General features: G+C 37.2%; 1 long non-coding RNA gene across 1 annotated transcript, besides 1 other annotated feature; it reads left to right on the forward strand.

The window, feature by feature from the left end:
* The first annotated feature begins 8,517 nt into the window (after positions 1–8,517).
* CASC20 (cancer susceptibility 20) lies at positions 8,518–110,245 on the forward strand. The gene is made up of 4 exons (NR_109953.1): positions 8,518–8,596; positions 28,509–28,609; positions 55,325–55,441; positions 108,980–110,245. It is a non-coding gene; the product is annotated as a cancer susceptibility 20 (long non-coding RNA).
* Positions 101,368–101,662: a silencer, noted in NCBI's record as "tiled region #6239; K562 Repressive non-DNase unmatched - State 24:Quies". NCBI's record gives its function as "represses a minimal TATA promoter and a strong SV40 promoter by Sharpr-MPRA in K562 cells {active_cell/tissue: K562}" and the evidence as "EXISTENCE:reporter gene assay evidence [ECO:0000049][PMID:27701403]".
* Positions 110,246–144,179: the final 33,934 nt, after the last annotated feature.

Below are 144,179 nucleotides of genomic sequence, written 5' to 3' on the forward strand. Positions count from 1 at the left end.
ATGTACAGGTAGAAATTTGGAAGGATGGGGAACAGTGGGACTGTGTACTTCTTGTGTTTGGGAAGATATTTCTACGCTATAAGAATCGCTTAAAAGCACTAACTCAGATAGTTGAGATTTTGAAAGACTAAACCTCAGTTTAAAGATTTAACTTGCTTTCTTCTCTCCATTCTATTTTCTTTGAGCTTTCAGACCCTGATACAGCTGAATGCTTTTTAAGCATTATAGTGCAGAACTCTACATGGATGTTAGAAGTCTTCCCAGCAATTTGGTGGTTTATACAGGGCATCCCATGTGAAGGAGAATCACCTGGGATGTGGTGGCGCCTCTGTCCCTCGTAAACTGAATGACATTAACACTTAATCTCCTTGCATGTCGTTCTACTTTTGTAAGACTGTGGGGTTAAATGAGCTAGTTTCTATGTTCCCTCCTGGTTCTGACATTGTAAATATGTATCAGGGTACTTGTTAACCTTTAAAAAAGTAGAACCATTTAACTTTATTTATAAAATACATGTATTTAGCTGCCTACTCACCAGTATGGGGGATTTTCCATCACACTGATGCAGCTTTCAGTTGGATATTACTTACAGACAAACTGGGGACAATGCAATTACTTGAAAAGAGAATTTATGATGACCAAAACTTTGCAGTAGCATTTTTTTTTTTTAAACAGCAGCTAAAACTATTTTAGAAGCATTGGCTTGACTGTGTAAACAAACACTGACTCATTTAAGTAATTGTAACTACTGAATTCAATATTTACAATGCTAAATTTAAAGACATTCATTAGTAATGTGTAGCCTTAAAAGAAGTATGAGTCATTTACTTTATCTCTTAAAAGACAAAACTTCTCCTATTAAAAGATAAGAAAACATGCAAATCAAATTTTATAGTTAAACTCATACATTCTTAAAATGTAAAAGTAATATATGCACAGTAAACAATATTTGGACATGAAAGGAAATAGGAGAAAGATTCGCCAACAGCTTTGGTGCTTCACTGATATCACTACGTTTAATATTTTGGTTTTTTTTTTGTGCATGTTTCTTTTTATATATTATAATTTTAATTATACATATATGTAACATGTATATGTTGCTTAAATTATAAATTATGAAATGTTTCAGACCTCTAGAACAATATAGAAAATAATATAGGCCACATCATATGCTTATTACCTAGATTTCAGAGGTAAGTTTGGACATGTTCGTGTCAGATCTCTTTCTTGTTTCAGATCTTTTTATTTTTAAATAATAAAATACTGTGGATACTGCGCCACATTCATCCTATTCCTTTCTTCTCTTCCCTCCTGAAATTGGTCTCCATTCTCATTCATTCTTTTCTAGTTTTCTTACAAATATATGAATCCACAAATAATTTATAATATTATCTTACATGTTTCAAATGTGCATAGATGTTATTATATACAACACATGGTTTTCTTTCATTATAAAGTTTTTGATATTTATCTGTGTTGGTACATATACATCTAGTTCATCCATTTTAGCTGCTATATGACATTCCATTTATGAATAACCCACAATGACTTAACCTCTTTGTCTGTGATATGTAAGTTGTTTCCATAATTTTTACTATAGTGAAAATTTTGTAAGAAACATCCTTTACAAATTTCTTTGTGAATACATGTGAGGAATTTTTTTTTAGGGTATAAACCCAGATTGATAGATTGACTGGTAGAACATCTTCAAATGTGCTAGGTATTGTCAAATTGCTCTTTCAAGTAATTGAACTAATTTGCACCCCATGTCAGTTGTGTAAAAGTCTCATTTTACCTTATTTTTACCAACAATTGGTACTTTCAGACTTTTGGCTTTCAAAGTTGGTTACTTTGATGAGTATAAAGTCATATTTTACCATTGTTTTCATTTGTATTTTGTTATTTCACTGATTTCTGCTGAGGCTGAAAAATCTTCATATTTGTATTGGTCATTTGGATTTCTCCTTCTGTGAGCTTCCCTGGAATCCTTCACCTTTGGTTGTTTCTTTTCCTTACTGATTTGAAGAAGCAGTCTTTGGACCAATTTATTACAATTTTGTGAAATGAGTACTTAACAAAAAGTATATTTATTTACTCATGTGAGCTTCATTCGTGTTTAACAACCATTTATAAACAAATATGATAAAAATTTATCAAAAGTTTAAGATTTTAAGGTGACTCAAAGGTCATATTTCATGGGTATGAAATCTAAACTGTGAAAAGTAACTTTCAAAAAGCATTTTTTTTTGAAGAATGTAGAGAAGACTACACATAGCTGTTACAGTGTTGGAAACAATTCTATAGGAGATTGCAAAAGACCAGCTGATGTCATCATTTTACCCTCCTGGAACATCTATTTGTTACACCCTGAAACCGAACTGATCCTTCAGAAAACATTTTCCCTGTATTTTTTTTCTTCAGCTGAGGTCCTCTTTGGGCCCAAAGACTACAAAATCTAATTTCTAGAGAAGTATAGAGGGTGGTCTAGACTTCTTGCATAAAAAACTAAATCATCTTATGTATTAGACAGTTTACAAAGGCATAGATATTTGTGATTAAAGTCCTTTTTACTTGAAAATCATAGCTCATCTACCTGTGGTTGTTTGCCTGTCCTCTTTGCTGTCCCTCCTCCCATTTGGTTCATGCTTCCTTTTCCCCTTGGCAGCCCACAGTAAACACCCTCCTGGTTACTTCCAGGGAGGCAGAGTGAAGTGATGGAAGTAGTGTTAGGTTGAGGCAAAGACTCCTGGTGTTCTTGGAATCATTTAGGCTTGGAATAAATTCTCATGCGCTCTGTAACTTTCTATCTAGATGGGCTTGTAACTGACCTCCAAAGTTCTGTTTCTTCATCCATAAAATGAGAATTATCATAACTTGTTGTAAGCCTAGTGATGTCACAGAGGGTGCCTCATTAAATTAGGGTTCCTAGGGCAATCAGTAAGGAATAGGAAAAAGAGTGGGCGGGATTTAAGTGGTGGCAGACACAGAGGCAAGAGGCCAGTGGGAGACTTGGAAATTGAAAGGGATATGAAATAGGCAAGCAACCCAGAGGAAATCCATGGTGGAAAATGAGACCAATGACTTGCAGAGGCCAAAAGCCTCTTCTACCTGTGCAGTTCTTAAGGCAGACTTGTATTTCTGAGGGAGGTGTTGGTATTTTACAGCTCAAATACCACCAAGGGTAATATAGTGGTTTGCTTGAAGGAGTTAAAATCTTACTAACGGGGGAAAAAAAACGCTTTTCTGGAACTGGCCATTCCATCATAATGGTGGGTGACTGAGATCTTGTGATGCAGAAAGATTTCAACTGTTTCCACCACGTTCAAAGAGGGCATTGTTCATAGCATTTGAGTATTCCAAGCAGTTCAGGGTTTAATACCTTCAGGCATAAACACCTCTTTAAAAAATTTACCCATTATATATGGAAATCATTCTAAAATATATGTTTTATTACTTTGTCTTTTTAAGCAAAACCTACTTATGCTTATGTAATTTAATCTTTTCTTCCTGCATCAAGAGAATCATTATACCTTTTAGTTTTTATGTCGTGTCATAATAGTGATGCTCTCGGGATCTATTAACAAATAAACGTCTGTTTGAGCTAGTCTGTTTGAATCCCACGTATGCCTTTAAAGTTTTATTCTGTTTTCTCTCTTGCTTTTATTTGTCTTCTGATGTACTGTCAAACAAGTCACAAATATTTATAAAGTAAAAGTAACTAGCCTCTGAATAAAGGCCCATAGAGCTCTCCTTATAGTTCAAACAACTTCACTCCAAACGTGTTGAGTGCCTAATATGTGACAGGCACTATGCTAAGTGCTCAGGATATAAAGATGAATAAAACCTCCATCCCCAAGGGCTGCACATGCTGATGAATTATAAACTTCCCTGTGGATAATAGGCCTATAATTTCTTCTGTAAACTTTGAGACACCTGTTTTCATTTTTTGCCAAGTGCTCTTTCTCAATTCCTGATTCTCAGCTGTATTTGTGCTACTTGAAGTTGATGAATATTTAAACTTCCAAGAGTTGAGAAATTCCTTTTGCACGTTAAATGGTGTTGCATGATAAGAATGAGCAGAGATAATACTGAGAGGAATCAGTGGCCATATAGAGATTCGAAAGACTCTACAAGGCTTTCAACTGGCATGGTGTTTAAATGTCTGACTTTTGTGATAGAGGTTTTTGGAGAAAATGGTTTTGTGAAACTCAACTTTACCTTTAACTCTACCTTTTTTTTTTTCAAACAAAGATATAATAGACAATAATTTTTAACTATTTAAAAGATGTGGGTATACTGAGAGATAGAAAGAGAGCAGGGAATCAGTGGTAAGGTGGGCCTGACTGAAGCTATAGGCCCACTGTTCTCTCGATCTGGAAATAAGCATGGATAGTCAGGAGTCTGGTTCTGGAGGGTGAGTGGTTATAGCACCAACTTATGTTTGGGGACTGAGTTAGCCTCCTTACATAAAATTGCGGTGGCATTGGCATTCCTCTGTCATGAAAAAGGCTCAGAAGAGACAGGATCAATGCTTAAAGCTCAGGGTTGGAGAGAGAGCCTTGCAACCAGGGCTGGACTAAGCCTTTTGCTGGTTCAGAAAATGTATTGTTTTGTGGGATAAGAGCCTTCAGCTGCCAATAGAAGGCTTAGTTCTAGATGTACCAGTCCTTCTTACAGAAGACGGGAGGGAGGCAACTTAAAAACCATTAGCCAGAGAGAAGGAAGCAAGCATCCTCTAAGAACACCAAGTCTTGTTAGTTTGGCTGGGGCTTTTCCACTTTTACCATGGGGAGTTCTACGCTCCAGGAACACTGTTAGTCCTGAGCAAATCGGGATGACCGGTAATCCTAACCTCCCCCAACCTTCAAAATAAATCTGAAAACTAAAACGCTGAAGCACACAAGAGTAACCAGTGCCAAGACAGACACAGCCACAGCAATCATAACTCAGATTAACTCCTGATAAGATGAAAATTGACTTCATAATAAACAAGTTTAAGGAAAGTAACAAAAGTTATAAAACAAAGGCAGTCAGCTGTGTATTAAGGCGGATAAGTATAGAAAAATATTTTAGAAATCCTGGATATGAAATAAACACACAGTCATTGAAATTTAAAAATATTCTAGCTGGTTATTCACAGTAAAAGTAGGATTTGTGAATTGAATGATGTTACTGAGGAATTCACCCATAATGCTGCTTAGACTGGGTAAAGAGAATAAAATCTTGGAAGAGAAATTAGGGTAATGAACAATAAACTGAAAGACCCCTAAATATATATAATTTTTTGTAAGGAGAGAAAAGAGGAATGGTTAAAAAAAACATTAAAATGAATTATTACTGATGCTTTCAATAATGCCAGAAAGACATGAGTTTTCAGATTGAAAGTGCATACCAAGTATTGAGAAAATTACATCAAGTACATTCAGAAAGATTAATTGAAGTTGCTGAGCATCAAGGATATGTGGAACACTTGAAAAGTTGCCAAAGAGGAAAAAAAAAGACGGATTACCTACAATGGAATGACAATTAGGCTGATGGCTGACATCTCAGCTTCAAAACTAGATGCTTAACAACAAAGGAATAGTATTGTCAAAATGCAAAGAAAAAGAAACTAGAATTCCATATTGAGCTAAACTGTCATTTAAAAGTGAGTATGAAATGAGAACATTTTCAGATGTGCAAAAACCCAACAGAGTTTGCCAAGAACATTCCCTCATTAAAGTTACTCCCTAGGAATTCGGTACCAGCTAAACTACCATTTGAAAGTGAGCATCAAATGTGCAAAAACCAAGAAAGTGTACCAGTCACACCCTTCAATGAAGATACCATCTAAGAAGATGACCTTTTAAAGAAGCAACTGTGAATAAGCAAATTCATAAATTGTATTGGTAAATGTTATTTTTAGAAGTTTTTGTTTATGGCTTTTTTTTTTTTTTTTTTGAGATGGAGTCTTGCTCTTGTCGCTCAGGCTGGAGTACAGTGGCGCGATCTTGACTCACTGCAACCTCTGCCTCCTGGGTTCAAGCAATTCTCCTGCCTCAGCCTCCTGAGTAGCTGGGATCACAGGTGCCCACCAGCACGCCCAGCTAATTTTTGTATTTTTAGTAGAGATGGGGTTTTACCATGTTGAGCAGGCTGTTCTTGAACTCCTGACCTCAGATGATCCTCCTCCCTTGGCCTCCCAAAGTGCTGGGATTACAGGCTTGAGCCACCACGTCCAGCCGTATTGGTAAATATTATTAATATTTTTTAAAGGTGGAACTAAAATTCTGGATAAAAATGACAAGGAGAGGGCACGGAGGGTTACAGAGAAGGGCTCCACAGGTGATTGCACCTATGGATTCTACCTATTGCACAGGCTATTGCACCTATGTCAACAATTGTAATATTGTTGACATCTCAAATATTTACTTGTTTTGCATTCAGAAAAGACCTTTGAAAAATGCTTGACTGTCTTCACTTTCTTTTAAGCAAGGGAGATTTGAGAGAAGACAAATCTTTTATCAGATTATTTCCAGTCAGGCTGGGAGAGGAAAGTGGAAAAAGGGTAAGAAATGGCAAGTATGAAAGATTTTGGGCCAGGTGCAGTGGCTCACATCCATAATCCCAGCACTTGGAAGGTCAAGGCAGGTGGATCACCTGAGGTCAGGAGTTCGAGACCAGCCTGGCCAACAGGGCGAAACCCTCTCTCTAATAAAAATACAAAAATTAGCTGGGCGTGGTGGCACGTGCCTGTAGTCCCAGCTACATGGAAGGCTGAGGCAGGAGGATCACTTGAACCCAGGAGGCAGAGGTTGCAGTGAGATCACGCACCACTACACTCCAGCCTGGGTGACAGAGCAAGACTCTGTCTCAAAAAAAAAAAAAAAAAGAGAGAAAAGACAAGAAAGATTTTGGACAACCTCTAAACTTGTCTAGGTCTTCATGATCTGGTGTCAGGGTTCTATTTGACATAGAATTCCTGAAAAGCTTGGCACACACATATTAAAATGTTAGAACATATTTGAATATCAAATTTAAATAATTGTTGCTTATTTATTACTTGGGGTTATTCAAATTTTGTTTTTTTTTTAAATATAAATGCTTGAGAATTGACAGTAGTGTTTTTTCTCCAAAGGACTTAAGAATGAAAAGTTTAGAAGTATGTCAACATTGTGACAGAAGGCATTAATTGATGCCCAAGCATGACCCTAACATGATTTCATATGTTTTGATGTCATCTCTTTCTTTAAGCTGCACAGTATGTTAAAGTAAAAGCTTCTGTTTGAATTGAGTGAACACAGAGCTTCAGTTTTTCTTTTTTACCATATATGTATAGTTGAATACTGATATAGTCTCTCATTCATTTTTGTACTGTTTCTCAATATCTGATTGCCAAAAGAAAGAGATTTCTTATAAAATAGGCTTCAGACCACAGGGCTTGGATTTTAAGATTACATTTTTTTAAATGAGGAGAGAGTGGTAGTTCTGTGAATAAAGTAGCAAGAATAAAAAGGAAGAGACCAAAGATGACATTTTGAAGGAAGTAATTGCCTTGGCATGGCGGTTTTGAGCCCACATTGTTAAGTGGTTTCTGGCATGATATGTGATTTTCCTATGTGATATCCTGAATGTTTACCAGAAAAATTAAAGACACATGCTAAGAAGTCAAGGCAAACCTGTGAGAATGAAGCAGACTTTTTCATTTGCTCATTCATTAAATGTGGATTTATGTGCACACACAGGCACTCATATATGTATACATAATACGTACACTTATAATGTGTATATATACTCCTTAAATATATGTATGTACACATGTGTATATATCTATGTGTGTATATATATACACACACACACACCCCTCTTTCTCTCTCTCCTCTCTTTTCCTCTCCCCCCTCCCTTCCTCTCTCCCCTCTTTTTTCTCCACCGCCATCTCCAGTCTTTCCCCCTTCTCTCTCTCTCCTCTTTCCTCCCTTTCTCCCTCTCTCCCTGACTCGCTCCCTTCCTCCTCCTCTCCCACTCCCTTCTTTTTCTCTCTGCCTCTTCTTCCACTTTTCCTCTCCCCTTCTCTTTCTTCTTCTCTCTCTTGTCTCCCTTTCTCTTTCCCTCTGTCTCTCTCTCCCCATCCTCCCTCTCTCTCCCTCCCCTTCTCCCTCTCTCTCTTTCTCTCTGTCTCTGTAGTATTATGTTGTCCTAAATTCTGTGAGGTGCTAAAGGAAGTAATACAACATATCTACTCTTAAGAGCTTATTTTATGTCAGGAAAGAAAAGGGTATGTTAACATATTGCTATGTAAGCAAAAAAAACCCATTTATTATAATACTAATATTTATGATGATGATAATATAAGGGATGACAGGAAGAGTATATGATTCAGACCCAAAAGAACAATATAAATAAGCACATTTTCAAAAGTTATTAAAAAGAAGAGGCAATGAGAGTTAGAGACATTTGAGGAAGTTGTAGAGGAAGAAAAGGAACAATCAGTGGGGGAAGTGGTGAGACCAAATGTGCTGAGGCTGAAATGGCCTTGGTGTGCTTGGGAGACAGTGAGTACGTGAATCTGCCTGCAGAAGTTGGGAGTGGGGGGAATATTATTAGGATTATTAGGAAGGTAAGCTGAGAACATAATGTCAAGAGTCTTAAATGCTGGCTAATAAGTATCTTAGAAAGTTACTTGAGCAGGAAAGTGATGCAATAAGGTCCTATTTAATTGACAGCTGATTATAGAATGGACTGGCAGGGGAGTGTCTAGAAGTAATATCAATTGTAAATCATCCAAACAAGAGCTTAAAAGAGCCTGGCCTGTAGGTGTCATGGCATATATGAAAAAAAAGAGACACACAGAGAGAAGTAAGGAGACAATAGTTGACAGTTCTGAGTTAAGGCCAAGTTGGTGCAAAAGTAATCGTGGTTTTGGACTGTGAATTTTAAATCACTATAACCAGACTCAAACACATCTTTATTAATCAAAATAGGAACCATTACAATCAACATATTTTTGCCAATGATAAATACGTTTGTTTATTCCTATAGCATAAAAATCTGTGCTTTGGGATTTGATGAACACTTGGAAAGCATTTTCTGCATTTTGCTGGTTGTGGACGCGTTTTCCCTGCAAAAAGTTGCTGAGATGCTTGAAGAACTGGTAGTTGGTTGGCAAAAGGTCAGGTGAATATGGTGGATGAGGCAAAACTTTGTAGCCCAATTCGTTCAACTTTTGAAGCATTTGTTGTGCAATGTGCAGTCGGGCATTGTTGTGAAGAACTGAGCCCTTCCTGTTGATCAATGCCAGCTGCAGGCCTTGCAGTTTTCGTTGCATCTCATTAATTTGCTGAGCATAACTTCTCAGATGTAGTGGTTTCACCAGGATTCAGAAAGCTGTAGTGGGTCAGACTGGCAGCAGACCATCAAATAGTGGCCATGACCTTTTTTTAGTGTGAGTTTGGCTTTGGGAAGTGCTTTGGAGCTTCTTCTAGATCCAACCACTGAGCTGGTTGTTGCGGGTCGTCCTATAAAATCCACTTTTCATCACATGTTACAATTCCTACTAAGAAATGGCTAATGAGGCCAGGTGCGGTGGCTCACGCCTGTAATCCCAGCACTTTGGGAGGCCAAGGCGGGTGGATCACCTGAGGTCAGGAGTTCGAGACCAGCCTGGCCAACATGGTGAAACCCTGTCTCTACTAAAAATATGAAAATTAGCCGGGCGTGGTGGTGGGCACCTGTAATCCCAGCTAATCGGGAGGCTGAGGCAGGAGAATTTCTTGAACCAAAGAAGCAGAGTTTGCAGTGAGCCGAGAGCATGCCACTGCACTCCAGCCTGGGCAACAGAGCGAGACTCTCTCTCAAAAAAAAAAAAAAAAAAAAAGAAATGGTTCATTGTTGTTGCATAGAGTGAGAGAAGATGACACTTCAAAATGACTTTTTTTTATTTTTTATTTTCGCTTAGCTCATGAGGCACCCACTTATCAAGCTTTTTCACCTTTCCAATTTGCTTCAAATGCCGAATGACCACGGAATGGGTGATGTTGAGTTCTTCGGCAGCTTCTCATGTAGTTGTAAAAGGATCAGCTTTGATTGTTGCTCTCAATTGGTCCTTGTTAACTTCTGATGGCTGGCCACTATGCTCCTCATCCTCAAGGCTCTCTTCTTTGCAAAATTTTTTGAACCACCACTGCACTATACATTTGTTAGCAGTTCCTGGGCCAAATGTGTTGTTGGTGTTGTGAGTTGTCTCCTCTGCCTTACGACCCATTTTGAACTTGAATAAGAAAATCGCTCAAATTTGCTTTTTGTCTTAAACATAATTTCCATAGTCTAAAATAAACATAAAATAAAAAGCAAGTAATGTCATTATCAAAAAAAATGAAGTGAGAAATCCTCATTAAAATGATGTATAACATAACCACATTTTTTAAAGAATGTATTCCCATATCAAACAGCAAATTTCAACAACGCAAAAACTGTAATTACTTTTGTACCAACCTAATATAATGGGCAAAAAAGGAGAGAGAATCATAGATAACTCTGTGGAGTTTGCAAACCTGGCTGAGCTGATTTTAGTAATGGCAGATGATGAGTCAGACTTAGTAAACTAGAACATCCTTTTTGTCAACATTATTGGAAAATACATTTTTTTTAATACTTTAAGTTTTAGGGTACATGTGCACAACGTGCAGGTTTGTTACATATATATACCTGTGTCATGTTGGTGTGCTGCACCCATTAACTTGTCATTGAACATTAGGTATATCTCCTAATGCTATCTCTCCCCCCTCTCCCCACCCCACAACAGGCCCCAGTGTGTGATGTTCCCCTTCCTGTGTCCATGGAAATGTAAAATTATTTGGTTTAATTACAAATACTTCTTAAGGAGTTGTGTGCCAGGCAAGAGTGCTTCAAACATGATGAATCAGAGTCTCAAGGTTTATAAACAGATTTTTACAAATAAGATGTTTTGGGAAGCTTCACACTAGTTTAGAATACCTTAACAGAAGAGAATTTGATTATGTATTTGAATGATTCCTCCAAAGCATTCCAACAGAATGGGATAACTGTCCAAAAAAACTTTCTGCAATGATGGAAATGTTCTTTATCTATGCTGTCAAATATGATCTCCACTAGTCCCATGTGGCTTTTGAGCACTGCAAATGTGTCTAGTGCAACTGAGAAACTGGATTTTACATTTAACTTAAATGCAAATTTAAATATCCTCTCATGACCAGTGGCTACGATATTGGACAGTGCAATGCTAAAGGATCTCTAAGTCATCATGTTTGACAATATGTGGTTGCCCTTTTAGTTCAGGGAAGATGTTTGCTTTAGCATGTGTGATTGAAATTCAAATTTAACTTGGCAACAAAAATTGCCATTTGAAAATAAATTGTCCATTTACTGACTCAACAAATATTTATTTATTGTCTATCGGCTTCTAAGGTTAATGTTTGCTGCAGTGGTGGAAACATGGTTGTGGTCCAGCCCTCATGTGGCTCACAACGAGGGAAGGCATTAAAACAAAATCACACACTTGCAAATTGAGATGAGCACCATATAGCAGAATAAAACTCCAGTAAAAGACTATAATGGTGTTCTTAAGTTGGAGATGGTGGGAAAAGGCAGCATTTCAGCAGAAATAAGGAATTAGCTAGGAAAGAGTAAAGGTAGGAACATTTCTAGCAAAGGGCAGTCTTAACCTGTCCGAAAGCATGTTATGTCTAAGGAACTGGAAGAAGGGCTTTAGAGCATACATGACTTATATTTATCCTAGGGAAAGAAAGTAGAGTCTATCTTAGGTTAAAATGTGGTATCTGTGAACTATTTCTTCAAAATGTGCAGCTTTACACATTTCTAACTATCCTTAGATATACTACAGCATTTTATTCTCTCCTTTCTCTTGCAAAAACAGGAAAGTTCTGAGTAATGCACTGAGTATTGTTCTCAATCTTCACTACCTGTCTGTTATGGAATTACGTGCTCAGTCTCTATGCCATGGGACATCGTACTATTTCCCCCTAGAACATCTGGAGTGTATTTCTCCACTCCAGGGCTTGGCCCTGGAGTATTGTTACAGGGCTTGGCCACATGACTTGTTTTTACTAAAGGAGTGGGACTCAGCATGATGTAAGCCTAGGGTAAAAATGTGCTTACAATATTTGGCTTGACCTCTTCCACTTCTTTCATCCTCCATGAAGGGAACCTGTCCTGTTTATATGCTGGTTAACCATGAGGTAAAAACTTAAACTCAGCTGGCAGCCAAAGCTAAATACAGTGAATCTGAGATGAGATCAGATTAGCCCCTGCCATCCTACAGACATTAAAGTGAAACAAAAGAAAGGTTTGATATGAACCACTGAGTTCATTGGGTTATTTGTTATGCAGCATAATTACAACAGAAAGCTGACTAATACAGAGAGATGTTCTTTATCTTCACTGGTTCATTGGCTAATTATCTACCAAAATACAACAGTGCTTGAAGTTTTAGTTTTTCTTTCTCTTTGTTAAAAGAATTTTAGTCATAGAATGAAGAACTTGAGGCTGAGTGTTTTTTGAGGGTTATTTGAAGCAATGAGTGTCTCATACTAGTTTTACTTAGGTGGCCTTGGTGATTACTTTGATGTAATTATTTTAGAGTGACTTGTGGATAATGAGGGAGGCAGAATACATGTGACATGTCTTCCCCATCCTGCAAATGTTATTCATTTAACAAAGTCAGCGGATACACTGGGGAAATATGAATGATATAGCTCTCCTCAGATAATTCTCACAGCCTAGCAGAGGAAATGAACAATTAAGTAAATTATTAAGATAAAGCATGAGAAATATAAAGGTGTAAGGGTGCCCTGAGGATCACTCAAAAGTCATTCCTTCGAGACATTTTTGCTTTTCTTAAATAAGTCAATGTAACTGAATAGTATATCATAAGTGTTTGCAATTATTTTTTCTAATTATTTTCTTCCTGAACACAGTTTAGCCCCTTTCTTCAGCTCTCAGAAGCTTCAGTATCTTGGTCCTCACTTCCCCACCCTTGTACCCACACATGTATTTTCAAGTTGGCTGAAACATTTGATGCTACTTCAGTTTGTACCTAATAATTTTCATCCATAATTCCCCTTAACTCAAGTCTCATAATGGGATTTTAGGGTTTCTACCTCTAGTTATTATTTCTGACAAAGAAATGTGGAACCCATCTTCTTCATTTATAAAAACATCACTGTGATTATATTCCACGGAATGGATAATTCTTTAATTTGATATGACATAATTGATCAAGTGTGTCTGTGACTCTTTCACATGAGGTTTGTAAGTCTTTGCTAATTTACTTTTCTTGTGTCAGCTATTCATAGACTATTCCTTAAGGTTTAGGAGTTTGCACAAAATGTTTTTTTTAAAAGATCTTACATAAACCATTTATAAACTTTGACATAAATTCTGTTGAAATGAAATGAAATAAAAGCCTAGTAATATCCTACTGAATTGTAGGCTAATGATGGAAGAGGAAAAGTATGTGAGGCAAAGTAATTTCTTAACTATTTTTAGTTTTTGACAAGATCCCCTTAGGGGATCTCTTTTGTCTTGTTACCTACATAATTTGGGTGGAACACATAGATCTGGAGAAGCTAGGAAGAAATACCAAAGGCTTGGATCAGTGATCAGCTTCTTATATGACACCATCTGATTTCCCTGTCTTCTTTAATCATGATGGGCCCATTCTTTGTTGGAAGCAGCATAAAGTTGAATTTGGCTTTTATATTCAGTCTGCCAATGTCTCTCTTTTGACTGGGAGTTTAGATCATCCACACTCAAAGTGATTACCAGTATGATTGTATTAAAATCTACTATCTTCTTGTTTCTATTTTTCCATATGCTGTTTTTTAGTTTCCTTTTTTTCTTTCTCTTAAGTTAATTAAATCTTCTTATGATTTCATTTTATGTCCTCTATTGACTTGTTATTTATATCTCCTGTTACCTTTTTTTATTTTGTGATTGCCCTGGGGTTAACAACATACATTTTAATTAATCTGAGCCTGCCTTCAAGCAATATTATACCACTTCATATGCAGTATGAAGAACACTATATTCCCAATTCATCTTTCTCATGGAGAAATGAAGACATGCTAATACTGCCATATGTTTTACTTTTACATATGCTATAAATGTACATAAATTGTCACTATTTTTGCATTAGTTTTCTCATATAGCAATTACAAGTAAGAAAAAATTATTTTACCTTCATTTATTCCATTTCAAGTGCTTTTTCTTTCTTTGTTTAGAGCTGTTTTAACTGTTATTATATCACTTTCTGTAATATTTCTTGTAGAGTATTTCGATAACAATGAATTCTCTTAGTTTTTGTCTAAGAAAGTTTTTCTTCCTTCTTCACTTTTGAAAGGTATTTTTTCTGGGTTTGGAATTCTAATCAGACAGGATTTTTGTTTCAGCACTTTACAGATGCCACTCCTTTGTCTTCTTGCTTGCATGGTTTATGATGAGAAATCTTATCTTTATTCTACTGCAGACAATGTGTCTTTTTCCTCTGGCTGCCTTTAATATTTTCTCTTTATATGCGATTTTCAGCAGTTTGAATATGATTTCCCCAGCATTGTGTTTGTGTATAGGTGTGTGAGTGTATGTTGGTATTTATCTTGCTAGATGTTCTCTGAGCTTATTGAGTCTGTTTTTTGGTGTCTTATATCAGTTTTGGAAAATACTCAGGGAATAGTTACTCAAAAAATTTTAAAAAATCTAAAATTTATGGTGACCTCAGATTGGCATTCCTCCCAAGTATCTGGTGTTAGCAAACTCAAATATTATCTGGAAAAAGGACATTTTATCAGGCCCATCAGATAAATACTTCCCATTATGAAGTTCCTAGAAGCATGAATTTAACACCAAAAATCACCAAATGGATGAGAGAAAAAGCTACCATCAGGGAGGCCAGAGGATCATAAGGATAAGAATGAGAACAAGGGACTGTCAAAATGACCAGGCAAAATTTTTCAACTGAATTCAACTGAAATATATAATAATTGAACCTGTAAACTTAATGAAATGCTAAACAATATCATGTATTGTTGTAGAAAAAATAAACTAGAATGTAAAAATAAATAAGTGACACAGATAAAATGATAGAAAATATAAAAAAGATAGAAGAAAAGGATTAAAGAATGAAAATATCTAATATGCTTATAAATGGATTTCTAGAATAATAAAACAGGAATAATGGAACAAAGGCAATATTTGAAGAGATAATGACTATTTTCCACAATCGATGTAAGGCATGAATTATCAGTTTCACAAAGCCCAGTGAATCTCAAGTAGAATAAATAGAAGGCAACCTATAGTTAGACACATTATTATAAAACTGCAAGACCAAAGACAAGAAAATTATTTTAAAAGCAACCAAGGAAAAAGGGGAAACTACTTACAAATGCCAAAAATAAGGTTACAAACTGACTTTTGACAGCAACAATACGAAACAGAAAACCATAGAATGATATCTTCAACTTTCTGAGAGAAAATTACTGCCAATCTAAAACTGAATATCCTATAAACCCATCTGTGTAGGACAAAGAAAAAAAATCAACATAAAAATGTTACTTATAAATTTCAATTAAAATTTCTAAAATATGCCTTTCTGGAAAAGTAAAAATCTCAAGTAGAAGCTATTTTGATGCAAACAACTGCATGCCAAAAATATGGTACATGTTTATCTAAATAAACATTTACTACATAAATAAATATCTAATTTATAGGTTAGAAAAATAAGATAAAACTAAAGTGTTGAATAAGAAATGTGAAAAGAGAAATAAGTGGCAAATAATTTTAAGGCACTGTTTTGGTCTCATGGAAAAATATACTGATTTACTATATTATATTGAATTACATTTTCTTATTCAGTATTTTAGGGCAATCCCTAAAGAGAAAAAGTAATAGGGGAAAAAATCCAATGGTGAAAAATTAATAGTAAAGAAGGTAAGAAAAGAAAGGGGGAAATGAAAACATAAAAGCACAAAATAAGATAGTAGTAATAAATCCAAATACACCAACAATTAAATAAATGGTTTTAGCCAATTCAAAAATAATAGTCTGAACTGGGCATGTTGTCACATGTCTGTAGTCTCAGCTATTCAGAAGGCTGAGATGGGAGAATTGCTTGAGCCAAGGCATTCACCTGGGCAACATAGCAAGACCTAGTCTCTCTAAAAAAATATGTGTAGAAAACAGAAACCGGCAATATATTGCCTCCGTATGATGTAATTACAATTTAAGAGCATAGGAAGTTTAAAAAAGTGGATGGAAGATGTATTAGGCAAACACTAAGCAAAATCAACTATGAATATGGCAACAGAAGAAAAATAAATAAGTGTTGCAAAGATTGGAAAGGAAGAACCAAATATATCATTGTCCATAGATGCTATGATTGTCTACTGGAAAATCCAAAAGAAACAATAGAAAAATGATTAGAATTAATAAGAGCTTAACAAAGATGCTGGATGCCAAATTAATACATAAAGTAATTGACATTTCTATAGATTAACAGAAAATAAAAAATAAAATTCAAAAGGTGACTTTTAACATAGTAATTCTGTCTATGTATGTGAGTATATATCTCTTTATCCCTCAATCATTCTGTCTATCTCTACTATCTATTCTGGATGATAGATGATATCATATAGGATAGTTGGAATTAAATGTAAATTCAGTAAGGAACCTTTTGAAGAAAAGTATACAATTTTATTGAAAGACATTAAAGAAAAAACTATGTAGAGAATATACTATGTTTGTGGAAGGGAAGTTTTGATATTTTAAAGATATCAAGTCTCCACCAAATAATCTACAGATCCTGTACTGTTCTGATGAAAACACAGTAAGCTATTTTGCAGAACTTTACAAGCTGTTTCTAAACTTTGTATGGAAGAGCAAAGGGTTAAGAATAGCCAGGAGACTCCTAAAGAATATAAATAAGGTGTGCGTGGATGGGTGTGGTGGGGTGGAGTGAGGACTTACCCTTTAAAATATCAAGATTTATTGTAGAACTACTTAATTTATACACAGTGGTATGTTACAAGGATAAACAAGGAGAAAAACATGATGAGAATGTGGAAGAATTCATATAAAGTCCTATATATAAAACAGAGCTGTCAATGGATATCAGTGAGAATGGAATGAATTATTCACTGAGACAATCAGCTATCCATAAGGAAAAAGAAAAACAAGTTGTATCCTTAACTTCACACCATGAAAAATTGCTTATTTTGTAGCTTCTACTACTTCTGAGAGGCTTTTTCCTTCACAGTGACCAATGGGACAATGACAAATGTCTTTACTTTTATTCAAGATAAGAGGTTTTCCTAGAGAGTCATAGTGGAAGCACGCTAAATAAACTGAAGCTACTAAAGAGTAGTAAGCTTTTTAGTAGACAGCAGTTGGTTGTCACATAAAGGGCATTTACAAATACAGGATTCAATTCCCTGGTGATTGTAATATTTTGGAACGCTGGTCACTTCTAAGTACATGGCCTTTCCTTTAAGGAAAGCTTAAGTGGTAATGTTGCTGGTTTACCAAGTGAATTCTGGCAAGTCTTACAAGTATATTTGTAAACTGTAATTATATTATTAAATGTGAAGCTGTACAATTCGCTGCTTTGAAAATAATACTTAGGTAAAAAGCTATCCTCTCTTCTTCTACTAAGTATTGGCTGGAATTGGAGGAGTGATTTTTTTTCTTGCCTGGTTGGTGAATTCAAGTGCAAGTTTTGTTTTGTTGGAGGCTGACATTTTCTCAGAGGAGGTAAGAAATGTTTAATCTCTGTAAGGTACATATAAGACCTCAGAAGCTTCTCTTGACTATGTAACAAGCCATTTATGGTGTGGGAGAAGGAGACAATTTGTCAAAGATATTGGAAACACTCAAAGGAAGGAAGAACCAAAACCTGACCAAGATAAATGTTGGACAAACCCTGTTTTGAGTTCCACCTGGCTGAGGTAAGGAGATTTTTAATAAGTGGTCTAGTGAAGAGTGAAATAATGAATAGGAGATGTCTAGTCTTTTTAGGAATTAAAAAAAGTTCATTCAAATACAGTACACAACACAAATCATAAAAATTCAATTCAGTTTTTACCATAAGCCTAATAGACATGGTACGCACATATACTTCTCAGCTACATGTATTTATGATATCCTTATGCGTCACCTCTGGGGATAGCCTGCAACAGAACCATCTGGGGTGTTTTTTATTGCATCCATATTTTAGTCATAATTAGAAAAACTTTTGTTATCACCAAGTTATAAAAGAATTTACACATTAAAAAGATTTTTTAATAGTAGATCCCTGATTTAATAGTAGTCTATTCTTATGTATGGTGTGAGATAGGGATTTGGTCTTATCTATTTTCAATTAGTAAACCTGTTGGCCCAGCACCATTTATTAAAAGTTAATCTTTAACCTAATTATTTAAGATGTCATTGTCACCATGTACTAAAGTTCTGTGGTTAGTTTGTTCTATTTTTGGACTATTCTATTCCATTGTCCATGATATTGCTGTAAAAATGCACCAAAACTTTCCCATATAAGAAACTTTATAAGTAGGTATGAAAATTAGCATTTTAGATAAATTGCCCAGGTGATTTTCATGTCCACACAGTTGTTCCTTTCCATCTTCTTCAGAAATTTTAACAAATTTTCTTATTACCTTAAGAAAGTAGATTGTTAAAAGATAGCAAATTGTTCTACCAAAAGACATATGCATTTGCCTGTTCATTGCAGCACTATTCATAATAGCAAAGATGTGGAATCAATCTAGGTGCCTATCAACAGTGGATTGGATAAAGAAAATATGGTACATATACATTATGGAATACTATGCAGCCATAAAAAGAATGAAACCATGTCCTTTGTAGCAACATGGATGCAGCTGAAAGCCATTATCCTAAGTGAATTAATGCAGGAACAGAACACTGAGTACCACATGTTCTCACTTATAAGTAGGAGCTAAACATTGGGTATTCTCAGACATAAATACGGCAACAATAGACACTGGGGACTGCTAGAGAAGGGAGGGAGAAAGACAGGAAAGGGGGCACTGGTTGAAAAACTAACTGATGGCTACTATGCTCAGTACTTGGGTGATGTGATCCTTCATACCCCAAACTTACGCCTCATGCAATATATCTGGGTAAAAACAAACCCTAAATATGTATCCCCTAAATGTAAAATAAAGGGGAAAAAGAAAAAAAAAGAAAGTAGGTCATCAGTAGGTACAAAGGATAGATTGTGACCAACAACTTTGTGTAGATAAAGTGGTTCTCCCAGCAGTTGATGTTGAGATTTCATTAAGGAAAGTGCATCATTTAAACAAAAATAGTCTGAGGTCTGTCTGGTTCAAGATAATGGACAACGTGGAAATATTCTCATCTCCTTCTCTGAACCTATTAAAATGGCAGTGAAATATTAAACTAATAAATTTATAAAGCTGAAAGTGGATGGGGAGCGAGGTTGGAAGACACAAGCAAAACAAAGATTCCGTTAATTTCTGGAAGACAGAAGACTACCTAGTGTCTGTATTTATCTATTGCTGCATAAATAATTATCCAAACTTAAGTGACTAAAGAAACAAACACTTATTATCTCACCTGATTTCTGTGGGTCAGGAATTTGAGAGCTGCTTAGATGGGTGGCTCTACTCAGAGCATCTCATAAAGTTATTGTCAAGATGTTACCTGGAAATTAACCAGGGCTGGAAGATCTGTTTTCTAGAAGGCTCATTTACGTGGCTGGCAGATTAGTTCTACCTATTGGCAGGAAGCCTTAGTTCTCCAACAGCCTGGAAAAAAGAAACGTAGCTTGACATTGTACTCTAGAGTGACAAAGTTGATAAATAATGACAACTGAGAGAGGGAGAAGGAAAGCACTATAGTAGAAATAAAAATATTGTTAAAAATGAATATTAATAAAAATTATAATAACATCTGGAAGGTGAATGGATAGACAAAATGCCATAAATATACAATGGCATACTATTAAATGAAAAGGAATAAATTGTCATATATTACGTTAAGGATGAACCTCAAAAGCATTATATGAAATGAAAGCAACCAGACAACATCATGATATTGTATGATTTCATATTTATGAAATGTTCAGAAAAGGCAAACAGAATGGTGGCTGCTTGAGGCTGCATTGGGAGAAGGTATTAACTGTAAATGGTAATGAGGCATCCTGTTGGGGATATAAAATATTCTAAAACTGATTTCTGGTGATGGTTGCATCATTTGGTAAATTTAGTAAAAGTCATTGAATTGTGCATTTAAAATGGATGAATTATAAAAATATGTAAAATGTATCTCAACAGTTGTTTAAAAATAAATGAATGCAAAAAGTAACTGCAAATAATACCCTTATAGTACCATTAATCCTAATAGTGCAGATAAATATAAAATACCAAGTGCTCTGAAAAGAGAGAATTTGAGTGATAGTGTGATTTATGGCATTGTTTAAAACAGACCTTTAAAATGTACTATTTATTTTTCTTAGTTACACATAAAATACATGTTAATTATGAAAATTTTAGAAAGTTTAGATGTGTACAATGAAGAACATACAAATTACCAGTATTTGTCATGCCCAGGATAACCATCATTAATATTAATGTCTATATTTTCAGGTTTTCTTTTCCATTTGTAAAGCAAAATTTAAATGTGCAGAAACTCTTGTAATTTTGATAAAGCTAATTGGAAGCTTTTTTATGATGTCTTGAGAAAATCATTATGGTATGTGATTTTATGTATAAAAGTGTTAACTAACAATAAGGGTTGAACCTGAACTTTGAAAGAAGTATTGAATAAATATAAAAATGGCTGGTTTGACAATGTCAAAGCAAATTTAATTGGTAAATATTAGTTGGATAATTGAATTCTCCCCCACTGTGCCATTGAAATGAACCTTAGAGTCTCCAATCCAAGGCAATCATTTCACAGATGGGGAGAACGAGGCCCAGAAGGCTTGTGAGTTTTCAAAGCTCTCCCAACAATGGGATCAGAGTGAGAACACATACCTCCTCACTCTCTGCCTATGTTCATAACCTTGAACTTGTGGTAGGTCCGGAATTGTGGGAAAAATGTGAAGACCACTTGATGGAATTTCCTGCTGTTCTTGCACAGGGTGCCCCATTGTGAACTCCTCCAGCATTTACAGATGCTACTACTTGTGGAGAGTAAATTTAGACCTTCGCAGAGATGGGGTCACTTTAGCTTGTGGCTTATTTTTGTCTTACTGTAGGTTTTCTCTCTCAGTAGACCAGGCTGTCTTCTTTACCTTTCTTCATTGTCCTTGATTTAGAATCAATGGTCAGTAGGATCAGATGTGGGAGAGCTGTTTGTTAATAAAGCTTTAGAAGTCGTGCAAATGACATCATAACTTTTCTTCATGGGTGAGATATCCTGAGATTGCTATTAGAGAAAATAACGATACTTGTCATATATTTCCTCTAAATAAATCTGGCTTTAATAGCAAAAGTCCATGTTTTCTTCACTTCTGTTTATTTGCAGTCACTCAAACTGACACGTGCTGTCAATATCTCCTCACTGTAAGTGTAAGCAGAAGTATTTAAAGAAAGCGGTATTGTTTTATTTTGGGGTTAGCAATTTTCCAGGGCCCACTGGAAGAAGTGCTTAGTTCTAAAGAATCACATGTGTTTGCTTTGTTCTAAATATAGGCTAAACAGAATGCAGTAGAGCCTGAAGGCTTCAGACCAAACATTTGGAATATTAAAAAAAAAAATCAAGGGAAGCAATATCTCCTGCCCAGAGCTAAACAAATAAGCAGGTTTCTGCTAAATGCAGGAAACAAACTGATGGAGATCAGATTTTCTTCTCAAATCTTTTAGTGGCTTTTTGAAATGTTTCCTTTAAGACTGCAAATCCAGTGTCAGCCTCCAATGCTACAGTAACTCATTGCTATATTGGTAAATGGTAACCAGTGTGTGGTCTTGCTGGACCGTGGGGAAGGGCTGCAATGTAATGGATGTGACTGCTTTAAAAAAGCAGATTATTAGGATTTTTTCTTTGAACTCTGCCCTTTAGAATATTTGGTACATGAATCTGGCATAATGCCAAAGAGCTTCTAATATAAGTCTTTTTGCCTGTGGACTACATTTCCAGGAGAAGGGGAGGGACACATGTAACATGTGGTATTAATATTATTAAGTTCTGTTTTACAGTGTTTCTCAAACTGGAAGCTATAGATCCTTGTGGCCTATAGACATATTGTCATAGATATGCAAGTACTCTAATATATATCTCAAATTTTAAGAATGGTATAAGAAAAATTAGCATGAACATACTAAAAAACCTTATACAAAATCAACGTCTGTATTAGTTTGTTAGTGCTGCTGTAACAAAGTACCACGAATTGAGTGGATTGAGCAACTATTTATTGTCTCACAGTTGTGGAGGCTAGAAGTCCAAGATCAAGGTGCTGGCAAGGTCGGTGCCGTCCCAGCGCTGCAAAGGAGAGCTTATTCCATACCTCTTTCCTGGCTTCTGGTTGTTTGCTGGCAATCTTTGGCATTCCTTTGCTTGTGGATGCCAAGGGCCTCTGCCATCATCTTCATATGGCATTCTCTTTGGGTGCATGTCTTTCTTTGTGTCTAAATGTCCCCTTGTCATAGGGACATCAGTCATATTAGATTAGGGCCCACCCTAATGACCTCATCTTAACTTGATTATCTGCAAAAGTACCTTTCCAAATAAGGTCACATTCATAGTTACTGGCAGTTTGGATTTCAGTATCTTCTTGAGGGACGCAATTCAACCCAGAACATCTAGAAAGCACTGCCAGTCTGACTTCATAATTGGGATAAAGGAAAGTAGCACTATTTTAGTTGTCCTGTTCTCAAGAGAAAAAGAAGAGATGACTTACTATTCACATAATATATTGGTGCCAAGACAAGGCCAGACAGTGTCATGTCAAGATACCCCATAGGAAACTTATTTCATGGAGATGGCAATAAAAAACGGTGGTGGTGTGTGGTAGAACAGACATAATGAGTCCAAAGGAATCTACATCATAAAAGACATATTTATAAAATCTCTTAAAGTAGCAATTCGTATGTATTTCTACCTAGAATATGACTTATGACTGAGTTTTGAATCCAGATAACTGGCAGCTAATTTGGCATAATTATATAAGAGGGAGGAGCTTATGTTGTTCTTTTTCTTTTTCTTTTTTTTTTTTTGAGACAGAGTCTTGCTCTGTCACCCAGGCTGGAGTGCAGTGGCGCGATCTCGGCTCACTGCAACCTCCACCTCCCGGGTTCAAGCGATTCTCCTGCCTCAGTCTTCCGAGTAGCTGGGACTACAGGTGCCTGCCACCACTCCCGGCTAATTTTTTTTATGCTTTTTTTAGTAGAGACGGGGTTTCATTGTGTTAGCCAGGATGGTCTCGATCTCCTGACCTCGTGATCCGCCTGCCTCGGCCTCCCAAAGTGCTGGGATTACAGGCGTTAGCTACCGTGTCTGGCCTACGTTTTTCTTAAAGCAAAAGTTAGATGCAGAGAAAATAGTTGAATTTCACACTTTAATAATTGTAGTAACAATGATAGCTGTCATTCATTAAAGGCCTTCTTTATGTCAGGCATTATATAAACTGCTAACCCTCCTCAGCACCCATCCAAGTTATTATAATCCCTATTTGATGGAAAATTTGATAGGACTGGTATTTGAATGATTTCTATCTAAACTCAAGATTTGTATTCTTTCCATTACATTTTCACATTTTTCTGACTTTACCTAAAATTCATGCAAATAAGATGAACATCTCTCAGTGAGCATATCCTAGACCTTGGCTTTGAATATCCAGAGTTCTTTTTCTCTTTAAACTGTGTGTCATGTCTCCTAATCAGATGAAATCAAAGGACCGTGAAGTGTATAAGGTGATGCTTGGGCCCATGAATCTAGTTGGAAATGTAAACCAGCTAGGTTTACAAATGTCTGGCCAGCTAGGTCTGCAGGTCTTAATAGGCTCTGTTCCCTGAGGGGTAGCCTCATTGAGAAACTCAAGGGAGCAGTGGCTTACCCCAAGGAGATTAAGTCACATTATAATTAATAAATTTAACAAAACAACAGTATTAATATTGGCACCTCCCACCATAGGAGAGACATCAAGTGCAGTCTCTTGTTTCTGCCCCTGAAGTTAGTTATTGGGAAATTGTTTCTAGATCTTTAATGGAAAGTTGTGTTTTCTTTCAAAGTTCTCCATTGTGACACTATGGTTCCTTGGACACAGGGGTGAACTTATATAATTAGGGAGGGCCTTGAGATTTATTTAGCTAGAGTTGCCTCCAGGAATACTGAAGATGAGTCTAACAGAAAAGCCAGTCATTTTTAAAGAAGCTATTTTCTTTGAGGATTCGGCACTTACTATTTATTGAACTATCCAGCTCCCTCATACTTAATTCCAATCTTGTGCCATATAATATTCCAAACTTTCAGGCAGGCTAGATATAAATCAGAAGTGAAATTGTAGTTAAATGGTACAGCCAGCTTGTTTCCATTTGGAGATAGTCCCTGACTGAAAAATGGGCTTCACAGTGTCATTTCAAAGATTTTGTTTCATTTTTTGCTTTGACAAGTAAGTGCAGAGATCAGAAATTGCATATGCCATCCAGTATTTCAGCTGTACCACTCTCAACCTGGCGAGTACACCAAAGCTGTTTTATATTGCTGTTGGGGGTGTCTAGGAACAAGCATCTCAAAGGACATAATTTATTATAACTAAACAATTGTCTTTTCCTAGCAATGATTCCAGAATAGGAAATCTAAGAAGAAGTTTTGATCATGTCAAAAATTGGCTCAAATAAAAGTATCATACAGGATATCAATAAAATGGAATGTTGAGTTTGCTTTCCTTTCCTTTTTTTTCCTCTCTCTTCCTCCCTTCCTTCCTTCTGGTTTGCTTATTTATTTTAGAATTGAACACAAGTGCTTATTTTATAATAATTTGGTAGTATATTAACTATTTTTTGATGTAATATTTTGTTGATTTTGAACTTTCAAAGCCAGGAAAGCAAATATTTCTTGGTTTTGCCTTCTAAAAGTTCCTTCTGCTGGCAGGAGCGAGGTATTGTGTAGATGAGCTCAAACATACATTTGACATACATGGTGGGAAACACATTTCAACTGTTTATAACCTCATGATGTGAAACTTGACTACCTAAACAATGAAAGGAAATTTGACTGGAGTTCTAACATACTAGCATGGCTTGGTGATCCCTACATATTGAAGAGTTTAAGTCAAGACTATGCGAGTTTTCATTATGGGCATTATTCATCCTAGAGTCCAAGTATTTTCCTTCCAGTTTCATTGATATTTCTTTCTGCTATAATATGTTTCCCAAATTTTCATGTAAATAACTTTTTATGACCTCAATTGTGTTTTTTTCTAAATAGTCTGTATTATTGTTTTAAATATTGTACAATATATACCTGTTTTGGCAAATTCAAATGAGTCATAAGTACATACATTAAAAATACTATTTTTGGTCCCGTTCTATCATCACTCTTGCACAAACCCAGATAACCTGTTCTAATACTTCGGTTTATGCCCCTTGGAGTATTTTAAAAATGCTCCCCCCTTTTAAAATAAATACCTACACACAGTGTTTTTTTTTTTTTTAATGAAAACATCATATTTTCCTATTGTATTTTTCCATCAATTTGCCTTTTATACTTTCCATCTTTTGGATTTTATTCCAAATCAACATGTATAGATTTTTCTCTCTCTTAACCAATAGTTGAATTATCCAAATTAAAATATATATTTTTAATTTTTAATTTATTTTGTATATTTCTTGTTTTTAGCACAACGCTGTGTGTCTGTGTGTGTGTGTGTGTACCTGTGAGCATGCACTTCTATGTAGTTTATCCTGTCATCTCTTAAGATAAGGGGGGAGGTTGAAATGTATTTTTGGTCTTCTATACTGAAACCAAAAAATTGAATCTCTTTTTAAAAGACATTTCTAGATGCAGAGCCTATAGGAATGGTAACATGAATTACTCTGGCTTTGCGTAAGTATCTTAAAAAAATAAATATATACACTTTGATAGTAGGTTGACTGGACTATACAGTCCATGTTTACAAACTAACTTAAATCTTAATTCCAAGTGTTCTGGAATATAAGAACCATGGGAAGAGCATTGGTTTTAAGTTGTTTCAAGAGGCAATTTTTCTTTCAGTTTAAGGAAACTGATTTACTAATCTATGTCAAGAAATTATGAACTATTCAATAAGCCTTATTGCTGTAATTTTGCCTACGGTAATACAGTAGTAAATTAGACATTAATGGCAAAAGTAGACTAAATGCCCCACTAGAAGACACTGTTAGGAATATCAAAACTTTACAAATGTTGAAGGACATAAATCATGGTGAAAGTGTAACATAAACAGTTACACGGAGGTTTATAGTAATATCCTGGCACTAGAAACTTGGAATAATAATATTAGTACAAATATATACTAGGATGCCTTTGACAGTATAGAATAATTTTATTTTGCTGTATTCATGTGAATACAGTAAGTCTTCACTTAATATCATCAATAGATTCCTGAAACTGCAAATTTAAGCAAAATGCTCTATAATGAAACCAATTTTTTCCTCATCAATGTTATATGACAAAACAACATTGAATTAAACGATGTCATTTGAAGGCCTGCTGTACGTTGTTTTGCCTAATGTAACAGTTTTCAGGAACCTGTTGATGACATTAAGTGAGGATTTACTGCATATAGTTATAGGAACATTTCTCTCATTAAAATAATCCACAATTGAATTGATATTTACTAGTGCTTTAATATCAGATTGGAATAGCTTCAAGTCAGTGAATTCTATTTCCACCATTTGAAATCTTCTTTTGGGAAGTGAATAGCAAGTCTATGTCTCTAGAATAGGGGTTCCCAAGTCCCTGGGCTGTGGACTGGTACCAGTCCGTGGCCTGTTAAGAACTGGGCTGCACAGCAGGATGTGAGCTGCAGGCGAGCAAGCATTACTGCCTGAGCTCCACCTCCTTTCAGATCAGGGACATTAGATTCTTATAGGAGCCTGAACCCTATTGTGAAATGCACACGCGAGGGATCTAGGTTGCACACCCCATATGAGACTCTAACTAATGCCTGATGATCTGAGGTGGAAGAGTTTCATCCTGAAACCATCACCCTCCACCCCCATCTGTGAAAAAATTGTCTTCTACAAAACCAGTCCCTGGTGCCGAAAAGTTGGGGACTGCTGCTCTAGAATGTAACTGATGTACAACTTTGGTTGCATTAGAATCACCCAGGGAAGTTTAAGAACCCAGTACTCAGGTCACATTCCAGGTCAGCTATATCAGCGTCTCTGGGAATGAGACCCAGTCATCAGTAGTTTTAAAAATTATCTCATTTCCTTTAGCTATGGCTCACGTTGGAATCAATATCAATCACATTGATTCCAATGTGAACCAAAAGTAAAGAACCACTGCTTTCTAGTTTCTTGCTACTAGCATATCAGATATTTTTTCAAAATATTATTTGAGAGATAGTTTACTAGGGTAAAAAACATCTTGGAGAGAGGTTTAGGTGCAGGAGCAGACCCTACAGTTGCTACCTGTGAGATGGTTAACTTAATCTTTAGGTGCTTTAGTTTTTGTCATCTGTAAAATAATTTGGTAAACATTTTCTTAGTACCTGCTATAGGCCAAGAATTTCATGATCTAGGTCATAAGGGCATTCCCAACCCCCTACAAAATAGATGCTGTTATTATGCCTATAACATGCAGCTTCCGCATAGCCAGGATCTTTAAAATGCAAACCTGTAGGCTGCACACCAGACCTACTTCAGAAACTCTGGGAGTAGGGCCCAAAGATCCGTTTTTAAACGGTACTTTGGATGCTTCTGTTGTATGCTCGTGTTTAAAAACCCACTCCACTACACTGTACCATGATAGTCTCTGCCCTGTAGGGATGTTGTGAGGATTAAAAAGATAATCCATAGAAAGTATTTAGTGCTGTGTCTAACACACAATAAGTGATCAATAGCTGTTAGCTAATAATATATTATTTTAGGTTACCTGAATTAGAACTAAATCTCCTCTTGCAAAGACACAACCAAGTCATCTCTTCTTCAGCTTCACATGTTTTAAGAAATAATAATAATAATAATAAAAATATGAATGCCATAGACTTAGCTCACAATCTCCTTCTTTTCTTTTTCAAACATCAATCATAATTCACTGTGACTTGCTACCCTGGCTATATCTGCAGTGTTGGAATTAGAACCTTGAACTTTGGTGTTTTTTTATTATTTTGATGACAGTTTGGCAAAAATATTAACCATTTTATAATTCATGCCAGACTATATATTACTGTCTCCCTCTTCCTCCCCAAAAATCGCATGTCACACATTACCTTGTGTAAATAGGCATTTGAGATTCTTCACTTAACTTTGACAGTATGTTTGCAGTAACATTCTCTTCAATTGCCTCTGTACCTGTAGGGCAAAGTTCAGCATCATCCTCTCTGCTGAAATAACCAACATGGTGCTCATTAATTGGTCATGTGAGCACTAAGGATAACCACCCTCCCCTCCTCAATCAGGTAACCCTAATTATTTTCTCTTGGTAAAAGCACACTTTGCTATGTCACTTTCATTGCGACAAACACAGACTTGTGCTGAGGGAAATGCCTTTTATGTGGGAACCATTAAAACTGTTAGATGCAGAAATTCCAGCAATTTAGCTTTTAATAGTAAAGCTAGCCAAAATGTGTTTGCGTGGTTTTTGTTCATCAAGAAAAAGAGAAGTTACACAAAGTCAGTGACCACGGCTATAGGCTCACATTCTGAGCCATCATTTTCCTAATAAGCTGAGTTAAAAAAAAATCCCACAACAGATTTTGTTTTAGGTGTGTTCAGACTATTCTCAAAGAGCTACTAGAAATCTCAGGGATTAGAGAAGAAAGAGAAGTGGACCAAAAAGATCAAACCAGCTCCTGGGTGGTCACTGAATTATTGGGTTACTTTCTTCTGATAATAGATTTTCTACTGTCTTTATGATACATAGTTTCTCCATCTTTGAAGTTAAAGATTAATTTTAATTGGTATTGCACATATCTATGATAAACTAGTAAAGTATGTTCAAGAATGCTCAGTATTCTCCAGAGGGAGAGAAAATGTTTGTAGTTGTTTTCCATTGTTATTTGTCCAAGAGGCATGGGCTGTGATGTCTATGTGGATGATGTCTTTGCAATGTAATTAAATGTCATTGCAATGACTATAATGTCTACATGGCTGAGTTAGGCAGAGTGGATGAACATGGAGCATTTAGACCCCTCCACAGAGATGAGAAAGATGCAGAAAAGTGAGCTTGGCAGAAAAGAAGGTATCCAGACAGTCAAAGCATTGCATTCTGGCCAGGTTCTGCAGGACCTGAGATGGAGATTCTTATATAAGTGATTTAATGAGGAAAAAACTCTCAGGAGAAATCTGTAAAAAAGTAAAGAAAGCAGGACAGGTAGCCAAGCAAAGATGTGGGTTCAGCTAATGTCTAGTTTGAGCCAATGGAAAACTCTAGAACATAAATGGCATCTCACAGTTTTCCTGCTTTGGGGCAAAAGGGCTAAGCATTTGTTACCTTATATGAGTCAATTATTGGCTGCAGGATACCCCCAAGGGTGGGGATCATAGCCTCCCAGGCATCCTCTAGAGATTTTTCTCCTGGCCAAGGGCAATTCTCTAAAACGGGACCATCTGCTACTCATAGCATACACCACTCACAGAACTGGGATAAAGGGGATCTGGGTGGGCCACCAACAGTGTCTAGTACCCATGGTGTCTGGGGTATGCTGTTGGTACAGAGCATTGACTTCTAAAGGGAAAATGGAGTCCAACAGGTCTATAACATAGGAGGTATCCCTGAAGAAGGCAAGACCACAGAAGTAAAAATATCAACTTGGAGCAATGCTCAGGAGCCTTGGTAAGAGACCAGTGAGGTCAAATACAAAATGGCTGTGTGAGTTGTTGGAACAGGAGCTCAGAATAGGAGATAAATCTTTTTCAGTAGACTGTGGAAAGCAAGACATGACAACTTATTATCAGAATATTGCTCTGGATGTCCAGCTATGGGGAGAGAATTAAAGGATATATCACGAGGATAATTCCGAATTATCCTGCAGGGTGGATGACCTGATTCTGAGCTCCACTGAGTGGAGATACTGAATTTACTTGCTACCTCCTATCTTTAATGTCATCTGAGAACTGATGCTTGTTGAGTGGATGTCAGTGGTCCAACTAGTGATGAATAGAGTAGAACATGAGAATAAGGGAATTAAGCAGGAGTCCATGGGTTATATGTACAATAAAAAGGCAACATATTCTAATTCATTATGTATATATTAGATAAATGTTTTCTTTGGTTTATTTTCTAGGATCACTTTCTATTTTTATTGATGCCCAGAAAGGCTTTCTTTTGTGCCTAGCCCAAGATCTGTAAGTTTGCCAATTCATTGGTATGATTCCAAGCATAAGAATGTTTAGTAATGTTACTGGTGACCCAACCAATGGTCTTTACTTTTCTTTCTTCCTAGTATGTTTGTTATTGTAAAATCTTATAGTCTTTATAACCCCTTATTCTCCCTAGGGATTTTTAAAAATTCAGGGTATCACTAATATTACAACCGTTATATCTCGATAAAATTTCCTCTAACTTCAGGTATTTGTGGAAAATGTCACACACACAAGAGATTAAGAACATCTTTAACAACAAAGGGAAAATAATAGTCAACTGTATATATAAGCATTTAGATTATACTCTTTTGTAATAAATTATCTTAGTCTGTTTTCTGCTGCTATAACAGAATACCACATGCTGGGTAATTTATACAGAAAAGAAGTTTATTTGACTCATGGTTCTGGAGGCTGGGAATTCTAAGATTGAGGGGTGCCATTGGGTGAGGGCCTTCTTGCAATGTCGTAACATGGCATAGGCCATGACGGGTTGAGAGATGGTGAGAGAGATGACAAGGGAAAGAGGTAAAGGGGGCAAACTCCTGTGATAATTAACTGACTCCTCTGATCATGGCATTAATTAACTCGTGAGGGCAGAGCCTTCATAACCTGATCACCTCTTAAAGGTCTCACCTCTCAATACTGTTACGTGGTAATTAAGTTTCAGTGTGAATTTTGGAGAGGACATTCAAACCATAGCAGGACTCTCTTACATTAATATTCAGTCTTACTCTGGAATTGTCATCCAGGAAAGATTTGACAATGTCAAATGCTAGTGGTCAGTTGCACCAGTCTCTCAGCCGATGTGTAGGTTCAGATCCCAACTCCACCATTTATTAGTTGTACGACCGCTGTGTTTCAGCTTCTCTCCTGTGTAAAGTGGTAACGATAGTACTTTCCTTGTAGTGTTAACATGTAGCTTATAGGGACTCAAAACCTTAATAAAGATGGACTACCTCAAGTCGTAAGTTTGGTAATAATGTTCCTTTACTACAAATATTAGGCAGAATTTGAGTCACTGGTTAGTTCTGAGTGGGGGATTAGGTATAATTTTCTTTTTTTTTTCAGGTAATATTTAAATTTTTTTTTTAAGTTCTGGGATACATGTGCAGAATGTGCAGGTTTGTTACATAGGTATACGTGTGCCATGGTGGTTTGCTGCATCTATCAACCCATCATCTAGGTTTTAAGCCCCACATGCATTAGGCATTTGTCCTAATGCTCTCCCTCCCCTTGCCCCACACCCTCCAACAGGATCCAGCGTGTGATGTTCCCCTCCCTGTGTCCACATGTTCTCATTGTTCAACTCCCACTTATGAGTGAGAACATGTGGTGTTTGGTTTCTCTTCCTATGTTAGTTTGCTGAGAATGATGACTTCCAGCTTCATCCATATCCCTGCAAACGACATGAACTCATTCTTTTTTTATGGCTACATAGTATTCCATGGTGTATATGTGCCATATTTTTCTTTATCCAGTCTATCATTGATAGGCATTTGAGTTCCAAGTCTTGGCTATTGTGAATAGTGCTGCAATAAACATATGTGTGCATGTGTCTTTATAGTAGAATGATTTATAATCCTTTGGGTATATCCCCCAGTAATGGGATGGCTGGGTCAAATGGTGTTTCTGGTTCTAGATCCTTGAGTAATTGCCACACTGTCTTCCACAATGGTTGAACTAATTTACACTCCCACCAAGAGTGTAAAAGTGTTCTTATTTCTCCATATCCTCACCAGCATCTGTTGTTTCCTGGGACTAGGTATAATTTTCTTATCAGCAATTGTGAAGAAACTTCTGAAAGACGTGAGCCTGTCATGTTAAGACACACAGACTATGCCATGTTGTTTGGGAGAAAATTGTTGAAAGTTAGTGGTAACAATGTTTCCATGCTCATCATTCTCAGGGTTAAGGGAGGAGTTATTAAAAATCTACTCAATTCTGAAATAAGGCTCATTCTAGGTGTAATGCATACGATTTGATGAATGTGGAAGCCCAAAAACTTGGCTTCCGTGACAACTTAAATCAGAAGAAATGAACTTCATTTCGTACACGGTTTTCTTCCATCATTACTCATAAAAAAGAATTTCAAGGTTGGATGATTTCTTCTATCTGTTCACCTTCTATCCATAATATTCCCGTCAGGTGGTTAGATGCCTGTATCTTGACTACCTGCAGCAATGAAGAACTTCAGATACTTTAGACAGTCTGGGGATGATTTAATAGCTAAAGAAGTTTTTATTTTGAACCTAGATCTGTCTTATCATGTCTTCCATAATTATTATAGTTATTTCCTTTGTAGCCAGTTGAAACAAGTCTAATCTCTCTGACTCCTATGACAACCCTGTAAGTATTTGAAGATAGCTTTGTTCCAAGACCTCTCTGCATTTGACTGAAATCACTAGGTTCCTCATGTTCTTCATTACTCTTACGGTGACTGTACGACGGATATGCTTCTGTTTCTTTACATCTTGAGACAGGGTCTTACTCTGTTGCCCAGGCTGGAGTGCAGGGGTGCAGTCATGGCTCACTGCAACATGTGTCTTCCAGGCTCAAGTGATCCTTTCACCTCAGCCTCCTGAATAGCTGGGACTACAGGCACATACCACCATGCCTAGCTAATTGTTTTATTTTTTACAGAGGTCGGGTAATCCCTATTTTGACCAGGCTGATCTTGAACTCCTGAGCTCAAGTGATCCTCCTGCTTTGGCCTCCTAAAGTGCTTGGATTACAGGAATGAGCCACTGTGCCTGGCATGTTTGTTTTAAAAGAACTAAACTTCATACTCAATGTATGAGCAACACGGAATGGGACAGGGCTCAAGCGGATGTGACAACCATCTCTGTTTTGGACATATTACTTTCAGTACAGTCCAAGATTCAAAGACTTTGGCAACCACAGAATTGACTGACTCTTTATGAGTTTACAGAAGTCTATGATCTTTCAGTCTTTGTCACCTATGCTACTGTTAACATGTGTGTCTTAAACTTGTTTTTTGGGACCAGTTTCAGGACTAACATTGTTAATATGAAATTTTATCTTCTTAGATTTGACCAAATATTCTACCTTACTGATGACTTTTTTTCCTTCTAACCAATCTATTTTTCTACTAATATTAGTTGGACAGTAATAATTGTGTCATGGATCAGTATGAGTTATCAGTATTAGTTATCATAAGCTAGTACATGGATCAGACTAGTTATCACTAGTCTTGGCTACAGAAGAGCCAAGACTAACATTATGTTGCCCATCACTTGGTAAGTCATCTACTAATTTGGAAACCATGCTGCTTTATAGGCATTATACATAGTGTCTTTGTGATATATTTCACTTCAGTGTTTCCATTTGAAACCAATATAAAAGTCACACTTTTTCAAAATAAGTATAAGAAAAAAATTAGACAATATTCCAAGGATATGCTTGATATGTTGTGTGGAGAGTTCAGACAACATGTGACCTGTGAGCCTAGAAGTGGGTGGTCTTTTAACTCATCACAGAAGTGGTGGAATGTGAGCCAGATAGGTATCGAAGGTTAACTAGAGTTGGGTTAGAGGGAAGAGGTGCATGCGTTTGGGAGTTAAAACATTCAGGTTGATGAGGCAGAAATAGCAGAGTAACATCAGATGATGGTATGCAGATGACTTTCCAGGGACAAAGGTTGTGTAGAGAACTGTGTGGATGGTGAGTTCAGAAAGGTGGATCAGTGTGCTTGTAGGATGCTAATATTAGAGTCAGAGTTCTTAAAAGGAGCAGCTCTTCTCTGGTCAAGCCGTTCTCTAGTGCTTATAAGTGAAGAAGCTGAAGTCTCCCGACTACTAGCTGTTTCCAGACTTACTTTCATTGGTTTCAATTACGCTAAGTATCCATCACAAAGATGAATTTTGTAAGCAGTCATGACTGCTAGGGTACTGAAAGGAAAATATCTGATTTTCTTTTATATTAAGATGCTCTTAGGATTTCTTTAGGGAGGCATGCTCATCTCATTGAATATGGTTTATTCTAGGTTCATTCTAACAGGGCCCACCTAGTTATTGGCCATTCTCGGGGAATACTTCTTTGAAGTTCATGTGCTTTAATACGCTTTAAACCTACATTCAAGCATATGGTTTATTTTGAGACATGAACTTGACATTCACTTTCTTGTCCTGCCTTTTGTGGCCTGTGTAGCAAAAACATCTGCTCTGACAATGGAAGAAATCATAAAGTAGTAACTCCTCATTAAAGTACCAGGGCAACAATGTAATCCTTTTGGGAGTATGGCTGACTTGCCATGATCTGTGAGTTTCTCTGGCTATTGTTTCCTCACTCCTTCATAGTAGATTCTCAGCCAAAAGCAATTTCTTTTGGACTTGTATTTTACTAATGATATATTTAATAAGGGAAAGGGAGAAAAACATAGGGCATCAATAATCACAAATATATACATCTGGTAGAGGACTGAAAGGAAAACAGATCACAGCTGGCTTTGACAGTTAATATTATGAAAATGTTCAGGGTGGAATGTCTATTTTAAATAAGAAACACTTGAAAGAAATGGTCAAGATTAACAGGAGCTTAAATTGAAACCACGTTGGTTTGTAGGTAATAGAATGCTAGAGACAAACACTGCCTTTAATATAAAAGCATTCCTCCCCCAGCCCCACAGCTCCCCAGACTATCCATGTGGCCCTGTTTGTGCCACTGGAATTTGATTGGGTTTGGCTTTTCCAGGAAACCAGGAGGTAAGAAGAACCTATTTAAACTCCTGTTAAATGGCTTATTCCCCCTGCCCAAGCCTTTGGGTAACTCAGTTTATTAAAATGTTCTGGAGTTCATGTCTGTTAACTCAGTGCTATGCCACCCATATGCCTGCCTTTTGGTCTGTGCTGCAGTCTAACATCTGATTTGCTCGAGTCCAGGAGTAAGAGTCAGTATGCAATGGGAGACCTTGTTAAGAACCCAGAATGGTGGGTATCAGTTCATTGTTTGGCCCACAGATTGTTAGCTGAAGCTCAGATGCTTGCTCCCATCTGGCAGTTGGTATTTGTTGTATCAACACAGCTATAACTTACCCACTGAAACAAAGTTGCTGGATCTAATTCTCCTAAGGTACCCAAGAACCTCAAGGCCACTTACAAATAGACATCCTGTGCATCATTTTAAGGGAGCTTTGACTTACAGCTCTTCTATTCATTGACTTACAGCTCTTCTATTCTCTGTTTCACATGTGTTTTTGTTAGTCAACTCAGCAAAAAAGAAAAAAAAATCCTAGGAAACTTCCAGCAAGTAAGACTTGAGTATTTATAGGAAGAATCCATTCGGCATTACCACCATCAAAAATTCCAGGGAGCTGTTAGGGGAAGACAGATGAGCAAGAAGCAAAAGTCTGCTAAAGGGCTCTTAAGAGGAGAACAATGAAAACGCCTTGGTCAATGTTAATCCTGCCAGAAAAAGATGTAGTCTCCACAAAGCTGTTACTCTTGAGAACAGAAATTCTTATTTGCTTTTCTTTTGCATATTGCCCAGTGTCCAGGACATAGCGTCTTATTTTCCTTCCTACGGTTCTATCCACTTGTAATACTTCCCAGCAAGTACCTAGTCTATTGTCAATATCTGTTTCATCAGTGAAGTAAATGAAATTGAGTTCAGGTCTTTATTATCTGTCATCCTCAGTCTATTTCAATAGCCTCCTGACAGGATTTTCCTTTCAGTAGCATACACGAGTCTGTCAGAATAGTCTTCAAATGTTTCCCTTTTGTTTCACTCATTCTCAAACTGTTGGCATTGCCAAATTGCCCACAGGATAATTTCAAAACTCCGTAGTCTTACAGCATTTAAGACCATCCAAATACCAGTCCAGGCAATCCTCTCACCTTATCTCCTACGAAGTTCCCCAATCAAATAGTCGTTTCTGGCCGAAGTGACTCTTGGTCTTTCTGAATGTGAATTAGCCAGCAGCAGTATATTGACCAATGTCATTCCACTGCCTGTTTGTTCTGTCCTACTTCTGCCAGCACTCTCTGCCCAAGGATCTCCTCCTAGTTTGTTGTTTTTTTTGTTGTTGTTTGGTTTTTTGATACAGGTCCTCACTCTGTCACCCAGGCTGGAGTGCAGTGGTGCAATCTTGGCTCACTGCAACCTCCATCTCCTGAGCTCAAGTGGTCCTCCTGCCTCAGCCTCCCAAGTATCTGGGACAACAGGTGTGTGCCACAACGCCTGGCCTCCTCCTGACCCTTTAGAACCTATCTGGAGCTTGACGTTCTTCATGAGGCCTTTTCTGGAATGTCCAGTTAGAACCAATGTAGAAATAAGTATAAGAAGAAAATTTTGTTTTTTTGGCAGCGGGGCAAGCGTGGGGACAGCCTGCTAGCAGTAGCCCCAGGCGAGAAAACTCCAGTGTCAAGCCAATCCTATTTTCTTACCTTTTAGTACCTTGCTGGACTCAAGTTATTGGGTTGGAGAGTCACCATTTGTCACCTCTGATGTTTCTCTGGATCCACTTGAATGCCCTAAGATTATTAGCTGAGCCTGCTCTGTGTTTGTTTTCCTGCTCGTCTGTGTGCCCTGGATGTTTTCCTCTTTGCACATCCTTTGGTCAAGCCAATCATGACGTGATTCTGCCAAACCTTCCCCACTTTCAGGAAACACAGTAGAAGAGTGTAAAGTATTTTCCTTCCCTGCTTACTGAACATTCATACCTGTGGCAGGAACTAGCTCTAAGATGCCAGGATGAAAACCAAGCCCTGAGTAGTAGGTAATACACACCACTCTTACCGACTCTAGCTGTGAATGCTCCCATTGATTAAACTTTACTGGGGATCCTTGTTCAGTTGACTGTTTACACCAGTGCTTCTCAAAGAGTGGTCCCCAGAAGAGGAGCATTGGATTCACCTGGAACTTGTTACTAATGCAAATTCCCACTGCAGATTTACAGAATCAGAAATTCTGAAGGGGGGGCTCAGCAATCATCCTTTAATAAGCCCCATAGGTGATTCTGATGTCAATTAAATTTGGAAAATAATGGGTTACATGAAGGCCAGCAGTCTCCATATTAATTCCTAATTAACTTCTTGTTAAGTAGAGTAGGCAGCACTTTATATACATGAACACAGCTTCCTACCTGAGCAGTGGGAGAACATTTGGTGTAACATTCCATGGACATTTGGCAACCTCACAATGAAGGTAACAGACAACCTAAATGTTTAAAATCAGCAATGAGAAAGAGCCTTGTTTCAAATATACCACCATATTCTAGTAAGAGTGTAGCAAGATTGCTAGATATAAAAGAAAAATCAATTAAAAAAGAAATTAGACAATACATTTAAAACATGAAGTAACTAGGACCAGATCTAGCAAAAGATGTGAAAGATCTGGGTGGATAAAGTTACAAAAATTAATTCAGAGACATTAAACACTAAATAAAGGGATATACTACATTCACAAATTGGATGACAGAATAGGTAAATGCATAAATTCTTCCGAGTTAAAAATTAATTGCAGTTCAATATAGAAAACCCTAAAGATCCCACCAAAAGAACTGTCAGGACTAATAAACAAATTCAGTAGAGTGCACACTGCAAAATCAATATAGAAAAATCAGTATCATTTCTATATGCTAATAGTGAGCTATCTGAAAGATAAATCAAGAAAATAATTCCACTTACAATAGCTACAAAAATTAAGATACCTAGGAATAAATTGAACTAAGGAGGTGAAAGATCTCTGTACTGAGAACTATAAAATATTGATGAAAGAAACTGAAGAGAATAAAAATAAATGGAAAGACATCCAATTTTCATGGATTGGAAGAATTAGTATTGCTAAATTCCCACACTACCCAAAGTGATCTACAGATTTAATGTAATCCCTATCAAAATAAGAATGACATTCTTCACAGAAATAGAGTACACAATCCTAAAATTCATATGGAACCACAAAAGACCCCCAATAGCTAAAGAAATCCCAAACAGAAAGAATAAAGCTGGAGGCATCTCACTACCTGACTTCAAAATCTACTATAAAGTGATAATAAGCTGAGCAGCCTGGTATTGGTATAATAGCAGAAACATATTCCAATGGAACAGAATAGAAAGACCAGAAATAAATTCATGCATCTACAATCAATTGACTTATGACAAAGGCACCAAGAATGCACATTGGAGAAAAGATGATCTCTTCAATCAATGGCGCTGGGATAATTGGATATCCATACAGGAAGAATGAGACTAAATCATTACCTCTCACCATATTAAAAAATTAATTCAAAATGGATTAAAGACTTAAATGTAAAACTAAAAACTAGAATACTACTAGAAGAAATCAGGAAAACACTTTATGACATTTAACTGGGCAATGATTTTTAAAACAAGACTTTAAAAGTACAGTCAACAAGGCAAAAATAGACAAATGAGACTACATTAAACTAAAACGTTTTTGCACAGCAAAGAAAACTATTAACAGAATGAAAAGACAATCTATGGAATGGGAGAAAAATTTGCAAATTATAAATTATGCATCTGAAAAGTGGTTAATATCAAGGATATATAAGGAACTTAAGTCAAAAGCAAAACAACAACAACAACAACATAAGCCCCACAAGAAAACGCAGAAACACAAATAAAAACAAAAAACACAAGCAAAAAAAACCCCAAATAACCAGATTAAAAATGACAAAAAACTTTAATAGACATTTTTCAAAAGAAGACATATAAATGGCCAACAGATATATAAAAAATGCTCAAAATTATTTATCAGAGAAGTGCAAATCAAAACCACAGTGAGTTAGAATGGATAAGCCTCACTCCAGCTAGAATGGATATTATCAACAAGACAAAAACAAACAAACAAACAAAAATCCCCAAGTGTTGTCAAGGATGTGAAGAAAAGAAAACACACACTGTTGGTGGGATTGTAAACTAATACAGCCGCTGTGGAAAACAGTGTAGAGGTTCCTCAAAAAATTAAAAATAGATCCATAAACTTTAATGCTCCACTGACAGCACTAGACAGCTCATCTAGACAGAAAGTTAACAAAGAAACAATGGACTTGAACTATACCCCAGAACAAATGGATTTAACAGACATTTACAGAACATTCTACTCAACAACTGCAGAGTATACATTCTATTCATCAGCACATAGAACGTTTTTCAAGATAGTGCATATGATAAGCCACAAAACAGGCCTCAATAAATTTAAGAAAATTGAAATTATATACAGTACTTTCTCAGACCACAGTGGAAGAAAACTAGAAATCAACTCCAAAAGGAACCCTCAAAACCATGCAAATATGTGGAAGTTAAGTAACCTGTTCCTGAATGATTGTGGGGTCAGCAATGAAATCAAGTAGGAAATTAAAAATTTCTTTGAACTGAACTATAATATTGACACAACCTATCAAAACCTCTGGGATCCAGCAAAGGCAGTGCTAAGAGGAAAGTTCGTAGATTAAACGCCTACATCAAAAAGTCTGAAAGAGCACAAATAGACAATGTAAGGTCACACCTCAAGGAACTAGAGAAACAAGAACAATTGAAACCCAAACCCAGCAGAAGAAAAGAAATAGAGATCAGAGCAGAACTAAATGAAATTGGAACAAAATATACAAAAGATAAATGAAACAAAAAGTTGGTTCTTTGAAACGATAAATAAAATTGATAGGCCATTAGTGAGATTAACCAAGAAAAGAACCAAATAAGCTAAACTAGAAACGAAACAGGAAGTATTACAACAGATAACACAGAAATACAGAAGATCATTCAAGGCTACTATTAACACTTTTATGCACATAAACTAGATAACTTAGAGGAGATGGACAAAATCCTAGAAATATACAACCCTCCTAGATTAAACCAGGGAGAAATAGAAACTCTGAACCAACCAATAACAAGCAGAGAGATTGAAATTGTAATAAAAAATATTGCCAACAAAGAAAAGTCCAGGGCCAGATGGATTCACAGCTGAATTTCACAAAACGTTGAAAGAAGGGTTGGTACCAATCCTGTTGACACTATTCCACAAGAGAGAGAAAGAGAGAATCTTCCCCAATCATTCTCTGAAGCCAGTATCACCCTTATACTAAAATCAGGAAAGGACATAACCCAAGAAGAAAACTACAGACCAATATCCCTGATGAACACAGATGCAAAAATCCTCAACAAAATTCATATGGAACCAAAAAGAGCCGGCATAGCCAAAGCAAGACTAAGCAAAAAGAACAAATCTGGAGGTATCACATTACCTGACTTCAAACTGTACTATAAGGCTATAGTCACCAAAACAACATGGTACTGGTATAAAAATGTCACATAGACCAATGGAACAGAATAGATAACCTATAAATAAAGCCAAATACTTAACAGCCAATTGATCTTCGACAAAGCAAACTAAAACATAAAATGGGGAAAGGACACTCTATTCAACAAATGGGATAACTGGCAAGCCACATGTAGAAGAATGAAACTGGATCCTCCTCTCTCACCTTATAGAAAAATCAACTCAGGATGGATCAAAGACTTAAATCTGATACCTGAAACCATAAAATTTCTAGAAGATAACATCAGAAAAACCCTTTTAGACACTAGCTTAGGCAAAGACTTCATGACCAAGAACCCAAAAGCAAACGCAGCAAAAACAAAGATAAACAGATGGGACTTAATTAAACTAAAAAGCTTCTGCACAGCAAAAGAAACTATCAGCAGAGTTAACAGACAAATCACAGAGTGGGAGAAAATCTTTGCAGTCTATACATCTGACAAAGCACTAATATCCAGAATCTACAATGAACTCAAATCAGCAAGAAAAAAAAAACCAAACAATCCCATCAAAAAGTGGGCTAAGGACATGAATAGGAAATTATCAAAAGAAGATATACAAATGGCCAACAAACATGAAAAAAATGCTCAAATCACTAATGATTAGGGAAATGCAAATCAAAACCACCATGTGATACCACCTCACTCCTGCAAGAATGACCATAATCAAAAATTCAAAAAAATAATAGATATTGGTGTGGATTTGGTGAAAATGAAACACTTTTACACTGCAGGTGGGAAGGTAACTAGTACAGCTGCTATGGAAAACAGTGCAGAAATTCCTTAAGGAACTAAAAGTAGATCTACCGTTTGATCCAGCAATCCCACTACTGGGTATCTACCCAGAGTAAAAGAAGTCATTATACAAAAATGATACTTGCACACACGTTTATAGTGGCAGAATTTGCAATTGCAAAAATATGGAGCCAGCCAAAATGCCCATCAATCAATGAGTGGATAAAGAAACTGTGGTATATATACACCATGGAATACTACTCAGCCATAAAAAGGAATGAAATAAAGTCATTTGCAATAACCTGGATGGAATTGGAAACCACTATTCTAAGTGAAGTACCTCAGGAATGGAAAACCAAACATCATATGTTCTCGCTTATAAGTGGGAGCTAACCTATAAGGATGCAAAGGCACGAGAATGATACAATAGTCTTTGGGGACTCGGAGGAAAGCGTGAGAGGAGGGTGGGGCACACAAGACTACACATTGTGCACTGCTCAGGTGATGGGTGCACCAAAATCTCAGAAATTACCACTAAAGAACTTATTCATGTAACCAAACACCACCTGTTCCCCCAACAATTATTGAAATAAAACAAAATAGAACTACCATATAAACCAGCAACCCCATGACTGGGTATATATATGAAAAGGAAATAAAATCTGTATGTCAAAGAGATACCTGCATTCCCATGTTTATCGTAGTACTATTTACCATAGCCAAGATAAAGAATAAGCCTAAGTATCCAACAACAGATGAATGGTTAAAGAAAATGTGGTATATATACAATAGAATACTATTCAGCCTTATAAAAAGAAGAAAATCTTGTCATTTGCAAAAATGTGGATGAACCTGGAAGACATTATGCTAAGTAAAATAAGCCAGACACAAAAAGACAAATGCTGCATAATCTCACTCGTGTGGAATCTAAAAAAATAACGATATCACAGAAGCAGAAAGTAGAACAGTGGTTACCAGAGACTGGGAGAGGGGGAGAATAGGAAAAAGTTGGTTAATAATTCTGCTGTGCAATATAGAACACCAGAATTGATTCCTCCTACTTTAGGTTCTATATTGCACAGCAGAGTGTCTATGGTTAACAGTAAAATGTTGTATATTACAAAATGGCTAGGAGAGAGACTTTTGTATATTCTTGCCACAAAGAAATGATAAATGGATGAGGTGATGGATATACTAACTACTCTGATTGGGACATTAAACAACATAGATGTGTATCAAAACATCAAATCATAACCCATAAATATGTATAGTGAGTCCTCATTTAACATTGTTGGTAAGTTTTTGAATATTGAGACTTTCAGCAAAACAAAGCACAGGAAAACAAAACTCATTTTACCATAGACTGATATAAACAAGAATTAAGTCCCCACAGCATATAGTAAGTTGTTTCATTTAAAGTCACATTTTCCAAGAACCTATCGATGATGTTAAATGAAGACTTACTGTGCAATTAAAATGTATTGATTAAAAATTAAATACTTTTTTTTTAAAAAGGTAAAAATATCTGATGTACTCTTCAGGAAAACAGCAAAGGATAAAGGCTCATAAAGCTATAGAAATTCAGGAAGCGTGGTTTGGTTTGGAGATAAACAAATACATCTGATACAGCAAATATATCATGGATAGAAAACACTCCAACAGACCCATACTTGCATGGATATTTAAAATGTGGCAGAGGTGGATTATGGATTAGTGGTGAATCCACAAACTTTTCAATAAATTGTGCTAGGGAAACTGGATATTCATATGGAGAAAAAGAAATAAAATTTTTCCAATTATTGGAAATATTTACTTCCAATTTGCACCATCCACAAAAAATAAACTCCAGGTGGGTAGATTAAATATGCAATGTGAAAGACACACAGTAATGTTTTCAGATGATAACATGGAAAATATCTTTATTGCTAGTGGCTAAGGAAGAGTTTTTGAAACAAGATAAAATGACACTAATTATATTAATTAGGGTAAGATTGTATAGTAACAAATAGCCAAATTTTGGTGGCTTACAGATAAAAAAGTTTCTTTCTTTCTTTGTAACAATGAGGGAATGGTGTTTGGGTCAATTGTTAATGGGTATAAGCTGAAGACGATGCTTCTTTCTTCATCAGGTAGCTTTCCAAGGATAACCTGGGTGTGGCTGTTTCAGGCCACTAGACAAATAAAAAAGAGCATCGCAGAGCCCAAATATAATAGAAATTTTCTAAGGGCCAGACTTGAGAAAGGCTCATATTACTTCTGTTCACATCCCACTGGAGAGAACTTAGGCACATGGTCTTGCCTAACGGCAAGGTGGTCTGGGAAACTGTAGTGTAGCTCTGCTTCCATGAATAACAGAGAGATTTTGGTGGTCAGTGAACTACTCCACATTAATCATAAAATGAATACATATGCCTATATTAAAGTAACCAGAAAATAAAGAGAGCAAAAGACTAGCCAGCATGTGAGAGAAGTTAAATAAATAATATAAAGAACATATCTGGAATATATGAAAAACTGAGAAATCAATTGAAAAACCAGAAAAACTAATGGAAAAGTGGGCATAAGACTTGAACAAGCACTTCAGAAAAGAAAAAAATCCACCTCATTAGTATTCAGGAAGATACTATTGAATATCACAATGGGTTACCTATTTTTTCTTTCTCTCCCTCTTTCTATTGCTCTATCAATTAGAATAAGAGTATATATACTCAAGCTGATATATATATATATACATATATATAAAACAGTTTTTTATATATATATACATATATATAAAACAGTTTTTTATATATATATACATATATATAAAACAGTTTTTTATATATATACATATATATAAAACAGTTTTTTATATATATACATATATATAAAACAGTTTTTTATATATATATACATATATAAAACAGTTTTTTATATATATATACATATATAAAACAGTTTTTTATATATATACATATATAAAACAGTTTTTTATATATATACATATATAAAACAGTTTTTTATATATATACATATATAAAACAGTTTTTTATATATATACATATATATAAAACAGTTTTTTATATATATACATATATAAAAGTTTTTTATATATATGTATATATACATATATATGTATATATACATATACATATATATATGTGTATATATATATATATATATATATATACTCTCAGATAATATGAAGGGCTGTGAAGAGTGGGGCAATGATAACTCTTACACTGCTAGTGGGAGTGGGAGTTTTTTATACCCACATTGGAAAACAGTTTGACATCATGTAATGTAGTCCAAAATGGGCACACATTATGATCTAGCCATTCTCTTGCTAGGTCTAGATGCTAGGGGAGCTTTTGCACATTTACTGCAAGAGATAATATGAATGTTCACGGTAACATTGTTTGTATTGTTTTGGCTACCAAAGAAAAACATCCCACTTGTCTATTAATAGTAGAATGGATAAATCAATATTGGAATACTATAGAACATAAAAATGAATAAATTCTAGCTACTTAGAGCAATATAAATAAACCTTTCAAACTAATGAATAAGATAGGTAAATCACAAGAAATACAACATAATTCAGGAGAATAAAGCCTACAAAGTTTTCAAAGAAAATAAGTTTAATTCAGGAATTTTATACTTATTTATATCCATTTTGAGTATAAAAAATTGGAAACATAACTTTGAACATGGAAAGACTTATAATTTCCTTTATTATTATAAGGAACCCTGGCCATCAAAGAATTTGGAATACAACTCTCCATGATGTACTGGACTAGGGGTACTCTTAGTTATGCAAGCAAAACACCTAGTTCTCTTTTTCTTAATTTCGGGTTACATGTATGCAAAAATTAAAAAGTAGAAATGCGTAGCATATTGCTAGTTTTTAGAGTACCACATCTCATCTCAGGATAAATTACCTAAATTGGTGCTTCCAACTGAGAATGATGCAATGTTATAATGGTAGGTTCCTTAGAATATGAATGATACATATTTAACAGATTAAAGATTGTCTGATTGCTAATGTTTAATTTCCCAGTTTTGGTGGTGGCAGTCTTTTTTACAGACCTCCTTCAAAAAGACTGGTAATTCTAGTAATTTCTGACAGCTAGAAAATCTTCTAGGGAATTAAATGCCCAAACATTCAGGAGCTGACATACAAGGATGCCTATCTAAAGTGAAGAAGGGTACAGCCACCAAGTCCTTTAGTCCTTGTTTGTCTCAAGAAAACCCTTAACTTGATCCTTACTCCTGAGCATGTGGTTTTTCCCTTGGAAATTATACTGTGCTTGGATGTTTGTTATTTGGGGTGGTATCTGATTTGTATGCAGGGAACAGGAGCAAAGATGCTAGCCTAACTTAGGGGACTTAAGGAATAATGGCCCAGGAAGATCAGTGTGGAATAAATTTTGTACTCCAAAATAGCAAAGATCTATTTAGGGAAACCGGGCTTACTCAACATATCCAGGGGGCATGAGCAAATCTAGAAATAGGAGGTGAAATTCAGAGCTGAGTGGAAGCCAAGAGACCGGGAACAAAGTTGAGAATAAATTGAAGAAGGCCCCGAGTGATGCTGCAAACACAGTTTGTGCCTCTATTGAAGAACAGCTATGCAGAATCATGACCTTTCAGCCTGTCATAAAGTTAAAGGCCAGAGAAGACTTCCAGGAAATTGATATTGGTGGGATATAATTATCCTGATGGGAATAGGAGAAAGCTGTTGCAAAAATTGAGACTCGCAATGATGGTGTCTTGGAATGGAGAGCTGAGATCCTCGATGGGGAGAAGTGGTTTGACTTCAGCTATAGTTTGAAGCAGGCGATGACAGGATTTACTGATGGGTATGAGAAAGGAGAGTCCAGGAGAATTCCATTAGCTGAGACAGGAAAGATTGAGGGAAGAATATTTGAAGTGTCTGGTGGAAATTAGGGGTTTGGTTTTGAATACGTTAAGTTTAGCATGTCTGAAAAACATCTATGTGGAGATGTTTCTTTCAGCAGGAGGCTTAACAAACAACAGCTGTGGTAGCTGTTACTTTTCATCACCTTGACATTCAGTGACATAAATCCCTGAAAGTTGGAACCTGCTAACATGTCTCAGAAGACAGAATCCTTACCCACCAAAAGCTGCTCACATTCAGGTTTCCCTTTCCAAATAAACTCTAATATTCATTCTATTTGGTTCCTTTTTTTGGCTTTGCTTCTCATCCTGAATTCAAACAAGTGACTAATCAGGAAGCTCAAAGACCCTCTATCTCCATTGCTAATTCTATTGGCTCATTCAGTCATTAAACATGTTTACTACGCACTGATTATAAGTGTAAAAAACAGGTCTCAATTGCCCATATAGGTGACCTCAATAATACCCCTTATATTGGCATGTCCTCCTTCTCTTTCTCGGTCTCCCAAACTCCTCACTCCCCTTTGGGGATGTAGGTCTCAGGCTCTACTTTTGTAAGCAGATAATCTGTGCCATTCAAGCAACGGTCAACAATGAACTATAATGAACTATCAAAGCCATAATGGACAGTCCGCTTCACCTGGACATGTGGGGATGGCATTAATGGCAGCCACATAGTGTGTGTCCTTGTCAATCAGATTATTGCTCGCTTTGCGTAGAGCCTCCACTGGCTTCACGTTGTACCCAGGGTTAGATCCATGACCTCCCTCCCAACAATTGCCACTCTCCCATCCACTACAATCTAGCAACACGGACCTGCCTTTGCTTTCTGCTCCTTTAATATGCCCCTTGCTCCCATGTCAGGGCCTCTAGACTTGCTGTTCCCTCTGCCTGGAATGCTTTCCCCTACATCTTTGCATAGCTGATTCATGCTTATCAAAGTCAGCTAAAATGTCAGCATTTTAGAGAAATCTTCTCTGATGTCCTTTACTGAAGGCAGTGGCCTTGTTTTTCTTGTCTGTTGCTGTGTGTTCATTGCTCATCCCAATGCCTAGGTAAGTGTATGTCACCAGATGGCCCTTGTAGCAGGTGCATTTAGAGCTCTGCTCACATCCTCTCAGCACTCACCTCTACATGCTGGAGGTGACTTTGCTGACACCTGCCACTCTCCTTGGGGCTTTTTTGACTGAAGGTACCCACTAGACTCAGGAACAGGGCAAGTCAGAAATGCCAAAGAGTTAATGCTGGAGAAGCAACTCTCAAGCATGGGGGGTTGTGTATAAATACCCTGGCTTCCTTGCCCCTTGGGTAGAGTAACTCTGAGGAATGTATTACGCACTGTCTCCAGGAGTTTTCCAGTTAGATTAAGCTCCAGGTGCCCACAGAGGTAACTTGCCTAAGAACATAATATTTATTCACTTCCTTTTTTTTTTTGCTACCTCATTTTCCCATTCTGCCCAGTGCTTCTTGGGATTGCCTCCCAGTGAATCAACGTGCACTTGGACGCTTTCTCACATCCCTTTGCTTCTGGGAAATCTAGCCTCAGACAACCCTCAATAAATGAAAAAATGTCCAAGTATTTATATTCAAATAGTACTTACTGCCTGGAAGTCACCAGGAGTTTGATTCATAGTGTCATAGTTTTTTCCCCCACATTACACATTCAGTCAGTATGCTTTTTAATTCTGGCTCTCACAGGGAAAGCATACAATAACATATGTTGGGTATGTTGTTTAACGTTCACAGCAAAGACTTACTATGTGCTTTTTGGTTTGAGGATTTTTGAGTAAGTGGTGGAGACATTTTTGATGTCACCCCAAGTTCTGCTGAGCAGAAGTGATAAGAATGTCTCTCTATGAAGCTCCACCAATAGAATGCATTGAGTCAGAAAATTTCATAACCTTCCATAAACAAAGAACAAGGTCCTAAGTGAAGGGAAAACAGGAAGCGATATGAGGAGGAATTTGTTTACCATGATTTCAACAACACTGGAATTTATTTTTATCAAAATGAAACCATGGGTAAGTCAACAAGGCTGGGCAAAGCCCAGAGACTGTGAGGTCCTAGATTCCCAACCGGGACACTATGAACTCAAGGAATTCAAATACATTTTGATTTTTCTAGAAATTGCTCAATGTTTCTCACATGAGTCTCGGTTTCTTTTACTTTTCTTTTTGAATTTCAAATATTTTCTTTTTGAAAACATAACATATCAAAGAGAGTTTTCAAGAACCCAGATTTAAACTTTAAAGCCAAATTTCTGTAAGGTCACCCAACATTTTATCTTACAATGACCAACACCTGGAGTATAAATGATCCCCATCATTGTGCCTCCTTTTGTTAGCCTTGTTAGAGAAGGCAGCAGAGTTCTGAACTAGTTTCTTGTTTCCTTAATGTTTAGACAGGGGACAAAGCCCTCTGTATCTATAGAGGCCAGTGGTCTGGAGACCATGGACAACAAGACATTGTATCTTTGTGTCTTGTGGGAAGCAGGGAGGGTGGAGCAGTGTTGCTGACTTTTTAAGACAAGCTAAAAACCTGGATTTTCCTATAAAATTTCCCCAATTTGAATGTTTTAAAATCATCGTGTAGGCTGGGCATGGTGGTTCACACCTGTAGTCCCAGTACTTTGAGAGGCCGAGGCAGAAGGGTGCCTTGAGCCCAAGAGTTCAAAACCAGCCTGGGCAACATAGTGAGACCTCATCTCTACAAAAAATGAACAATTTAGCTGGGTGTGGTGGCATGCACCTGTAGTCCTAGCTACTCAGGAAGCTGGGGGGAGGATCGCCTTAAGCACAGGAGGTTGAGGCTGCAGAAAGCCAATATCATGCCACTGTATTCCAGCCTGTGCAACAGAGTAAGACTCTATCTCGAAATAATAAAATAAAATAAAATAAAATCACTGTGTAAAAAAAAAGTCTCCATTTTAAAGCTTGATTTTACACTTCTATTTGAAGAACTTGAGGCTACTTTGGCACTATAATAAATGAAAGGGTTCCCCTGTAATGGAAGCACCACCAGAGATCCTGTGCTGAGATTTATTGCCTTGCTATTTAAAGAGTGGTCTCTGGCCAGCTGTATCAGTATCAGCTGGGAACTCATTAGTGACACAGACTCTCAGGCCTATGCAGATCCACTGAATCGGACCCTGCTGTCTAACAAGCTCCCCAGAGGATTCATGTGCACGTTAAAATTTGAGAAACATTGATTGAGTTTGCCTCTTCAGGAAAAAAGAAAAAAATCAGACTCTAAATGCAGAAGCTACAATTTATGTCTCACATGGAGAGAGAGGAAAAAGAATACTATGGAAGTCATAGACACTTATAATTAGTAATAGCTAGCTAAATATTTAAAAAGTGGCTTATTAATAAGGAGTTGCATATTCTCTGTTTGGATATCCAGTTGGTTGTCTATATTCATGGCTTCTGGCATCCATGGATTCAAGGAACCACTGACTGAAAATATTTGGAAAATAAAAAGTATTTGTGCTGAACATGTACAGACTTTTTTTGGTTATTATTCCCTAAACAATATAGTATGACAATTATTTATATAGGATTTGCATTGTATTATGTATTGTAAGTATCTAGAAATTATTTAAAGTAGGGAGGATGTGTGTAGGTTATATGCAAATAATGTTGCATTTTATATAAGGGATTTGAGCATATGCAGGTTTTGTTATCTGCAGTGGGTCTAGAGTCAATGCCCCTACAGGTAGTGAGGAATGACTATATTTAGTCAATTTGTTGAGGCATGCAATTGATTAGGGCAGCCTCTCTCAATATTTTCAGCCAAAGTCTGTATTTCCAGTAATAACAGGATTTTTATATTTGGGTTATGCTGTCAATTACATGTATTAAGAATCTATTTTGTGCATGCTACTGTTCTGAGCACTGGGCCCAGGGATGAATAAGGCACAGCTTCTATCTCAAAGCACTTAGTATCTTGATGACAAGACATGCCCAGAGCAGCCACAGAAGCATAAATAGCATGGGGAATGCAGTACTAGGAGGCTGAGTTGGCCAAGTGCCCAATAATTGATCTTTGTCATGATCATTCAACACAATATTGTACTTACTTTTTTTGATTTGAATATTTATTTGCTTAATATCTGTCTACAATTCCACACTGAAAGCATTATGCCTGCAAGGACCAATATTAATTGAATGATTTGCCCATTGCTTACTTCCATATTTACATATAGCTCTCTACACAGGGAAGGGGAATGTAAAAGAAAAATTATAGGCAACTTTGCATGACATGCTTGAGTCATTTCCTGTTAATGTTTTCTTTCTCTATAAATAATATATGCAAATAAAACTAACTGAATTATTTTACAGAACCCCTGCACTTCTGAGGTTTTACACACTACTCCTCACTTCCTCCAATTCCTCTGTCCCTTAACCCCAGCCCTAGGCAACTTCGAATCTATTTCCTGACCCTAGGGATGTGCCGATTCTAAACATTTAAAATAAATGGAATGATAAAATATGTGGTTCCTTGCGACTGGCTCTTTTCACTTAGCACAATGTTTTGGAAGCTCACTAAATTTTGTTTTCATTCTGCATTTCTTTGAAATAGAAAAAAAGAAACTTAGGCTAAGGAAGATATTAAAATATTACAGAAGTACAAGTGACTCCCAAAGCTTGAGCTACATCATGCTTTTGTTTATAAATGTAGAAACACATGTGTTCCTTCTGTTTCTCTTTCAGCTGTCTTGAACCAAGTTTTTATTGGGTGTTTGGTGGGGCTTATGTGAGAACTGGATGGCCCTAGGAAAAACTGAGAAATGTATGTTTATTTTCCATGCCTCTTCTTTCCAATTTTTATATCCTCCTCTTCTCCTTAGATATCCAATATTCTAATGGTACATCTTTACCCTACAGTATTACATTCTGAAAATGAATGGCAAAGTTAGTTAAACCTGTTAAATAACATTTTAATTCCCATAGCGGGCTTCTATTTTCCCACCTAAAGGAGAGACTAATGGTAAACATTTCAGGAAGACGGGGAAATGGGCAACTATTTTTGGTTAAGAACAATTTTCTAGACATTTGTTGAGAGCTTGTCAGGTGTTAGGCAAGTGCCGTATCAAAGAGGTAAAGTAATGCCCAAGACACACAGCTATTAAGTGGTGAAAGCAGAATTTGAACGGTTCTTCCTGATTACAGAACCTCAGTGCTTAATTATTGTGGTATACAGCCTCCTCGATGCTTGTTAGTCACCCTATAAATTCCTCAGCCAACGACCATTCCATCTTGCCCTTCCTAAAGCAAACACAGTATGTATCATTTGATATTTATTCTGTCTTTTGGCATTCTTTCTAGAGAGGATGTTATCAATTCTGTAAGTTGTAGTTTCTGTTGGTCATTTAAAAATATGAAAGTCAACATTTTGTTTGTAAATTCCCTTTTCTACTTACTAGAAAACTCTAGATCTGAGTTTTCAAGATGTAGTAACCTGTATCTGTATTATATTGCATGGAGAACATAACTACTATCACTAGAGAGGGTTCAGTTCTTTAATTTGATGAAAATGTCAGGCTAAAGTGGAATGAGAACTTATTCAACTTAACAAGCATCCATTGACTTTCTAATCAAGAAATGCTAAAGGGAGTTCTTCAACTTGAAATGTAAACAGGAACATGAAGCATGAGAAAGTATAAAACTCATTGCTAATGGTAAATATATAGACAAATGTAGAATATTCTATTAGTGTAACAGTGGTGGGCAAATCACTTTTAATTCTAGTATACTAATTAAAAGATAAAAGTATTAAATATAGTAATGTTAAGAGATACACAATACAAGTAGATGTAAATTGTGCCATCAATAACGAAGTGTAAAGAGGGCATAATAAGAAGTGTAGAGTTGGATGTGATTGAACTTAAGTTGTTATCAGCTTAAAATAAACTCAACAGGGAAGACAACGGCATGGGAAACCTTTCAGTGTCTCGCTAAGTGGGTGCTAGAAAGGACTTATGGGATTTTAGCTTGTGCTGGGTGATCTTAGGAAGGGTTTAAGGAAGGAGAGCTTTGCTTTTAAGTAGAGGCTGTTGGGAAGCAATTTTATGATTTGGTACAGAGATAGTTCTATGATTGGGTATCTTCATGATCCTATTTAGAAGGCAAAAGAAATGATATGAGGCTAACACTGTTAACTGGTGAAGAATCAGCAGACATTCGTATTAGCCAGGATATAGGAGTATTTAGTCATTATGCTGGCTTGGACAGTATTTATGCTTTTATCTGTGCTTACATGTGTTTATGGAGTGGTCTTGTTTTTTTCTTGATCCATCATGGTCACAGAGTGGATTTATCTGATCTTGGTGTTCTGGGAAATTTTGTATGTGTGACAGGACAGAATAATGACATAGCTGGGGACACAAGGCCAGTTCCTCAACACCAAGGCTGGCTGGCAGGGGCTTTTTCTCTTTCTCACCATGCACTTAGTTTTGCAATGTCAAGAGTTGAGGAGAACTGAGTTTTATTTTAGTCCTTCAATTTATTTGCTACTAGCTGTTTAACTTGAGAAAACTCACACAGTATCAGAGCTTTAGTTTCCTTATACCCATAAGCTTTAGCTTCCTGATAATATGTTTCCTTAAATGGGAATAATAAAAACCACCTTGATGGTTTATTGAAAGGATAAAAGAAAATGTAGGAAAATCTCCCAGCTCTTCACCTTTCAGAAAATATTCCAATTTGATAAATGATTGAGGGAAGATTGTCTCCATTTTTGTACTATTAAGATGTCATTCAATGAAATTGCGTATTTATTGAGGACTTCTGACATAGCAATCTGGGTGTCACGTGGCCGTGCGATAGTTACAGTCCCCAAGGTGGCCTTAGCCATGAGAGTGTATCATGGGTTCATACTGTGCGTTCTTCTCATATGGGAGTCTGGGGCCTACCTACTTCATAGGAAGTGTGCCTCAAAAGTCTCATTTCTCAGATTTCTCCCTTCAGTTCTGTACTGCCCATCTCCACCACCTAAAGGTATAAATCTATGGGTTGTCGTCTTTGTACCTTACATGTCGGTTCTGACATTTGGATGCATATTAGAATCAACTGGAGGGTTTTAAGAAACACTGATGTCTAGATTCCACCCCCAGGGACTCTAACTCACTGATTTTGGCTGAGGGTAGTTAGTCATTGAGATTTTAAAGAGTTTTTCAGATAATTCTAACAGGCAGCAGAGTTTGACAGCCATTGCTATAAACAGTGTTTCTCAAACTTTAATGTACTTATGAGTCATTTAGGGAATCTTGTTAAAATGCAGATTTTTTATTAAATTTAAAATGCAAAATAAAAATTCAGATTCGTAATACATTTAAAAGTTAAAATGCAGGCCTAGGAGTCTGCATTTCTGGCCAACTCCCAGATGATGTCAGTGCTGCTGGTCCAAGGACCACACTTTGAGTAATAAGGCTAGATACATCTGTTCTCACTTAGCCTTGTAGAACAGTCTATAAAATTTGTAATGGTGTGTCAGGTGGGATCTTTTAATGGAATAAGCTAGAGGGAAGGAGGGAGGAATATAGTCATATGGACTTGCACTTCCACTGTCAAAAGAACACATTCAACAGTTGGAATTTGCTATATGTATGTTGAGGATTTGTTACTATAGGTGACAAGACTGTGTGTCTGTACCTATGAAGATCAAATTCTTATATTCCTCGTTGTAATAAGCCTCCTAAAACAACTTCAGTTTCAAAAACAGAAAATATAGTGGGGAGGGAGATGGACAAGATAAGTTTTTATATTACGTCCTATGTTTCACATTTCTACACTTCAACCTAACTATGCTGTAAAAATCCAGAGCTTGACATCCTATTCCCTGCTAAGCTCACCTAACGGGGTTTTAACCAGCAAAAGGATGCCCTCACTACCTGGATAGACATGCAAAGGAAGCACTAGTGCTGTGTGGTGTCTCCTGCTCCCTTTGTAGAGTCTTTGTGAAAGAAGTGTGGGGTAAGAGCTTTGTAATATTTAGGTGCTGTCTGTAAGAAAGGACTTGTTTTACTTTTTAATGGAACTTGGAAGGAAATATAGAGTTGTAGGTGGCTGGATCCATTTCTAGGCTTTGCCAGTCCCCATTCTTACAAAAAAGCATTGACCCATGATGAAGAGCCTTAAGGCACTTACTTGGAGATGCACATGATGATACTAGCTGTGCCTGGGTCATCTTAAGGCCGACTGCACCTTCCTCCAGCTTAAAGAATTTATAAGATGCTTCTTTGGGCATGCCTAGGAAAAGCACAGGCCTTGATTGACCAGGTTAAATGGAGGGGCCTAAGCATTACAGATAATTATGGAAGGAGCTTTAAGGAAAATAAGCTTAGTTGGTGATAAAACAATGATAAATAGAGACTACTAGCTATAAGACGATCTGTCTCTTATGACTGAGAGTTCTAGGAGGACCAGGTAAATTCAGACTTGATACGGTGAAAGGGATTGGATTTGGTTTTCCTAATAGATTCTGGAAATAAAATTAGTGACTTGGTCTTTTTTACTATCTCCTCATCTTAGTTCCTCTCCAGAAAGAAATAGGTGGGACAGAGATGTTAAAGAAGAAGAAACTGTGCTACAGAGAAGGTGGAAACTAAGACATAAGTGGAGATTAGAACTTGGCTGTTTGGCCCCAGGGCTTTTCTCACTAGACTATGATGTAGTATTTCAAGACAGCATGAGTAATGGGCAATGAACATGACAAACTTATGTTGTGCAAGGAGTAACATTTGAGAAGCTTAGGTTCCAGCTGGGCATGGCTTTACTGCCTGCTAATTTTCCCTAGCTAAAAGCACAGCAATTTGTAATAGTTGAATCAGCCCTCTAATCTGAGTCAAACATCAGTTGCTTTCTTTGTATATCTGCTCCCTAGGATCACAAATGCTAGCTTTCATATGGATTTCAAGCTGGGTGAAATGACTTTTTTTGCTTGTAAAGAAGAAATGATGATGGAGGTCTCATCAGGAAGTGATGCAGAAGACTGGGACAGGTGAGTAAGCACCACTGGCAGAGTTAATTCTGGCTGCCATGCAACTCCGTAGTAAGTGTCAGTAGCAAAGCTGAAGTCAAACATTGTTTACTCCTCTGCTAAGGCTCTGCAAATCGGTAAAGATACCCAAATGCACATTCCCTGCATGGTCATCAGAAACATATATTTTTTATTGACAAGGCTTAGCAGATCTTAGCCATTGACTGAAGTGTAATTTAGATGGATGAGCTATTCTGCTGAAGAGTGCTACTAGTCTTCTCTAAGCAGTAGTGCAAAACTGCAGGGACTAGGAAAGGGCTAGATCCGTGCAAAGAAGGAAGGAAACACCTGAAGGCTCGTGATGCAAAAAGTAATTACTATGCTTAACAGGGAGTATCACCCCGCTTATTTACAGTCAGGGTAATTGAAATTTCATGTTTGGCATTTCCCAAGATTTCACAGTGCAGAATCAATCTACCAAAAGCTTTCATGTATACCATATCAATTAATCAGTCGGTATCAGCTTGGTACCTAATATACACTCAATGGTTCAGTCAGACGGACTATATGGACACATACTGAAATCGCTATGAAAATGAAAATTAAAACTTTGGTCCTTTAAAAATAATACAAAATGCTTTTTTCAGGACCCAAAATAAAATAAGTAAAAACCAAAGAAAATGTTCTAAGGAGTTAAAATGGAATGGCAAGGCCTAATTCAATAATCATTAATCCCAGTGAGTTTTAGGCATCTTTAGAATCAGAATATGGTTTTCAAGAGAAATATTAGAAGGAAGGCTAATATTTGAAAAGTGAGATGATTGAAGTAGCCCTGGCAGAGGCAGGGATGGGACTATATCCTAGCATCTTCTCCCCTTCATCTTCACCTTCTTCTCCTATGTACTCTGTTTCCTTTCGTGCATATAGTTCAGCACCATAAGGACCTCTTGATTCTGTGTATGACTTGCAAAGCAGTTTGGGAATGTCTATTTTGGCTTGATTCTTCCATTTAACAAATTGGTAAACTGAGACACAGACTTTGTTTAAAATGACAGGACAAGTTAACAATAGAACCAAGAACAGAGCTCAGGTCTCTAACGCCCAGCCCTGAGAGTCCACGCCCCACGCCAGGTGACTTCCCCTGAAAAAATAGACCAAGGAATAAGAAGCTATATTCCTGGCTGGGCGCAGTGGCTCACGCCTGTATTCCCAGCACTTTGGGAGGCCAAGGTGGGTGGATCACCTGAGGTCAGGAGTTCAAGACTGGCCTGGCCAATGTGGTGAAATCTCGTCTCTACTAAAAATATAAAAATTAGCCAGGCTTAGTGCTGAGTGCCTGTAATCCCAGTTACTTGGGAAGCTGAGGCAGGAGAATCACTTGAACCCAGGAGGCGGAGGTTGCAGTGAGCCGAGATTGCACCATTGCACTCCAGCCTGGGCAACAAGAGTAAAACTCTGTCTCAAAAAAAAAAAAAAAAAAAGGGAATAACTCTTAAGGACTAACCAAATCCTTAAGTTCACTTTGTGTATGGCTCTACATTGATTTCGCCTTGTTAGATGTCTATCTGATTCAAGGACTGCGCTTGATCATGTACCTAATACTTCTCCTCACTCGGAAGTTGATAGAGTACATGATTGTTCTTTGATGTTGTGATTTAACATTTTCTTCCTCTGTCATCTGACTGTCCAAAGTCTCCATTTTAGATTGTAACTCTTGGATGGCTGGCAGAGTGTCTAGCCGTCTAGCAGTTTCTCTTTGTCTCATATACATTTTGGAGTCAGGGTGCTTTTTGAGCATGATGGTAATGATTCTAACCTGACATGCCATGCACTGGGTCTGACTCATGAAGACACAGGAGCTGGGCTGTAACATTTCACCAGGTTTTGTGATGTGGGGTAAAGGAAAGAAGGGATGGGAGGATGACTACTGGAATGCAACTTTTACTCCTCTCCTACCTCATCTTGTTGATGTCACAGCCTGGAAAATGCTGTGCCTTGCATTATTTTTGAACATATAATTTGTATGCCTTTCATGTGTATATTGATGAAAAAAAGTTTGCGCTCCATCCTTGCACTGGAGGTTTTTTGCTATGGCCCACTGGTGTTTAGCTGGGAAATGAAGTATACAAAGAACCTAATGGATTTGGGCAATTCCTTTTATAGGAGACATAAAAACAAGGTGAGTATATCTGGGCAGTAAATCCTAAAGTTTCATTTAGCCCCCTGCCACCCACTTAAATCAATTCCTCTATCCAAACAGGCATAATTTCCTATTATTTTAGCCTTTATCTTCTCATAGTCTTTTTCATACCCATTGCCAATATCCTGATTCTTACTCAACGCAGTAAGTCTCATAACTGGTTTCCCCATGTTTAATATTTTGAATCTAATCTATTTTTCAATTTGTTATTTGAATATTGTTATAAATACAAATTGAATTCCAAGTATGAATAAACAGAGAATATAATAAAGAATGATCTCTAATTAGAGATTCTGAATTATTATAATCTAAGCCCCTAAAGTAAACCATAGATTTAAAATGATTTTTATAGTACTGATATTTTCTCTATTTTGTTATGTGTAAATGTAATAAAAATTTGTATTGAAAATAATAACCCAGGTTCTTATGAAGAACACATGATGGTGAAGAAAGGACCCAACAATGATGTCATTTTTTTTTTAACATTATCAACACTTTGTGGCCGTTTTAAAGCCATGTTTGCAAGTAAGTAAGTGTATGCCCCATGGACTCCATTCTTTTCCCTAAAGAGCCTGTGGACTGGGTGAGAACCTCTCATGCCATGGGGAAGAAGCCTTCTTTCATTTCTCTGTCATGCAGGAATGAAAGATGTGAGCCTTGGACTTACAAATGAGGCTGCTCTGTGTGTGGTGGGGGGATGGGTGGTTCTCAGTGATTCTTTCATTTTTCATCAGGTCCTAGACCTCAGTCTTCACCTCCGGCCCCAGGCCCTTTGTTCCCCTCACCTCAGTCTCAGAAATGGTCACATTCTACAGTTCTTGATGATGAGCTTTCTCTGGAGCAATGGGGGTACCCGCCAAACCCTTTCTTCTCCAATGAAACCTGTGTGTCCAAGACAAGGAAACCTCACACACTGCTTTGTGAACTAGACAAGAAGGGAATAGGTGAGCAGACGCTGTAGCAAAGTGACTCTGCCCTGGTGTGAGATGGTGGGAAAGGGGGTAGTCTGAGCCTGGGCTTAGCTTTAACTCTGAGGGTAAGGGCCTGCACCCCAGGCATACACAGCAGTCATCTGTTCTCTCTTCTGTGTATTTACTTCTTGGAGTATGGTTGGATTTTAATGAATGTGAAAATCTGGTGATTATTAATTTGAAGAAATCTTCGGCTTAGACCAGCAAAAGAGATGTGAGATATGAGTATTACAAATCAAAGGTTTAATGCTTAGCCTGAAGTTTTCTGTGAGAACTATGAGAACTTTGACATGTACAAAGTATCCACAGACAAAGAGGGGAAGAAGCTAAGTCCAAGTGGAGCTCTGGAAGTTTCTGTTTCTAGCCTCTGGCTGGCTTCTGTAGACGATAAGATGTGAGACATCATTTCTTTCTCCCAATGTAGGCCTTAGCTATAGAGTTCATTTACCTTATATTTATTTTTAATTTCCCACTCCATGTAGCATGCAGTGTATACATATTCTCCTCAACTTAAGATGGGGTTGCATCCTGATAAACTCATCATAAATTGAAAATGTGGTAAGTAAAAAATGCATGCTGGGTTCAGTGGCTCACACCTGTAATCTGACTTTTGGAGGCTGAGGCTGGAGGATTTCTTGAGCCCAGGAATTTGAGACTGCAATGAGCTAACTTTGTGCCACTGCACTCCAGCCTGGGCACCAGAGAAAGGCTGTCTCTTAAAAAAATAAAAATGAAAAAAAAAATTAAAAAGAATGCATTTGATGTATCATAGTCTAACCTACCTTAAACATGCTCAGAACACTTACATTAGCCTATAGCTGGGCAAAATAATCTAGCACACAGCCTATTGTATAATAAAGTGTTGGACATGTTATGTCAGGGGTCCCCAAGTCCTCAGGCCATGGAGGTACTGGTCCATGGCCTTTTAGGAATGGGCCACAAAACAGGAGGTGAGTGGCAGGCGAGAGAGTGAAGTTTCATCTGTATTTACAGAGGCTTCCCATAGCTCACATTACTGCCTGAGTCAGCCTTCTGTCAGATCAGCGGCTGGCAGGACTGATTTTCATCGTGGCGCAAACCGTATTGTGAACTGCACATGCCAGGGAACTCTATTAGATTCTCATAGAAGCACAAACCTTATTGTGAACTGCTCATGTGAGGAATCCAGGTTGTGCAGTCCTTATGAGAATCTAATGCCTGATGATCTGTGACTGTCTCCCCTAAAATAAATCATAGATTTAAAATGGTGGAACCATCTGGTTGCAGGAAAACAAGACCAGGGCTCCCACTGATTCTACATTATGATGAATTATATAATTATATCATTACATATTATTTTACAATGTAACAATAATAGAAATAAAGTGCACAATAAATGTAATGTGCTTGGATCATACCCCAAACTACCCCCCGCCCCCCCCATCACGCCCCCTGGTTCATGGAAAAGTTGTCTTCTACAAAACCTGTCCCTGGTGTCAGAAAGGTTGGGGCCTGCTGTCTTATGTAATTTATTGAGTACTCTGCTGAAAATGAAAGACAGATTGGTTGTATGGGCATAATTGTGAAGTTGAAAAATCATAAGTCAAATCATCGTAAGGTGGGGGCCGTCTGCATTCTGGTAGAAATAAGTAAATGCTAATTATACTTGACTTTTCAGAGGGGGCTGGCATGAGAGAAAAAGCAAAAGAGAAAGAGAGACAGGAGTTAATATAATACCTGTTATTTGAACAAACTAATTTATCATAAGAAATAGTAATTAAGGTAAAATGGAACAAAGTTACTCAACTTCAAAAAAAACAGTTTTAATTACAGGTATTAGTTCCTAAAATTATCCTATCAGAAAAAAAAACAGATATGAAAAATGTGAAGTGTTTGGAGTTTTAGAGTTTTCATTAATTTTAAGCTAATATTTTAATTTGAGAATCCATTGACTACCTACCACAAAATATTAAAAGAATATCCTACTGATACTTCCTCTGATTCCATTTCCCTTCATCATCTAAATTCTTGTGAATTATATTTTAGAGTCAAGGTTTTGAACACTAATATTCTCCTCTTTATAAATTCTCATTCTACTTTTTTTTGTTTGTTTGGTTTTTGTTCCTATGCGTTAACTTCCTAGGCTGTAAATTTGGTTTGGAATGGTACAAATCTCATATGGAAGTTTGTAAGGGTAAAATCAATTATTCTCTATAAATCACTCACAACAGTACCTGGCACTGTTAGCCATTTTTACTTTTTTGAATTATATTTTAGAGTCAAGGTTTTGAACACTAATATTCTCCTCTTTATAAATTCTCATTCTACTTTTTTTTGTTTGTTTGGTTTTTGTTCCTATGTGCTAACTTCCTAGGCTGTAAATTTGGTTTGGAATGGTACAAATCTCATATGGAAGTTTGTAAGGGTAAAATCAATTATTCTCTATAAATCACTCACAACAGTAGCTGGCACTGTTAGCCATTTTTACTTTTTCTGGTATAAATTACCAAACTCATATGTAAGGCGTGGCCAAGTGCTACGGTGAAATCATCATCAGAGCCACTTCACTCTCAAATTTTATATTTTTGAACTTAAATGTCTCTCTTTCCAAGTTAGCACTCATCTTTCTCTTTCTTAATAAAGTCTGTTTGAACTCACTATGATCCTTTAGAAAACCAGCTATGGTTCCAGGCCATTGTGGGTGACCTACATTCCTTTGTTTAATTGAGCAGATATTGATGGACTCATACTCTGTTGAACATATATGCTATCTGCCCCATATTTTGTAATTTTCTTTATTATATCAAAAGCCACAGCCACCTCTTTTTGATTGAGATGAGTGTTTCTGATTTACATTTCCATTCATTTATTTATTCAACAATCTCTTATTAGGCATCTACTATGTACAAAAAATCACTTTTAAAACACTGTAGGAACTGTAATGAAGAATAAAATTTTGTCTTGTTCTTCGAGGATCTTATGAAAAGAGTGGACAAGGTAGTTTTGTAAACAACCCACTGGAATGCAAGGCAGAATGAAATATTGTAGCTTTCTCAGGAAGATAGAAACTCTAAGTGTTGTTGAAACTAAAAGGAGCAATCTGGGAGAAGATAGAACCAGGAATTAGAGAGACATTTGGGAACAGACCCAGATCCAGTAACGGGGATCATCAGCCAGGCATATTGTAACACATTCTATGGCTATACTCAGTGAAGACTCAAAATACACATGGAATGAGCTGAACACAAAAGGAAGGTCATTATATGGCACTTCATGCATGCAAAGTATCTTCTCACATCAATGAATGCAGCAATTACTTCTTTAAGAGAGTTCTCCACAGAACTGAGGTTGGCTTCAGATCTCCATGTACTGGAAATTCAGTATGGGCCTCAACAGGGAGCCAAGATGATGTCTTGATTGTAGGGTCCAAGTGGAAGATCAACCGTTAAACCTGAAACAGCAAATTCTACCTAAAATTTAATTCCAAGAGTTTTATAGAGTACTTTATATTCCCATGAAGCCTCCAGAATCTGGAGCAAGACTAGCTGGCAGCTCAGGAGGAGGCAGCCTCAGCTAGCAAAAGAAAGCGTGTTGGAGGGTTGGGGCCCAGGAGAGTCAATATAATGAATCTCTTTGCTTGTTTCCAGTTCCCTGTCTATTAGCTCCTATATTCACTGTCTGGCAGGTAGGTTGTACTTTTGGATTAAGTTCTTCTTTTGAACCTTATCTGAATTCTGTTTGCTCAGGTTTCCAAATTGCTCTGGGTGACATCTGCTTGTCACCAGTAAAACCAAAAGGACAGCAGGGTGGATTGCCTTGCACAGGGCAGGCAGGTAATTGCAGCTTTAATTTTGTTTCGTTTTTGGAAGGATCCAGGTGTCCAACCTCTTTATCGCACAAAAGAACCTTAATAAATGTGGGAGTGTTGGCAGACAAGATGGCCCAGTGGGCAGTCTGCCCATCAGATGTGTTGGCCTTCTGCTATTGAAATAGTACTTCCCATGGAAGCATCACACATTAGGAATTCTCTGCGGGTCCAAGCACCCCAACAGCTTCCAAGCTAGGAGCACAATTAGAGACATGGAGACTTCTAAGCAGCCAAGAGATACATTTCACCCTGGAAATTCAGACCTCAGCAGAGAATACTCAGGCCGTGTGAACATAAATCATTCCCCTGAAAAGTCTTTCTTCTTGGGAAACAAAATTCCCCAGAGTTGGAATCTGTTGGATCGTTGGTAGGTGTGTCTCTGACTTTGAAGAACTGACCACTTTAGAAATCATGCAAATGTCGAATAAAAGCTGGGTTATCTAGAATCTGGCCTTAACTGTCTTCCCTTTCAAAACTGAGCTGCTTTGCTGCACACATGCACAAATTGGAGTCAGATGTGGGAAAAGCAGGGCTCAATCAAAAGTGGAATAGGCCAAGGCTTGGATTTAGCCTGAGCAGCCATCATGGGAGGCTGTCTGGGGAGGTTCCACAAGATGAGGAAGGAAGTCAGTGAGAATCAGGGGCAACTGGCAGTAGGCAAAGGCTGAGGCCTCAGAAGGTGGGCAGAGACCAGAAAACGGAAAGGTGATAGGTCTACTGTCCACAAGGGCTGGAGTCTGTTGTAGAACTATAATTCCTAGAAACACTAGGGGATGGTGTTGGAGGCACCAACCAACCCTAGGGCTCAGAGATGGGGGCTAGAGAAAGTTCCATTTACTAAAATTGTGGAATAAGGGTAACCAGGTGTATGTCAGGTAGTGTTTTTTTTTTTTAACAAGAAAGAACTGCTAAAAAAAAAAAGACATCTTAAACTTAGAGTATGCAGCTAGCTAGATCCAACCATGAACTCTTACAGAACAGCCTTGATTATTGGATTCTGGCAAGTGGGTCTATTTCCAGGGCACTGGAAATAGATTGGCTCAGACCTACTGTCCTGAGATGTGGCAGGGTCATGGGTAAAAGCTTAGGGAGACTTCACTTTAGTGAAGAGCTTTATTCGATGAAGAATATTTGCCTCTTTTCCTCCCTTTCTGCCTTCTAAAATAAGCAGGCACAAGCTCCTTTGATAAGGTAGAAATGGTTTGGAAGGAACAGGTGGACTTAGCTCTGGATAAGTCAGGGGACTAGCTGAAACTAGATACGGGTGTCAAATAAAAGATTTCTGGAACTTGGGCTTAATCAGGGCCTGCCTGTGCAGCCTCAGTGAAAACAAAATAGTAGGAATCCAAAGATGAAGTAGACTAGAGGATCAGCAAGGGCTCCAAAGAAAGAGTATTTGGTGAATCTATGGTCAGGCTTTAGTGGTTCAGAGAAGAATGGCACAGTATTTCAATACTCAGAGGAGACAGACAAATCTGGAGAGATGGGGACAAAGCAAATCTAGATGTCTATGTTTCTATGGAAGCAGGTCTCTGAAGGCTTCCCTGATTCTAGCAATATCCACCTATTGAGTATCTAGCACACATGAGTGCAGATGTTGGGTATCTTGTCACATTAGTGCATCAGTTTACCAGACATGGATCCACTCAGTCAGCGAGGCTATGGTCTAAGCTTTTACCCATGACCCTGCCACATCTCAGGACAGTAGGTCTGAGCCGATCTATTTCTAGTGCCCTGGAAATAGACCCACTTGCCAGAATCCAAGAATCAAGGCTGTTTAGTAAGAGTCCATGGTTGGATAGTGAGGATGGGGGACAGATATAATTATGTGTACAATTCAGTTTGGAAGTTAAAACTAGAGTACAACTGGGGTTTTATTGTATTCTTCTGGCAAGCTACCAGTATTCTCAGGCATTCCACTCCATTTCCTTCAATTTGATTTGATTCCATACCATTCCACTCCCCTCCACCCCACTTCACTCCATCCCATTCCATGTGATTCCATTCCAATGTAGTTTTTATTCATGGCTAGAACTGTGCAAATGGAATAGTTCAATGACAAATAGACATGCTATTGGCTCACAAGGAGTTCCATAAAGTATGTTTCATGAGGGAATAATCTTGTGAAATGCTCTTCAAGGAAGAGAGCTCCATCTTATTCTCTTATGGAGAATCACATCATTATTTAAAAAATGTATCCAAACTTTGTCATAAATACATTAGTTTACTTTTTAACTTGAATTACCCTAAGATATTTGGCTGAAGTCAAGTTTTTGTTTTGTTTTGTTGTTTTTTTTTTTATATACCTATTGATAGCCTGTCAAATTATTTTAGGGGATCCAGTCAGATTGGCACATGTGGTGGCTGGTTGTGTATTTGAAGGCTGGCCCTCAAATTTAAATGTCCAGACAGACTGAAAAGAGGAAATGCTTTTGGTACAAGCTGGATGCCACTGGAGTTTTACGGATATTGAAGTGCTGGGGTGGGGCTTGATCATGGAAACAGGCTTTGGTTCCAGGACTAGCTCAAGAAATGTCATTAATGTCTGGGTGGGAAAGCACAGGAGGGAGCAGATGCTTTTTTTCCCTGTTGCTTGGCTTTAAATTTTAAGGTTTACCAACTGGATAGTGTAATTGTTCTCAGGGTTTTTTTTTTTTTTTTTTAATCACAGAACATATGTTAAAAGACATTCACATGAGAACTCATGTCTATGGCTGTACCCAAAGGCTTATGCTAATCCCACTCAGGATGCTGGCTCCTATACTCTGGGCAGAATCTTTAGTCACTGAATGTTTGAAGACACTGGAGCACAGATCTGGCCTTAATCTTGCTGTGTCTAGATTGCGAACATGAAGTCCAGTAGCTCTACAAAGCATTGCTGAAGTTCCTCGTAGGAATTTGGTTATTTTGATGCCTAGTATATTGTCAAATTCAGCACTGAGAGGCCTTTTCTGCATCACAGGCTCCTTGCACCCCAAACAGTGATTTCTTTCTTTTTCATTTTTTTTCCTATTTGTCAAAACAATATGACTGGGTCTAATATTCCAGATAAATGTGCAGCAGTGAGGTGACAGGGAAATTGAGGCAGGTATGGACATACAATTGTCTTGATAAAAGGGCAGCAGTTGGAGCTAATGGTAGAGGGAGGCATGAAACAGAAATGAGAACAGAGCATGAAGCCTGTTTTTTCAGCCAGAAGCAGGGTCTAGAAGAAATCCTGTTCTCAGCCAAAAGACCTGGTGTCAGGTCATGAAGAACCAGCTGTGAGGACTGAGTTTTAAATTGGTTTCAAGTTTTCTGAAAGAGAGCTGAAGCTGAGATCCTGACCACAGCACCACTGAAATTAAAACAGTGGCCGGTACTTGGAGAAAAGTAACAGATAAGCAGTAAGACTGGTGATACTTACCGCAGAACTAGAGCCTTTTTTTTTTTTTTTTTTTTTTTTTTGAGATGAAATCTTGCTCTTTTCCCCCAGGCTGGAGTGCAATGGTGTTATCTTGGCTCACTGCAACCTTCACCTCCTGGGTTCAAGCGATTCTCCTGCCTCAGCCTCCTCAGTAGCTGGAATTACAGGTACCTGCCACCAAACCTAGCTAATTTTTGTATTTTTAGTAGAGATGGGGTTTCACCATGTTGGCCAGGCTGGTCTCAAACTCCTGACCTCAGGTGATCCACCCACCTCGGCCTCCCAAAGTGCTGGGATTACAGGCATGAGCCACCACGCCTGGCCAGAACTAGAGCCTCTTGTATGCAAAAAGCCAATGGCCAGAATTGGGACTGGGCAATCCTGGTTGAAAGCTCAACTTTGAGATAGATTCTATGGCTACAGCTGAGAAACTTGCAGTAGAAGGAGGATGATGTCATCAGTTTATACTAAGCTAAGTGCTCAGTGGTTACCTTTGCAGTTGTTTAGCGTTAGTAATCAATATAATGACACAATTAGAATTACATGAGTGTGTTTGAAGACGTCATCTATGAATATTCTTGATTCTATTGATAACATAATTTAAAAAATATTCCAGGACTCCCAAGGAAAATTTAAAAAGCATGAGCAAATATCAAACAGTATCGGTTTCACAGTGTGATGTGATACTGTTCACGATATTTGTCATGTTGCTAGATATACTACAGCATTATGTCCATTATCCCATTTCTATTTCATTGAGTTTTTCAAAATTTCAATTATTTTCTAATTCCAAAAAAAATTAAAAAAGTTTTTCCTCCATCTTTTTTTCTCTTTCTCATAAACAAAATGCACTCACATTTTCATTCTTATTCTACTTTGCATTTTTCCCTCCCTCCCTCCCTTTATTCCTTTCTTATCTTTTTGTCCCCCTTAAATATTGATTCTTCTGGAAAGGGCCTCTAACAATGTTTTATTTAAGCCATTTGGCATTTCTGCATCACAGGATTCTTGTATCCAAAGCAGTGATGTCTTTCTTTTTCTTTTTATTTTTCTGTTTTCTTTTTTTAAATAAAATTGTGTACAATTTTTTTCCCTTTTCTATGAGGTAGGTAGCATGGGTGGTGTTTCCCTACAGATAAAGAAACGGAGGAGTAGAGGCAAGCAAAGATGTATCTAAAGCCATAGGAGTGGTTTCTGTAAGATTCAAGATTGCAATGCAGTTGAAAGGTTCTCTTCTCATAGTTCTCTGCAGTACTTGGAAGTCAGGATGTGTGAAAGATTTCCTATGGAGCATTTTCAAAGTATCAAAAACCACAGAGATTCTCTGATGTCCGGTAAAATTTGGGTAACTGGGACTTTTTCTTGCACACTCAACGTCGAGAACCTCCTCCCCAAAGCATATCTTATTGTCCTCATTTATTGCAGTCGGGTAACACATTGTCAAATTCACCTTCTTAAGCACACAGCACCAGCTTTGCCACACAGATAAGAATGATCCTGGGAGATAGAGTTTCAAATCAGACTTGTGGGAAGCAGATGTTAACTGTCACCTGCCAAGGGAACGGGAGGACCCTGACACTCTTTGATATATTTGGAGGTGACAAAAAATGACACTTTAAGTCTGTAGCTCTTCTAGGAAATATATCTGAATACTAACGCGAGATAGAGGCCATCAGATTGAGATTATGAGTGCCCACTGTCACTCCTTATAAAGTAGTTTAATGAGCCTTGTTACATAGTATAGTAAACATATTGAAACTACCTGAACTCTAACTGTATTATTTTATTTCACAATTTGGAGATAAAGAAGGTATGTTAGAGCCTGGTTAATGCCTGCAGTAACTTGAGTAGTTTGTGCACATCACATATAATTTTTTGTTGAGTACTTTGTTCATTTTGTGAGAGAGATGGTATCGAGTTTCTATCCATCACACATAGGCATTTACCTTGGGCTAGAGCTACAGTTCTTATATTTGATTCTCAGTACAGCAGGAAAGCAAACATTCTTGCATAGATTACCATCCCCTATTTTTTAAGGCAAAGAGCAAACTAGAAAATGAATCTCCCACCAAAAGTGAGGTGACGATGAGGGATTCTAGAAACCATCTTCTCAGGAAAGAGGAAGGGGTCTTCAGGATTTGGCTGTGTACCAGCCTCAAGAGAAACGGTTAACATGAGACATACAGTGCTTGGGTCAGGGATGATCCTCAGAAGTTAAGTGGCTATCTCGGTTTGGGTTTCTTAAAAGTAGCCCTTGAGACAAGAATTTGAGTTCAAATATTTATTTGGGAGGTGATGCCAGGAAGGATGAGAGTAGGGAAGTAAGACCGGAAAGCCAATAAAGCGAGCGTTTATCAGTGAGTTACAATGCTGGGCAATGGGGTTCACTCCTGCTAGGGACCTCTGAATTGTTCAACCCAGGGACAAAGAAGCTGGAATATTTGACTCCCACTTACCCCTTATTGCACCCTCAGGCAGAAAGGTGCACATGTTGTTGCATGTTTGAGAACTGAGGAAGCTCCAGGTGCCCTCTGGGGTGGGCTAAAGATATCTATTATGACCGAGATGTCCTCAGGGCTTAGACTCTAATCTTGGATCTGCCTTTATATGCTGGGCAGACTGTTTAGCTCAGTGCAGAGTTGAGGGAGGTGAGAAACCCAATTTGTTCAGTTATTTGTGTACTGTGGATGATACCCATTATTAATAAATGATTTTGGTGTTGGATGGTTTTGTATATATTAGTTTGTTTTTTTAAAGAAAACCCTTGAGCTTATTCAATACTTTAAAATTGGTTTGTACGTTTGGAAGAGTATAGTGTGTGTTGTGTGTGTGTCTATTTGTGTACTTGACAGTATGCACAAACCTTAGTTACTGCAGGAGAATCAGTTGGACATTCAGTGCATATATGATATGAAACATCATGCTTATGGTGCATGTGTGAATGTCCTTAAGAGGAAATGGCAAATGTCTTGATTAGAAAATGGCCTTTCTTCTCAATGTGATATGTGTAGTATGAAATATTTTCTTGAAATAGATCTGAGGTCAGGATAGCTGCTGAGTGGAAACCATGTGCTTATCTTGGACCCTTTAAAAAAACCCTCTTTCCTATTGAGTGCTCTGTGTGTTAAAATTAGGAATAGGAAAGTTGACCACACGAAAGGCCTCCCTGTGTTGTGGAAATCTGAGGCCTTTGGTAAGAGTCACAAAGAGTGAGAGCCAGTGTGGACAACTGTGTTAGAGTCAACCTCTATATTCATATGACCTGAGGTACGGCAGATTCCCAGCAGAGCCTAAGCTTGTGAAGGGCAAGTGAGCATAATGCTGAAAGTAACAGCCCTATTATTTAGGGTGAGTAACTTAAAAAGCCTGTGTGTCAAAACTGGGCAGAGTTTTTAAAAAAATCGTTGAAATATCTGAATAAATCAGCTATCTAATCCACTTTTTCAAATGACCCGTAGGAAAAAAAATGAACTGATTATGTTTCACTATTTATCATCATCTTTCTAGTTTGGCTGGGTGGCAGCCTGATGATATTTAAACTGTGTTGGCATAAAGGCAACTCATAGTTTTCTTGCCACTTGGGTACATTTTCAGTGGGCTTGGGGGAGGTTGAACTTTAGTAAATACACAGTTTCAACAGCTGTATTGTCTGAGGGTATTAAAATATGTAGGCCAGGTGTGGCGGCTCATGCCTGTAATCCCAGCAATCTGGGAGGCTGAGGCAGGTGGATCACTTGAGATCAGGAGTTCCAGCAGCCTGGCCAACATGGTGAAACCTCATCTCTACTAAAAAACAATACAAAAATTAGCCAGGCATGGCAGTGCACACCTGTAATCCCAGCTACTTGGGAGGCTGAGGCAGAAGAATCACTTGAACCCAGGAGGTGGAGGGTGCAGTGAGCATAGATGGTGCCACTGCACTCCAGCCTGGGTGACAGAGGGAGACTCCATCTCAAAAAAAAAAAAAAAAAGTGTAGAGTATCATTGTCATTTTAAGCTTTTCTGTTTCTCTATGTCTCTACATTTTTCTCCATATGTATAATGTAACCATGTGTACATAAAATGGACATTTTAAATATGTATACATACTATATCAGTCATAATCTAGTCATGAAAGCAGATACTATGCCAGTTATTTTAGCAAAGAAAATTTAATATATGAAATTTGTTAAGCAGATATTGGAGGATTAAAATTTGTTACAGAAAAAAATAGGTATTGTAAGCAGCTACTACTTCTTAGACTATGGGAACCAAGAGAAGGACCTGACTTTATGAGAACCTTAGAGGAGTGACCCTGCAGGGCTGGATCTGAGGAGGTGCAATGGGATTCATTCTTGGAGCATGGGCTAAAAATAAATACATAAAACCACACTTTTGGAGTTCGGGATCAAAAGCCATTGCCAGGTAAAGTAGCAAGCCTAGTGGGATGCTTACAGGAATAGCAAGCCAACAGAAAGAGGCAAGATTTTCTTCCTCTTCTCATCTTGCAGGTTCCCTCTGGCACCCCTTACTGGCCCAGCCCAACAGAGAGCTGGCTGCAACACAGAAATATGGTCTGCAGGGTCCCAGCCTCAGCATCCAAATCAGAGTTTAGAAGCTGGGCTTGCAGAGGAAACACAGTGGCTTAATGACCACTGTGCATACAAAATTGGATTGAGCTGTATGAAATTGCTGATGCCCAACTTAAGTATTTTTGTTAATCTACCAAAAATACCTCATACGGTTTAAACAAATATAGACAAATACGTATTAGATTGTATGTAATCAAAATATATTTTATATGTTCACAAACTTTCACACCTCATAAACGTGTATATACATACACATATAATCAAGCATATTTAAGGTGGAGGGAGCCCATTCCACACCTAATTATGTCAAAGGAAGCTGGTGTCATTCCCTGAAGGAGATGGAACATATTTTTGTATCTAATTCAACCTATCAATAAAGTGCATTCATCTTGAGACCCTATGATAATCACACTGATATGTTTTTGTACGGTTCCTTTTACATCTGCTGAATGTTTTTCCATAATGGATAAATCATTGATTCGTCATCCTATTGCCTTGACCATGCATGATCTGTTGAGTCTTCAAGGAGTCACAGTGCGCAGGTCCCAGAAGCCAGAACTTGACTTATACTGTCCTTCAATAGATCTAGATTAGAAGAGGAAACACAGACCATCCATGAAGTTCTTTAAAGATTTGAAGCCCCTTGAAATTGCTGCTGCTACGGGGCTGCCATGATGCTTCAATACAAAGTCCCTATCTCTTAGAAAGCCAGCTGTCTGTGTTTGGTTACCTGTGTGCATTTTCGGGGTGGGCACTCTTAGTCTAAAAGAAAAATATGTTTGCACTTTCTTTATGGGAGTGATTCAGAGACCATTGCGTAAGTCATCGTTGAAGGCACATGGTGTGTTCATTGCGAGCCATGGGAAGACTCCTTGGGTACTTGTCAATGACTATTGTGCTCCTCCCTAGGGCCAAGGTGCAAATTCCTATTTTGTTTACTCTTTAAATAGAGTACAAGAGAAGGGAGAGTGAGGCCCCGCAAAACAGGACAAAGAGCGGGGCCGTGACTCTAAAAGATCTCAGAAGTATTTGCGTAGCTGCAACATGCATCTCATTTCAGGGAATCCCACAGACAGCTTTCCCAAAGTGGGCATTTCCTCTTGAGCAACCCACAAGCCTTTCCTGGCCCCTGGGGCCTGCAGTCCCCTCTCTCCCTGAAAAACCAATGCCACAATTTCAAAGTGATTCAACTGGCGTCCCCACAATGCCTTCTAATTCTGACTCTTTCACAATAGCAGGGAGTAGAAGAAACTGACAAATGAGCTATTTTTGAACCAGAAGTTGGCCCAACTGTCAGGCGTAATAGCAGTCGGGTAGCATTTGTGGGATAGCCCGCTCATGAAAGATGACTTTATAATTGCCTTCCAGATCCCAGGGATAAGAGCGTATGTTGAAATCAGCATAACCCTCTTAGGCTTTCAAAACGCAACCTCAAGAGGCCAAGAGATGTGTTGGCAGCACGAGCACTTGGCTGTTTGTATGGCGATCATCTCCCCCATTTACCCAAATATGTTCTGGGCATTTTGTTTACCCCTCACATTGTCTGTCTGTGCGCTTTAACAGATCAAATGGCACCTATTAGTATGTTGTGGCCTCTTTCCAGAGGGACTCATTACCGCCTTTACTGCTCATAAAATCCTTTTGTGTTTAATCCTCTCAGCACTTTCCTTCTTTTCGTGCCATCTGTCAGTGGGCTTTTGTGCCCTGTGGGTCAGTATATCAACACTTCACTTTTCCTTTCCTGAAGACAGGTCCTGTTTCTGAAGTCTTTTCACTGGGGAAGGCTGTTGGAACAACTTTCACAGGACAAGTAGGCAAACTGAAGGAAAAAATAATAAATAAATCCACTGCATTAGGGTTAGTACAGTTGAATTTATAGCCTGATGCAGGGTTCTTCCCTGGACCAGAGTTTCACATTTTTATCTTGGAAACATCTGCTTTCTGTGCTTTGCAGTACAAAGCAAAGGTAAATTGTGGAAACCCATTCTCTGCTGGGAAGATGGAATACTCTAAGTGAGATGACGGTGGCTTCTTACATTTGCTTCTTCTATTAAATATGTAGGTATTTGTAGGATGTTTTTAACTTTGGGGCAAGGGCCACTGCCCCTGCCCCAAAATAGGGGCAAAATAGGTTTGCAGATTTTCTTGATAATTCTCAAACCCTTTCATTCTCCCAGTGCAATTAAGTTACTCGTGTGTTTTCAATCGGAGAGTTTCTATAGGGAAGTCTGGGGTAAAGTTGGCATTGAATCCAGTCAGCAGGCAGGATGCGGGGGATTTCTGTGACCTTGATCTGATGACCAGGTGAGCATGTTTCTATTTGTGCACTGCAGCATTGCTTAGTTTAGTGTTAGAAAGAATGGGGCAGGGTTTATATGTCTTGCATTTTTCAAACTTCTGTCTGAATGTTTGAACTGTCAACGACATTAGGACCAACACATATTAGTAGTTCAGCACTGTTGGAATGTGGTCAGCAGTTATGGAGTCTCAAAGTCCAATCTGTGGGCCTACTGCATCACAAGTACCTGGAACGTTTCACAGAAGTGCAATTTGCAAGACTCACTTCAGAGCTGCTGATTCAAAATATTGGGTCTATGTGTTTAATAAGCACTTCTGGTTATTCTAACTCACATCAAAGTTTGAAAATTACTTTTATAGAGAGCGAAACAGTAACTCTAAATGGGATCAGCAAAGATAAAATATTTCCCCCTTCCTTGGTTAGAAAAATGTACTGTGTATTGTTTAACTATGCCAGGAAAGACATTCTTGCTTATCTATGAAAAGAGTTCATGTGGAAGAATATAATGAAAAGAGTTAGGCTAGGCATGGTGGCTCATGCTTGTAATCCCAGTGCTTTGGGAGGCTGAGGCTGGAGGATCGCTTGAGACCAGAAATTTGAGACCAGCATGGGCAACCTAATGAGACCCCATCACTACAAACAAATGAAAAAATATATATTAGCAAGCACTGTGGCACATGCCTGTGATCCTAGCTACTTGGGAAGATGAGGTGGGAGGATGACTTGAGCTCAGGAGTTTGGGACTGCAGTGAGGTCTGATAGCACCACTACACTCCAGCCTGGGTTAAAAGAGTAAGACACTGTCTTAAGAAAAAAAAAGAAAGAAAAGAAAAGAGAGGGGAGGGGAGGGACCTATGGAGGCTTTTCTCCCTAAATCTCATTAGTCTGAATAAAAAAGTTGGCCATATTCTCATTTCATGTGTTGTTTACTTTTATCTCCATGCAGTTTGGCTCATTTGGTATTTTAAACACAATAACAACTCTTAAAAGTAACAATAACCATCTCCTCTATATTGTCTAGAGGGCTGGATCAATGGGAGTATCAAAATAAACTGAACATTAACCAGCAAACCCTTTTTGTTTTAACCCTAGCTGTTAAGCATTTCTCCAAAGCATTAATCTAGAGAGTTTCATTGAGGATTTTGTGATGTCTCAAGGTCACCTTTTGAAGACAATAAAAATCCTCATGTAACTCTAGGACTCAAGTTGTAGCTGAAGAAAATGTCTGTGTAACTTCTGGAGAAGACTATGTTCTCCCAATTTAGATGAAAGTACAGCATGAAATACAATTTGATAAAGACTTAATGATTAAAGAGTCCAATAAATTGAGGTTTCACTGTCTATGGTTCTAAACCGAAAGCTAAACATTCAGTGTCTGGACAAAGGAGACAGTGGCTTTTATCACAGGCATATTATTCTGCCACCGAGGCTGTCCTTGCATCTGTTGGCACAACACCACAGAAAGTAAAACAGGCTCCCGGAATGGAGTTATTTCCATCCCCTCCCACATAGTATTCCCTCTGGAGCAAGCAATTTGTCTATACTCAACTTTTCCCTGTTGATTCTCTGAATCAGACAGACTTTCCCCAAACCCCTAGAGCTATTAGCCTTGTTAATCTTTGCCCTTCACAAATGAATCTTTTGTGCTGCCTGTGACTGGACTTGGATTGCTGTCTTTCCTTTCCTTTCATTCTTTTTAATTTTTTTTTCTCAAATGAACAATAAGAGCAAACAGCTCAGGATGAAGGAGGGTGGTGAGGAACGATGAACTCTGGTTGGTCAATCTTGATGACACAGTTTATGGGTTTGGAGGATTCCGTTGTCAAGGGACACAGGGCAGGGTTACCTCGTAAGGAAATAATGTGGTCATGTGATGAAGAGCTAAGGCTGAGAGAAACTGCAAGGTTTCTGCTGCTGAACAATGACAAAGTTCACTGGTGTTCTCAGGTGCAAGGGAGAGAATAGGCCCTCATTGTAAGGCAGCATCAGCCCTGCCTTTGTTTCTGTTTCCCTTACTGCGGCATTAACGCTATCTTGTCAGTTTGTAGGCAAGTTGACATGGTATATAACACTGATGGATATTGAGACAGTGCATCAGAATGGCTTGTCTTTGTTGATATGTGTCTTTGTACACTCCTAGACTAGGTCTATAAGTAACTGAAAGCTTTACCATACACAAAGTCTCATGAGGAAGCTTAACCCTTCGTCAACTAGTTCTATCTATTTGTCTTAATATCATGGTATGGTGAAACCTAATAAGGCTTGACAAATTAAACTTGGCAAGCTATGAACACTGGCCTTTTAAATATTTGTTTTTTTCCCTAATTCTAGGTGAAATTTTCTTTTCTGTTTTTTTAAAGGTGTTATTAATATACCTAGTGCACCTATTTATAGTCTATAGCTTGATGAATTTTTATAATACATGCACCCATGTAACCATCATCCAGATTAAGATATGGACCATTTCTAGCAGCTGAAAGACTCCCTGCTGCCCCTTCTCTGTCAATACCTACCCCCAAGAAACACTATTTTAATTTCTATTCCCACTGATAAATTTTGCCTGTTCTTGAAATTCACATAAATGGAATAATACAGAATTTATTCCTTTGGGTCTGGCTTCTTTCACTCAAAGTTATGTCTATGAGATCCATCCATGTTGTTCCATTCTTTTTCATGGTTGTGTAATATTTTGTCGTGTGACTATACTACAGTTTATCCATTCTACTGTTGACGAGCATCAGATTGTTTCCAGTTTGCATCCCCAGTGAAAATTTTTATACAAGTCTTTTGTGTATATATACTATCATTTCTGGTGAATATGCCCAAGACTTTCAGAAGCATATATGCTGTATGGTGGGCAGATATGTTTAGCTTTAGTAGATACTGCTTAACAGTTTGATAGTATTTTTAAAAAGTTGTTAATGTAAATTTAATCCAGATATAAGAAGTAATAGATTTAAAACGTTTAGATTACATACATTATTTGACTAGAAGTAAACACCTCATTGGGTTATTTATTTTCCAGCAATCTCAGAAATAATGGTTAGCAAAATTAGATGATGATTGAATGCCCTTCTTCATAAATAGTTGTCCACTTGATTGAAAGAATGATAACCAGAAAGGAGATAAAAGTTGTTTATGAATCAAAATCAGCAGCACATTTTTCAGCTTAGCTATCTTAATGAATTTTAAGCTGTGGGTAAAGTTATGAGATATTACTACTTCCTGAAACTGCAAGTGGAAACCCTTCTAAGGTTCAAACAACTCTACATCTTTCAAGGTAAATAAAATGAAAGCAGGGCAGATTTATTTGGGGTGAGTGAGACTTTGGAAACATAAACTTTTTTTTTTCCAGCTTGGAAACAATTATGTTTCTGCGAAACTCACAGACCCTGCTTCCAAATAGGAACACAAAACTTGATACTGGATTACCAATATCAAAGAAAGGGGAAAGGTGCTGCTTTTCCATTTTGGGATACAATTTCATGTTCATTGTCCTATGGAATAAATCTTAACTTCTCTTATAAATGAAACATTCAGTTTCACCAGGGTGAGCTTCTACAAATCCATGAAGTCAATACAATATTGACTATCGGCTCAATGTGAAAGCCTCGACTGTTTATCTCTTTTTATGTTAGAGACTATGGGAAATACAGAAGGAGTAAGGATGGATTCTGCCTTGAGGAGTTCTAAGTTTAGCCTGGAGGAAGAAAGAAACTCATGAAATTGTTATGGAGTTGGGCTCAACTGTTCCGTGCTGATGACAGGGAAAGGGGAGATCAACATGGGCTGGAGGAGTCAAGTAGGCTTGTGGAAGAGGTCAGGGTTAAGGTTAAATTAAGTTTAGCCTAAAGTTACCTCCTTACATATTTTAAGTTTGGGTTAAAGTTTCCTGTGTATATAGTGAATGGTAACCTAAGCGGATGTGTTACCTACTCTTGTACCTATTGTAACCTACTCTTGTACCAATCACTAAGTGTCAGCAAATCACATGCAGCCAACTGCTCAAACTGTATCCAAATAAGGCAAACACAGAGCTGTAACCAATTCAGCCATTTCTGTACCTTCTATTTTCTGTACATCACTTTCCTTTTTCTGTCCACAAATCCTCTCCGACCGTGCAACAGCATCAGAGCAAATCTGAGCCTATTCTGATTAGGGGGTGTCTAATTCGTAAATTGTTCTTTGCTTAATCAAACTCTGTTAAATTTAATTATGCATTTAACTTAAAACTTCTGAAGTTTTTCTTTTAACGAAATATTTGGGGTAATCTACATGAAGAGAGAGAATAAGAAATCTATTTGGAAGAGGCTTGTGGAGAAAGAGAGGGTAGAATAATCTTTGAAAAAAGTGTAGGAGAGGACATTTGGGAACATTTCAAAGAAAGGATAATTTTCCCACAAATCAACCAGCTGTGAATGTGTCTTTTTCACAGGCAAGTTTCAGGTGGTTTGTTTTAAAGTGGGGCTGCTTTAGAACAGTAAGAATAGTGCAGTGTTTCACAAGTTCTATTATTGTACACAGGCTTGGAAACACAGACTCCCAGGCCACACCCCAAGATGATGTAGTATCAGTCAACTGTTGCTGCATAAGAAGCCAGCCCAAAACTCGATGACATACACCAAACCTTTATTCACACATTCAAGGTTATGAAGGTTTGGCTCAGATGTGTTTCATGAGTGTTCATTCTGGACCCCAGAACAAAGAGGCAGCAGCTACCAGGGTCATAGTCTACTCATGAAAGAAGTTGGAAGCTTCCACAGGGTATTCCTCTGAAGGTATATACTATAAGCTCTACTTACATTCCATTGGTAAAACAAATTGTATGGCCAACCTTGACACCCATGGCACAGGGAAATAAACGCTGCCTTTAGTAAGAAGAATGGCTAAGTCACATGGGAAAAGGTATGGATACAGAGAAGGGTGAAAAACTGGAAACAATAATTCAAAGGACCACATTTGTTAAACCTTTAACACATTATCACACAAGCTGAGAAAACCCCTAAGGAGTTGGCCCTATTATTACTTTAATTTACAGATAATGAAATCATGGCTTAGAAAGGCCAGGAAAGTTATCCAAGGTAATTCTGTTAATAAGTGACCATGATAAAGCTCTAAATGTATTTAAACCTTAATATAACCCCAGAAGCACAAAATATTTACTCAAGTCTCTGTAAGAGGCTTTGAATAGTATTACAAGGCATGTTACCTGAGCCACACCCTTAGGATCCCCTTGTCCACCTGCACCTGAAATCTTCATTCCTCCGGGTGGCTGTTCCCAACCTCTCTTGTCTGTGTTTCCAGATATACACACAAAACAAATTCCATCAGCACTTCCTTTTCTATCTCAGAAAGAATCTTGGCCAAACCTGGCCTCCTACCCATTTCCTTCTCCATTAGGGACATCAATTAATATCATAAATTCATTGGCATTTCTTAAAATAATTGAAAATAGCAAAAGTGTAACTAGCATTGCCTCATTACAAATTGCTTGGTCAGTCATTAAGAAGGTGCATGTTTTGTGACTCCTACAACCTTTTGCTTCTTACCAAAAATACCTGCTTTTCATTTTCCAACTTTTACAGGATTCTGAAAGCAAGTTGGACTCACTGAAGTGCTGATAGGTTGACCTTCACTCCCCTCACTTCTGACCTTCACTTCGTGCTGTTTCTTCCCCTCTGCCTTTTTCTCCTATCTCACCCCCAACTTCTACTTCTAGTGTGAATCAAGTCTGCAACGTGACTACCTGTATTCTAAATTTTCTTGAATATTTAAACATCCTTTGTGCAGCCATCAGGGCCCAAACCAAGAGATTTCATCACCACTCCTCACCTACATATTCTCAATCCCCAGATCACTAACTCACTGAACCAAGATGAGTTGGGATATCTCCAAAGGCATTGTTATGTTTGTTTGTTTGGTATCTTATGGAGATGCTTAACATTGTACATTGATGTAGATTGGATGGGCCTCAGAGTTCAAGAGAATAGTGATGATTGTGGACTAGTTTAGAAACTGCCTGATGATATTTCCTGACACAGGGCTCATTGAGGAGGGCATCTCAGCAGATAATGCTCAGCAGTGCCTTGGCCTGTGGATTAATGGGTCAACCTAGAAAGTAGCACTTCAGAGTGTTTGAAGGACCACTTGGCCTTTCTTTGCCCTCTGTGAGGTGCTCCTGGATGTGGGCAGAGGCACCTGATTTTTCTCAAGGGCCTGTTCTCTTCCACCCTCTGACTTCCACTCCCATCAATATTACCCATTTCAGTTTTGGTTAACTTTAATATTTTTCTATTTGTGGATCATGAAATAATAGAACATTTGATTCACCAACCATTATTAGTATAGTAACAATGGAAAGTGTAAAACTAATGAAATGTTTTAGAACTTAATCAGAGGCAAGAATGAATGGGGGACATGACATGTAGAGTTCACCTAGATTCTAGTTTTTGTTTACAAATAACCTTTCTGTAACATTCAAAAACTTATTTATTAATTTTAATTTAAAAAGCCTTTTAATTAAAATAAAGTCTCATTTAGTAAAAGTTCACTTACATTATATGTATAGTAATTAGACACTTCTCTAACTTCATAAATGTAATGGACCTTTGTCTAACACATAGTTTCTCAGTTGATATTTCCTTCTTTTTATATTCTAATAAAGCAGCAAAGTATCTGTAGCCACAGCTGCAGTTATGTCTGTGTCTTTATTTTAAAATGGATATACTTCCCCATATATTCCTGTAATAGAAACTCTTCTTCCTTAAACAGTTAATTTTTATAGATGAATTGATTAGCTTATCTTGGGGGAATTCTTTAGCCGTCAGTTGGAAGATGAGCTAGGCTTGGCTTTTGGAATACTTAAATGTTGTTCCAACTTATTTCAGACAGCGAGAAGACCTAAACAATTTTCCCAAAGCCTAAATTCACAGGAATCACAACTTTGCATTTGTTTCAAAAGAAGACATGTAACTTTTCCCTACACTAAGCTTAGAGAAATGTGGCTTCTTCCTTATGTTTACTTTGTCACTCAAAATAACAACAACAAAAAGAGAACTTTGGAGATCTTTGAAATTTGTGTAACATGGAAATCTTCAAGTTGCTCAAGTTCTACAAATTTTGAGAGTCATTCGCAGTGGAAGTAAGTAGGCAATCGTTAGCACATCTGTAAAATGGTATCCACAGTTTTCTTTGAATCATTGTTGATTTGCTGTGCCCCAGATCTGCATGGTAATAAGATATTCACATACTTTTAAGTAGTTTAAAATGTTATACCTATTATTCATTGAAAAATCGAGTATCAATCTAAGTGAACTTTCCCCAGCTCTGTCATTTCCAGGAATAGTTACTACTCTGAGAACAGAAGATTCTCTGCCATTGTTTTATGAAAATTCCTTTCACCTAAAAATTCGTGGTCTTCTCATAGTCTAGGCTTCTTCAATCAGTTCTGGTCTCCTGCCTCAGCAGTGACCAGGTAGAGAAGCCGGCCAAGGGTGGGAAAGGGCAAAAAGGAAGATGCTGGAGCCAATCAGCTCCTGTTTCAGTGGCTGGCATTGCCTGTAAATTTTTTTTTTTAATCAAGCTTTCTATGTTTTCATGACGATGGCAGGAATCAGGCCATTAGAGTTGATGGAGGGGACTTGGGACAATCACACACTCTGCACTTCTCTCCACTTCTTTCTGGATTAGGAAAAGTTTCAGCTCCATTTTAAGAAGAAGTGTGTCTGTTCTGTAGTGAGATCCAAAGGCAGCTCTGAAAATCCCAGATTCAAAATATCATCCCCTTCCCCATCTTTCAGAAGACTTTACTGGCTCTTTAATCCTTCAGGAATTTTATGCTCTTCTTTAATCAATTCAAGGAAAGATTTCTGAACTTTTTTAGTTGCCAATGAGATGCAAGTAAAAGCCAGAATGGACAAAATGTAAAAAAGAGTGACAACATCAAGTGCTGCCAATGCTGTGAAGCAACTGGAACGTTTATATGTTGCTAGTACCAATGCCTTGTTTTCCTAGTTACTTTTTCATTTACATGTGTGTATGTACCTACTTTTTAATTTGATGATTCGGAATAAAATAACTCCATTTTTTTGTCTTATTCCTTTGCTACATCTCTTCCCACCCAATTATATTTTTGACTCAGTAAGTAAAAAACAAAATATACACACTGCAAAATGATGAAAGTAGATTCAGTTTGTGTTTGGCATAAGAGAGGGAAAAATGACTTCCCTCAAACCTCCTAGGTTCTTTGGCTGAGCTATGAATTACATTGACATGAAACAGCTTAAAATGAGAAAAACCATTTTAATTACATATGTACCCACATATGCGTGCAAGTTCCACAAAAATACGATATTCACAAAAGGATATAATTGTGATCTGAGAAACCAAAATAGATGCTCCTTTATCAATTAAGACGAGCCCTAAGATTAAGAAAACAAAAGTTACCTACAGGTGGAGGGTTCCAGGCTCAGCTAGCAAGGCAGGTTTCTAAGTTCCTACAACATATAAGAAAAACCACACCCTTGCTAAACTCCCTAACCATAGAAGCTATCAGGCTGATTTACAACCCAGACCACTACAACTCTGTTTGGGTACAGGACCATCCTTACAAACATTCTTTTATAATGGGCTGTTTCAGACCTCAAGCCAGTTTTATCTACTTATAGAGGGTGTGCACAGACTGTCTTTCTATCCTGTAATTCACCTTTTGACATAAAACCAAATTCTACCTTATTTTAATGCTAAAACCCTGCCCTAAAGTGAACATGGACTGTATGGTTATGTATATGTTTACCCATTGCACTTGTACTCAGCAACCCTCATAAATATGTATAGCTTTTCCCCCAAACATGCTGAATATGCATGATACTAGCCCTCTGAGGCATAAAATCCAACCTGTTTTTCCCCTCTTCAAAGAGAGACAGAGTACCTTCTATCCATGCTGGAAACTTTCTCTTTCCACTTGCAAATTGATATAATCAATAAAGCTCTCCTTTCTATTACTCCATCCTGGTGGTCTTTTGGATGACAGATTGAAGCTCAGAGAGCAGCATCTTTAGCTACAGAAAGCAACAAGGGCCTGGAGCTTCTGAGGAGTGGTGGAGACAAATTATGGAAGGGGAGGAGGAGGAGGAGGAAATGTATGGTAAATGAAGATTGTCTTGTTATGTAGACAAAAGCGTCTCAGATGGTAAAAGTCATCTCAGAGCAGCTGTCTTCCTGATACAGATACTCTTACTAATAAAAGTTTCCTTACAGATGTAAATTTCCTTTACAAAGGAACAGCTTTTCAGTGCTACTTCTGTGTCTGCAGTTTCTTAAAGTAACCAGCTTGAAATAATCAATATACTAAACAGCTATATTATATGGTGGCACATTCTAGTCTCCTGCAGTCATGTTTTGGGGTGGCATGTCCTGAACCCCAACACTAATATATTTGGGATTGGTGAGGACTCTACCTTTGAGCAAAAGCAACAGAAAGTTTTGTTCAAGATTTTTTATTGTTCCTCTTTGTCAGAGCAACTTTGCCAGCTCTATTTTCTGCAAGGTGTTTCTAAGTGCACGTTTTTAGGAACTCAGGAGTGATACCTTAGCTTTTTCTTCTCATTGGTCTGGAGATATGGTCTTCAAGTCTACTGAGGGGTATAAAGGGTTATGCAAGGATATGGAAGATTTCTGGGGTCTTTACAGCTGGGTAATATGGCCATATGTGGGCATTGTCTACATAGGTTTGTCATCACACGAACAGGCTGCCTGAGTATGCTGAAACAGAGAAAAATCTCTGTGTTCATCACCAGTGTTATTAAAAAATGTTTCCTCTTTTCCTTCTGGATCTGGATGTTGGGTATAGTCATATATTATCTGCTTTAGCCAAGGACATGAGAAGTTATTCCAAGTTACCTATAGGAGAAAGCTTTCAGAGTCGGTGTGAGATTCACCATTCTCTGTCTTTCCATTTGCCACAGTGGCCAGCAATATTCCAAATAGAGGCTCTTTTGTCAGCCTGGTTCCCAGCATGAAGACAGTGCTGAACTCAGCCCCCAGCTGACCCATGATGGACATGTAGCATGAGCAATAAATTAAACCTTTGATGTTTTAGCCCACTGAGTTTTCTTTGTTTTTGTTACTGCAGCATAACTTAGCTCATCCTGAACTTTACAGATGGGTCCAATAATTGGTGTCTGAAAGACCAATTTTATTAACATGCCTCAAACAATAGAGCTTCATACACCAGAGAGCACAATCATTCCCAGGAGACAAATGGGGCTGGAAAGACACCTGATGATTCAGAATCCTGGGGCACAGAGGAACAACATCCTTCCTCGTCCTGCCATTCTTTGCCAAACTCCCAAGCACAAGTGAATCATGGTTCAGTGACTCATTGTGTGAATAGGGTCACAGAGAATCCCTAAACCATTGCTTTTCATATCAGGAGTCCAACAGTCTTTCAGGTTGCCCCTGGCTGAGGGCTTTGAGGATTTAGTGGAGTTTTCTGGTAAATCATAGCTATTCTAATTTAGGTTTCAGCCCAACTAGATGCTTCCTACTGTCCCTGGTAAGGAATGGAACTGGCTCACAGTAAATGTAGCTGTTTAGTAATAGATGTAGATATTCTTATTATCCTCTCTAGGTCTTCTATTCTGATTTCTTATTTTTAAGATTAAGAATTTAATGTCTAGAAAAGTTAAGTGACCATGTCATAGCTATACAGAAAATAAGTGGCAGAGTCTGGCTTGGAAGCCAAGCCCCAAGTCCCTGTTAAAAGCCTTTTGAGGCCGGGTGCGGTGGCTCACGCCTGTAATCCCAGCACTTTGGGAGGCTGAGGGGGCAGATCACAAGGTCAGGAGATCAAGACCATCCTGGCTAACGCAGTGAAACCCCGTCTCTACTAAAAATACAAAAAAATTAGCTGGGCGTGGTGGCAGGCGCCTGTAGTCCCAGCTACTCGGGAGGCGAGGCAGGAGAATGGCATGAACCCGGGAGGCGGAGCTTGCAGTGAGTGAGATCGCGCCACTGCACTCCAGCCTGGGTGACACAGTGAGACTCCTTCTCAAAGAAAAAAAGAAAAAAAAAAAGACTTTTGACACACACACACATAACTGTGTGTTTGTCAGGAACCAGAACAGAAACAGAAGGTGGGTTATCCCTACTTGTGGTTCTCACAACACCTTTTGCAAGTGATCCCTAATCAAGCCATGAGGGCTATTTGCACCAGTGTATGGTTGGGATACCTACCTAAGAAATAAGTTAGAAAGTTTGAGAACTGGGGTAAGAAGATAGAGGAGAGAAGGAACGTCATTCACCCACAAGTGATTTTACAATTCAGACTTCACTAGCTACAGCAGAAAAGAATTGGCTTTAGTTTCTAGTGCAGATCCACATTCATAGTGAAATCTAAGGTCTGTGGACCTTATCTCAGCCACTGCTAGTTGTCACTGGAGAAACCATGCCAGAATGAAGGACAAGATGAGGTCAGGAACCTCCCAAATGATTAGAAGCATAAGGTCAGCTCTCAGGTCTCAAGAGAACTGCTGTAAATGATGAGTGACTTATAGCCACTGACTTGGATAAAAAGAAAATTGGCTGGCTTCCCCCTCTGCTAATCAGTGAGCCTATGTGTCAGGAGCTGCCTGGAAAAAGGGTGGTGAATGGGGAAGAGAGTTGCAGAGACCGTCTCTAAGGAGAGGGGCAACAGATAATCCACGCTTCTGAGGGTCTCTTACTTTACACATCTCCCAAAGTCTTTGCCTCTCACCAGAAATCTAGCTTTTGTTCTTCCCTATATTTGCCCAGAGGATGAAATGACAAAGGTTAGAAGTCACCAAAAGTAGAACGGATGAAAGCGAATGGTGCACACGAACATTTATCACATCTAAGCAGTTCTTACCTGAAAAGTTGTTAAGATTTCATGATTCAGGAAGATTTTGTTTGTGTAGGTGGCTACTTTTTAATTCACCTTCATTCAAAATGAAATAATCCCAATGATGGTTTTGTCTTATTTATGTTATCTACTTCCAATTATTTGTATGGTTTAGTAACTAAAAAACAAAATGTACACTCTCTGCTAAATGATGAAAGTGGGCCCAGTCAGTGTTTGGCGTATACCCTGTATATCTTTATTACTGGATTACCTTTACTCCCTGAACTTGAATCCCTCCCACAGGAATTTCTATTCCTGGGAGATGCTTTACAACATTTGAACACTGAGGAAGTGCTGAAAACATGAGATGAAAACAGGAAACTTCCCCAGCAGTGAAAGGCTGTCTGGATTCCTGCTTAGCTCTTCTGTCACTCTTATCTCTGGAGGCTTTGTAATAACATCTGTCACTCCAACCACAAACCTCCTTGAAGCCCAACTTTTCCCAAGGAAGGTGATTCTCTGGGGTGTGCCAACCTGGCCTAGTGACTGATTTCACCACCTTGAGCCTTCCAGACAAAGTTCACAATCTCAGGCTTGCTCGAGATGGGCTCAACTGAGACCAAAAGAACAAAGTTGCACTGTATAATAAAATTTTAAAAAATATAGTTTCTTTCTACACACAGCCCAAGAGGGAGAAGGCAGGATTCATGAAATGAGAAGAAGATAAGATAATTAGAGGAGACTAGGGACCCAAATCACAGATGATGGCCAATTCCAGGATGTGAGAGTGGCTTGCATATTTTTGACAACACTGCTGGCTAATGCAATATTAAAATGTTTTCTGTTCTATGTTCTGTGTTTTCTCCTGTCCCACCATTATCCTTACTCTTTGACACAGTTCTATTGCCTTAGACGAGTGGCACTTTGAGGAAACTGATTAAATTGATTGACATATGGGTTAGCACAGAATGGAGAAGCATGAACATCAGCCAAGGGCTGTGAGATAAGAGAGTTCAAGAATTAATCAGAAGCAGAACACTGCAACAGAAGGTGACTTGGAGAAGGGAAACTTGGACCACCTCCTCCTCCTCCCCACTCCATGGGGAGAATGGAGTGAATCCCCAAATATACGGAGGGTAGGGGCAAAGGAATTTGAGTTTAGGACATCCTTTTAAATGTTGTGAGTTTGGACATCCTTTTTAAACGCTGTGGAGCAGGGTAAAACCTGCTGTCTCCGCGACGTTGGGGGTTATCCGAAGGAGACCTTTGCTGTGTATTTGTACTGAACCATCATTTTCTTTATTTTTAAAGAAAAGTAGAATGCACACATGTAATACAATAGAAAGTAAACCTTATTGGCCATGCCTGTAAACAGAGACCATCTGAAAGAAACTATGTTTTTGATTACCCTGTATATTTCCAGCTCACCTTGATATTCTACAGACCTTTGATTTCAGTTTGGATCCCTTGGGCTTCTGGCTTCTAAATTTTTATTTGCATTTTCTTTGTTAGATAAGTGAGAACCAAACCCAGTGAGGTATATGAACAAGCCATTTCACCTTTAGGGTTTTGGGATGAGGAGTAAAAATGCTGAGTGGGTTAATCTTGCCTGAAGGACCCAAGCTTATGCTTCAAATTTATTGAGATTCCACAAATCACTCACAGAAACTTAAACAACTGGGAACGGATCCCAGAGATGCAGAGTTGGAGGAGTGGCAGGGAGCAGAGCACGGTCATTTAAGGATGTTGGGTATGTGGCCAGGTAGACCTTTATTAAAATCCTTGTTCTTATTTATCATGCTATCATATTGATAACAACTCTGAGTCCCAGTTTCCTCCTCTGTAAAGGATGTAATAATGCTACCTGCGTATGTAATAAAATGCATTTGGCACAGTTCCTGGCATATGGAAAGTACTCAACAATAGTAGCTGCTATTTTATGATTGATAATGTAATAATAATTATTATTATTTAATTCATGCCCCTCCTTTCATGGTGAGAAAATTTAGGCCCATGGAAGCTTGATGGGGCCACATAACTCATAGTTAGAGCTGGAATTAGATATCCCAACTCCGCATCCTGCTTTCATTCAATGAGTTTGTAAAATTTCTCACAGCTCTTGCCAAGCTGTGGTTCAGTTTTGTCTTGCACGATGTCTGTATGACTTACCAGGGAGAAAAGATGATGCAGAGATATGACCAAATGGGTCTGTGGAGCAGTGGATGACTGGGGACACGCCATGTTGGTGAGCTCACTGTGCAGGCTTCCTGCCTTTCCTAGTCTGCCCTTCCCTTCGAAACCAGATACTCTCACCTGGAAACTATGCATCCTTTTTGACCGTGATGCCCCACCAGTGTTCCAACCCGATCTATGGCTCGAGCAGCTGTTTACCTTCCTCAGACCTTGACCTCACATTTTCTAATGAAGGAGAACAGTATGATGTAGTGGAAAGAACAGTGAGGTGAGAGTTGAGAAATACCAGTTTCTAGTTCTGGTATACTCTTCAACCAGTGGGCACTAGAGATAACTTAACCTCTCTGAACGGCAGTTTATTTCTCTAAAAAATGAGGGGATTCAATTAAGAAATCTCTCTTGAGCATGAATTTCTGTATCTATTAAAAAAGGAGCAATGAATACTTGCTAAGTATACATGGATCTAACTACACTGTTGTTTCATGTTTCATTGTTTTGTGAAAATGGAGAAAAGAAGCAGTGTAGTGGATTTTTTTTACACAAATAGAAATTTGTTATAAATTTAAAAATTCTTTTAAATAGGTGGTCGTTGGCAAACCTTTACAAAATAAAAGGCATCAGTGTGTCTTTCTTTGGTGGATTTTTGTGAAGCAAGTAGGTAATTTCCCGCATAAAATTAAGATGCTAGCTCTTTTATTTAGACCCGGGTTTCTCAACCTCAGCACTACTGACATTTTGGGCCAAATCATTCTTTTGATGTGGACGCTGTCCTATGCATTGTAGGCTATTTAGCAGCATTCCTGGGCCTGCTACAAGCACATCCCCTTCCTGCTATGACAACCAGACTACTGTGACAACCAAATACATCTCCAGACATTGCCAAATTCCCAGGGAGTAGGGTGAAATAAATACACCCCCTGGTTGAGAACCTGCTTTAGGCACATGTATGTGTTAATTTTAATGGAATGCTTCTGTGCTCCTAATCAATGTATTTTTATTGTATTAGTCAGGATACAATAAGCAGGCAGTAACAAACAAATTCCACGTGGCAATGCCTTAATGGAACAAGTTTATTTCTTGTTCCAAGGCAACTGCCCTCCATGTGGTGATTGAACAGCCTAGGCTGCTTCCATTTGGATTCCATCATAAGGCCTCCAGGGCTGTGGAGACCTTTTAAGAAAGCACACAGAGGCTGGATGTGGTGGCGGGTGCCTGTAGTCCCAGCTACTAGGGAGGCTGAGGCGGGAGAATCACTTTAACCTGGGGGGTGGAGGTTGCAGTGAGCCAAGATTGCATCACTGCACTCCAGCCTGGTGACCGAGTGAGACTCCATCTCACAAAAAGAAAAAAAAAAAAAGCACACAGAGAACTCAATCTACTCTTGCATGATTTAGCCCAGAAGTGACACACTGCCCTTATATCCACAGAGCATGATGAGATTTGGTCTTATGGCTCTTTTAAACTACAAGGGGATGGAGGGAACACAGCCCATAGGCACAAGACAATTTGGAGAGCAGTACTATATCTACCACACCATTTACAACTTGAAGAGTTGGATGCATATGGTGGAGGCCCAGAGGGAAGTTTCCATTTCTCTGTCATCTTTTATCTTGAGAGAGGCTACTAATCACTAGAACAGTGAATATACACAAATTCTTCCTTGTGCTTTGTGTTTTACTCTTTATTGAATAGATGCTAATTCAAATCATCATGATGATATTTTAGTTGCTCAACAGTTATTTTGTAAAGTCTTACTCCACTCTTATTTCAACAAATTAAAGTCTCCAGGAAAGCCTAGAATATAAGCAATTAAAAATTAACCTGGAGTAGTTATAGTGGGATGAGTACTTTATTTTCTTAAGCTTTCAAACACACAGTGCCTAGTGGGACTATGGAGAAGTTTGCAGACCTGTGATCTACTTTCTAAAGAACTTTCTCTGAGCAAATATAACCCAACTGATCTGGTTGTAACAACTGTTACATTGCTTGGAGAAAAGCAATGGGGAGGATGTACAGGAGCATCCATCTCCACAGGCTAGGAGAAGTCTAATTTCTCCCTGAGCCCCATTAGTAAAGTTGTTGGAATCCCAACTGCTCCGGAAAGTCCCTTGTGGCTGATGAGACTGAGGAGCACGGGACCCTGGTGCTTTTGTTAACATTCTTGCCTCATGTCCCAAACCTCACATCATCCATTGCCACTTGAATTATAGTTCCTACTCCTCAGTACATCTCTATCAGCATGAGCTGCCCAAATTCGCATTGTCTCCTTCCCAGGCCTTGGAACACCAATGGACTCCCTCAGAAACTCAGATTCTCCTTCCATACCTGGAGGGATTAAGGCAGGTGTCCTGAGGCCATATGGAAGCAATTCTTCCCTGAATCTCCAGCACAGATTTGCTTTCCCTTTCCTCACTTGGCTGCATTAATCCTCAACTCTTCCTGTAAATGAGTTTTCTGGGTTGGTTCTGTCTTTATGATCCTTCTCTTTGGGGGAAGCACTAGTAACAGTATCATTTGATATCATTAATTAAAAAGTGCCAAGCTACTTGCTTGTTGTTGAAAGTAGGTAATTTCTTTTCACCGATATAAAGTTAAAGCATCTTAGAATTTGGGGAAGAAAGAAATGAGCACCTGTGCTAAGGCAGCATGTAGAATGGTTTAAGAGGACAAATTTGGGTGCCAGATTGCTTTGGTTCATGACATCAATCTTATAAGCTGCTTGAACTTGAACACATTATTCAAGTTGACGGCCTCCATTTCCTCATCTGTAAAATGGGAATAATAATAGTACCTACTTCACCTCATTGGGCCATGATAATAAGTCTTAAAAGACTTAAATTTGTAAACCATTTAAAAGAGTGCCTGGCATGTAGTATATGCTGCATACATGTTGTTAAATTAAAATAGGTAGATAGATACGTTGATATTCCCCATTATAGTACAACTCTGCTATACAAAAAGAATTTGCTATATCCTGGAGAATCCTCAAGAGAAGGCCCAATTATGATTCTAGAAAGATAATAGAGGCCAACCAGAAAACCCTAGTTAGCTGGTAAAGCAGATGTCAGGTTGTTTGCCAACTTTAACATTGAAAAGTGAATTTTCTATTTGGCATTCTATTGTAAGGAAGAACTTTCCCTTCTCCAGAATGAAGAATTTTGACAATCGCAATATTGTAAAAATTATCATTGAATACCAAAAATTAGGTGAAAGTCTGATGAGAAAGAGGACATTTACCTTGTCTTAAATTATCTTCCTAGATTTTATATATTGATTACAAAATGAAGCATAGTAACTTATCAGTGGAAAAACTTGGTAGACACTGCAGTAACTAAGTAATCAAAGCTGACATCACTAACAATGGAACAAACTGACCTTTATCTTTTGATGGGATGTAATGAGAACATTACAAATGTAATGATCGCTTGTGTAATATTCCTGCCAAACTTTCATAAACTGACCTAATCCTAGGAAACATCAGATCAACCCAAACTCAGAGACAAGTTATAAAGTAACAGTCCTCTATTCATCCAAGATGTCAATATCATGTAGACAAGAAACTATTGAGGGACTCTTTCCATTTAGTCTCTTAAAGGAGACTAAAATAATATGATAACTATATGCCATAGGTAATCCTGGACTTGGGGGGAGGGTTAGCTATAAAGGACAGTATTGGATCAGTTCATAAAATTGAATATGGATTCTAGATTAGATAATATGAATTATATTAATCATAAATGTACTAATTTTGATAATTACACTTTAGTTATATAAGACTATGTCCCTGTTCTTAGGAAATACACAATGAAGTACTTACTGTCAAATGATTCAGAAAATAATTTACGATATATGGATGTTTATTTCTTGTTCCAAGGCAATTGCCCTTCATGTGGTGATTGAACAGCCTAAGCTGTGTGTGTGTGTTGAAATAATTATAAAGTGAATGCATGAAAATATTGCAAATGGGGTATCTGGATGAAGAGTATTTAGAATTTCTTGGTACTGTTCTTGGCATTTTTTTGGTGAATTTTAAATTGTTTGATATAAAAAATTAAAAATTTACAGAAGGATATATTGTCCCTCTTGCTTCCAGGAAAAAGCACATTTGTTACTCAGCTCTTAAGGTCAGCACGAACCTAGATAATTAATATGGAAATTCAGTAGGTGCCTCAGAGCTTAGGTCCTGTGAGGAATTAGTAAAGAACAACAATGGTGCCCTGCTTTGGGTTTAGAATCTATAAAGAAAAGCCTTTTAAATAACCTCCTGGAGGCCTGAGGTATTTGCTGAAAATTTTCCAGATGCAGTTTTGTCTTGTTGAATTAAAAGATCTTGAGGCAGGCATGGGGCTTCTCTGGTGGTAGCTATTGGATATATGTCACACCAGAGAAAATCATCCCAGATGATGGGATTGCTGGTTTTAATTATAGATATAGTATACATAAGAATTTGTACTAAGTGCCTTCATTCAAAGGTATGCCAAATGTGGGCTATTTGTATGCCTAGCACATTCACCTTCTTCGCAGCTATGCATGAAAAATTCAGTCTCTTATGAGGGCACCAGGGCATCCTCAGTTACCATGTGCTGACTCAGCAAATGTCCTTAGCAGGTACTCTGGTAAAAGCCCTGAGAAAAGAGGAGACAACAAATATTGGTTTTTAATCATTTCTTCTGGGACATGGAAGAGGAAGGAGGGGCTCTATAGCTGAAAAGGCATTTGTTTCCTGAGCCAAGGGTTGGTGAGTGTATCTAATTTTGAAAATATAAGCAATTTCTGTGCATAACAGAGGAGAAACCAGTTTTGGGGGTGATGGGAAGAGGGATTTCCTGGGCAAAGAATTGCCAGCAAATAAGACTGTGGAAAACTGTGCGCACCCGGGTTGCATGTTGCAACCTGGTTGCAAGTAAGGACATAATTATTTTCTTTTCATATAGCACTGGCTGGTTCAGAGATCTCAAGTGGCTGCCCAATATTTCTCTAGGTAAACTCTATCCATGTAATACAAATTTCTGGCCAGTATCGGAAAAACAAACAAAAATGTTTTTCTTTTGTTAAATATGTGAGTGAAGAACACCATACTAAAATTAATTACCTCCATACCTTTTGTAAAAATTCACTGAGAAAGTGATTTCATTGAAAAGTTTCTAGCAAGTGTGATGCCTCCGACATTGTTTTTCTTTCTCGAGATCTCAGAATTGTTTCAGCTATTTAGTTTTTTGTGTGTGGTTTGGGTTTTAGAATTTTTATAGCTTTTTTAATTAAAATTTTTTTCTATTGTTGTGAAAAATGCCGTTGAAATTTGATAGGGATTATAAATCTATGTATCACTTTGGGTAATATGAACACTTCAACAATAGCAATTCTTTCAGTCTATGAACATGGGATATCTTTCCATTTATTTGTGTCTTCTTCAATTTCTTTCATCAATGTTTTATAGTTTTCAGTATAAAGATTCCTTCACTTGCTTGGTTACATTTTTTTTTGTAAATATTTTATCCTTTTTGATGCTATCATATATGGGATTGGTTTCTTGATTTCTTTTTCAGAAAGATCATTCATTGATGTGAAGAAATGTGAATGATTTTTGTATTTGTTTTTGTATCCTGCTAATTTACTGAATTCATTATTCGTTCAAACAGGTGTGTGTGTGTGTAGTATTTAGGGTTTTCTACATACAGGATCATGTCATCTAAAAACAGGAATAATTTTACTTCATTTTTTAAAAATTCAGATGCTATTTGTCTCCTTTCCTTGTCTATTTGCTCTTGCTAGTACCTCCGGTGCTTTGTTGAATAGAAGTGACCAGAGTGGACATCCTTGCCTTTTATTAGATCTTAGAGGAAAAGCCTTCACTTTGCCCAACTTATTACAAGGTTAGCTGTGGGATTTTAATAAATGGCCTTTACTATGTTGAGAAAATTTTCTTCTATGCCTATTTTGTTGAGAATTTTTTATCATGAAATAATAAACTTCGTCAAATGCTTTTTCTGTATCCATTGAAATGATCATGTAGTTCTTAATCTTTCATTCTGTTAATGTGGTATATAGCATTGATTGGTATATGTTAACCCAACCTTGCATCTTAGGGATGGATAAATGCCACTTGATCATTGGTGTACTCTTTTTGATGTATTGTTGAATTCAATTTGCTACTATTTTATTGAGGATTTTTGCATCAATGTTCATCAGAGACATTGGCCTATGATTTTCTTTTCCTGTGATATCTGTGGCTTTGGTATCAGAATGAGGTTGGCCTCAGAAAATGAGTTTGGAAGTATTACCTCTACTTCTGTTTTTTGGAATTGTTTAGGAGTATTGATGTTAATTATCTGAATTTCGTAAATTCAGCCATGAAACAATCTAGTCCTAGGTTTTTCTTTGTTGGGTGATAGTTGATTATTACTTCAGTCTCTTTATTTTTTATTGATTTGTCAGTCTTTCTATTTCATCTGGATTCAGTCTTGGTTGATTGTTTTTTGGAATTTATTCATTTTCTCTTGTTTATCCAATTTGTTGGTGTATAATTGTTCATTATAATCCCTTATAATCTTTTTTATTTCTGAGGCATTCATTGTAATAGTTTTTCTGTTTGTATTTGATTTATTTCTGCTCTAATCTGTATAATTATTTCCTTCCTTCTGTTAACAGTGAGCTTAGTTTGTTCTTCATTTTCTAGTTCCTTGATGTGTAAAGTTATGTCGTCTATTTGAAATCTTTCTTCTTTTTAAATGTGTTTATCTCTAGAAAATTCCTTGTTATGACTGCTTTTGTGGCATCCTGTAGGTTTTGATGAGTTGTGTTTTCATTTGCATTGTCTAAAAATATTTTAAAATTCATTCCTTTTTTTTTTTTTGAGACGGAGTCTCGCTCTGTCGCCCAAGCTGAAGTGCAGTAGTGCAATCTTGGCTCACTGCAACCTCTGCCTGCTGAGTTCAAGCAGTTCTCCTGCCTTAGCCTCCTGAGTAGCTGGGACTACAGGTGCGTGACACCATGCCTGGCTAATTTTTTGTATTTTTAGTAGAGACTGAGGTTTCAGCATGTTGGCCAGGTTGGTCTCGAACTCCTGACCTCGTGATCCACCAGCCTCGACCTCCCAAAGTGCTGGGATTATAGGCATTAGCCACCGTGCCTGGCCTTTTTTTTTTTTTAGACAGTCTCATGCTGTTGCCCAGGCTGGAGTGCAGTGGCGTGATCTCAGCTCACTGCAACCTCCCCCTCCCAGGCTCAAGCAATTCTCCACCTCACCCTCCCTAGTACCTGAGATTACAGGCATTCACCACCATGCCTGGCTAATTTTTTTTTTTTTTTTTTTTTTTTTTTTGTATTTTTGGTAGAGATGGGCCAGGCTAGTCTCAAACTCCTGACCTCAAGTGATCTGCCTGCTTCAGCCTCCCAAAGTGCTGGGATTACATGCATGAGCCACTGCACTCAGCCTAAAATTTCTTTTGACTCAGTGGTTGTTCAAGCTTGTGTTTGTATAGACATATTTGTAAACTTTTCCATTTTTATGCTGGTATTGATTTCTAGTTTCATTCCACTGTGGTCAGAAAAGATATTTCGTATTATTTCAAACTTTTTCATTTCTTTTTTTAATTTTTATTTTATGTAGAAATGGGGTCTCACCATGTTGCCCAGCCTGGTCTTGAACTCCTAGCCTCAAGAGATTCTCCCACCTCAGCCTTCCAAAGTGCTGGGATTACAGGCATGAGCCACTGCACCCAGCCTTCCTGTTTTCTAATCATATTGCAAAACTATATTAATTAAAACAGTATGGTACTGGCATAAGAATAGATATGTAAGGCCAGGTGTGGTGGCTCACGCTTGTAATCCCAGCACTTTGGGAGGCCGAGGTGGGTGGATCACTTGAGGCCAGGAGTTCAAGACCAGCCTGGCCAACTTGCTGAAACCCCATCTCTACTCAAAATACAAAAAGTTAGCTGGGCATAGTGGCAGCTGCCTGTAATCTCAGCTACTTGGGAGGCTGAGGCAGGAGAATCGCTTGAACCCAGGAGGTAGAGGTTGCAGTGAGCCGAGATTGTGCCATTGTACTCCAGCCTGGGCAGCAAGAGCAAAACTCCATCTAAAAAAAAAGGATACATAGACCAATGAAACAGAATGAAGAGCCCAGAAATAAACCTGAACATTTATGATCAATTGATTTTTGACAAAGCTGCCAAGAATATATAATGGGGAAAGGAGAGTCTCTTCAATAAATGGTGCTGGGGAAACTGGATATACACATGTAAAGGAATGAAACTGGATCTTTATCTTATAACACACACAAAAGACAAAAGTCAATTCAAAATGGATTAATGACCTAAACGTAAGATCTGGAAATGTAAAATTTTATAAGAAAACATAGGAGAAAAACTCCTTGATATTGGCCTTGGTGATAATTTTTCAGATATGACACCAAAAGCTCAGGCAACAAAAGCAAAAATAAACATGTGGGACTACATCAAACTAAAAATCTTCTGCATAGCAAAAGAAATAATTAATAAAATAAAAAGACACCCTACAGATTGGGAGAAAATATTTTCAAACCATCTATCTGATAAGGAATTATATCCAAAATACGTAAAGAACTCACACAACTCAGTAGAAAAAAGAAACAAACCTGATTTAATAAATAGGCAAAGAATCTGAATAGACGTTTCTCAAAAGGAGAACACAAGTGACCAGCAAGTACATGAAAAAATATTCGACATCATTAATCTTCTAGGAAATGCAAATCAAAACCACTATGAGACGTTACCTCACAGCTGTTAGAATGGCCATTATCAAAAATGCAAAAGATAACAAGTGCTGGCAAGGCTGTGGGTTAAAGGGAACACTTGTACACTGTTGGTGGGAATGTAAATTGGTACAGTCATTATGGAAAAGAGTGTGGAAGTTCCTCAATAAATTAAAGTTACAACTACCGTATGGCCCAGCGATCCTTCTGCTGGGTATGTACCCAGAGGAAATGACATCAGCATCTCACACAGATACCTGCACTCCCATGTTCGTTGCAGCATTATTCACGTAGCCAAGACACGGAATCAACCTAAGTGTCTATCAATGATGTGGTATGTATACACATGCATATAGATATTCATTCCAAAATAAGTAGATGCTACCATTTGCAGCAACATGGATGAATCTGGAGGGGATTATGCTAAGTGGAATAAGCCAGACTTATAAAGAAAAATAGTGCATTATTTCAATTATATCTGGAATCTCAGAAAAAGTCAAACATATAGAAACAGAGTAAAATGGTGGTTACCGGGGTAGGGAGAGAAAGGAAATGAGAAGTAGATCAAATCATATAAACTTACAGTTATGTGAGATGAAAAAGTCTAAGCGATCTAATGTACAGCTTGGGGACTATAGTTATAATAATAATATTTTATTGTATGCTGAAGTGTGCTAGAAAAGTAGATTTTAGGTGTCCTTATCAAACACAAAAAGACAACTATGGAAAGTGATGAATAAGTTAATTTGCTTAACTGTGATAAGCATTTAACTAAGTGTATGTATATCAAGACAACATATTGTATACCTTGAATATATATAATTTAGAAGTTTCCAGTAAATACTCCCAAGCTTCCAGTGCATTGCTGGATTTTGCCGGATTTAGGGACCACCACTTGGTCTTACTTCATCCATTTTGAGTATATAAATTCTGAGAAAAAGCACACAGTTATTTTTATAGACAATTATTCCCACTGCCTCTGATTGGTCCATTCCCCACTTTTTGATTGTCTTGTCCTGTTCAACACTAACAATCAACATTAACATTCCCCCCACCGCACCTGGTTCTCTGGGCTGCTGATGGGCATTCATTGAGAAATGCTTTGGACAAGGCTGTATGTTACTGCTGTAAAAGAGGTAAGCAGTGCATGAACTTAGAGACTTTTTCTGGGCCCAATCTGAATAAGTGTCCCCACACAGGTAAAACAACTACATGATGCTTATCTCAATATGTATTCAACCAAAAATCTCAGAGGGCTGTCTGTCCCATCCCCACTTTAGCTAGCATAACATGAAGATTTCTCAAAACAAAAGATGTGAGCTGAATAATTTTAACCCCATATGTCTGTTAAAGGAGGGTGATTATTTTGGTCTTCCCATGTAAGATAATACTAATTATTTAATACAAAGCTGTACTATACTTCATCAACTTTTCAGTATAGCTCAGCACCAAGGCTTTCTTTTCAGCATAGGTTAGCGTTAAGTACCTACTAATGAATTACATTTGCAAAATGTATGAAAGAAGAGCTCCACTACTAGTACTGTGGACTTGGCAGGACTCCTCCAAATGGTTAATCATGCACTACTTTATAGACTCAGCCTTCCATTATGCCTGATTAAATGGTGTTCAGTTTATCCCTCACCTGCTGAGGGAACATAGTCTTGATTAGCTTAGATATTCAGCCAGGCAGTAATTTTTAGACCCAGTATGGGTCTAAGAAAAGCTACATTGTCTGTACAGGAAATGACCCCAGCTTAGAAGCATTTTATCACAAAGTGTGTATGGATGTTTGAAAAATCCCTCATTAATGTAATCCTCCATCTCCTTCCTCTTTCTTTTCCCTTAAACACCTCTTCTCTACCTCGAATTGGAAAGGAACTTTTAGCTGGTGAATGCCTTCCACAATCTGAAGTAATTTACCATTGCTAGATGATGTCAGTGGGCTGATAAGCTGGCTGTTATTAGTACTATGCTGATAGTAGGCTCTATCTATGCTTTTTTTGGGATTGTTGATAACTTTGGATATGAACAGAGAGTGAGTGAAGTCCTTTATGTTGTTTTTTTTTTTTTAATCCCGAAAGTACTCTTTTTTTTTTTCTGGTGTTATCTAATCCACAATTCTAATCAAAGCTTCTATTCATTTGTTTATTCATCTGAGGTATTTTAGAACTCCTAATATGTATCAGGTACTATAATAAGAGTTCACTGGTGGAAAAAACTTACAGAAACACAAGTAAATTAGAGTGATGCATGCTATTATCAAGGATAGGAGGATCATAGAAGTCCTACTTGGCTCTCCATGTAATCTTTGTCTTTCTGGTGTGATAGTTTTGGTAGTTATACTTATTAATACATAATTTCTACCACTTAAATAATTCTCCATGTATCTTCTATAAACTCCTTTCAGATGGCTAAGTATAACTCCCCTTGAGGATGACTCTCTAGCCTACATTAAGTTCTCACTCTTCCGAATTATAACCCTATTTGGCCATAATGTACTCTTACAGCAACTTGCCTTATCATCTTTGTTGAAGTTTAAATTTTGTCACATTTGTAAAAAAATATCTAATAGTTTTGCATCTGTCTCCCCAGTTAAACTACAAGTTCCTTCAGGGCTAAGACTTGTCTTGTGCTTCTCGAATTGTACATGGGAGGGGCACTGTTCTAGATTTCAAGGAGTCTGAATTCTAGCTTCAATTCTACAACAAACTGGCTTTGTGACTACAAGCCAGACATTTAGTCCCCGGGGTTGTTTAATATTCTAGTATACAAATGTGATGTTTGGATTTTCATGTCTCTTTAAGTTCTAAAGTCCAGACAGTATAGCCCAGGGCTCTTAGCTCAGTGTCTAGAGCAGTGCCTTAAATGTCACAGCACTCAATTTACATCTAAAAGTCTTTTGAATACAGATGGTCTCTGACTTATAATGGCTTGACTTATAATTTTTTGACTTTATGATGGTTTTATGGGGCATTAAATACATTTTCAATTTATGATATTTTTGACTTACAATGGGCTCATTGGGACATAACCCCATCCTAAGTCAAGTATTGTTAATTATTGTTGGGTGCACTCAAATGTGGTCAACTTCGAATAGCTCACCATTTTTCAAAAGAAATCCTAAAATGCTGTGAATGGACTTCATACTAAGTCTTTATTGACAAGAACCAATGGTTCTCCTCATGATAGTGAGCATAACTGTGGAATCAAATTCCAGTCCTGTTCCTAGCTAGCTGTGTGACCTTGGAAAAATTATTTATTGCCTCTGACCCTCAGTTGCTTTATGTATATTAAAAATAAAATTAAGAATAATGCTTGCATCAGTGTCGTTAGGAAGCAAGGACAAATCTTAGTTGCTGCCTTGAGCTGATATAGAAATGAAAGTTAGATATATGTTTTATAAATTACTTGAGTTTTAAACTTTTTGTCTTTTAACTTGAAGCTTGAAATAATTTATCCAAGGATTTTAAGAAACTGTGGCAAAGGTTTTAGAGTAAATTCTGAACTTTCCAGATGGGAGTATTTCAAGGCCACAGAGTTTTATTAAGGCATGATGGCTGCCTTGGCTTTCTTTGGGTGGGCTTGTTGGTCTTTAGTAGCATCATTACTTTGTAGAGTAGATTGATAAATGGAAAAGCAGTGAAGTCTAATCAGCTAGGATTACGCCTAGCAGAAACCTTTCATGGTAAGCTGATGGGCAAAAACACTGAAAATAATAGCCATGCACCCACTCACACAAGAACTGAAATATCTGGGAACGTAATGCTAGTGCATTTGTGCTCCGTTCCCCTAACAGCACAATTAGTGAATTGGAATCAGATTTCATTGCCTGGCATTCTCCTGAGATCTTTTACTTTCTATCCTTCTATGGCCCCATTCCCAAGCATCATAATCAGAAAGGCCAATTTACCTGAAATGAATATGTAACTTGTTTCGAAATGAAATGCAGTTGGTTATTGGATTGTCAGTCTCTTCCATTTGTGTGGCTGCAATTTTCACTATTTTAAGGGTCTGCTATTGAAACAGCTTCTGTCCATTCACGTTAGAATGCAAGGTTCACATTTAATAGTCTTAAGGGAGAGCGCCTGGCGCTTACTGAATTACCCAGTAGAACCATTCTGGGTACTTGGTGTCCTGGAGTCACCAAACTGCCTTCTTGGAAAACAGCCAACCATACCCCAAATAATAGAGGAGCCAGATTCCAGGGCTAATAGTAATAAATGTTTAAAAGAATGAAACACATTATATTTAAGGGGAAAACTACCCTTTGGGTTTTTTCCCTGGAAACTTTAGAAGTAATGACTAAATTGAAGCAACAATCTTACAAACAAACAAGTACACCTCTGGAGATGTCATTTTAATCACAGCATACTGAAGAGAGCCTGTAGACATTAGCCAAACACATTATTTCTTCTTATTATAGCAGGCTCGTTTCTCCCATTTAATAGCAGTAGCTCACACATAGCTCTAAAACCTGGAGTTTGTTTTATTGAGGAATGTTTGGACCTAAACAGTTGCTTCATTATTTTCTTAAATTCCCAGCAGGTGATCTTCAAAAGACACGCGAACTCGATTAAAATCAAATAGCAGGCAAAGCTAAAACATTCATATTCCCCTGTAAGTATCTTCTGGTCTTTCTTCAGTCTCTGGCTGTTCATTTATTGCAGCTTCCCTATGATTTTTCCCTTTGTCTTACACATTCTGGCTGGCTTCATTTCTAAGCTTTCTTAATTCAATCCACCAAATATCTGGCATACTAACATTTCAGGTGACAGAGGAAGCCAAATATAAGCTGGTTATAGAATTCAAGATTCTCAAGATTCTTCCTCCTACCTCTATCTGTGCTGTGAAAAGAAGAATTAGCCCGTAAATCCCAGACATACTGATACTTGGATAGTTAGCCCATGAAGAATGTCATTTACTCAGCCTCTTGTATGATCCTTCTTTGGGGATAACTTTTATAATGCTATGGAAAGGCTCTGGCTATACTTGTTACAGTCCTCACACATCCATCAAGAGATGAGAGGTAGAGTGAGGGGAACATGCGCAGAAAGGAGGAGACATCGCTGGGAATTACAGATATTTCCAACACGATCAATTAATCAGATGGCTTTTTCAGATAATTGCTCACAAATCTTTATACTACGAGGAAGGATTTCTGGGCTCCATTCATATCACTGTGAGTGGCAGTTGGAAAAGGAGCATCCAGAGCTAACTGAATTTAGCTAGAAGACAGATCTTACTGGTATTATGGAGGGACTTAACTCCTTGGAAGAATCTTAACAATGTCTTAGGGTTTGTTAATTTAATTTTAGTTGACTTAATTTTCTACTAAGAGTATAGTGTTCTGTTTTCAGCAATAGTAAGAAAGAATGTCTTGTGGAAGCAATTTCATGGTTGCCTTTCATGTAAATTTTAGAAGCCTAAAAGCACAGGCGATCAATCTCTAGTCTACTTGGTATCCCATCATAAAGCTGCTCTCCAAACATTAGTTGCTTCTTGGTCTCCTGACTGAACTCTTGGCATTATCAATAAAGTAATATTTTTAAATTACTTATTTTTGTGACCTATAGTATCTCTTGGGATAATAAACTTGATATGCTTATTAACCAAGGAGAATTTTTCTCTATTACTCCTAGATTTAACTTTTTAAAATGTTGATGGTAAAGTCTGTATTCTTGTTAGCCACACACTTTAAGATTTTAGACTCTTTGCTATATTCTTTTATTCTTTTACTTTGTCTTTTCAAACCGAAGAGTTCTGTTTCTTAGTCTGTTCTCATAAAGAAGCCCCTTGTTCAGTTTAATAGCTCTTCTCTGGTTGTCTCCATTCCAGTTCTTGGTTTTCTTGAGCTATAATGACCAAATGATACACATGGCTCCAGGTGTGGGTAAACCATGTTTCCATAGAGGGGGTGGATAAAGTTTTCTGCTCCGTTTCCAATAGTCTTTTTCATGCTGTTTAGGATTCTGTAGCCTTCTCAGCCACAAGAGCACATTGTGCTTATTTCTTCAAGTCTGCAGTATGACTCTTTTCTGAGTCATAATTGTTCAGATTATTTTGAGAGTAAGGTACACTACTATCCTTTGTTTATCTAACCTCTGTTGCTACTGAAACATTTGGTAATAACCAGGGATCTTTGAAATAGTGTAGGAAAACCTCAATCTATTGATCCCAGATTTATTTTCTCCTGGACAATGTTCTTATTTTAATTGAATCATTTTTTCCATTACAAGAATTTGGTTTTCTAAAGGAGTGAGGTTTCATGGTGGGAAACACTTTATAGATGGCGTAGATATCATATTTTTTTCAAAGTTAGTATACTGAGTGTACTTTTACCACATCAGTATTTTGTTCTTCATAACATTATATGTATAATGTCTCCATTAAACATGTAATATATAAACACTGTGCGTTCAGTGTTCCAGTGAAGAGGACAGAAACGGAAAGCAGAAAACATGAGGTTTGATTCAGATGGAGTCTGATCAGGGCAATTTAAGCTCTCTCTGTCTCAAAACCTCAGCATTACCATTCATAAGTCAAAGATGGTAACCCTTGGACTGACATTGTAAAATTAATAGCATGATCCTTCTGGGGGTATTTGGAGATTTTTGAGAAGAAGGGACTATTTAGGTTTAATTGATGATAGTATTAAAACAATGAGTCGAAAAAAGTTTACATATTACTTATGGCAGTATCACATACTGATTAACAGAAAGACTCCCTGGACTCAGACTTAAGTAAGAATCTGAGCTCACCTCATATTGCCTCAGTGACTTTGGGGGAGTTTGTTGAACTTTCTCTCAACCCCAAGTTTACTGGGGGAAGAATGACAATGAAAAATTGTATATATGTAAGGTGTACAATGTTATGTTTCGATGTATTCACACATTGTAAAATGTGTCTAGTCCCAAGTAGAGGAACCCACACCAGATTAATGGTAAAGTCTGTAGTAATGTAGAACCTTACTAAAGTCAAAGACAAAGAGAAAATTCTACAACAGCAGGAGGAAAGTGTGTAAAATGATTATCACAATCAAGCTAACATATCCATCGGCTCACTTAGTTACTATTTTCTTTTTTGTGGTAAGAACACTTGAGATCTACTCTCTCAGCAAATTTCAGGCATATGATATATTTGTTATTAACTACAGTCACCATTCTGTAGATTGGGTCTCCAGAAATCCAGAACTTATTCATGTTATAACTGAAGGTTTGTACCCTTTGACTAACATCTCCCTTTTCTCCCCATCCCCAGTCTCCTGCTAAACACTGTTCTACTCTCTGTTACTTTGAGTTTGATTTTTTTAAAGGTTCTACCATTAGTGAGGTCATGCAATATTTGTCTTTCTGTGTCTGGATTATTTCACTTAGCATGATGTCCTCCAATTTTACCTATGTTGTTGCAAATGACAGTATTTCCTTTTCTTAAAAGGCTGCATAGTATTCCATTGTGTATATATATATCACATTTTCTTTACCCATTCTTCTGTATTCAGATACTTTATTTCCATATTTTGGCTACTATGAATAATGCTGCAACAAACGTGAGCATGCAGATATCTCTTTGAGATAGTGATTTTATTTCCTTCAGATATATATACCCAGAAGTGGGATTGTTGGCTAATATGGTAGTTCTATTTTACTTTTTAAAATTGTGTTTATTTATTTTTGATTGACAAAAATTGTATATATTTATGGTGGACAACATAACGTTTTGATATATGTATACATTGTGGTATCACTAAATCAAGCCAATTAATATATACATTACTTCACATATCATTTTTATGCATTGAGAACACAAAAATCCCTCTTAGCAATTTTCAAATATACAATATATTATTATTAACTATAATCATCAGGATATACAATAGACCTCTGGAACTTACTCATTCTAACTGATATTACCAATATCTCCCCAATGCCCCCATCCTCTAGCCCCTGGTAATCACCAGTCATTCTGTTCTCTGACTCTATGATATCAACTTTTCTTAGATTCCACCTATAAGTGAGAATCATGCAGTATTTATCTTTCTGTGCCTGGATTACATTATTTCACATAACATCCCCCAGGTCTATCTGTGTCACAAATGACAGGGATTTTTTTTTCTTTTTTAAGGCTGAATAGTATTCTATTGTGTATAAATACCACATTTTCATTATCCTTTCAACCACTGATGAACACTTAGGTTGATTTCATACCTTGGCTATTATGAAAAATGCTGCCATGAACATGAGAGTGTGAGTATCTCTTCAACAAACTAATTTCATGTTTTTGGATACATATCCAATGGTGGGATTGCTGGGTCATACCATAGTTCTATTTTTAATATTTTGAGGAACTTCCATACTGTATTACATAATATCATACCAATTTACAAATTCACCAACAGTATACTAGAGTTCCCATGTTCCACATCCTTGCCAACACTTTTTATCTTTTGTCTTTTAAATACTAGCAATCTGTAAAAACCACTTAGCATAATATTTAGAATACAATAAGCCCTAAATATACTAGCTACAATAATAATTTCTACTACTACTATTATTATTAATTTGGGACCTCAGGATTTTTCATTATAACTAAATTTGAAATTTATCCACTATGGTAGAATATATTGGGTAAATGAATTAAAGTTTAAAAGCTTATAGACTAATGAAAAATGTTTTCCAATTACTATTTTATATGTCAAAGTAAAATTATAATTAAACTTGGTATGTAAAAAATAAACACATAAAACATTACAATATAATAAGGGCTACTTCAGAGGTTGCATAAAGGGCTGGAGAATCCAGTGACTATTGTGGATACCTGTGATTTATGAGAACTACTTTTTGTAATATCACCCACTTTTTCCTCTGTGGAACTCCCTTAGGTGATCTTGACTCCACCTTTGACTCCAAAGCTGGATACTTGTTTCTGGCCTGGCCAATCACAGCATTGTATCCTGCTCACAGAGTGACTGGTTCAAAGACTGATACAGGACTGTGAAAATCAGGCATAGGACTTGGTTTAAACGTCTGGGAGAGATGCTTCTTCCTCTTTCCTGAACTCAAAATTGTGATGATGGAATCCCAGAATGATTGGTCTTTATATTGCTGTAGTGAAAGAAGTTCCTGTTTGTCAATGGGACCAGCACAGAGGGCCACAGAGCAGAGAGATTGAGACTAGGTCCTAATAATCCTGACATTTCCAGTTACTAATACCTTTATGCTTAAGCTAATATGAGTTGGGTTTTTATTACTTGCAGTCAAGAAAGTCTTGGCATATACAAATAATGAATTAGACTTGGACAACAAGAAAGGTTCTATAAGAATTGATTCTAATATCATAGAATGAGGTGGAATAGAAAAAATTCAAAAATGGGCAAACTTTTAAGATAAAGGGGAGTAAGAAGGCCGAGACACAAATATATGAAATGGCATGTTTGAAAAATACGGTATCAGTATGGCCAAATCTTATAAATCTCTGATGGTAATGTTTTGACCAGCCAGTTTTCTTCTATCTGTGGGCAGTATGGTATGGTTTAGAGAAAATGAGCTTGGGAGAAATTTAAATCCAAGATAAATAAATTATTAAGTGTATGCCTTTAGGAAATTACCTAACCTTATTGAAACTCACTTTCCCATTCTTTGCTATGAGTATAAAAACACCCACTTTTCATGGTTGTTTGAAAGACTAAGTTAAAATTATGTATGGAAAGTTCCTAAAACAGTTCCTGCCTGTCATGAAGTCTGTTGTATTTGATATATAAGTACAGCTACTCCTGCTCACTTTTGTTTTCTTATTGCTTGGAATTTTTTTTTTCATCCCTTTCCTTGCAGTTTATATGTGTCTTTACGTGTGAGATGAGTGTCTTGTAAGCAGAATATAGCTAGGTCGCTTTTTAAAAACTCCACTCAGCCAGTCTATATCTTTTAAGTAAAGTTTAATTTTTTACCTTTAAGGCCATTATTGAGATGTAAGAGATTATTTCTGTGATTTTATTAATTGACTTCTGGCTATTTTGTGTGTCATTTATTCCTTTCTTGTTTATCATTGTGACTGTGGTTTTCTGTAGTGGTAACATTTGAGTCCTTTCCTTCCTCTTCCTTATTTGTGTATTTGCTTTATCAGTGGGTTTTATACTTCCATGCGTTTTCATGATGGTAGCTATCTTCCATTTGCTGTCAGGTGTAGAACTCCCTTAAGCATCATTTGTAGGACCAGTTTAGTGGTGATAGAATCCCTCAGCTATTGCTTGTTTGGGAAAAGTTTTATTTCTCCTTTGTATATGAAGGATTGTTTTGGAGAGGTTATTGCATCCTTAGCAGATTTTTTTCAGCACTTTAAATATATCATCCCATTCTCTTCTGACCTGTAAGGTTTCTGCTGAGAAATCTACTATTAATCTGGTGTGGGTTCCTCTACTTGGGACTAGACACTTTCCTCCTGACTGTTGTAGAATTTTCTCTTTGTCTTTGACTTTAGTACGTTTCTCTATAGTGTGTCATGGAGAAGACCTTTTTACATTGTATCTATTTGGGGACCTCAAAGCCTCCTATATCTGGTTGTCTAAATCTCTTGCTAGACTTGTGAAGTTTTCAGCTATTATTTTGTTAGATAGGTTTTCTATCCCTTTCATTTTTTCTTTGCCTTCTGGGACACTGAAAACTTGAATATTTGGTTGCCTTGTGGTGTCCTATATGTCACATAGGCTTCGTTCATTCTTATTTCTTATTTTTGTCTCCATGAGTTATTTTTAAAAACCTGTCTTCAAGTTCTGAGATTGTTTCTTCTCCTTGATCTAGTCCATTGTTAAAGCTTTCAAATGTATTTTGTATTTCATTTAATGAATTCTCTGCGTCCAGAATTTGTTTGGTTCTTTTTTAAATGATATCCACCTCTTCAGTAAATTTATCATTCATGTCCTGAATTGTTCTCCTGATTTTTGTCTTGCTTTTATATATTATCTTGTATCTCACTGAGCTTCCTTAATATCGGTATTTTAAATTTTTTTCTGGAGTTTTATAAATTTCTTTTTTATTGGAATCCATTGCTGGAGAATTATTGCATTCCTTGGAAGGCATGATATTTCCTTGCTTTTTCAGGCTTCCTTTGTTTTTATGTTGATACCTGGGCATCTTGAGTAATAGTCATTTATTCTAATTTTTTGGATTTGCTTTCATAGGTGAGAACTTTTTCCTGGAGAGGTATCTATGGTGTTGGTTGGGTAGGGCACTTTGGCTTTGTATCTGGGTATATGCAGTAGTGCAGTTTCCACATGATTTCTTTAGCTGTAAACAGTGTCAGTGGTGTCTGCTATTTCCTCAGTGGCTTAGGGTGTGGTTGTTAGTGGAGGCTGTGGTGAAATTTTTCTGGGTACCGGGATGCCAGCTGGGCCAGTTCTTGGACCTTAGTGGCTGCAGTGGTGGGTCAAGCCTACTGCCCTCTCCTTGGGCCCTGGGGTGGTATATACTGGCACTGATGTCAGCAGGCCCAGGTGGGTTAATTCTTGGGCCTCCAGGTGGCCTCCTTCAGGGCTGGTAGTGGCAGTGACTGGCTGGGCATGATCTCTGGTTCTTGGGCAGAAGGTATGGCATGGGCAATATCAGTAGCAGTAATGGAACAAGGCTCTGATTCCCAAGCAGCCTGCACTGGTGTCGGCAATGGCTGGGCCACACCCCAGGCTGGCAAGGTGGTGTGTGTGTGTGTGTGTGTGTGTGTGTGTGTGTGTGTGTATGCGTGTGGTAGTTGTAGTGATAGAGGCAGATTGGGTGGGCCTAACCTCAATCCCCTGGGAGGAGTGCTCAGGCGGCAATAGTGGTAGACAGGGCTGGGCAATTCCCAAGTCTCCGGATGTTGTTTTTGGGCACTGGAATGGTGAGGCCAGGTTGGCTGAACCTGTCCTCAGGTCCCCTTGTGGTACACGTAGGCACTTGCTGTGGTAGGCAGTAGTGAGGTGATAGGTAGGCAGGAACAAAATGCTTCGGTGGGGGTGGTACTGTCTGCACTGCAACCCTGCTATGTGTGGTTGTTTTCAGTAGCAGCAGCCATAGGCAGGCAGCTGGGAAGTGCAAGCTTTGCTCACACTTTGGCCACAGCAGTAGTGGCTATAGGCAGGGGAGTCTGTTCTTAGGACATATGAAACCGTGTGGCAGCTTAGCTTAGGGACAGCAGAGTTGCTCCCAGTGGCTCCTGCTTCGGCCCTGGTGGCCATAGCCAGCCATAGCAGTTGGCTGTAGATGGCAGGTATCAGTGGAGCTCCAGGAATGTGGAGATGCCAGGGCTGTTGAGCCCCAGAGGGGGCTGCATTCTGGTGGGGAATGGCTCTGAAAATGGTGCCTTGCTCTATCTGCTTATGACTCAGAAGTGTGTGGGAGCCAGACTTGAGCTCCCTCTCTGGAGCAATGTAATCTTGTGGTTTCCAGGCAGCTCCCTGTGTTAGTCTTAGGGCCCATGAGGATTGAGGGCCTCTTCTGCAGTTAGGATCACAGGAGTCTACCTTGAGCATGTGGACCATTGGGGGTCCCTCATGTACCCTTTCCCACATTGGGGTCCTCTCCAGATTCCCAGCTGATCCTGGCTGAGCAGACTGCCTCACTTCCCTCTCCTTCCTTGCTTGAGGGGTTGCCTATCACTTCCCTGAATTCCAGCGTTCTCTTTTAGATGATCTATTTGAAGTGTGATTATGTACTTGCCATTTTGGCTCTATTTTTTGGAGGAGGCAAGTACCAGATGACTCTAGTAAGCCATCTTGAAGCCACCCACCCCTGCATCTTTTGTTGTTATTTTTTATTTTTCTCTTGCTATTTTGGTAGGGCTTCTTCTTCTTCTTTTTTTAAATAAATACTTGTTTTAAATTCACATTTTACTGATTTTTGTTTTTAATTTATTTACAAAATAAATGCTATACATTGTTCTCAAAACCAAGCTTTCGCTGCTTTCAGAAGTTTTGAGAGAACTCTAATGATTTTCATCTTTTCTGAATAGTATTTATTTGTAAATTTTAAGTAATAAAATCATTCATTGTAAAACTATATACAGTTGAAATTTTTGGTATATATAGATAAATATAAAAAATAAAATCCCAATACTATAATATTTGTTATATGTAGATAAATATGAAACTAAGTATTGTTATTCCAACCCTCCCTGAGCTGTGACAACTATCATTGGCATTCTGATGTACTTCCTTCTAGTCTTTCTCCACAAAGGACAGGCTTTTTTGTTTTAAACAAAATTGTGATTCCATTATATGTAAGGCTTTGTTAATTCCATTATAAGTATTTTCTTTTTCTTTTTTTTTTTTTTTTTTTTTTTTTTTTGAGAGGGAGTCATGCTCTGTCACCAGGTTGGAGTGCAGTGGCGCGATCTCGGCTCACTGCAACCGCTGCCTCCCGGGTTCAAGCGATTCTCCTGCCTCAGCCTCCCAAGTAGCTGGGACTACAGGTGCATGCCACCATGCCCAGCTAATTTTTGTATTTTTATTAGAGACGGGGGTTTCACCATGTTGGCCAGGATGGTCTCAAACTCCTAACCTCGCGATCCACCCACCTCGGCCTCCCAAAGTGCTAGGATTACAGGCGTGAGGCACTGCACCCAGCCCATCATAAGTATTTTCATGTATCATCATGTATTTTAGAAAATGGTATTATTGACTATATATCAGTTCATTGTGTGCACACATTTTATTTAATTAATTTGCTCTTTTCAGTTATTTAGTTTTCTTTTTTTGTTATTATAAATTTCATAGTAATATATGTCCTTATACATAAATCTGAGTATGAATCTAGGATTATTTACTTAAAATGAATTTCCAGACACAAATTGTGGGGTTAAAGTGGGAGGAGCATTTTTAAAGCTTTTGATATATACCGCTAAATTGTCTTATAGGAATGTATAAATTATGAAACAACCAGCTGTCCATGTGAGACCATGCATTTCCTTATCCAAATGAAGTTAAAGAAATTATTTGTCAGCTTTTTTGGTGGTATGTGGTAACTCCTTTTCCTGATTTGAATGTTTTTCTAGTACTAGTGACTTTTTACAGGTTTTTCTTATGTTTGTTGGTTGAGTTTTTTTTTTTAATGTCTATGCCTATCTTAGTATCTATGCCTATTTTAATTTTTTAATGTCTATGTACTTTCTTTTGGAGCATGTTGTATGATATTTTATAAATAAAAGGTGTTAACTCTGTCATTATAGTGTAAATATATTTCCCAATATGTTTTTAAATTTTCATTTATGATATATAGAAATTTTAACTTTTATATATTAAAAATATCTATATTTAAATGACTTTGTCCAGATGTAGTGACTCATGCCTGTAATCACAGAATTTTGAGAGGCTATGTCAAGAGGATTGCTTGAGGCCAGGAGTTCCTGGCCAGCCTGGACGACACAGTGAGACCCCTATCTCTAAAAAAGTTTTTTTTCAAACAATCCTGCCACCTCAGCTTCCTAAAGTGCTGGGATTACAGGCATGAACCATTGAGCCCAGGTTCTTTGTAATATCTTCCTCCACGTTTTTACGTATCAATCCTGCATTCAAACATTTACTCATTCTGAAACAAATTTTAGTATATGTTATAAGGTATTGATCCAAATTTTTACGTTTATAAATAGTTAACATCTCCAAACCATTTATTGATATTAATTTCACCTTCATCATATTGTAAATTATAGTTTTGATTTTCCTTTTTGACAATGAATTATCTAAGAGGATACTTTAGAATTTTCAAACTTAATAAAAAACTTTTGCATTCAAAGACTGTATTGTCTGTAATTTCTATATTTTGTTACTTTTTGAGTGTCTATTATAATCAAATATAATAGACTGAACTTAAGTTTAGTCAATGTTCAATATAGTTTTACAATGAAGGTTTATACTGCAGCTACGTGGGATAAAGATATACAATGATTCATTTAATTCTATTTATTTTGTTGTTTAACTTATCTGTGATAATAATTCTAATACTTATTTTTTAAATGGTTAAGTTTAACAAACTTTAAATAATTACTTGGTAAGATTTTCATTTGGGGATAATGTCCAAGGTTCTTGCTAGTCTAATGTACCTTAGTAGCACTTTGTTCATTTTCATGGTGTCCACAAATTAAACTATAGTAAAATGTGTGTAGTTATTGACTTACTGTGAATTCTATGGGGGTAAAGTTGATGCCTTCCTGAACCTATTCTGGCACAGGATTCATAGACAATAAACACTTTTAAAATGCAGTTGAATTTCACCCAAGTTAAATCCAATGCAAACCTGCAAGGAGAAATTCCTAAAGAGAGTAAATCCTAGAAATAGTAAAGAAAATCATTGTGTCCTCAATGCCAGACTTATGGTAATTGAGTAGAAAGTGACAGGCTTTCAAATAGGATTCTAATGACTGTTTATCTCTGCAAAGATTTACAAGATACTGTCTACTCCCATAAAGTTGTCCCCTGAAGAACTCAACCTTGACAGTGGATTGAATTTGGTGGCCCTGGGATATGGGATTTCTATTTCTAGAAAAACAGACACTCATCAAGTAAACTACAGGTATACCTTGGAGATACTGCAGGTTTGGTTCCAGGTCACCACAATAAAGTTAATATTGCAATAAAGTGAGTGACACAAATTTTTTGGTTTCCAAGTATACATGAAAATTACATTTACACTCTACTGTAGTCTATCCAGTGTGCAATAGCATGATGTCTAAAAAATACATACCTTAATAAAAAATACATACCTTAATAAAAAATACTTTATTGCTAAAAGAATGCTAACAATTATCCAGTCATACTCTTTGTGTTGGTAGAGGGTCTTGCCTTGATGTTAATGGCTGCTGACTGATCGGGATTGTGGTTGCTGAAGGCTGGAGTGGCTGTGGCAATTCCTTAAAAAAAAGACAGCAATAAAGTTTGCTGCATCAATTGACTCTTTCTTTTACAAAAGATTTCTCTGTAGCATGTGATGTTGTTTGATAGCATTTTAATGACTGCAAAACTTCTTTCAAAATTGGAGTCAGTTCTCTCAAATCCTGCCAGTGCCTTATCAACTAAATGTATGTAATATTCTAAATCCTTTGTTGTCATCTCAACAATATTCATAGAATCTTCACCGGGAGTATATTCCATCTTAAGAGAAGACTTTCTTTGCTCATCCATGAGAAGAAACTCCTTATCAAGGAAAGTTTTTTCATGAGATTGCAGCAATTCAGTCACACCTGAAGGCTCCACTTGTAATTCCAGTCCTGTTGCTATTTCTACCACATCTGCAATTACTTCCTTCACTGAAGTCTTGAACCCCTTGAAGTCATCTATAAAGGTTGGAGTCAACTTCTTCTAAACTCCTGTTAACATTGATATTTTGACCTCCTCCCATGAGTCATGAATGTTCTTAATGGCATCTAGAATGGTGAGTCTTTTTCAGAAGGTTTTCAATTTATTTTGCACAGATCTATCAAAAAAGTCATTATCTATGGCAGCTGTAACCTTAAAAATGTATTTCCTAGATAGTAAGACTTATAAATCAAAATTACTCCTTGATCCATGGGCTACAGAACGGATGCTGTGTTAGCAGACAGGAAAACAACATTCAGCTCCTTGTAAGTCTCCATCAGAGCTCTTGGGTGACCAGATGCATTGTTACTGATTTTGAAACAAATCTTTTTATCTGACCAGTAAATCTCAACAGTGGGTTTAAAATTTTCAGTAAACCATGCTGTAAACAGATGTGCTATCATCTAGGCCTTGTTTCATTTTTAGCACACAGGCAGAGTAGATTGAGTATAATTCTTAAGGGCCCTAGACATTTCAGAATGGTAAATAAACATTGACTTCATCCTAAAGTCACCAGTTGCATTAACCCCTAAGAAGAGAGTCAGCCTGTTCTTTGAAACTTTGAAGCCAGGCCTTGGCTTCTCTCTAGCCATGAAAGTCCCAGATGGCATTTTCTTCAAGACAAGGAGTTTTCATCTCCATTCAAAGTCTGTTTAGTGTAGCCACCTTTATCAATTATCTTCACTAGGTCTTCTCAGTAACTTGCTGTAACTTCTGCATCAGCACTTGCTGCTTCACCTTGCACTTTTATGTTATGGAGACAGCTTCTTTACTTAAGCCTCATGAGCCAAGCTCTGCTAGCTTCCAAGTTCTCTTCTGCAGTTTCTTCACTTCTCTCAGGCTTCCTAGAATTGAAGAGAGTAGAAGTCTTGCTCTGGATTAAGCTCTGGCTTAAGGAAATGTTGTAGCTGGTTTGATCTTTAATCCAGACCACTCAAACTTTCTCCATATCAGCAATAAGGCTTTTTCACTTTGTTATCATTTGTATGTTCACTGGAATAGCACTTTTAATTCCTTCCTTCTTTTCCTTTACATTTACAACTTAGCTAACTGGTATGACCGGCTTAACTTTTGACCTGTCTGGGCTTTTGGTATGTCTTCCTCACTACGCTTAATCATTTCTAGCTTTTGATTTCAAGTGAGAGACTTACAACTCTTCCTTCCACCCGATCACTTAGAGGCCATAGTTGTGTTATTTATTGGCCTAATTTCAGTATTGTTGTGCCTCAGAGAATAAAGAGGCCAGAACAGGAGAGAGATGGAGGAACAGCCTATTGGAGCAGTCAGAACACATACAACATTTATGAATTAAGTTTACTGTCTTCTATAGCTGTGGTTAGTGGTGCCCCAAAAGAATTAAAATAATAACACCAACGCTCACTGATCACAGGTCACAATAAGAGATATAAAAGTAATGAAAAACTTTGAAATATTTTGAGAATTACCAAAATGTAACACAGAGACACAAAGTAGGCACATGCTGTTGGGAAAACAGCACTGATAGGCTTGCTGGATGCTGGGTTGTTAACAAACCTTCAATTTGTAAAAATGCAATATCTGAAAAACATAATAAAGACAAATGCAATAAATTGAGGTGTGCCCGTCTAGTTTGTATAGTATAGAAGATATTGAAATAATCTTCCCAGAAAATCATATATCAATCCAGAAGAGCCAAGAGCCTCCTCTACTCCAGACCATCAAGATTCTGCCAATGTTCTCTGCTAGCTAAGCCCTCATGGGACTTAAAAGATTCGCTTTTGCTCCATGATAAATTTCAGCATAGGAGTTTTAAACTTACATTGGTAACTGCATATCCAGCCTCAGCCTTTCTAGATAAGCAGCTATTCTCCTCTGAGATTTTCCCGTGATGCTCTCAGTGGGACCTACCAACTAGCCCTGCTTTTCTCAGTCTGGGAGTCCTTCCTCTTCCACTCCTTTTGCCTCTCTTCTTTGAGAAACTCTCTTCTTTCTTTTTCCCTGGGTACTTAACATCTAACATTATTTCCTCAAGAGTTTGGGTTTTACAGGGTTAATTTAACACAAATGAATATCTCAATGAATTACCTTATTAAAAGTGCTAGACTCTCATTCTCTCTCTCTAGAAATAAGCTATTTTTTTTTTCAGGGCCTATGTGTGCAACTAAGTGAGATCCTGCTTTGATACCCCAAGGCAGAGTCAGAGCAAGCCTGGCTGAGGCTGTGGTGGCCCTTCTGACCAAATTCAGAGTCAGACTGTTTGCTCTATGGAAGTCTCTTGCCTCTCCCTTCCAGACCTTCCTCTCTTCATTTCTTGCCTAGGTGTGTTAGACCCTTTCCTGCTTTCTTGAATTTTGCTTCACTCTTTTTCCCTCCCTCTGTCTCATGAACCCCAGAAGGAATGAAATTGTGGTCCATGTATGAATTCAATGGGCAGACATATTTGTTTGGTTTCCACTGCGGGGAAAACTGTACAGTGTGCATCTCATTTGAACTCGTGGTCAATATTTAACATTTGGAAATTTCACATAAGAATCCCTATTTCCAACTTCTCTGAAAATTTGAAAGATCTGGCCACACTGGGCCCACATTTGTGGCAAACAATGAGTTGGAGTCCTTATAAAATTATGCTGAGTGAAAGAAACAAGTTACAAAAGACCAGGTATTGTATGATTTCATGTATATGAAATATCCAGAATAGGCAAATCTGTAGAGGTGATGGATTAGTGGTTTCCCAGGGCTGGGCATTTGGAGGGAAATGGGGAGTGACTGCTAAAGGGCACACGGGATTTCTTTTGGGGAATAAGAATGTTCTAAAAGCGATTGTGATAATGGTTACACAAATCTGTCACTATACTAAAAATAATGGAATTGCACATATTAAATGTGTAAATTACATGGTATGTGAATTATATCTCAGCACATGTTTAATTTTTTTTTAAGTGGGTTGTGGTTATGTAGCATGTACCTTCCTTAGGTGGGTACCTGCCATAGTCTCCATAGTTCCATATTGACTGCCCTACACTGGGACCCAGTTAACTTCTTTGATTTTGGCCTCTGTTGGCATTTGACATTTTAGCCTCAGTTCATATTCATGAGCATTTTCCTTTTTCTAGTACCTTTATCATGATAAGTTCCCTTTTCTTATCCTTTTCCTCATGAAAATTACCTTTACTGGTCATCCTAGAGCACATCTCCTATAATATTTTTTGACATGTAGTTATCAAGTTTCTGACAAAGAAATGTATTTCCTTATTAGTAACAATATTGCTATAAAATTATACGTTATCAAACCAAACTGTCTTATAAATACAACCTGGATTCTGGGTTTCATAAACAAACACAGTGCACTATGCCAACCGAAGAATAACAGGAAGTACTTTATGACCCCACATTATCTAACAGTTCTCCCCTAAACATCCCTGTAGCATGACCAGGCAGGAGATGCTACAAGACTGGGAACAGAGCTGCAATCACTGGCATTTTTAAACAGCTTGTTGATGGACTGGGCTTGTGAGAAAACCAACATTACACTGAAACTCTTAGGGATACTTTAAATTGGTGGATTAGATGGTCGCTTGATTAAGTTTGGGTTATGTAAACAGTGGAGTGTTTAGATTTAGGCTTGGCTGTTGGAGTCTAGGCAGCTGTTTGTACTTAAGTCCAGCTAGAAGTCTTGTTAATCAAAGAACTGACTGAATTTCTTTCTTTCTCCCACCCCTGCCTGCTTCTTTTTTTTGTACCTGTGTTGTTTTTCCCCCTGTTCAAACCCTTTGGGCTCAGGACTGTAGGTAGGCAAGGCAGAGCATTTTGAATGTTTCTCTGAGGACCAGGAACTTATTTTTTTGATTACACAGTGATGTGCCCCACAGATCTCCCTCACTGTGAGGCAATCACTTCATTTATCCAAGTTCTACAAAGCCTTTATTATTTCGGTTAGTTCATATTTTTGAAGCTAAGTCATCAGTTTGATGCGTTTGTTGTAAAATGTGGTTTAACAGCTTGTTAGCACATTTATTTTTTTTTTAATGGAATCCAAAGGTATTTCATGCTTGAGCAGCAGTGGATTTAAGAGCCGATGAAAAGCCCCGCGAGCTGGGCGCAGTCAGCACAAAACAATGCGGGGAACATTGTGGAGTCCTACGCAGAGCTACCCCCAGCAGTGGCGTGCGGGTTTCTTGAACTTTAAGTTACGTTTTTTGCTTTTCTTTTTCCCTGACAGTGTCTCATAAATAACCCATGTTGCCTTATGCGTGTTGGTTTCAGATTGTCTAGGATGTACTGGATCATTTGAGCAGTCTGCGTTCATGTGGTTTTTCTCCCCTCTGAAGATGATTCGATTCTGTTTTGTCCACAAAGGGGAGACGTGGATTGCTGTTTTCTGTCCTCCAAGTGTGGCTTTGTAAAGCTGTCTCAGAACTAACGGGTTGGAACTGAAAACTATTATGGAGCTTGGTGAATGTCAGCGAGCCTTTGAAAAGTAAAAGCTGGGAAGCGACAAACTCTTTCCACAGTTCCATCCCAAATACAAACGAGGTCATTTTCTTGGGAGGCAGCAAAAGTGAGCATTCTGTGTTTGACCAAAGACAACCTTTTGGTTGAGGTTTTGATTATCCAGGGATGAAATGGAGGCAAATGGTCTTCTTTGCCTAAATCCAGACCTACCTTTGTACCAGGCTAGGTATTTGTTGGATTGAAAGGAGTGCAGCCCTTGGAGAGCAGTTTCATGGAACTGGAATTGGTAAAAATGGGCTTTCTGATTATATCTTATATATTATTATTAGAATGTATTATTACATATTAGATCTATATTATATCTAATATAGATCTAATATATTAGATTATAATTAGATTATATTAAATTATAATTATATATTAGATCTATATTATTATATCTAAAATGTTTTACCTTACCAGCCTTGCCATTTGCATATCTGTGTTGTCAGTTCATAAACCAGATTACAATGATTTTTTACCATTCAAGTCAGAACTCTTATATTTCATTTATATTCCAGAAAGTAGAGATTAAAGAAAAGTATTGAGAAGAGAAGGCTAATTTCTTCTTACATAATAATATCTGTGGTTCTCAAATTGAAATGACAGCTGATATAGTGCTTAGAGCCTAAATTTTATTTTTATCTATCTCTCTAGAAAGAGATATTGAAACACATAAGGGAAAGAGAGGAGACCATATGTGAAAAATTACCAACTACTTTGCCAGTGATTACCTAACAATGAATGAGATTCACCTTTCCAATCTGCCCACACCTCCAATGTCTCTTTGAGGTTGAGAACATAAATCGTAACCTCTGTGTGAGGCAATCTTACTTTCCTAAAGAAAAAAAAGACCGCTGTTAATGACAGTGGTGCTCGTGTACATAAAGATTACAAAAGCTGGTCTTGGAAGGGACCTTTGTATAAACTACTCCAACTATCTGATTTTGTAGACAACAAAACAGACTAAGAAACTTGTTTCTTACTTTCGTGAATGGGGGGCTTTGAATATTCACATGCAAGTTTTTGTCTGAATACCTGTTTTCAATTCTTTTGAAGTAGGATTGCTCTGCCATATATGCTAATTCTATGTTTAACTTATTGAGGAACCTCCAGATTTTTTCTACAGTGGGTGTACCATTTACATGCCCTCCAGCAATGTATGAGGGTTTCGATTCTCCACATGCTCAGTAATACTTGTTATTTTTCCATTGTTTTATTTATTACAGCCATATAGCCATATCCTAGTGAGTGTGAGGTGGTATCTTATTGTGGTTTTGATTTTCATTTCCTTAGTGACTAGTGATGTTGCGTATCTTTCCACGTACATGTTTATCATCTCTATATATTCTTTAGAGAAATGTCATTCAATCATTTGCCCATTTTTTAATGGAGTTGTTTTCTTTGTTGTTGAGTTGTAAGACTTCCTTATATTTTTTGGATACTAGATCCTTTCCAGATATATGATTTGCAAATATTTTATCCCATTCTGTGGATTGTTTTTTACTCTTTTGATAATGTTTTATAATGCAAAATAATTTTTAATTTTATGAAGTTCAATTTATTTTTTTTTCTGTTGTTGCTTGTGCCTTTGGTGTGATATCTAAGAAACCATTGCTAGATCCAAGGGCTTAAAGATTTATCTCTATGTTTTTTTGCTAAGTGTTTTATGGTTTTAGCTCTTATATTTCAGTCTTTGATTCATTTGAAGTTAATTTGTGCATATAATGTGAGGTAAGGATCTGACTTCACTCTTTTGCATGTGGATATCCATTGTCCCAGCACTGTGGAAGAGACTGTTCTTTCTCCATTGACTGACCTTAGCTCACTTGCCAAAAATCATTTCACCCAGTTATATGAGTTTTTCCTGAACTTTTCATTCCATTCCATTGATTTATATGTCTATACTGCCAGTATGCAGAAATTCAGTTTTGTTTTTCTCTTTATCTGAAGTTATTTAGAAATTATTTTTTAAATTTTAAATTGAAGGGATTTTGTGAGCAATATCTATGTTAAACTAAATTTTTCTTTCACTGGTCAAAGAGAATGCAGATCTGCATATGATCATTTCATTTTCTTTGAAATTCAGCAACTTCATTATGTGTTGCTTGTTTTTCCTGGAACAAGTCTTTTCAAAGCAGCGGATTCATATCCTTCTTTCAAGCAAGTTTTCTTCTATTATATCTTTCTTCATGTTTTGTTTTTTTCTTATTCTCTCCATCAAAGAATTAAATTATGTGTGTATGATATATCTTCTGCTTGTCTCAACTTCCACTATTTTAGAATCTTTGCTCTTGTCTCTTCACTTGTGTGATTTCATCAAGCTTTTCTTGTAGTCACAGTTTTTTGAAAATTGTTTTTTGATACCTTTTCTTGCTTCAAATGTAGATTTCATCCTTGTAATGTATGTGTGTATATCTGTCTATCTGTCTGAACATATTTATAGTGGCTGTTTTGAATTCTTTGTTAAGTCAGACATCTAGGTCCTTTCCCAAGCTATTTCTGCCTTTGTTTTTCTGTGTATGTTCTGTTTCTTTGTATGTCTCTTTTTTTTTTTTTTTTTTTTTTTTGAAAACTGGGTATTTAGATAATATATTTTAGCAACTCTGGATATTGATTCATCCTGCAGGGCATTTTATTTTGATTGTTGTTGTTTGCTTATTTATTTGTTTGATAACATGTCTGGACTATTTTACTGATGTCTATTCCTCCTTCTCTACTGTGAGGCCTCTGATATTCCTCCTTAGAGGGCACAGCCTTGGGTACACACACGGTCACCTGGTGAAAGTTGTTTTACCAGAGCTTTTCTTAACTATCTCTTTCCCTGCTCTCTCTGTTAAGCTATTGGCTTTTATTACTATCATACCCGGCTGTTAGGCATCTCTAATTGCCATCAGATTGCTCTATTGTTATCACCAGTGTCCTGGGACATAGATTAATCCATAGTCTCATCCAATTAAACTTGAATCTCTTTGCAGGGTTAGGTTATAAGCCAGTCTTTGAGGTTTGCTCTGACCACAGTAGGGGACTTCTTGGCTGTTTCCCTAGTTGTCTCTGATAATCTATCTGGCTTATAGTTTAGTGTGTTGCTCTCAAGAAGTTAAAACTTTACAATCAAAGTCTTCCCTGTTTGTGAAAGTGTCCTTAGGTTTGAACTTCCCCATACTCTGTTTTATATAAAGTCAGTTCCTTTGGGGAGAGGTTAGGTGTTCTCTGTTCTTATGGCCTGCCTCTCTCCTTGGGAAATATCTCTGAGCTACTGCTCCAGAGAAGGTGGTGGGGACAATGGCTGTTTCTTCTCTTGGAGTAATATTCCTGATTTAGTAGCAATAAATAGCTGTTAGTCTTCTTAGCTAGCTTCTTGCAATGTGGAACTTCTATCCTGTGAGTGAGCAGGAATGAGGGTGATAGGGTTCCTGGTAACCTCAGCCTGCTGAGCCTGGGGCAGAGCTTCTGTCCTGTGAGTGGGGCCTGGGTGAAAGAAGGGAGCGCGTGACCTCTTGGCTGCACTAGCCTGAAATTTAGCCTCTGTGACATGAAAGTGGGAGAGGATGGGAAATACTGGTAGTCTGGTCCTACTGGGGAGATACAGTAACCCTTTACAGGGAACTGAAGCCTCTGTCATACTGAACTGGGAGTAGGGAAACAGAGAACAGGTCATGGCTCAAGTGCCTCAAATTCTCAGTGTTCTTGCCAAGATTTAGTAGACTTTTAAAATGTTTATTCATTTTCTGCATGCTCTTAAAACAATTTTCAAAAACTTTAAGTTAAAAAATAATAATTTTCACCAATTATGGTTGTTTGGCTAGGGAGAAGATCTGTGGAACTTCTCATGCCTCCATTCTCTCTCTCTATTTTTTTATTCTTTAATCTTTTTAGAAGGCTTACTTTTTACTTCCTCCTGTTATTCGAATATTTATGTTTTGTGCTATTCTTTATTTATAATTTGTCTTACTATGGCAATCTGTTTGTTTGTTTGTTTCCTTAGTTTCTCCTAGGTTGTGTGTGCTTCCTCTGTCTTTGGCTGATATTCCTTCCCTTGTTTTTGCATTGTGGTTTCTGCTCATAAGTCCATAACTGGTTCTTTTCTCTTTGTTACTTATCCTCAGAAGGGTCAGGCTGTTTTCTATTGTGTTTCAGGGGTAGAAAGGAAGTTTGAACAGCTTGAAATTTCTATTTGAATTTGTTTTTTTTTTTTTTTTGAACACTTTACCAAATCTTTTTTTTTTTTTTTTTTAATACTTGGCACAGCCCTCTCCATTTCTGGGTAACTCACAGTAGTACATATTTAGTCACACTCCCTGTGCTGAAACCTAGTGATGACTTTCTCTTCTCCTTCTTGGCCGTGTCTCACCTCCAGCAGTCTCTCTGGGCTCCCAGGATAGGTCATAGACAATTAGAAATGGCATATGTATTTGTCCTTCAACTTCACCTCTCCTGCTGTTCATTGGTTTCAGATTGGGTCCTTTGAGGGACATCATTTGCCTTTTCCCATGCCCGGTCCACAGAGTTTGATTTTACTACTAGCAAAGAACCACAAGACAGGCCTTTCAATATTGTGCCACATTAAGCAGGAAACCTGTCTCCTGATCAGTGTCTGAAGGGTTCTGTGTCAGCTCTAACAGTGTTCTGCTTTGGGATCCAAATAGCTCTGTTTGTAGGCGCATCTACCTTGTAGTTTTCATTTTTGGCAGGTTTCTTTTCCTTATTTCATTGAAAATGAAATTGGTTTTTAAAAAGTCTCTTACTGTTTCTTTTCAGCATATATAATGAAGTAAAAAAATGCTTTTCATCCTCCACGTTTAACCAGATAGCAATTTTATTCATATCTATTTTGATAACTGATGTATTTGATCAATTTTCTAATGTCTTGTTTGTGTTTAAAAATGTACTCCCTTTTTTTTGATGTTTTCTCGTTTCTTTTTATATACTGCCTTTAATATGACTGATAGAGTATTTTTTTTAGTGTTTGAGGTTTATATATACATATGTTTCTTTTCTCTTACACATTTCATCTGAGTTACTTAAGACTTTCTATTGATCTTAGTGTTAATATCAATTATATCTCTTAACAGACAAAGCCTTTAGCAATCTTCCATTATTTTCCCCTTAATCTCTCTCCTATTTTCCATATCTTGTTCAAATCACCTTGTAATTAGAATTTAGATTCACTTGGGAGAAAACTTCAGAGACAGATATTTTGAGTTTGGGTTCTACTGCGTCTAATATGCTTCTTTGAGTAATTCTCTTCACCAACTGCACCAGGTGAAATACTCATGACTCTTACTTGTTTGTTTGTAAATTGAAAATTGGAATACTTCAAAGAAAGTTGTGTTCACAAAATTTGAGTACTCAGATGTTTCTGGGTACTTAAGAGCAAGGAGGTCAATCTCTATCATTTAGGATGAATCTGTAACTTTTGAGACATGCAGCATTACAGCTGGCTGCTTCTTTACAGAGATTCACCTTACTGGCAATACATGTTGAATAAATTAGTAAAAACAAATCAATTGCATAGGAAATTTAAGTCAATACAAATTAAGTGCTTTCTTTCTACATATCTCTTTGCCATAGAACTTAACATTTGGTTCTGCCTATGATTAGATATTTTTCACTATTTTTGATACACAGACATTTTGGTCATTTTTCTTTTTTCTTTTCTTTTTTTTGAGATGGAGTCTCGTTCTGTCACCCAGGCTGAAGTGCAGTGGCATGATCTTGGCTCATTGCAACTTTCACCTCCCAGGTTCAAGTTATTCTCCTGCCTCGGCCTCCCAAGTAGCTGGGATTACAGGCATGCACCACCACACCAGCTAATTTTTTATATTTTTGGTAGAAACAGGGTTTCACCATGTTGGCCAGTCTGGTCTAGAACTCCTGACCTCAAGTGATCCACTCGCCTCGGCCTCCCAAAGTCCTGGGATAACAGGCGTGAGCCACCGCATCCGGCCTTGTAAAAGAGATAAATACTTTCTTTTTTAGCTAATGAGCTTGAGCAAACTAAGCCAGGTGGATAAGATGATAGTCGGGCATAAATTATATAATTCCCTGTAACAAGACAGACCCTGAGAAGGAAATATAAACTCTGCCAGGAGAGGTTATATCATGGAAATAGCCTTGAAATTAGAATTAGGTGATTTGTTATTGGGGCCTAATTCTGGTATTTCCTAACCTTGTATCATTGGATAAGATCTTTCATCACACTAAACCTCTGTTCTAATTTGTAAATTGATGATAATAATATCTAGGTTACAAGGTTACTTTAAAGAGTATGTGAGATAATATTTGTGAAAGCACTGAGCCAGAGACTAATCACTAAATGGTAATTGATCACAAAATTATTAGAAAAGGCCCAGGCACGTACATTGGCACATAAAACTTGTAAAAGTTATAATGTAACAACAAATAAGGATTATTTCTACCTATATGGCTAATTTTATAGTGTATAGATGGGTGGGATGCTAGTTGCCTAAACACCATTTATCTACCCTTTTTCTTTTTCTAATAGGATCTTAATATTATTGGGGATGGCAAAGTACTTAACTGAAATTCTACATTTCACAGTCTCCCTTGCAGATACAGGTGACAAAATCTAAAATGATTGCTATTGGTAGGACTTCTGGAAAATGTTCTGTAGAAGGGGCTGACAAAACTGGGACACGTACCTGTTTTTCCCTAACTCCCTTTCTCCTTTCTGCTGCCTGGAATACAGATGTGATGACTAGAACTACAGTGAAAATGTGATGGTTATGGTCATGTGATGTTGATGGAAGCCAGTGTTAAGTATGGTGAAGCTGAGAGATCGACAAACAAATAAGCAAAAATCCTTGGGTTTCTGAAAATCATTGCTTGATGTACCCCTGGGTTTATTTTACATGACAGAGAAATAAACCTGCATCTTGTTTAAGCTACCATGATTTGTGTTTTCTGTTATTTGTAGCCAAAAATGATCCAAATTGATTTGAGTTTCTTCTGAAACACATACACACAAAAGTGAATTGAGGGTGTTTTTATTATTTAATATCTTTTTAAAAAAATATAACAGATCAAATGGATTTCAGACAGAAGGAGGAATACTTGGCTGCATTGTAAAGAAAATGGTTATTCTAGTTTATGTGAAAATAATTTTTAGTACACATTTGCACTCCAACAATTAGTGTGCACCTCTTCTTCCCTGTTTACATTGCTGCTCATATTTTCTCTTTGTTTAATATTTCCATTTTCTCCATTGACACTCTTTTTCCCAAACAGTTGCTAGAAACTCAAAGTTGGCTGTGTCTTTCCTCTGATTGATCTGTCAGGGTAGTGGACTCCCAGTGGAATTGCAAATTTATAACAACAGCTTCTCCAGACCTTTTCTGTTCAGCTTATGGTTTCCTATGGCTATTGGAGACTGTGAGGCTACAAAATAATGGGGCATTGTGCACGGGACTGCAGTAGAAGTTACACAAGAGCTTACGTGTCTTTACCATGTCCATCCTTTCCCATCGAACAAGGGGAGGACAGCTGTTTCTTGGTGTGTTAAAATTGTCTTCTAAAACTATAAATTTATTATGCTTCTGTGATCTCGTGATCCAGAAACCATCCCTGTTACTGTTTTCTCCACACTTCAGTCAATGTAGAGAGATGATTATTCAAGGCCTGATATATTTTAAAGAGATTGAATGAGTTTCCTTGTCACTATTTACTGAGTATCTACTTCATCCCAAGCTCTGTGATGTGTAATTATGCAGCATAGTTTGGATAATGTACTTTGGGGCTTGCAAAGCTTACTGTCCTTTTATGGACTCATCTTTTCACATCTCTTCAAGTCTTATCTGTTTCATGCATTGTATCTGTTTTATTTAGAGTCAGCTGTTACTAAAAAAATAAAATGAATGAAACAACTGATCTGGAGGAAACAAACACAATACATGAAATAGATAAGACTTGAAGAAATGTGAAAGGATAGTGATTCCAAAAAAGAATAGTAGAGATTAAAAAGAATTTTTGAAAATGAAAAGCTAAAAATCCCCTAAACTTCCTTATCAAACTAAAAAACTTAGGAAATGGATAAATAACAAGGCAAAACACTGTAGTGTAAGAATTAGTCATCTGGAAGATAGAATTGAGGAATATCTTCCCCAACAAAATGGAGAAGAAATATATTAGAAAAGTGAGAGTTAAATGATAGCTCAACAAAATCTAATTTCAATCTGAGAACAAAAAGAGAGAGAAAAATAAGGAGAAGAGAAACTCAAGGAATTAACAGAAGAAAAATTATTGGAACCAAAGCAATATTTAAATCTTCAAATTAAAATAGCCCCCATGTAACTTTGAAGAACAATGAAAAGTTATAGAAATATCCAGATGAAATGTATAAATTCCAGGGATAAAAGGAAGACCCTAAACATGTTCCCTTACAGGAAGAAAAAGTTTTTATGTGCCAGTTTCTCTGACCTGTCTCTATGGTACTCGTTAATTGGCCATTGGACCTATATATCTCATTTCTTTTCATTCATAATTTCCATTTTTATTTTTCTCTATGTGCTTTGAAATTTCCTCAACTTTATCTTCAAGTTCTTCTATTATTTCTATGTTTTAAAATCCTAAGCATTTTTATTGCTCTTCATTTCTTCATAGCATTTTGTTCTTATTTTATGAATGAACTATCTGTCATTATAAATTCAAATGTTGCTGCTGATAAATTCTCCTTTGTTCTTGGAGTAACATCTCAGCTTCCCGGGTTGGACTTTCTGTGTATTTGTCTTTGTAGTCCTTATTTGTGATGTTGATTTTATGTCTATTCATTGAGAGAATGAAAGTCTAGATTTATGATTCCAGGCTGTGGATGTAAGTTTCCTGCTACATAGGTAGATCTGTTTCCAATGTACCTCTTCCATGAGTGGCAAGGCTGCAAGGGACTACAGTCATTCCCCAATGTCTGTGGGGGATTGGTTCCAAGACTTCCTGTGGACACTGTAATCTACTTATGCTCAAGACCATATATAAATGGTTTAGTATTTGCATATAACCTCTGCAAACCCTCCTGTATATGTTAAATAATGTCCAGATTACTTATAATACTGAATACCATGTAAATGCTATATAAATAGTTGTTTTACTGAATTGTTTAGGGAATAATGACAAGGAAAAAAGTCTACATATGTTCAGTCTAGATGCAAGCTTTTTGGAACATTTTCCATCTGTGGTGGGTTAAATCCACAGATGTGGAACCCATAGATACCAAGGGCTGCCTGTATTATGTACATCTATATAGTGCGTCAACAGTGTGGTTCTATCGTGACATGAGCGGGTGGGATAAGCCACCTCTCAAGCCCCCAGTAACCCAAATGGCAGAGTAAGTGTGTTAAGGGATTTTTTTTTCACTGGAGCACCAACATTCATAATAAAAGCTCAAGTTCTTCCCATATGATCCATTCAATTTCTATAGAGAACCTCCCCCAACCCCACCTTTTTTTGGTGCTGAACATTGGATCTCCTATCTTTGACAGGTGACAATATTTTCAGCTTTACATGTACAGAATCATGTTCCCTTGATAGGATGGTTTCTATTTCCACAACAGTTACCTCATAGCCTGTTCTGCGTAGCTTGCTTCCTTTCTAATTTTTTAATTGTGGTAAAATACATATAACATAAAATTTACTATATCAACTATTTTTAAGTATATAGTTCAGTAATGTAAGGTACATCCATATTGTTATGCAACCAACTTTCAAAACTTTTTCATCTTGGAAAACTGAAACTCTACACCCATTAAACAGCAACTTCTCATTCCCCCTCCCTGAGCCCTTGACAAGCACTATTCTACTTTCTGTTTCTATGAAATTGACTACACTACATGCCTAATATAAGTAGAATCACACAGTATTGTGTGTGTGTGTGTGTGTGTGTGTGACTGGCTTATTTCATTCAGCATATGTCCTCAAGGTTTGTCCTGTCATAGCATGTGTCAGACTTTTCTTCGTTTTTTAATGCTGAATAATATTCTGTTGTTTGTATGTTCCACATTTTGTTTATCCATTCATTAGTAAATGGGCATTTGGGTTACTTCCTATTTTTGGCTATTATAAATAATGCTGCTATGGACATGGGTGTGCAAATATCACTTCAAGACCCTGCTTTCAATTCTTTTCAATTTACAGAAGTGTAAATACTGGATCATATAGTAATTCTATTTTTATTTTTTTGAGAAACTGCCATACAGTTTTCCATAATGGTTGCACAATTTTACATTCCCACCAACAGTGCGCAAGGCCTCCAGTTCCCCAGATCCTCATCAACAATTGTTTTCTCATTTTAAAATATATGTGTATAATATAATACAATTATATTTTATATATGTAATATATATACAATATATATTATATAGTAGCAATTCTCATGGGTATAAGGTGATATCTCCTTGTGGCTTTGATTTGTATTTCCCTAGTGATTAGTGATGTTGAGTATCCTTTCACATGTTTGTTGGCTGTTTGTGTACCATCTTTAGGTAAATAGCTATTCAAGATCTTTTCACATTTAAAAAATCAGATTGTTTTGGGTTTTGTTATTTGTTCATTTTGGGATTTTTATTGGTTTTTTTGGAGGTAGTCAGTTACAAGAGTTCTTTATATATTCTGCATATTAACCCCTTATCTGATATATGATTTGCAAATTTTCTGCAGAATGGATATTTTCTCCCATTCTATAGGTTGCCTTTTCATTCTACTGATTATGTCCTTTGATGCAGACATTTTAAATTTTGATGTAGCCCAATTTATCTATTTTTACTTTTCCTACATGTGCTTTTGGTATCTTATGCAAGAAGTCACTGCCAAATGCAATGTTATAACATTTTCCTACTGTGATTTTTTCTAAGAGTTTCAGAGTTTGAAGTCTTACATTTAGGTCTTTAATCCATTATTCATAAACTCCTGTAGATGATATAAGGGTCAAATTTCATTATTTTGTATGTTGATATTCATTTTTCTTATGATTATTTGTTGAAGGCTGTCCTTTCTCCACTGAATGTTTTTGGATAGACTTTGAAAAGATTATTCTCAGTGAAAGAAGTCAGCTACAAGAGACCACCTATTATGTGATTTCATTTATATGAGATGTCTAGAATAGGAAAATATATAAGGACAGAAAGTAGATTAATGGTTGTGAAGGTCTGGGGAGGGAATAAATGGATTTACTGCTAATTAGATGATGCTAATTGTGTAGTGATTATACAATTCAGTGAATATATTAAAACATTTGAACTTTACACTCTAAATCAGAGTATGTGAAAAAATTTACATACCTGTGAATTATATCTTAATAAATGTGTTAAAAAGAAAGGATACCAAAATCTATGCATCCTGTGGAACTCATGTATATGAGTTTTGTATTCCATCCTGTGGAACTCATGTATATGAAAAGTAGGCCTTTCATATAAACAGGCTTTAGATTACATAATTACCATATTTTGGATCCTCATTTGGTTGAAAAAAATCCACTTATAAATGAACTTGTGCAGTCCAAACCTATGTTGTTCAAGGGTCAACTGTATATACATACGATAGAACATTATTCAGCTTTAAAAAGAAAGAAATCTTACCATTTGTGATAATATTGATATTTTTTGAAAACGTTATGCTAAGTTAAATAAGCCTATCACAGAAGGATAAATACTGCATGATTCCACTTATAAGGCATCAAAAAAATCAAACTTATAGAAGTAAAAAATTGAATGGTGGCTGACAGAGGATGGGAGAGGTGGAAATGGGGAGTTGTTCAATAGGTATAAATTTATAGTAGTGCCTATAATTAACAATATCGTATTATGCATTTATAAAAGCAAATGGTCACAAGAAAACTTTTGGAGGTGATGAATATGTTTATTACCTTGATTGTAGTGATATTATCATAAGTGTATTCATATGTTCAAACTCATCAAATTGTTTATGTTAAATATGTGCAATTTTCTATATATATCAGTTATGCCTCAATAAAGCTGGGGGAAAATCGAGTAAAAAAATATAAATGACACATATAGAGAAAATGTAAAATGGTGATAAAATCCAAGTATGTAATGATAATATTAAATGTAAATGGATTCAACTTCCAATCAAAGGCAGATATTTAGACTGGATTAAAAAATAATAAACAGGATCCAACTGTATGCTATCTGTAAGAAGCACACTGTAGATTAAAAATAGCTTAAAAGTAAAATGAAAAAAGTTACATTATTCAAACAACAACTATAAGATACATGGAGTGAATGATTGTTAGCCTGGTAATTTATATCAGATAAAATAGATAATAAAACAAAAATGTTCCTAGAAATAAAGAGGGACACTGGTATGGTTTGGCTGTGTCTCCACCCAAATCTCATCTTGAATTGTACTTCTATAATTCCCATGTACTGTGGGAGGGACCCAGTGGGAAATAATTTGAATCATGGGGGCGGTTTCCCCCATACTGTTCTCATGGTAGTGAATAAGTCTCACGAGATCTGATGGTTTTATCAGGGGTTTCTGCTTTTGCATCTGCCTCATTTTCTCTTGCTGCCACCATGTAAAAAGTGCCTTTTGCCTCCCGCCATAATTCTGAGGCCTTCCCAGCCATGTGGAACTGTAAGTCCAATTAAACCTCTTTTTCTTCCCAGTCTTGGGTATGTCTTTATCAGCAGCATGAAAACAGACTAATACAGACACATTACAATGATACAAGGGTAATTCATCTTGAAGATATAACAATTACGTACATTTATGCATCTAACAACAGGGCCCCCAAATACATAAAGCAAAAACTGACAGAACTGAAGGAAAAAATAGGCAATTCAACAGTAACAGCTGGAGATTTCAATAACCCACTTTCAATAATGGACAGAACAAGTAAGCAAAAGATCAACAGAGTATAAACAATTTGAATAACATTGTAACTAGACCCAACAGATATCTGTAGAACACTCTACTTAAATGCAGCAGAATACATAGTCTTCTAGAGCACATGTGGAACATTCTCTACAATAGACCATGTGATCAGCCATAAAACAGATATCAATAGATTGAAGATTAGAATCATACCAAATACATTTTCTGACCACACAGGAATTAAATTAGAAATCAATAAGAGAAGGAAATTCAGGAAATGTACACATATATGAAAATTAAACAACACACCCCTAAATAACTAATGTGTCAAAGAAGAAAATCCAAGATAAATTTTAAAAATTGACATAAATAAAAACAAAACCTCAATATACCAAAATGTATGGTATACAGTTAAGAGGAACTCAGATGGAAAGTTATGGGTATAAATGCAAATATTTTAAAAAGTCAATAACTTCATCTTCCACCTTAAGAAACTAGAAAAAGAAGAACAAATTAAACCCAGAGCTAGCAAAAAAGGAAACAATAAAGACTAGAGAACAATTAGACAACAGAAAAAAAAATGGAAAAAAAATTAATTCTTTCAAAAGATCAACAAATTTAACAAATCTTTCTTTAGACCGACAAATAAATAAGAGAAGACTCAAATTACTAAAGTCAGGAATAAGAGGGGACACAACACTACTGACCTTACAGAAATAAAAAGGATTGTCAAGAAATCTATAGGCAATTCTATGCCAACAAATTAAGTAATTGAGATCAAATGGACAAATTTTTAGAAAGATACAAACTATCAAAACTGACTGAAGAAGAAATAGAAAATCTGAATTTATGTATAAAAAGTTGGATTATTAAATTTAAAAAACACTTTCTACAAAAAAAATCCAAATTCACCAGTTGGCATCACTGGGGAATTCTACTAAGCATCCAAAGAATAAAAACCAATACTTCACAAGCTTTTTCAAAATATAGAAGAAATGGGAGCACTTTCCAACTCATAAGGCCACTATTACCCTGATATTAAAGCCAGACAAAGATATTACAAGAAAAGAAAACTGTAACTTAATATTTCTTATGAAGATAAATACAGAAAATCCTCAACCAAATACTGGCAAGCGAAATCCAACAATATATAAAATGCATTATACACCATGACAAAGAAGGATTTCTCCTAGGAATGCAAGGTAATGGTTGCATCTGAAAACCAACTAATATGCACATTATATTAATAGAATAAGGGACAAAAATCACATGATCATCTCAATAGATGTAAAAACGAAATCTGACACAAGGCAAAACTTATTCATGATTAAAAAAAAACTCAAAGAACTAAAGTTAAAATGGAACTATCTAGCCTTACAAAGGGTGTCTACAAAAACCCCATAGATTATATTATATTTGATGGTGAATGACTAAATGTTTTCCCCCAAGATCAGAACAGAACAAGGACATTTATTCTTACCATGTCTATTAACATCATATTGGAATTTCTAGCTAGGTTAATTAGGAAAGAGAAAAAAAAGGCATCCAAATTGAAAAAGAATGTCTATTTGCAGTTGACATGATTTTGTACACAGAAAATCATATGGAATTGACTAAAATACTATTAGAACTCATAAGTGAGTTCAGCAGAGTTTCAGGATGCAATATTAATACACAAAAATCAATTTTATTTCTTTAGTAATGAAGAATCCAAAATTAATATTAAGAAAACAATTCCATTTATGATATTGAAATATTATAGCATTGAATGAAATACAATTTTTTCAATGCTGTAATGTTCAAAAGAAATAGATCTGGCAAAAGATTAAAAACTTGTGTGCTGAAAATTACAAAATATAGCTGAAAAATTAAAGAAGAGCCAATGAAATGTAAAGACATCTTGTGTTCACATATTAGAAGACTTAATATTTTTAAGATGGCAATATTCATTAAAGTAATTGAGAGACTGAATACAACAATCCTAATAGGCTTTCTTATAAAAGAGAGAATCCCAGTTTGCTTTTCCCAAAAATTGACAAACTGATTGTAAAATTCAAATGGAAATGCAAGAAATCTAGAATAGCCAAACTAATCCTAGAAAAACAAAATTGAAGGTCTCAAAATTCCAAATTTCAAAACAAAGCCATAGCAATTGAGACAGCATGTACTAGCTTAAGGATATCTCTCTCTCTCTCTCTCTCTCTCTCTCTCTCTATCATCTATCTGTCTGTCTGTCTTATCTATCTAAATGGAATAGAATCGAGGGTTTACAAATAAACCCTTATTATTTGTGCTCAACTGACTTTTAAACAAAGATAGCAAGGCAATTCAATGAAAAAAGAACAGTTTTTCAACGAGCAGTCATGGGAGAATTGTATATCCACATGTAAAAATCATGAGGCTGTGTTCCTACCTCACAAAATATGAAAATTTAACTCAAAATCAATCATAGACCTAATCTGAGAGTGTGAACTATAAATTCTTAGAAGAAGGCTTGGAATAAATATTTGTGGCCTTGATTCAGGCAATGATTTTTTAGATGTAACACCAAAAACACAAATGACAAAATAAAAAATAGGTTAATTGTACTTTATCATAATTAAAATCTTTTGTGCTGCAAATAATACAATCAAGAAAGTGAAAAGACCACCACTGAATGGAAAAAAAATTTGCAAGTCAAATTTGTAAAAAGAGACATGTACCTAGCATATATGGAGAGCTCTTACAATTCAATAATGAAAAGTAAGTTAAAAATAGGTAAACAATTTGAATAGGCATTACTAAAAATAAGATATACAAATGACTAATAAAAACATAAAAAGATGCTCAACATCATTAGTCATCAGAAAAATGCAAATCAAACCCACAAAGAGATCCCACTTTGAACCCATTAGCATAGCTAGAATAAGAAAAGATAGAAAATAATAGGTGTCAGAAAGAATATAGAGAGATTGAAACGATTATCCATTGCTGGTGGGAATGTAATATGGTGCAGTCACGCTTTAAAACAGTTTGGCATTTCCCAGAGTTACGATATAACCCAGCAATTCCATTCCTAAGTATATGCTTGAGAGAAAAAAAAATACTTCTATACAAAAACCTATACACAAGTGTTCAAAGCGGTAGTATTCCTGGTAGCCAGAATGTGGAAATAACCCAATTGTCTATCAACTGATGAACGGATAAACAAAATATGGTATATTCATATAACGAAATATCATTCATCAATAAAAAGTAATGAAGTACTGACATGACACAACATGAACATGAATCTTGAAAGCGTTATGTAAGCTTTCAAGCTTACGTAAGCTTGAAGCCCTTCACAAAACACCATATATTGTGTGATTCCATTAATATAAAGACCGAGAATAGGCAAATCCATAGAGACAGAAAGTAGATTAGTTGTTGCCAGAGGCTAGGCGAAAAAGATATGGGGAGTGATTGCCAGTGGACATGTTTTTTTTTTTTTTTTAATATGAAATGTTCCAAAATTGTATTGTGCTGATATTTGCACAACTCTGTGAATATACTAAAAACATTTCATTGTGTGGTTTAAATTAATGAATTTTATAGTATTTAATTACATCTCCAATCTGCTTAAAAAAAGAAAATAGATCGTGGAGGAATAGGATGAGATCGAGAGAGCAGATAAAGTGTTTAATTCATGGTTAGAAGCAGGCGTACTTTTTCCATAGTACCAGGTAAAAGGCATCTCTGAGGCTAATTTTACATTACTCTTTTTTTTTTCATGTGAAGATAATCATTGTTGATTTTAACTTGATTTAATTTGTATAAAAATATCCTGCAAGTTCTGCACTATATAATTTGCCCTTAAGCCCTGTTCCCTTGAGTGATAACTTCTGCTGGTGGTCATCAGTGTTTTGACCATGATCTGGACACAGTCTCCTAGATGATCATATTCTTTCCTAGTTACAAACATATCCCTGCATTGGCTTCATTTTATTTTCCATCCGCCCTTTCTGCCTGAAATAACTTTGAGTCAGTCCTACCCACAGAGTAGGATGTCCTGCTGCGTGGACCAATAGAGGAGCTGTCTTCTGTGCTTGGAGCTGCACCTGTGCTGTTCCCATCATCTGGTGGTTGGAGGTATATCTGGGTATACAGCACAGATACCACATCTTCTAGAGTTATGACGTCTTGTACAGTTCCTTTCTAATCAGTAAGCAAGTATGAACACCTGGGATGACGTTAGGTCACTCTCTGCCTAATCCTTGCTTATTTAAAGAAGGCATTTTAAATATTGCCCAGTCTTCTTTTTTAATACCTTTCTGTTTTATTCAGATATCAGGGGTAAAATGCTATGAAGGAGGAAAGTAAAATTTAAATAAAAATTTAACAAATATTAGTAAGAGGAGAAAATGTCATTAGTCTTCCAAGGAATATGGAACCTGAAAACAGGAAAGTAAAATGTTGAACACTTCCAACTCACAGATGCCTCTGCATTTACAGCTCACTACAAAGGAGACATCTCGAGTTTTCCACAGGAAAACAGATTTACTACGAGGTAGTTAGTAAGTAGAAACAACTCCTTATTCGACTCTTTCTTCTAAGAAAGGTAATCAGAGGGTAGAAAAGTGCCACTCAGAAAGCAAAATGGAATGGACCAATTATTCTAAAGATAAAGGTGGTGGTTGTAAGCTGCTTCCAAACAAGTGACAAACAAGTGTTGAAAATATGCCTACCATATGATCTAACCATTCCACTCCATGACATTTATCCAAGGGAAAGGAAAGCCTATATTTATACAGACGTTTTAAAATAAATGTTCAGAGCAGGTTTATTTGTGATTACGAAAAATTGGAAACAACACAAGTGTCCATCAAGAGGTGAATAGGTACACAAATCTTAGTATATCCATACAATGTAATCCTACAGAAATAAAAGGGAATGAACTACTGAGACACATAACACACGTATAAAGCTCAAAGTAAAAGAAACCAAACAAGAGTATATATCATATGATGGTGGAAGGACAGGATGGAAAGATTGCAAAATGGCACAAGGAAACTTCTGAGAGTAATGTGTGTGTTCACCATGTTGATTGTACTGATAGTTTTACAAATACAGTCATGTGCCACATAATAACTTTTGGTCAATGACAGACTACATATATGACATCTGTCTCATAAGATTATAATGGAGCCAAAAAATTTCTATTGCACAAATACTTACCATTATGTTACTATTTCCTTACACTAGTTAGTGCAGTAACATGCTATACAGGTTTGTAGCCAATGAGCAACAGGCTATAATATATAGCATAGGTGCGTAGTAGGCTATACCATCTAGGTTTATGTAAGTATGTTCACACAGTGATGAAATTGCCTAAGGATGCTTTTCTCAGAATGTATCCTTGTTGTTAAATGATGTGTGACTATATGTATATATATCAAAACTTTTCAATTGCATATTTAAAATATGGGTAACTTACTGTGTGTCAATTATACCTCAACAAAGCTGTATAAAAATAATGAATCACGTGCCCTGGAGTGGTGGAATCTAGTTGCTCTCTTTACAAGCTTAAGCTCATTACCGTAATAACTGACTATTAATGAAATCAATATGCATGTGAAAGAAACAGAAAGGGGCAACAACTTGGTGAAGCCACCACTGTAAAATAGCAATTATTTGGTCTTTGGCTCATTTTTTGACTTTTGTGTCCAGAAGCAATGAGCAGCCTATAACCAACTTCATTTGAACAAACAGTAAACAGATTCATGTCCACTGGGATATTGTCTTCCAGGATCCCCAGACCTGCTTTCACCAAACATGAAATGTCTGTTTACAAAATTCTGCTCTGTTAGATGGAACTCTTATTTCTCTCCCTGCAAAAAGGCCAGATATTTAAAATATCTCTGGAAAATAGGAAAAATAAATATTTGAGTAAAATTGTATTTCATCTTTAAACTGCTATTTCAAATATCAGGAGAACTTGTTACGTCCTTTTGTACAAAAGGGAGTGGGGAAGCTGGGACATGTAACCTGAGGTTGAACCTCCAAAGCACACACTGTATCAATTTATAGCTCATTGGTATGACTAATTGAGAGCTGATAGTGAAAAAACAGTATATGTTTGTGTATGTGTGTGCATATAGAAAATCTACAGCTAGCAGCAATATGTTATACATATACACATATTGCTGTTAGTTGTAGGATAGACTTTTTAAAGAGCAGTTTCAGGTACACAGCAAAACTGAGGGGAAGCTATAGAGATTTCTCATATATCCCCTGCCCCCACACTTGCACGGTTTCCTCCATTACCAACATTCCCACCAGTGTAGTATATTTATTACATTGACACATTATAATCACCCAAAGTCCATAGTTTATATTAGGGTTGACTTTTGGTATTGTGGATTCTATGGGTTTGGACAGATGTATAATGACATGTATCCACCATTGTAGTGGATACATATGGAGTATTTTCACTGCCCTAAAAATCTGTACTCTGCCTATTCATCCCTCTCCCCACCCCCCACCCTCTAGCAACTACTGATCTTTTTACTGTTTGCTTAGTTTTGCCTTTTTCAGAATGTCATGTAGTTAGAATCATGCAGTATGTTGTCTTAATATTGGCTTCTTTCACTTATTAATATGCATGTAAGTTTCCTCCATGTCTTTTCATGGCTTCGTAGCTCATTTTTCTTTAGCGCCAAATGATAGTCTGTTGTCTGTATTTACCATAGTTTATTTATCCATTCACCTACTGAAGGATATCTTGATTGTTTCCAAAACCAATGTTTTGACAATTATGAATAAAGCTTCTATAAACATATGTGTGCATAGACATAAGTTTTCAACTCCTGTAAGTAGACAATAAGGAGCATGATTGCTGGATCATATAGTAAGAGTATGTTTAGTTTTGTAAGAAACTGCCAAACTATCTTCCATAGTGGCTGTACCATTTTTCATTCCCACCAGAAGTGAATGGGAATTCCTGCTGCTACATGCCGTTACTGGCATTTAGTGTTAGTGTTCTGGATTTTGGCTATTCTAATGAGTGTTCAGTCATATCTTATTTTTATTTGCATTTTCCTGATGACATATGATACAGAGGATTTTTTTCATATTCCTATTTGCCATCTGTATATCTTCTTTGGTGAGGTGTTTGGTAAGGTCTTTGGCTCATTTTTTAATTGTTGTTTTCTTATTGTTGAGTTTAAGGAGTTCTTTGTATATTTTGGTCTACTGTCATTTATCATATGTGTCTTTTACAAATATTTCCTCCCAGTTTGTGGCTTGTTTTCTCATTCTTCTAACATTGTCTTTTCAGAGCAGTAGGTATCCATTTTAATTAAATTTAGCTTATCAATTATTCCTTCATGGATCATGCCTTTGATGTTCTATCAAAAGGTCATCTCCATATGCAAGATCATTTAGATTTTATCCTATGTTATCTTCTACTTTTATATTTTTGTGTTTTGCATTGAGGTCTATGATGCATTTTGAGTTAATTTTGTGAAGGGTGTAAGGCCTGTATATAGATTCATATGTGTTTTGCACATGGATGTCTAGTTATGTCAGCAGCATTTGTTGAAAAGACTGTCTTTCCTCCATCTTATTGTCTCTGCCCCTTTGTCAAAGATCAATTGACTATATTTATGTGGGTCTATTTCTTGGATCTCTATTGTGTTCTACTGATCTATTTGGCTATTCTTTCAACAATATCTCACTGTCTTGATTACTGCAGCTTTCTAGTAAGTCTTGAAGTTGGGTAATGTCAGTCCTCCAGCTTTGCTCTTCTTCAGTATTGTGTTGGCTATTCTGGGTCTTTTGCCTGTCTGTATAAACTTTAGATTGAGGTTTTCCTATTCATGAACATGGAATATCTCTCCAGTTATATAGTTCTTTGATTTTATTTTCCATCAGCGTTTGTAGTTTTCCTCATGTAGATCTTACACATATTTTATTAAATTTGTATGTCAGTATTTTATTTATTGGGATGCTAATGTAAGTGGTATTATGTTTTTAATTTAAAATTCCACTTGTTAATTGCTGGTATTTAGGAAAGCAATTGGCTTTTGTATATTAACCTTGTATCCTGCAACTTTGCTATAATCACTTATTAGTTTTAAAATTTATATTTTGATTCTTTTGGATTTTCTACATAGAACAATAATGCCATTTGTGAACAAAGATAGTTTTATTTCTTCCTTCCCAACTGGTACACTTCTTATTTCCTTATTTTGTCCTTCTGCATTAGGGAGAACTTCCAGTACAACATTGAAAAGGAGTGGTGAGAGGGGATATCCTTGTCTTGTTCCTGATCTTAGTGGTAAAGTTTCTAGTATCTTAACATTAAATTTAATGTTGGCTGTAAGGTTTTTTTGTGGATATTCTTTATCAAGTTGAGGAAGTTCCCACTTTTCCTAGTTTACTGAGAGATTTTATCATAAATTGGTATTGAATTTTGTCAAATGCCATTTCTGTGGCTATTTATATAATCATGTGATTTTTTAGCCTATTGATGTGATGGATTATATTAGCTGATTTTTGAATGTTCAACCAGCTTGCACACATGAAATAATTCCCACTTGGTCGTTGTGTATAATTCTCATTATACATTATTGGATTTCACTTGGTAATATTTTGTTTAGGATTTTTCCATCTATGTTCATAAGAGTTATCAGCCTATAGTTTTCTTTTCTTGTAATATTTGTCTGGTTTTGGTGTTAAGATAATGGTGGCTTCATAGAATGAGGAAGTTTTCTCTCTGCTTATAATCTTCTGAAAGAGATTGTAGAGTATTGGTATAATTCCTTCCTTAAATATTTGCTAGTATGTATACATCTTTAATTTTACTGTTCATTCGAATCATGTCATCTATTTGAATAGTTCAATATTATTTAGGGAGAGGCTAAATCAATAATAGTTAAATAGGTGGACTATGGTTTAGTAGCAGGTGTTTCATGAGGGCCCTTCAGCCTGTGGGCATGATCAGGTCACAGGGTATTATATTTTCCCTGTGGGCTCATCATGGCCGGGCACTCCTAATCACTGCTACCAAGCTTACTAACAATAACAAAAAGGAACGCTCTATCCTGTTATAAGTGCTGTTACATGGCTTTATCTTATTGAGCAAGTGTCTCTAGGCTAATCACTGGACTGTGGTCACCTTAGAACAACTCTCTGGTGAATGCTGTGATGTTCACCCAAATCTCCATTCAGGAATTGAGAACTTATTCCCCATCTGTGGAAAGGCTACGGAAGATGCCCCTTAGGTCAGATCTCCTGCCAAGGACAGCCTGCACCCAGTCACTGATCACTGTGGGGACATAAAGGCCCGGGCCCATCACCCCAACTAAAGGGCTACTTAAGCTCCTGAGATCCCCAAAGGCTGAGACCTCTGTTGGAACCTCATGGCAGCTCAATTTCTGTTTCTGCCCAATCCTGCTTTCTTTTCTTCTGCAGATATGGATCCCAGGAGCTATCCAAAGGTTTCCTGGGGTAGAATCAAATCACTGATCCTTGTTTTTAAAGCGCCCCCTTTTAAAATAGCCTTGGATTGTTAGTGATGCTGTTGTGGCTACAGGCTCGGAAGTCAAGCTTTCTGGGTTTACCTCCTGGTTCTCTCATCTCTTTACTACAGCACCTTAGGCAAGTAACTTAATCTCACTGTCAGTTTACTCAGCTATAAAATGGATATAATATTTGCACCAACCTCATGATATATATCCCAGATACACTCTGACTCTGAGTTGTTTAGTGTATTAGGGAGGAAATTGACATCCAGGACAGTTAAACTCTAATGGGTGGAGGAAAGATAAAGAGAAAACAATATAAAGCGTGGCATGCTGACTAAGGACTGAGGACTAAGACTAGGGCCCCTCCTTGTGACCTTCTCAATAGAGAAAATGTAACGGAAACATAGTTACAGTAAAGGTCAGGAAGAAAAATGGATGGGGAAAATTAATAAATGATATCTATGATAAGTCAATTATTTATTATACTCCATCCACTTCCAAAAATAAGTGGATGTAACTTATAAATTTGAATACAACATATGGCAAAGACAACTTTTTTCTAAAGAGGAAAAAATTGCTAGAATTAAAAGTATAGGCATTTCAGGTACCTGGAATGAAAAGCTCCTTTTATCTCATCTGAATAACAAAGTATAACCATTTGTCTGGAAGAAAAATATCATGGGTGTTACTTCACATCTTAAATATGTTCCAAAAACTCACAGTGGAAATATTGTTTGGATGTTTGTATTTACTTTCCATTAAAACCAACAGCATAACATTACATTTATTCTTTAAAGGAATTTTTATGTGAATCTTAGCAAATATGGTCCATTTACGTTGCTTAGGCTTACACTGCTAACTAAGGGATAATGTTTAGAGACTACAGAGCAGTGATTCTCAACCCTGGCTGTACCTAAGAATCACCAGGGAAGCTTTAAAAATCATGATACCCACACCACATCCTAGACCAGTTAAATCATGGTCTCTGCTGGAAGCCCAGGCATTTTTTTTAAAGCTTCCTAGGTGATTTCAATGTACAGTCAAAGTTGAAAACTGCTAACATAACAGACTGAGCAGTTACTGTCTCCATTAGCCTATCCTGTTTATGTATCATTATTTCTCAGTGGAACTTTTGATTAATGCTGGGTTGCAATCAAATATTATGCCAGTATGCATCTAAAGTACTAGCCTTATGGAACATTGATTAGATAAGGAAGTCAGCAGAGTGGACCCAGGAGTGACTAAGGTCCTCCTGGGACCAATAGGATGTGAGTAAGTTAGTGGGGGATTGAGTTATTAACTCTAGATTGACAAAGAAGTCAACCAATTGCTTGTGCTTTTCAAGGGTCAAAGACTATGACCTAGTTACTTTCCTCAGTAGTTTGCTTCAGAACTCCAGGTTGGTAAAGGGTGAAAAAAAATCCATGGGCTTGTTGCCCTTAAATATCTGGAAACACTAGACTGATTCAAGAGATGCTCTGGGTTCCAGCAGTGCAACTCCCTAAAATGATTGGAGACTTGGTTGAAGTTCCCAGGAATTAACATGAAATGCGACTTCATGAATCGAAATGTGTTTGTAAATGACTTGTAAATAATAGTTTCATTCTTCACCAGTGTAAGGTGATGGCCTTACATCTTATCATAAGATCTAAGCCCCAAATGGAATTGCAAATCTTTCCAAGGACTTTCATTCTTTTCCCTTTGGAGGAGAGAGCTCTGAAAGGCTTATAGCTCTGCCCCCTTATGGCCAGGCCTTTCTGAGTCACTTTAGGTCTCATGGTTCACCTTGGCTACAAGCCATTACTCTTTTTGCCCCATATTATTTGGGGTGATGCATGGGAAAGCTCAGATGAAAAACAGACTGCAGTTTTGATGTTTTTGCCCCTTCTATCCCTGAGACTTTGAGCAGGTTACCCAACTTCTCTGAAACCATTTCCTAATATTTGATGTGGGAATAATAATCTATCATTGAAATGCTTAATATGTTACTATATATTCAAGACATTATATTTGAAAAAAATTGATAAAATGTTCAGCAAGCATAATTAAGGGAAAGAGAATGGTGCTGTCAAATAGTATTATTAGAGTTTTTAAAGTCTATGTTCTACCCAATATTTGACAGTGTTTAGTAAAGTATGCACAGATGGGAGGCCCTTACCAGCCCCACTGATTATAGGAGAAAAGGATGATTATTTTCCAGAGCTGCTCTGTGCAATATGAAAGTCACTGTTCAATTGAAACGTGACTTGTCTAAATTACAATGTGCTGTAGATAAATACAAAACGGATGTCAAAGACTCAGTGTTAAAATAAGAATGTAAAGTATCTCTTAACAATTTTGTTCTAGTTATGTAATTTATTTTGGACATATTGGGTTGATAAAATATGCTGTTAACATCAATATTACCTATCTCTTACTTTTTGTTTAAAAATAGAAAATTTTAAAAATAGAAAATTTGAAATCATATATTTGGCTCACATTTGTGGCCTGAGTTTTATTTTTATTGGGGAGTGCTACCCTAGAGCTTTGTGTTGGCTCAACACAATTTAAGGGGAAAAACATTAAACCTCCCAATAATTACTTTCTCTGGAAATCACTGTGCCTCTTGATTTTTTGTGCATTTACCCTGATGACACCATGATGTTAGATCCTGCTCTCATGATCCTTCTATCTTAGAACTGTGTTGGTTTGGAGCTTCAGAAATTAAACATTCTTGAATAAAGAATGGGTCTTTCACTAAATAAAATTCCTGCTTATTGTGAAAAATATCATTGCCAGTTTTTTGTGTTTTTTTTTTGTTTGTTTGTTTGTTTGTTTTTTTTTACACAGGGCAGATTCTTTTCTCCTTCAATTTTTTATCCCTCTTTTACTTAAGCCACCCTTTAAAGACCCTCAATTGCTGTCTGATCATTTAAGTTATTACCTATAACTCCTGGAGCTTTGGTCTATACCAAATCACTGTGGCCTGTGGGGTCTGGAGCATGAAGGAACAAAGGTCTAGGGCAATTCGTGCCTATGTGACTGACCCCCAAGGAAAGCACTGAGCACCAAGGCTCAGGTGAACGTCCCGGGTTGGCAACACTTTACAAGTGTTGCCACACATCATTGCTGGGAGAATTGAGTGTTGTTTATATGACTCCACTGGGGGAGGACTACTGGAATCTTGTTCCTGGTGTCTCCTGGGCTCCTCCCTATGTGTCTTTTTCCTTTGCTGATTTTAATCTACATTATTTCACCATAATAAACTGTGACTGTCAGCATAACAGCTCAGGAATCCTGAGGGTGATCCTGGGGAACCCTGATGTACATTAACCCCGAATTGTATTCACTGTCTACTACATACTGACAATATTACTGATAAAAGGGAAACAGACAGGAGTAGGGGGATGGGGATAGACCCTAAAATCTGTGGGCTGTTTATTGTGAGCTAGGAACTATTTTATATGCTTTTCATGCAGCTATTATCAGATGGCATTCATGCAATAACTCTCTCATGTTGGTTTTATAGACAGGAAAATGGAGTTTCCATCTCTAACCCCTAATAGGTCAAATTAATACAGTATGGCCTAAAGCTGTAGGCATATAAAAACCATTCACCATAACTGAATGGTAGAACCAGATACAAGCTGGGTTCTCTGAGATCCCAAGCTCTGGTTCCAGCATACCACAGCAAAGATGTAGCTACACCATGGCCATGACATGTGCAGCAGAGGCTGTGGGTTCTCTGCCCACACCAGAATTCACTGCAGAGTTTCTGGACATGCCTATGACCTGCTGCATTTCTCAGCCTGACAACTCTCTCTGATAGGTTGAGCATGCTTGTCCAGCACACCAGACGTGATACCTGAGGAATGGCCCTCAAACAATAAGAAATGTAATTGGTGAATAAATACCTGATTTTCTTTGCTCCTCATTGGGTCAATTCTGAGGCATGTTCCACAGAGTGTCCCACATAATCCCCAATGAAATTGAGCCCTAGTTGTGTTACCAGTAGAGGGTCTTGACTGCAAGTTGTCCAGGTTCTTGCATTTTGAACAAAGAATTGGACAAAATGCACAGCAAAGTAAGGAAAGAACGAAGCAATGAAAGAGCAGAGATTTATTGAAAATGAAAGTATACTCTTCAGTGTGGGACCCGGCTTGAGCAGCAGCTCAAGGGCCCCAGATACAGAATCTTCTCGGGTTCAAATACACCCTAGAAGTTTCCCATTGGCCACTTGGTGTTCACCTCATATAAATGTTCACCTTCACATAAATGAAGTGGTGGCCCCCTATTGGTTGCTTACTGCAACCAATCAGAGGCTGGAGTGAAGTTACAAAGGTCACACACCTATACAAACATCTGGCTAGTTGTGGACAGCAACCAATCAGAAGCTGAAGTGAAGTTACAAAGTTACAGTCTTATGCAAACGTCTGTTTGCGTCTGGTTGCAAAAAGCAACCAATCAGAGGTACTTTCAATTTCCTATCTGCCCATGAGGAACAGGTGGGAGTTTGCAAAGGGTTTGCCTCTGGTCCTTTTGCTACTTAGGCATGGAAAGTTAGGGTTTTACTTTCAGTTTAGTCCTAGGAAGTCAGCATGAAACGGCCTTAGGTTCCCTGCCTCCAGACCCTGTTCTGCGGACTCAGTTGCTCACAGCAGCGTGCCCCTCTGTGACATGCCCTTTACTGGCATTATTCCTTATCTATCTCACCTCCCCATGCCTTCACTATGTGACCTGCTGTTCCCTCCCAAATATACGACTTGAAGCCAAATTCCAAACTCAGTATTTATATTCGGTAGAAACCCACATGAAGAAAAGTTATAGGATCATACCCAAATAGCTAGATATAAAGCAGAAAACAAAGGGACTGAAGGACAGTAGCACCATGGTTACACCCTGCATTCTGTATTTTTAAGTCTCACCTTCATAACGTACAAACATTTCTTTGTCCCATATTTGACTTAAGTTGAATCATTACATTCAATTCTAGCATGAAATATGTATATACAATAAGTTGTCATACATTGTTCTATATTATAGTATGTTCTTTGTACTTTAGTTTATTTGGTTAATTCTTGTTTTCCACCCTTAATGCCATTAAAGTATGTACCTAGATGAACCATCATTCGTAAAGCTGAAAGGTAATATTTACTTAATCAAAATTAGACTTCTTAATACTCGTTAAAGGGAAAACCCATTGTGGGGAAGAAGCATAGAGTATAATGCTCATATTATATTTCAGACAATAAAACAACCTTGTATAATCCTATTATGAACATTAGCATACATTTCACAGCCCATCCGGCAAACAATAAGGGTCATGACTCTATGTATTTGAAATGCTATCCAGGGCATTGTAGTAAGCAAAATGGTAAAACCTACAGCTGTGTCAGTGGGTCAAAAAGCGGTCATGGTACATTTCTCAGACACTGTGAACCCAAATACGCTTTTATAAAGATAAGCTGTGTGTTAGGAAACATGTTTTTCAAAGCTAAACAGGTCTAAAGATATAGTTATGTGAGAAGCAGGGACGGGAGGGGGAGAGCATGACCTGTTTGGAGTGATTCATGGTTAAATGAAACTGTG

Source organism: Homo sapiens, chromosome 20, assembly GCF_000001405.40.
Source record: "Homo sapiens chromosome 20, GRCh38.p14 Primary Assembly".
NCBI lineage: Eukaryota > Metazoa > Chordata > Mammalia > Primates > Hominidae > Homo > Homo sapiens.